Raw genomic sequence first — 144,179 nt, 5'->3', positions numbered from 1 at the left:
TAATGCTTCCCTTCCCTGGCACCAAATATGTCCATCCACATTCTGATGCCTAAGAACTGAATATGTTGCCTTACTGAAATAAAGGAATTAATGCTTCATTAAGGTTAAGGACCATGAGATAATAAGATTATATTAAATATAAGACTGAACCCAACCTAATCACACAAGTCCTTAAAAGGGGAGAATATTTTTTAGCTGAACTTTGAGGCAGACGATGAGACTATTAAAGAATAATAAAAAGAGATGGCAGTGTTGAAATTTTTAAGGGGGGGAGGATTAGCGGGAAGTACACAGCCAGGAACAGATTCTACTCTAGAGTTTTCTGAAAAGAAACAGAGCTCGGCTAACACCTTGACTTTAGCCCAAAGGTCCATATCAGAATTTTGACCTACAGAACTGTGAGCTAAAAATAAAATCACAAGCCCTCTGATAACTGAATGAAACCTTCTCAACCAAGGAAATTACACAAACACCTGAAAAAGCTGAGTTCTCATCCATGATAAAATGAAACAGATAATGCATAATTATATGCATCTGATTTCCCTTCATAACTATTCGTGACTCTCCCTACACTTTGTCAATATGTGTATGTGACCACCCACTCAGTTTAAAATCCTGTTGCTTTTTGCCTCTTTGAAGCATTTGTGCCTGGCTGTTCCCAACCTCTTGGAATGGCTGCCCTTCATGAGAAAAAAAACTCTCCTTTTTCTGAAGTATAAACGTAATTCTTTTTTTTAATTAGCATAGTTTGAATATGATTTTATTGTGGCAGTTTTTTAAAGCAGCAATAAAAATTACTATCATGTTGATACTAGAAGAAAAAAAAAATTTGAAAGATGTGGAATAGGGAGTCCGAGACCCGTTTCCTCACAGAAACACCAATTTGACAACAATATATGGACCAAAATGCTGTTATGAGAAATCTAAAACCCAGTTAAGAAGTTGCAGTATACCAGGCGGTGCCTGTGGCTCAAGGAGTAGGGTGCCGGTCCCATATGCCGGAGGTGGCGGGTTCAAACCCAGCCCCGGCCAAAAACCAAAAAAAAAAGAAGTTGCAGTATACCTAGATAGACACAAAACCCAAAACAGCTATGTTAAAATAGGTCAGAAAAGCAACTTCACTTTACCTACAAACGCCACAGACCAGCCCCAATCCTGTGGGTCAGGAGCAGTTAACGAGGGTCAGGTGAAGCATATCCTGAGATCCTCTTTCCTTTAGGCACCTGCTTCTGTCTCACTTAACTCTGAGTGCTGATGGGACCAGCCTAGTTTGCGAACCTATAAGAGCCAAGAAAAGGGGCAGGCAGTCTGTTATAGTCAGTGGTGTTCTGTGAGATTAAGAGAAGGCGTGGAACCTGAGACTTCTTCCTCAGGAGAAGAGGGGAGTAGAGTGTGACTCCTATGCCCAGACCTGGGGTGGAGCCAACAGACATCAGGAGAAATGAGATTATGGGCTCCTAAAGTTAATAAACAAACAAAAAGACAGTAAATTACCCCCAATTACAAATCTACACAAGCAGTTGCAGATGACAGGAATTTGTAGAACTAGTTTGACAGATTCCCAGAATTTCTAGACAAGCTGATAGGGCTTTCTGAAGGGCTTTCCCTGTGGAGGCCAATCTTTAAAGACTAGGGAAGGAAGATATGTCTTCAAATGCACAGATAACAATTCAAAGCCACAGGGATTATGACTAATCCGGGATGCATGACTCAATCTATATACGGAAAAATATTTCAAAAATGAAAACAAAAACCAGAAACTTCCCCACACAAATAAAAGCTGAAAGAGTGTATTACCACTAGACCTGCCTCATTGAAATGCCAAAGGGGGTTTTCCAAGTTGAAAAGAAGAGATACTAAAGAGCAACACAGAAGCATCGGAACATAAAAAACTCATTGGTGTTGGTAAATATGCAGACGAATACAGAATACTATAGCGGGGACATGTCAATCACATTTAATTTTAATATAAAAGTTAAGAAGATAAAAGCTTTAAAATAACTATATTTACAAAAATGTTAATGGATACACAAAATAAAAAATGTGTAAATTGTGGCATCAGTAATATAACTATTGTAGGGAGAAGTAAAAGTGTACAGTTTTTCAAGTTAATTGTTATCAGCTTAAAGTACACCTTATAACTGCAATATGTTTAGGGAAGCTTTACGATAACCACAAGGAAAATACCCATTGAAGCTACACAAAAGAAAAGGAGAAGAAACCAAAAGACTTTATTATAAAAATTGTATGAATCAGTAAAAGAGAAAAAGCAAGAGAGGGAAGAAGGAAGAAAAGAATTATAAGACAGAAAATAATTAACAAAATGGCAATTGTAAGTCCTTCTCAATCAATAATTATGTTGAATATAAATGGAAAAAGATATTGCATGGAAATGAAAAACAAAGAAAAAGCAAAGGAAGTTATATTTATATCACATAAAATAGATTTTAAGTAAAAAATTTTCACAAGAGACAAAGAAGGTCATTGTATAGTTAGAAAAGAGTCAGTGCATAAGGAAAGTATAAATATATGTGCACTCAACATCAGAACACTTAAATATGTAAACACTGACAGAAACGAATGGAAAAATAATAAGCAATAAATTAATAGTAGGAGACATCAACACCCCACTTTCAATACTAATAGAAAATACAGACAGAAAAACTACAAGGAAGCAGTAGATTTGAATACATGGTAGGCCAATGGACCTAAGAGCCATATACAGAACATTCCACCCACCAGTGGCAGAATGCATATTCTTCTTAAGCACCAATGTAATGTTTTTCAGGATAGATCTCATAGTTGGTCAGAAAACAAGCCTTGACAAATGTAGGAATTTTGAAATCGTATCAACTATCTTCCAACTACAATGAAATAAAACATGAAATCAATAACAAAAGAAAAATGCAAAATATCAAATATATGGAAATTATACAACACACTCTTTAACAACCAGCGTTAAAGAAGAAATTCAAAGGCAAATTGGAAAATTTCCTGAGAAAAAGTACAATTAAAAAATGAAAACACAACATACAATTATTATTTCAAAAAACAAATAATTTTCAGCTTCACATTGATTATACTGCTTGTGAAAATGAATCAAAACCAAAATACCACCTGTAAAAAATAGAAGTTGTAAACCTAGGAGAAATTCTTAGAACTCCTTTTTAATCAAAAGCCTTTGACTTTCCTTTTGTAAATATTTAACTAACATGCTATAAAAACTGATTTAAAATCATTGCAGAAAATGATGGAAAATAATTTTGGTGCAATTATAATTTAGCAGGAATCATGCTTGGAGAATGCTGTAAATAATTAAACTTGGGACTTGGAATTTAGTGTTTTAAATTTAAATCTTTTATCCAGTGAGAGTCAATTTTTGTAAACGGTGGGAGGTATTGGTCTAGTTTCAGTCTTCTGCATGTGGCTCTTCCTAGGACCATGCATTAGGGATTCCTTCTCCAGTGTGTGCTTTCTTTTGTTTCAGTCTGAAAGCGGCAGATGCCGTCATGGATGTAGAGAAAAGGGAAAAATTTTACATTGCCGATGTGATTGCAAACGAATGTAACCTCTATGGATAAAAGAATAAGGAATCCTCAAAGAGCGAAAAGTAAACCTTCCATTCGATCCTGCAATCTTATTAATTATCTATCCAGAAGTACAAAAAATCATTTTCTGTAAGGACATTCATTTGCTTTAGAATGTTCATCATAGTTCAATCCTCAGTCACCAAAAGGTAGAATCAACCCAAGTGCCCATTGACTCCCGAATGGATTCATAAACTGTGCTATATACTTATAGCATAGAGTACTATTCAGCCATAAAAGGATGGAGACTTGACATGTTTTTTATTTACCTGGATGGAGTTGAATAACATTCTTCTTAGAAAAGTATCACAAGAATGGAAAAACAAGTATCCAATGTATGCAACACTAATGAAACTAATAGATAAACAATTACACCTCCATGCAAGAGAAAAACACACATTCAAATGGCAGGGGAGAGGGAGAGGAGAGACTAGTAAACTCTCACTTACTGGGCACAATGTAAGGGTATATATAGCATACCTCCTGGGTGAAGGGTTCAACTATAACTTGAACTTTAGCTAGCAAATACAAACAATGTAACCTAATCATTTGTATCCTCATATTAATCTGAAATAAATTTAAAAAAGGCGAGTACAGAATAGGTATGTGTTGCTTTAATATGTGATGTTTTAAAAGGTGATAGAGTTGTTAATTTGTTTCTAAACACATCAAAGGCTTTCAAAGTAAATCCTTATAAAAATTAAATAAACTCAAAATCAATAGCTTTAAAAATGACAAGTGATTTATTAATGAATATAGAAGTCAGTTGTTTGGTATGATAACTCCCCTCCTCCACAAACACCTCAAATTGACCTTCTTCTATGTACTATGTGTTGTCACCTTATTGTTACATCAAATTATAATCTAATTGCTGAAAGAACAACTGCCCCAAAAGCTGGATCAGTTACTCTCAACACTATGTCTGCTAACGACAGCCCCAGCAGTAGCTCTCCTCTTTTGAGACACACTCCCTAACTCACTTTTCTTCTTTGTACACATTTACATCTTAAATATTCATATAAAAGATCTTTAGGTTCTTTATCAACTTTGGCATTCTTTCATTTATTAATTGTCAGAAAAATAAAAAAATCTTATTTCCAAGAAAGAAATGCATGGAAGGTTTCTATGGTAGCTACTCATAAATTTCTTGATATTCCTATTGCGTTTCCCAGCTATTATGAAGTGCACACAGTGAGTACTCCATTAAAGGCACTCTTAGCTTCACCTAAATGACGCTTTGAAGGAAGAAGAGGTGGGGATAATAAGGCGACTACCAGAAGAAGAATCAAAAGACTTTTAACTACTTGAAAGTTCATTCTACTGATAGGCCATGTCCTCTTTCTGTCTAATAATAAGGAAATTCCTGTCCATTGAGGTATACTGATTTGAAAAAAAATTGTAAAGGTTTAAGGGATTAGAGATTGCTTTAAAAATGTTTATGTCTTTCTAATATCTTACCTGAATTTAAACAAACAATAACAACAAAAAACTCTAGAAATACAAATTCCTCATACAACAATGTATTTCATTTTTATAATTGTTTAGTTTTGAAAAAAAGTTGATATTGAATAAATATGAAATTTAGACTAAAGCTGAGCACATTTAGGACAGAAAATGGTACAATCTGTGAATATTTATTGTATATATAAATTTATATATGAAAATATTGCTGAGGCTAAAATTAACTTGAAAATCAAAATTAGAGGGGATCCTCTTTTCAATTATTTTTCTATATATTTTGAATTCTTAGCAATAGAATGGAATCATATCTAGCTTTTGAATAAATCCAAATGTTTGTAGAATCAATTTTGTCTTTTGCTGTTTGAAATCTGGTTTGAAGCTTATATATTGAAACATTGCTCCAGGCTTCTATAGCCCATTGACGGAATTAGTAAGTCAGCTCACCCTCTATGACTTCGGGGAATCATAAAAAGACATCTATCAATGATGGCAGGCGATGAAGGAAAAATTGTATGTGATGTCAGGTGGCTGAATACAGGAAAAAGATATATGGTAATGACAGTATAGGCCAACAATTGCAGTAAGAAAAGATTATTTAAAACGGTAGTCAAAGTAAAAATGTACACATTCAACCATTGCAATTTCTTCCTTTGATTGAAAAGAGAAAGTTTTTACGTCTTAAAGATAATGTGTAGATCAAATTTGACAGCTTGAATAATGAGCACTTCACATAATAATTCCAGCTGACTTGATAGAGCACCCATATGTCAATTGTGGAATGACCACACTTGGACAGAATAATTTCCTTTTCTAGAGCACAGTGTTTCTGATGTTACAGAGGGAATGATTAATTATTCCTTGATTATAACAGCAGGAATATTTCCAGTGATTTTTTTATAAGCATGTAAATATTTTTCTAAGCTTCTCAATCACTTCAGGGATCTTTGTTTTCTATGGCATGAAAATATTACTAGAATTCTTGGCCTCAAGTGATCCTCCCACTGCAGACTCCCAAAGTACTAGGATTACAGGCTTAAGCCACCATATTCAATCATAACTTGGCTTTAATGCATTAATTATGTTATTAGGTATGCTATTTTTTAATGTGATCAACTAAGGTAGCATTAATAAGTGTTAATTTTCATATCTATATATCACAAATTAATTGGAAAATACAAGAACTGAAATGTTTTAGTATGATGCTTACATTGACCCTTCAGATTACTCAAAACATACTTATATAAAAAATTAACTTATATTACAAAATGTAAAATTTAAAAGTTATTGAGATTTCAAAAGTATTGCAATACATTTTATCCACAAGTATCCTCAAATTCTTCTTTGAGATATACTGATTTGGCCATATTACTGTTAAATAAATAAAAGTTTTAATAATGAGATGCAATGATATAAATAGGTTCTTAGAATTTGGATTTACTAACTTAAAAATTCAAATTAAATATAAACAACAATGGAATAAACTTGTGTAGGAATAGGTGGTTTGGGGATCACCATACAAAATCATGGTCCCATGAATTTCAGTGGACATCCATATTTCTTTAAATTGGATAAGGCCCACCAAGCCCATGTAGACATGCAGGCAAATCTGAACGACTTCGAAGAATATTCACTGAAAAATAAGAAAGAAATATGCTTTTTGATTTCATAGACTTGAAAACAATTGGACACTATTATTGGCTAATAGAATAAAGGAGAGTAATAGCAGTTTGGGTTTTATGCTACTCATAAGGTAAATGAATTAATACTAACATCTCTGTCCATGGATGGATACGTGAGAGTGGAAATGAACGGTTTTTGGTTTGCACGTTAATGTTTACCAGGAAGTATACACCATGGGGGAGGCATCAACCCACCAAATAGACAGAATAACTTGGCAAATTGACATTATTTAGCTCTTTTTGTGATAGGTCATCACCATTCTGGCACCATGGATACATGAGGAAGGGACCATGGTGGCAGGAATGGAGGTTATCCTAAATTCAACAACATGAACACATTTATCAAGGTTGATCTAGTGGTGCTGCTGCTAACGACATCACTTGCCAGCCAAAGAGACCAAGCTTTTGTTACCAATATGGCACCATCCTTCAAAGAGACCACCTGGCTACTTCACAGGAGCTTGATAATTCTAAGCAAGAAAGCATTCTGGCAGAAGAAGATAATCTGATGTGGGTTTGCTCTTCTCCCTATCGGGACTCAGCTATTAGCACTGTCTGAAGACTTACCAAACATTTGATGCACCAGTATAGAATCCCACATTGTAGTGTGTCAAACCAGATTGCCTACCTTATAGCAAAAAAAAGTGGGAGGAGGTTTCAAAACACAGGATCTATACCATATATAGAAGCTGCAGGACTGAGAAAGCTTTGCAACAATCTGTAGAAGTTACAACTACAGTTCCAGCTCAAAGGCTGTACTTTAGCAGATGAGGCACATACTCTCAGAAGTAGTATACACTTGGAATCAAAGACGTGTGTGATGTAATGTGTCAAAAAGGAAAAACACATCAGTCAGAACCACAAAGTGAAAGCAAAGGGATATACATTACAATCACCTCCATGACCTACTTATGAAATTTCTGCAAATTTGGCCTGGTGTAAGGATCGTGATTGCCAAAGAAGAAATAATTTTCTAAGGAACATAGTGAGTGTCCCATTCGCTTCTAGCTACAGCTGTCACCTGGGAACTCTGTATTTCTATATTTCTTTTGCAAAGGAACAAGGTGTTAAGAAAATAGACCTCTGGGCGGCTTCTGTAGCTCAGTGAGTAGGGCGCCAGCCCCATATGCCGAGGATGGTGGGTTCAAACCCGGCCCGGCCAAACTGCAACAAAAAAAAAGCTGGGTGCTGTGGCGGGCGCCTGTAGTCCCAGCTGCTCCGGAGGCTGAGGCAAGAGAATCGCTTAGGCCCAGGAGCTGGAGGTTGCTGTGAGCTGTGTGATGCCACGGCACTCTACCGAGCACCATAAAGTGAGACTCTGTCTCTACAAAAAAAAAAAAAAGAATTTAAAAAAAAAAGAAAATAGACCTCCATTCTTGAAAGTATAATTAACTATGATCATCAGAATATTCTGTAAAACAGAAAGGCAGAGAGAAATATGTTTATCACCTAGGCAATCCATTTGATTGATTCTTGGTACTTTATTGTGCACAAGGGCACCCTGAGGAAAGCACAGTGACCAGGAAGCGCACCCCTCCAAGAAAAGAGAGTGTACTATGGCACTAGGAAATCACAAAGATCAGCTGTGGCAGTCACAAAAAAAAATGAAAGAAATTTAAAATGGATAGTCGACTAGAAAAGAAAATACTTACAAGGTGTGGGACCAAGACAAGTGTATGGGTACTATAGTCCATTCCACCAACTTTTCTCTTCTAATTTCCCCCATGAAGACAGCCCCTCAGACATTCTGAAAGACATGCTTTAATTTATGCTAAAAATTAGATTGAGTGGCATAAGGGATGGAATTTGATGGACATATCCCCCTTCTAGCATGATTTTTTTTCCTACCTCCTCAGAGTGCTATCAGCAGACAGCTTTCAACTCTCATTCCCTTTCATCTGTTACCCTAGCTTCAGAGACTCAGTCTATGGTGGGTCATGCACCTACCTGCGGTAGCCCAAATCAGATAACTGGATGATGGAGAAAGGTCTATACTTTAGTCCATTTTGCATTGTCCTGAAGGAATACCTGAGTTTGGGTAATTAATAAAGAAAAGAGGTTTATTTGGTTTATGGTTCTGTAGCTTATACAAGAACTATGGTGCCAGCATCTGCTTCATGAGGGCTTCACGTAGCTTCCATTCATGGTGGAAGAGGAAAAGGAGCAGGGAATCACTGTGAGAGGAGAGGAAAAAGAGAGGGGACAGATGTTACAGACTCTTTTTAACAAGCAGATCTCACGGAAACTAAGAGAATGAAGACTCAGTCATTACCAAGAACCAAGGACAACAACCAACCTACCTGTACCAAGCTATCCCTATGATCAAAACATCTCTCACGAGACCCTACTTCCAATGCTAAGGATCAAATTTCAACTGCAATTTTGAGGGGATAAATATCCAGATGTTATCAGTGTAGGCATGTGCTGTTTTAATTTCCTAATTTCCAAAAGTAATTCAAAAGTATACCTTCGTAAATAAGCATCCTGCCTATTCTGACTCAGGTTTTGCCTCCACCCCACTCCCCTGAGAAAAACCAAGTTGCAATACTGCCTGACTACCACATTACGGGACATTTCAGTCATATTAAAGTATTTTCTGATGATGCTAACCCAAAATTCTGCCCATTCAGCTTAACAAATGCTGCTTACACTTATCCTTTCTTTTCTTCCTCATCCCTTTCCCCCATTTTTCTACCCACCTTTTGTTAATATTTTTCTTTGTCCCTTCAATCATCCAGTCTTCTTTCTTTATTCCTGCCTCTCCCTCTCCTTTTCTTTTTTCTTTCTATATTTGACATTTTTTACAGAAGCAGGTGTACATTTACAGATTTTACAGTGTTGTAAAATATTCTACCATAAAATTGACTATGCACCTATTTTGTCTGCAAGAAAATTCGTTCTTTCAAAGCACTTTGTCTTCTATAATACATTTTACACATTGAAATTTCCTGTCTTTGAAAATAACTTAGATGCTGGTTAACAGCAGGGAATGTAGCAAATACACCAGCAAAGAGACAATGTAGAATGATTTTTGCTACATTTTCTCATTGTACTTTGTTTATATTTTGTTTTCTTTGTCTCTTTCAATGCCTAACTATAATGATCTTCTTTCGGTAAAAAAACTGTTAAAATTTTAACTGCGTCTCTCAAGTTTAAAATGCAAAGAGCAGTCCTTTTTTTTTTTTTTTTACAGGTTTTCTATGATAATACTTAGAATGAGTCAGTCATCCTGAAAGTGGCCTTCTAAATTACTGTGAAATAACGGTGGATGCTATTACACACACTTACAGATGTGATTTAAGTTCTCTGGAACTCCTCTGCACTTTGAATGAGAATTAGCAGCTTTGAAAGATTTAACTTCACATTGAAAAATGATCAAAGGAAGCAGCACAATGAACTTGTGATCATTTCCCGTCATTGAAGGTCTCTAACATTTTTCATGCCAACTGAAACCTCCAAAATGTTTCAGTGTTTTCTAAATTTCCTACATTATAGATAATTTGACAATGTTTATAAATACCTGTTAATTAAGGTTTATCATTAAGCCATTGTTTTTTAATTATGAAAGTTCTTTTTTATAAAAATAATCAAACTTTAAACATACAAGGATGAGGAAATTTTGGTTGTATTTAATTAGCACTTGCCAGAGTTTCTTCTCAATGGAGTATGTACCTTGTAAAGAAAGTCGACTTTTGCCAATACTCAGGAGGTTTCATCCAGATCTAGAATTACAGGATCAAAAACTTGCCATTTTAAAGAGACTTTGTAAATAGCATTTTATGTTTTTTCTTGGCTGGCTCTTCCCCTCTGCCTCCCAGATTCCCAGGGGGCCCTACCACCATCATCATTTGCTCAGCTTGTAAGGTTGGTATGGAACAATGGCAAGGAACAGGAAGTAAGGTTCAAAACTGCGCCCTGGAGATGCCACTCTGCTGTGAAAGGAACGAGTGTCTTTATAAGACTGTCACTAAGGGCCCTGTGGGAGAATCTTGAAGGACGTTTGAGTCCAAAAAAATAACAAAGTGTTTTGGCAGAACTGTAAGATAAACCAAAGGAATTGTGTATAAAATAATCGTGACATGTAAGGTGGTATTTATTATTGACTGCTAGACACACAAAAAGATTAAGTATAAATTTGATGTTAGAACTTAAAAGCTATACTTCTGACAAGTGGTAAGTCTTAATTATTATAATATAATTTCTGCTAATGTGGTCACAATTCTGTTCATACTCTAGGTCACAATTTAGTGAACATCATTTTATTTTTTCCAGGTTTTCTACAATGTATTAACCATATCACACCCTGATCATTGAAAAGGCCTTAGTTCTATGTCCTTAATAAAATTACTACAGAAATATGCCATAAAATGCAGTGATAGAATGGACAAATATTACTGAATTATGTTCTTGTCAGATGGAAGTACTTGAAAGTCTTTATTGATCCAGACATACACCATGGTGCCTCAGATTTATCAACTTTACAAATAAAAAAATCTCTCTGAGTTACTGGCAATAAATTCCATTCTTCCATTCTCTTCCTGGTTAGGATTTTTATACGAATTTGTCATCTGCCATTACCAAGTCTGCTACTTGCTCATCTACCCATCCAAACGCATCTGTTTTCTTCTATGGTTTTATAGCATCGACCTGCATCTCTAGAGCACTTGCCATAATCTGCCTTGTTACCGTCACTCTGTAGGTGGTGACATGGAGTGTTTAGCGCTGGAAACTATAATCTACATCCTTGTATATCTTCCTGCTTCTTCTGTGTTGGCCCCAAAAGAAGCCTGCCCTTTTCCTTCTCGATTTATTTCAATGTTACCTGATACTAATAGTTCCAAATCTCCCAAAACCCTCGTAAATCTCCCAAAGAAGTATTTACAAACTTTCTCCAATCAACCAGCAGTTCAAGTTACACATTGTATATAAAATTTTGAACTACTATTCTGTATTTTATAATAAACTTAGTATTATATTAATTCATTTAATAAAATTTATAAATGCTTACTATAATCTAGAGTTGCATTAAATGCTTCTAACATCAAAATAAATTATAAGCATCTTATTCTTATATGTCTTTTCTCTATTAGTCTGGAAGTTCCTAGGAGACAATGAAAGTGTCTTACTTGTTTCCTTTGTTGTATTTTATATATATATTTTTAATTCTGGGGACTTAAATCTTCTAAATTAGATTATAAGAATTGAAGGGAAGATTTTTTTGTTTGTTTTGTTTTATATCAATAAGCATAAGGCCTTCTAATCAGTAGACAATTAGTACCCGGTGAATTGTGCCAACTATACAGGTGTGAACTCCTACCCTGTTTTAATTGCCATTTTAGCTCTATGTAATACTCACTCAATGTAAGCTACAGACTCCCCAGGTCATTAGATGTGCCAGGCAAGCGTCTTTGGCTATAGTTGCGACCCTTCCCATTCTTCATGCAGTCAATAGATAATCACATGCTTTATATATATATATAATTTAGCAACTCAGAGCAGTGGTCTGAAAAACATTCCTAAATCCATGGCATTAACAATGTGCAAATACATCCACAATCTCTACTCTCTTAAAGGTATTCGAACAATGGTTCAGAAAGTGTGAAAGCTGGAGAATTTGGAGGAAAGCGAACGTTTACACATCTCTGTTAGTGAGTGGTGATGGCTCCCCTTAAGTACAGCCCTCTGAAGGAAAAAGTCTGTGTTGAGGAGCCAGGTTTCTCCTTTCTCGCTTCTTACAAGAAGCCTGCCTTGCTCCACATCTTCCCCTCAACATTCAAGGGCAGGCATATGTTTTTTAGAAACTGATTCCCATAGCATTGTTTTCTAGGATTGGCTCCAATTTCAGTGTTCCCTAACAAAGTATCATTTCCTGTCCACCCTGCGAGCTGCAGAGCACACCCTGTGTACTTACACCACCCGTATAGATTGCACTAGAGAAGGCACGATCCTGTTCATTCTTGGTGACTGTTATACTCCCACTCTGTGTTAGGATGACTCACTATGTCCTCTACACCTCTGACATCTTTATCTCTCTATCATGAATCTTCCATGAGAACCAAAAATACACAATACCTTCCAGTACCATACGCAGGTTTCCAAAAAATTAAAACATCACAGGGCTATGTATTTAGCAGCAGTAATGCATGTTTTGGAAGAACTGTATATGGGTAGAAGATCTGTGTGTATTTATAAAATCAAGCATTCATACATAATGTAAACACAATTTTATATTCTATTATAGACACTTCATAGTACTTGGTTTTACTATCACATTTTGTTTAAAATAATCCCCTCCATATCAGTTATTTTCTTCCATTCGTACAAATTCTTCCATTTTGTTATCACAATGTTTATAGATAAGATTCATAAAAGCCCATTTTCTCACATATTTTCATGAACGATGATTATTCAGATATATTGGAAGAAAAATAATGGCAGCAAGAATATTCCCTAGTGATGGTTACTATTTAAGCACTATTAAAATAATAATGCCAAATTGGGGATGTAATAACTGTAAGATCTTATAGTTTAAATTAGATATTCAAGATCAACCTTTGAAGCTATTAAACTTGAATAGGGAGTATATTCTATACTTGTAGAGATGACCACCTGAAAGTAGCAGAAAATTTTGCGTTAATAAAGGATTTGAAAGAAAAAAGGAATGGTGTCTACAAAGTGAGAAACGAGTTTCTAAAATCAAGCCGAAAGAAGAGATTGATTAAAAGAAAAATAGAAAAATTCTGGGTTTTAAAATACATTAGTAATTTAGCAACTCAGAGCAGTGGTCTGAAAAACTATCATTGTGGAACAGTGAAAGATGATACTTGTTTTAGATTGTGGCAAGCTAAACATTTTTTTTTCATAGCAAAGGAAGACTATATTTTCAGGGATCATTTCTATAGTTCATTAAATAGCAAAAGAGGATGCAAAGGTCTTTTTTTCACAAAAAACCTAGTTTGAATTAAATATAGAAAGACTATAAGAAAAAATACCCAAAATAAAAACATTAAGTGCATACTATAGGAAAATGTGGCATGTTTATGAAAAATTTTGTGGACATATCTTTAGAAATTGCAAATAGTCCGTAATACTTGGCATAACATTGTTTGGGAATACTCCCCAAGAATGGCGATCTCAAATATTAATTTATAAAGTCTGGCTAGAAATTTTAAAAAGCAAGATAAAGAGTTCATATAGATTTCAATTGCCAGTCTAGTGATTTGAGAGCAAGAATAGTTAAACATTTGTCTAATTTATGTGCTATCTTGTTTCCCTATGGTATGACTTGAATTCACCTCTTGTTTCTGGCAATTATTACCAATCTAATAGCCTGACCCGGCCTGCGGGTCAGTCGACAGGGATACCTGGAGGAGGGGGTGAGAATGAGAAGGGGGCAAGGGGCGAGAAGAATGGAGACAAGACAGGAGTCTGATCAAGTCTCGTTTATTGCAAAGTTCTTCCAGGGTATATAAGGGTAGGTGAAGGAGGAGGTTTACGTCACCAGGTATCCAAGCAACCTGGCCTTGGTGTAGATAAGTTCCAAATGGCAAGCTTCCAAGTTTCGCTCACGTGATTTACGAGAAGAGGCCTGGCGTTTGCAGGGAAATAGAAACTTAGGCCTAGCATTTGCAGGGAAATAGAAACTTCAGTCTGTTAGTACCGGAAATAGCACTTGGCCTACAAAATAGATGCTCTGGTGTCAGCCTTCCACAATAGCCATTTATTTTTCTTTTTAATTTGGTATTTATTTAATTTTATTTCTGTGACTTCCCTTTTTTAGATACTTTGAACTCAAAATCTCATTTTAAAAATCATTTTAGATTCAGTTACATATGCTGACTTGGTGATAATTAAGGTAATGAACTAATTTTATTTGTACTCTCAATGACAGTATTCCTAGACTCTAGATGATTTACAGTATGTAGTAAGTATTTTGATGATTTTAATAATATTATCAAATGTTTAACAAAACTTTCTTCAAATTATTTAAAGTAATGAAATAATTCATGATTTTTGCAAATTTGTATATTCTACTGGTTAGTAGGTTATATATGTTGCTCTGGTAAAACGACATATATCACATAGATTTCTAGTCTTTCTATTTAACCTTAATATGCCATAGTAGGAAAATGCATTTTCTTTTTAAAGACAAGAACATTTTTAAAAGTTTAAAATGCATTTGGTATGGTACAGTATGTTTTTAAATTTCCACAAAATATCATTTCTCCAGACATGCTATACTAATATTATTTCTTCACAATATACAGAGAATCAAATGAGCATTAACTTTTTTCTAGTTTGGTCTATTACTCAAATAATTGCTCCCTGGGGTTAAAACATGTTGTTATGTGAATGTCTGACAATTAAATTAGCTATCTCATTGTAGAGAAAGTACTGCATGCTTCATTACTGAATTGCACTACACACCCTTTCAAGGTACTCTGCTTGGGAAACTATGTACAGACACCAACACCTAGTCCACTATTTAAAGCAGATTTGGATCTCTCTTTCTGAAATGGCCATCAGACCTTTCAGCTGAGGTCTCACAATTAAGTTTGCAAACTCATCTTAGTGAAAGTGCTACAAACCTTCCTGATGAATATCATGCTGGTCACCTCTGAAATACACCCTTTGGGGATCTAATGACCCCAATGTCATTTCTAATGACATTCAGTAATAAGATATGTAGCATTTTTTCTAAGATGAGTTCATGAACTTAATTATTGACCTTGTATGTTATAACTAGACAATATTCTTTGAGACTCTGTAATATTTAAGTTAAAAGTTTCTACAAAGGGCGGCGCCTGTGGCTCAGTGAGTAGGGCGCCAGCCCCATATGCCGAGGGTGCCGGGTTCAAACCCAGCCCCGGCCAAACTGCAACTAAAAAATAGCCGGGCGTTGTGGCGGGCGCCTGTAGTCCCAGCTGCTCGGGAGGCTGAGGCAAGAGAATCGCGTAAGCCCAAGAGTAAACAGGTTGCTGTGAGCCGTGTGACGCCACGGCACTCTACCTGAGGGCGGTACAGTGAGACTCTGTCTCTACAAAAAAAAAAAAGTTTCTACAAAGATTTTCAGTTACAAAAGCGTTGTCTTAAGGAATAATAAATGGCACAGTCCGGAGTACTAATTCCAAGCAACATTATTTCAAAGACTCTTAAGAACATTTGAAAGGCATGGAAACCTTTTAAATTTGAGCATTGTCAGTGAAACTTAAGAGAATATGTGTTTGATTTGTGGAGAACTTATTTCAGAGATAATTTGATATATTTAAAGCACATAAATACAACAATATCACAGATTTTAATCAATGCTATCATGATAAACCAGTCTTCATTATTACATCATATTTTCAACTTTCCTATACTATAGTTAGCTTCATTTGTACCTTTAGTCCTTCATATATAATGAATTTCCAGGTAAAATATACTAATATCTTTATAAATCCTTTCTTTTATGTGCAATAATATTATTCTTCCTCCCTTAAAAAATTATCATTTGGAAACTGGAAAAAATTAAATTTCATAAAATACATAAAAATGAAGAAAAATGTGCTTTTGCAATGTACATTGTCTCTAGCCCTTGTTGCTCTCAGTTATGTGAGTTTTTTCTTAGCACCTTCTGAATGAACATAGCCAACTGTTCTGAAAATTGATTGATCACAGATTTTGTATGACACAAAATATAGGTGTTACAAATAAACTATTTTAAAAAATGCATGTGACAAAATCTTAAACATGAAATATTGGTAAGGCTTTATTTTTTTTTTTTACTCTGGGTATTACTGAAATGATATTTTGCTTTGTCTCCCTATGTGTAAAACAGTTATTATTTTTATTTTTTTTTTTATTAAATGCTGAGGTGACTCTAGCTTTCACTATTTGGGAAGCATAGCCCTTTAATGCAAAAGGACAGCTCTCCATACCAAACACGTTCATTGTAAAACATCTTGGTGGTTTTATTTAACTTAGTAGTTCTATAAATTAAATTTCTTGGCTAGACTGCAAAGAAATCTCAGGCAAGCAAGAAATATCCAATGAAAGAATACCTATGGAAAGAAACCGGTCATTCTTAAAAACATATTTATTCAACAATCCAATCAATACGAAGTTATTAAGAATTTCCTTTATTCCTTCCATGAATCAATGGCGTTCCTTATATCAGAGGGCATTCATTCAACCAAGAGAAAGGCAAACATCTCCATCTACTATTCCACATTGTTTCCACCAAAAACAGGAATAAGAAATCCAAAGACGTCAAAGCAGTCAATTTATATACACACACAGACACATGCATACACACACACAGAGAAAATGCTGGAAGTGTGTACACATTTTAAGAAAGGAAAAAGAAAACTGTATGAAATTTGTAATACTCAAGTTATGTTTGACTTTCGCATTTATAAGAGATGCTCAACATGACCGTATTCCTGTTTTGGTATTGGTATATATTGAGTATTACAATTTTAACACAGTTTTGTTCTTTCTAAAAATGCATATATATTTTTGCCACCCTCTGAGTTACTTGGTAACTTAGATGCTCTCATATTCAGGGAAAAGGAAGACATATTTGAGTTTATAATTTGAATGGAGTAGGGAGCAGCCTAAGGCATTTCAGCTTCAAAGAGAGTCAGGGTAGATATCAACAGCCAAAGACCAAAGGCAAAAGCAATATGAACAAATGCCATGATGAGAACTTTGCACAGCTCTAATGCTACTGTCATGTACAGCATCCCCACGTTTTGGTCAATGATGAGCTACATATGCAATGGTTGTTCTATAAGATCATAATACAGCTGAGAATTCCCCATCACCTAGTGATATCATATCTGCCACAAGGCCTTGCCTTTTCTGTGTTAGATGCTTACTATTATGTTAGAGTTGCCTACAGTATTCCATATAGTAATATGATTTACAGGTTTGTATCTCATGTAGCCTTGGTGTGTAGTAGGCTATAACATCTAGCTTGGGATAAATGCCCTCTATGATATTCAGACAACAATGAAATCACCCAAGGAAGAATTTCTCAGAATATATTCCCATCATCAAGCTATGTATAAGTGTATATGTAAGAAAGTTTAATCCCTACTACATAAAGAAAAAGAGAGAGATAAGATGGAGAGAGGGAAGAAAAAAACTTTTCATTCATCTAAGGAGTACTGAGAAACAATTACATGAATGACAGTTCCCAAATTTCATTGAAAAACAGTTTTAAAGTTTTAGCTTAATGGGGACTTGAGTTTGAGAAAATAAATGATTATTTTGCATTTTTTGTTCATGTGCATTTGTGGCATGTTATATTTTAACTCTTACACTGAGCAGAAATCAGAATCAACGTTCTCTCGTTCTCTCAAAACATAAAGTGCATGGTGCCCCATGATTGCATTAATGTCACAGCTATGATTTAATAAAAAAAAAATTAAAAAAAATAAAAGTACTCAAAGAGAATAAATTTGAGTATGTAGATTTATATTTCTTCAGATATTTAAAACTTGCCAAAATTTTAACAATAACAAACAAAGAAGGGAACAGAACTTCAGGGTAGCAGTTAGAACAAAAGGTTTTGGAAAATATTGCTTCATTAGAAATGATAAAAGTCTGAACTGTTATTAATAAGGATACTATAAGTAGGCTATAGGATATTTCATGAGATATATTTTATTCTTACCAAATAATTAAGCATAGGTCCTAGTTCATGCTTGGCTAGTTTAAAATATTTTCACAAATTCATGCATTTTATACTTCCAGCAAATTTATAAAGTAGATTTAAACCTTAGAGAAATATAGTGGAATAGAACTGTGACTCATTGTCCTTCATGTGAGAATAAACAACAGTATCTTAAGCAAAAATTTCTATCTGTATAAAAATAGTATCTCTAAGTGTAATTTAGATGAGTCTAACATTTAACTATGATGAATAATGGCATCCAAAATGATACATAAACTCAGTCTAAATTTTATCTTTACAAAGTAATCACAGACAATTTATAAGTTCCCTTGTAGAACCTGCCAACATAAGTAAACTATCACAATGATCTGTTGGTTTCTACTTTTTGAAAAAAGCAAATAGCACATATAACACAAATTTACTTAACAGGGCAAACTTTTAGATGGTCATGGTCATTTTTATATTTAGACTAAGAAGTATAGGACATTCACAGTAATCACCATTCAAACTGATGTGAATTGAATAGATTTAATACAGAAACCCTATTTTTGACAAAAGCAAACAGCACATATAGCACAAATTTACTTAATAAGGCAAACTTTTAGGTGGACATGTCATTTTTATATTTAGAATAAGAAGTATAGGACATTCATTTAAACTGATGTGAATTGAATAGATTTAGTACAGAAACCCACAAGTCACTTAGTCCAGGAAAATAAAGAATAGAGGTGAAGGCCCTGGAACTGTTTAGAAAACCATTTAGGGCCCACGTCCCTGGGATGCATTTGGGCAGCAATTCACTGAAATATTTGCGACTACATTAATTCTATAACATACCAAGCGGAAAAAGCAGGAAGAATTAATATAATTATTTTGAATAACTAGTTTAGTGTTGACCACTAACTCATCCACCTAGATGGTTTAATCAGCTTTCTGGGCTTCATGCTATATCAAAGAGCTGGCGCCTAGTTAACAAGGAAGCAGGTATATGGGATCTAATTGTTAGCATATTGACAGGCATAGAAATGATGTACTGATAGAAAGTGGTTAAAACTTACCACTTGTAACTCACGCTTACTTGGTAACAGGCAACTAACTGAACACTTCAATTCTGAAAGAGAAGTCTAAATGGAATCTCTCTAAATTCGTCATGCTTGTGAAGGGAATCTTTCATGGGAACCAAGGAAAAGGTAGCTATTAATTCTTTTTAATATAAATTTTCTCCATTGAAGAGAGGTACTCTAGCTGTGATAGGGCGTGGCAAACAGAGGGAACAAGTACCTGTCCCGTAAGAATCTCTGTGAAAATTCATACGGGGGTCTACTCTACATTATCCCACGGAATATCTAAAAAAAAGGATAATTTATGAAAGCCCAAACTCAGCCACTTTAACAAATTCTCATAGTACATACTTAGAAATTGTTCATCTATGTACTATTTACCTCATTTTAATTGATGAAAGAAATGATGATATTCATTTCTAATGGAGAGACTTACACTTAATATTGAAACAACCATAATATGTTAAGAAATTTTTTAAAAGTTGAACTTAAATAGAAATATAATATAAATATACTTAAATTTCTTCAATGGGCCATAATATCAAAACTTCAAAAAGTGTACAAAGTGCTGAACTTTATTGTATTGGCTGTATTTGAAATCACCTTTTTGTTCAGTTTTGTTTCTTAATTTTCATACATAAATACACACAGTAAACAATAACAGATGCCAATTAACATAATTGAATGTTCAGAAAAATAAAATGAATGCCTTTATTACTCATAATGTATTCGCCCAAATGTTTCATTAGCTTACTAATGTAATATTAATGAGGAAAATAATGAAATTGTTCTGGTCTCACAACTGCGATCTGCAGCCTAATCATGAAATCCCTTCTACTTTCACTGAGTTTCTTCTGCACAGGATTTCTGAAAGATTCTTATTCATAGATCACTAAAGAACAATTTAGATTACTTCAAGAATTAATTAGACATTTGTATGAAAGCCACTAGAACAACTGTTCACCCTGAAAGTTCAGAAAGCTGTTTAATTTGCGCTTGTATTTTCATTCAGAGAAGCTGGCAGCGCCACAATAACGCACAGCGTGCGTAGACAGTAAGCCAAATCTCTGACCGAATTGTTCACTTTCATTTACTGCGCTCATTTAAAAGGCACACACACTAACATCGTTTAACCTTACCAATGACACAGCTAGGGCACTTTTCACTCATAATGAAAAATGACTTAGGATAATATTCTCTCTGTCAATCTTTGAAGACAGTTGAATTTACAATTTTCATTTGGAAAACTAGTGGCAGGATTTCCGTCTGCCTTTAGATAGCATTGTAACTATCTGTTAATGGATAGTTAATACATTACATCCGTTAATGTGTTCAGTGCTTAATAACTCATCCAATCAGTTCATTCCTTCTATTTCATTTAACACCAGTGAAATGTACCTCCCCTCTCATCTTGAAACTGAATAACACAGATAAATATCAGATTAGATGTAACCCCTTCTTATGTTTTAGCTAGAAAACTGAGCCTGGGATAATTCCATCTGCTATTTCACTTTAAATTTTAGGAACAGAAGAATACATCTTATTATTAATTTTTATAGTTGTTGTTCGCTGTCTCTTTCAGCCAGAATGAAATCCTGAAAATGCCTACTGTTATTCCTCACAAGAGTGAAGTTGCTTTACAAATAGCAATTTGACACTCAAGGAAAGAAATCTAGTACCTAACACTTCAATGTAATGACAATATCGGTCGTGCCAACACCTGGGCCCATCTGTGAGAGGGCACTGTGCCACGCAGGATGTACACCATCACATTCAGCAGCGTGCAGATGCCAATATGTGGACGTTCAGCGTAGCCTGTGGAACCCATCAAATAGCTGATCTTTTGTAAGAAAATCCTCTCAAGAGCCAGCAGTGCCAAATGAGGGCCAAATGCTTCATTACTAGGCTTCACAGCTGCTGATGCTCGTGGGCATTCAGACATCAAAGAACATTTCCTCCTCTAGTCCTTTTTCCAATCTGCCTGAAAGCGAGTCATTTTACATAAAGAAAAAAACAGGATTATTTTCGAAAACAAAGATATTTTTCTCTGTTGCATCATGTAACAACGCCTGTAGATTTCTTATTTAATATTTGTGGTAAATGGCAGATTCAACAACTGCTAACATAGTTTTAATCATACAGCAGTAATTGATATATATTTATTGAAAATTCTCTTGAGTCTAGAGCATGTGTGGGTGCAGGTATATGAGTGTGTGTAAAATCTCTGGTTGTAATCAGTACCCAAAGAAAAATGAAAGAGTTGATATTTTGGAACTGGTTTACACAGGTAAGGTACACGTGGGTAAATAACAAATACAGATTAAATTGAATTTGAGCATTTCTGAATAGAAGGCAAAGTTCTGCACAGGAGGGTGAATGTTTAGAGACGGGGATGAATAGGCTGTGTTATGGGGAATTATATGAAAAAATTTGCCAGAAATCAATTTAAAATATTTTGGTCTGGGGTAATTTTAGATCCCCCCCCCCATCATTTCTGAACTATGCTCATAACCTACTGAGCATAGTTATGCTCTCAAGCATAACTATGAGTATGCTTATTTTTTATATTGAAATATCTTGATGGGTTTATCAATAAGAAGACTCCCCTGTGGAGATGCTCACACTCTTCTGCTGCAGTGACCGGATCACCATAAACTCAAGTGTGAAAGACGTGTAGAAAACTCTCTTCTCATTTTTAACTTTCTCCATAGGAAAAGCCTTTATTACCAACCAAATTAAAATTTTCTTCACAAAGAATCAGCATTTGCAAATCAAAATTTCCAGAAATTCACTAATAAACAAAAACCACGTCAATAATTCACTTCTTTCCTGAAATACAGTATTGATATTTTATGAAACGATGAGCAATTTTTCGACTAAGTACGGGGTCCTCAAACTTTTTAAACAGGGGGCCAATTCGCTGTCCCTCAGACCGTTGGAGGGCCAGACTATAGTTTACAAAAAAACCAAAAAACTATGGACAAATTCCTATGCACACTGCACGTATCTTATTTTGATGTAAAAAAAACAAAACAGGAACAAATACAATCACACCGCCTCATGTGGCCCGCGGGCCGTAGTTTGAGGACCCCTGGACAGCTCTAAGAACTTGTGTGGATTATTTAATCTATTTTTGATTCTCATTTTCCTCATCTGAAAATGACTATAACATTACAAGGTTGCTGTAAGGATAGATATAGGGAAATGTTTATAAAGTACTTAACACTGAAACCATCCCTTGACTATTCTCAACATATGAAAACAATATTGTTAAGCAAGCCATCCAATTTGACCTTCATACTGTTTTTTTATAAATAAGATTTTGGGAGTTTTTTTGGTTTACAAATTAATATATGCTTGTTGTAAATTTTTTTGAAAATAGAAAAATACAAAAATGATACATAAAGTGACCAAGAAGCATAAAATCTTGAGATCATTTTAAAGTACTATTTCACATGCTGCTTACTCTTTTCCTTTTCTTCCAGACCCTCTTCAGAGAGGATCTAACCTGAACATATTCTTTTTTAATTATAAAACTGCAATCTATAGGCTCAACACCTGTAGCTCAGTGGCTAGGGCGCCAGCCAGATACACTGGAGCTGGTGGGTTCAAATCCAGCCTGGGCCTGCCAAACAATGGCAACTATAACCAAAAAAATAGCTGGGCATTGTGGCGGGCACCTGTAGTCTCACCTACTTGGGAAGCTGAGGCAAGAGAATCACTTACCCCAAGAGTTTGAGGTTGCTGTGAGCTGTGATGCTACAGCAGTCTACCGAGGGCAACATAGTGAGACTCTGTCTCAAACAAAACAAAACAAAACTGCAGTCTATTCACCCGAGAAAACAAAATTTAAATTCATTCCGTCAATCTGTAACACTTTTCTCTCAAGACAGTGATTTAAATATTCTATATCTTTGTAAAACATAATGCTTTTCCTTTGCATTCTAAAATTGTACCAAAATTCACTTTTATCTGTGTATCCATCTATCAATAGATTGGTTAATTTATATCATATGTGTATTTATAAATATTTACAGAAGAGAAAAAAAAATCTTTTAGCCATCAAAGCAGTTTTTTGTTGAAAATACTGGTGTTCTTTAGACATAGACCCAGTGTTTATATAGTTTAAATGGAACAATCCATTTAAAATTTATTCCTACTGAAAATGACATAACAAAAATGAACATGGCAATTTAATTCCAATTATATTTGCATCTGGTTGAGGATAATGCATCTGTTGCTATCATTACAACTATTTAATGATCTCAGGCTTGAGCCAAAATTCTAAGTAGCTATGGAAAAAAACATTAAATGTTCATCGGATCATTAGAATACTACCCACCTCCCCCCTCCCTCCCCATGCTTTCCCCCTTCCCCCTGTTCTTAGGTTGAAACTTGGTTATAGCTTCATGTAAAGGTCCTAAGTTAGTTTCATAGTAGGGGTGAATACATTGGATATTTTTTCTTCTCACATGTGGTGCATCTTACAAAGGTACATGTGAGCCTTGGCAAATGTGGAATGTAAATGTCTTGACAAAATAACTAGGATAATGCCAGGAGGGCTATGTCAACTAATGAGATGAAAATGTGTCAAATATTCTATGAAACAAGTGTATGATGCCCTATGATCATATTGATGTACACATCTATGATTTAATAAAAAAAAAAGAAAAATGCCAAGGTGATCTGAATAATCTATACACGAATAATCAGCACTAATGGAAAGGCCTCTGATGGAGAAAATATAGATAACCTGTAATTAATTTTTTAAATCATTCCCCTTGACTGAAGAGACAATGAAAAAAAAAGGCTTAATTTTTACCTAATTATAGTCACAGGTGACAAATCTCAATCTATAGAAAATGTTCACTAAATCTTCTTTTGATCTTTATGAAATTTCAAAAAAATTACTGTGCAATGTCACAGGGAAGATGCAAATTCTGAAAACAGACTTAAGTAGGTTTGGACCAGGTTTGAGACATGCTACTCTAATTTAATACCAGTGGATCAGACCTTTGTATTCCAATTGTATCTTTGCATAACTTTGTGAAAACATACAGATTTCTCTTTTTGCAGGGGGTCTTCATTTCTTTGAAGCTCTTACGTCATATAAAACTTAAGAAATAAATGTGTATGTTTTTCTCTTATAAATCTGTTTTTTGTTATGGGGTCATACCCATTAGTCTTAGATCTGGTCAGGAAAAGATTCCTTTTCTTCTCTCTTACGATTTATTTATTTATTTTTTGATTATTAAATCATAGCTGTGTACATTAGTGCAGTCAAGTGGTACAATGTGCTGGTTTCATATACAGTCTGAAAGATTTTCATCAAACTGTTTAACATAGCCTTCATGGCATTTTCCATTTTTTCATAACTGTCTAGGTGACTTGGGGAAAATACCTTAATGCTTCATGTACCTTTGGAAGTATGAAAAGGAATAATAATGCTCACTTCATAGGGCTGTTGAGAGAATGCATTAAGCTATTTCATATTGTATTCATTACTATTGCTGCGTACCACAAACTCAGCAAATTAAAACAACTCATTTACTTTCTTAGTGTCTCCATAGGTCTGGAGTCCAGGTATAGATCATTGGGTCCTCTGCTGAGGGCTTCATAAGACTATAATCTAGAGCAAGTCTGCCAGGACAAATCTCAAATCACATCACGTAATATTAGTAGTAACATCCCACCACCTTTGCCGTATTTCACTGTTGATAAGCAAGTTGTGTTGTAGGTTCTGTTCAAGCTCAAGAAGAGGCAATTGATGACACAAGCATATGAACACCAAGCACAGAGCTGCTGAACAGTCAAATTAGTTTTTTTAGCTGTTATAAACCACTAAAGCAGTGGTTCTCATCCTTCCTAATGCCGCGACCCTTTAATACAGTTCCTCATGTTGTGGTGACCCCCAACCATAAAATTATTTTCGTTGCTACTTCATAACTGTAATTTTGCTACTGTTATGAATCGTAATGTAAATATCTGATATGCAGGATGTATTTTCATTGTTACAAAGGGGTTGTGACCCACAGATTGAGAACCGCTGCACTAAATAAATGGAACCACACATAGAGGAATTCCTCCATATCTAGAACTGACTTAGCTGTTCAGATTTTGACTTTGAATGGCTTATATAATAGGAAACATCTCTTGGGAATCCTGGAAGTAGATGAATGTATTTTGTAAGTGAGAGAGATGCTGATCGTTTTGGTCCAGAGGGAAGATGGTGGTAGACAAACTCTAAGGCGATCCTCCTGTGATTCTCAACTCCACATGGTCATAGTTCTGTGGAATCCCTTCCACTGAGTGTGACCAAGATCTGCGATATCCTGGGTGAAAGGGCATCAGCTCCATGACTACATCACATGTTTGGCATCCTGGCTTGCTAGATGACCTGTAGAAAGTCTCCCTGATGGCTAGATGAAGTAAAAAGCCATGTTAAGAAATCCACATTTCAGTTTAATGAAGTCCCATTTGTTTATTTTTGTTGTTGTTGCAATTGCAATGGCAGTCTTCTTCATGAAGTCTTTCACCAGGCCAATATCTTCCAGTGTTTCTCCTATGCTTTCTTGGAGGATTTTTATTGTTTCATGCCTTAAATTTAAGTCCTTTATCCATCTTGAATCAATTTTTGTGAGTGGGGAAAGGTGTGGGTCCAGTTTCAGTCTTTTACATGTAGACATCCAGTTCTCCCAACACCATTTATTGAATAAGGAGTCTTTCCCCCAAGGTATGTTCTTATTTGATTTACCGAAGATTAGGTGGTTGTAAGATGTTAGTTTCATTTCTTGGTTTTCAATTTGATTCCAAGTGTCTATGTCTCTGTTTTTGTGCCAGTACCATGCTGTCTTGACCACTATGGCTTTGTAGTACAGACTAAAATCTGGTATGCTGATGCCCCCAGCTTTATTTTTGTTACTAAGAACTGCCTTAGCTATACAGGGCTTTTCCAGTTCCATACAAAACGCAAAATCATTTTTTCCAAATCTTGAAAGTACGATGTTGGTATTTTGATAGGAATGGCATTGAATAGGTAGATTGCGTACAGCTAAGGAGACAATAACCAAAGCAAAGAGACAACCTACAAAATGGGAAAGGATATTTGCCTATTTTCAATCAGACAAAAGCTTGATAACTAGGATCTATAGAGAACTCAAATTAATCCACATGAAAAAAGCCAACAATCCCATATATCAATGGGCAAGAGACATGAATAGAACTTTCTCTAAAGTTGACAGACGAATGGCTAACAAACACATGAAAAAATGTTCACCATCTCTATATATTAGAGAAATGCAAATCAAAACAACCCTGAGATATCATCTAACCCCAGTGAGAATGGCCCACATCACAGAATCTCAAAACTGCAGATGCTGGCGTGGAGGTGGAAGAGAAGGGAACACTTTTACACTGCTGGTGGGACTGCAAACTAGTACAACCTTTCTGGAAGGAAGTATGGAGAAACCTCAAAGCACTCAAGCTAGACCTCCCATTTGATTCTGCAAACCCATTACTGGGCATCTACCCAGAAGGAAAAAAATCCTTTTATCATAAGGACACTTGTACTAGACTGTTTATTGCAGCTCAATTTACAATCGCCAAAATGTGGAAAGAGCCTAAATGCCCACCAATCCAGGAATGGATTAACAAGCTGTGGTATATGTATACCATGGAATACTATTCAGCCATTAAAAAAATGGAGACTTTACATCCTTCGTATTAACCTGGATGGAAGTGGAAGACATTATTCTTAGTAAAGCATCACAAGAATGGAGAAGCATGAATCCTATGTACTCAATTTTGATATGAGGACAATTAATGACAATTAAGGTTATGGAGGGGGAAGCAGAAAGAGGGACGGAGGGAGAGAGGTGGGGCCTTGGTGTGTGTCACACTTTATGGGGCCAAGACATGATTGCAAGAGGGACTTTACCTAACAATTGCAATCAGTGTAACCTGGCTTATTGTACCCTCAATGAATCCCCAACAATAATTGTGGCTCAGTGGGTAGGGCGCCGGCCCCATATACCAAGGGTGGTGGGTTCAAGCCCAGCCCCGGCCAAACTGCAACAAAAAATAGCCGGGTGTTGTGGTGGATGCCTGTAGTCCCAGCTACTCGGGAGGCTGAGGCAAGAGAATCACCTAAGCCCAGTAGTTGGAGGTTGCTGTGAGCTGTGTGAGGCCATGGCACTCTACCGAGGGTGATAAAGTGAGACTCTGCCTCTACAAAAAAAAAAAATAAATAAATAAATAAATAAATAAAAAAGAAATCCACATTTCATGGAACTGTGGCCAACTGTGGTCACAAAAAGCCAAGGCCTTCAGTCCTGCAATCATAGACATCAGCTTTGCCAGCAAATCCTATGACTTTGAGAATAGATTCATCCCAAGTGGGGCCTCTTGATCAAGGCCAAAAGCTTGAATGTTCCCTGTGAGACTCAGCTTAGCCATACTGTATGCCTGAGCCACAGAAACACTGACAAATTGAGTATGTGTTGAATTATGAAATTTGTGATAGTTTGCTACCATAGCAATAAACAAAAATTATATAAAAACTTCCTTAAAATTCTACTTTTCTGTACTAAAAGTTCAATAAATATTAGTTTTTGATACTTCCTCCCTTCCACCCACAGAGGCAGCAGAATGTCCATGTTCAGAAAAAATGTTCTATAAGTAGATGCTGGGTTAAAAATCTGGCTCTATCAGTTATCAGTCACTAAATGGTGAATAGATAACAACATTTCTGAGACTTCGATTTCTATTTTTATAATGGAAACAAAAGCTGTGTATATGAATTGAATATGAAGTTGAATATGAGGATAAGTTGAATTATAACTGGAACAATATTGTACACATACCAAGTCCCTGTACATGTTAGAATTGTTACTATTACCATGATAGACATTTGTTGAAGCCAATAAAGTAGTTTTCCTTTTAATTTGCCACTTTCTTAATTTATCTTTTCTAAGGTAAAATATTAGATAAAATTATTTAAAATAATTTGAAGATATGTTAAGAAATACTATTAGTACTTATTAAAAATTATAAGATAGACAATAAAAAAAATCTCCAATTCTTTTTTTTTTTTGCAGTTTTTGGCCGGGGCTGGGCTTGAACCCACCACCTCCGGCATATGGGGCCGGCGTCCTACTCCTTTGAGCCTCATGCACTGCCCCTCCAATTCTTGTTTTAGACTTACTTTCCCCATGAATTTTAGAATTTCTTGGGAATTCAAAAAGAAATGTTATATTTGAAATATTTTAGTAGTACTTTCTTTGATTTCTAACTATAAAATATTACAAAAGGCATTTAATTTCCAATACAAAGGGAAAAACTTTGTCAAAATTATACCACGATGTACAATTTCAAGTAATTATAGTTTTCAAGGGGGGCACTAGTTAGTTAAAATACAAATGTTGAATTCTGGGCAATCGATTGCTTTGATGATTGTACGTAATACAACATTGTGCATTTTGTTCCACACTGTTTTATCAGTCATTAGGAAACAGTCACATAAATGACCACTCATGAATTCCATTGAAAGTGGTAATTTTAAATGATCTTTTTTCTTTTTAAAAATTCCACAAATAATTCATGAAAATGTTTTTTTGGTAAAACATTAAAATAATATGAATGTGTAGTGAATAAAATTGAAGTTTTATTTCATCTGAATGTGACAAATTACTCTACTTCCTCTAACTACTACAAAATTTTTACATGACACTCAGGGGCATTTTTCTATGCAATCTCTGTGAGTATATGTGTATGTATGAATATTGAAAGATATATTTATAAATATAAGAGTAGAGAAATGTTTAACTTACAAAACTTCTTGCTTTTTGAAACGTCATCACAATTATTTCTTTTTTAAAATTAATTAATTTTTATTTATTCTTTTTTTTTTTTTTTAGAGACAGAGTCTCACTTTATCACCCTCGGTAGAGTGCTATGGCGTCACAGCTCACAGCAACCTCCAACTCCTTGACTTATGCGTTTCTCTTGCCTCAATTTCCTGAGTGGCAGGAACTACAGGCACTTGCCACAATGCCTGGCTATTTTTTTGTTGTCGTTGCAGTTTGACCCGGCCCCTTGGTATATGGGGCCGGCGTCCTACCCGCTGAGCCACAGGCACCTCAATTATTTCATACTGATTGTTTTATAGCTCTCTCATTTCTTCTGAATTCTATAGAGTATTTGATATAACTACGTCACCATTTACGAATATCTATTGATAAACATTTACATTAATTGAAGTCTTTTCTTATTTAAATACTTGGTTGTAATGAGCATCCAATTGTAATATTTACTATAAGTTGTGCACAATTTTAACGATATCTGCATATTTTAAAGTAAAAACTAGAACACAATAAATGCGTACATTTAATATGTTTTTCTTCTGCTTGTTCATTTAACTCAATTTGACAAATAATGCATTGACCAGGATATTTTTAAAGTCCTCCTTGGGGGTTAAATGTTTTCTTCTTCCCCTGAGTTAAGCTTTATTGTCCTGCTGTGCTCAGTGGGGAAGGAGAGGGAGGGCAGGGGACAGAGAGAAATGTTGTGAGAAGGAAGAAGTATTTTATCACTGATGTTTAGAATTATTGGCTTTGGTCCTTTTTATGTTTGTTAGTAATTTTTTGACAGAAAATACACTGCCTTACTGTCTGAACCCCCGGTTGGCTACTTTCCTCCATTCCTCCACCTGTATCTCGGTGCATCGCTGATGCATTATTTTTCTGGAAATAAGAAAAGTGTTTGCTCATAGTTTTATATGCACGCTGTAACTGATGGTGATTACTTCTAAGACTATGTTTTATAATTAAAAGTGGAGAAATTGTGGAAAATTAGGAAATATGGTAAATAGGCCACAAAATAGATCATTAATTAGTATCTGCTTCCATAGCTCCGTAGAAGCAGTGAGTCCAAGTACTTCTCTAACATTAGTGTTACAGGTGACATTGATTAAAATGGACACATTGGTCATTTGCAGAGGCATGTAATTTGTCATATTTGTTATAGATTTTTTGTAACACTTTCATTCTTATGACTTTGTCAACCACAAGATGAGTTTTTATTTCAGGGGCACAAACATGAATGTAAAATTTCTTTCTGTTCAACAGTATTTATCATGAAGCAGATTCACCTCATAGCAACGCAATAAAATTATTTGAAGTGAGAAGTTTTGTCATGTTGGCCATTCTTTAATGGCAGTTAACTTTTCCTTTATAATAAAATCATCGTTACTAATAATATTTCAAAGACAACATATACCACTCCTAATGTAGGCCTTACTTTTAACCTAATGGAAAAAGCTTTGGTGAACAATAATACTCTCTATGGTAAACTGTTCAGTATAGACTAATAATATTAAAACTTATTATCAAATATATCTTTCCAGTGTCATTTTTCTATTTTACATATTTCATTTCATTATTAAACTGCTATTTCAAAATTTTGATTTAATGATCACTTTTATTAAAATACTAATAATTGTAAAGTTATAATAGCTGATATATATTCCTGAAAATATGTTCTAAATAAATTTTTATTTTTTTATTTTTTTTACAACTTTGGATGTGCTTTATTATGCCATAAATTCCCAGGAGATAGAAGAAATGATATTTCAAAAAAGACTAATAATTTCACAAATAATTGTACCTTATTGACAACAGCCGAGTTTTCAAGAGTAATACACATGTACCTTCAGCTACCTTTTTAAAATCGCAACCCTTTTTACAAATTTTAACGGGAAGTGTAACAGATTCTACTTTATTTTTCAACAGCTGGTGTAAAAATTTGTTTGTGAAATAAATACATATTTTAAGGAGATGGGGAAGGACTGTATGTGAAATGCTTTCCCTAAACTGTAAGGCTCCTATATTTGCATTTGGTATCATTATGTTCAAAAAGCAGATCATTGCTAGAAATGCTCCCTATAAACTGTAAAAAAAATTAAACCTCTCAGTCTTTAAAAGCATTAATACCTAATATAATTTTAAAGTGAAATGTTCTTTTATCCATATATTTAAGTAGAAAATTCAAATTAATTCTCTGAATTAAAAAACAACATACTAACATATCCTAAGATTGTATATTGATAGCATTTTCACAACATCCAAAGTGAGGATGGAGACGTAGGCAATAAGCGTATTTTTGCCATGTGCCTAGGGATGAACAAAGGGGGATGAGAACCTCACCACCAAGGCGGTATTGGGACCGGCACACCACTGTACTTCCCATGCAGAGTGAAAGTCCCCAAGAAGGAGGCCCTTCTGCAATAATTCTGCAACTGTATCAAATTTGGAAATCTAACACTGAACTTTTGTGAACAGTGGATATATACATACATGTGTATACACACACTTATGCACACATGAAAACTGCTCCAGAGACCAGAAAAATTATTAAATAAACTAAAGGAACAAAAAAGCCGATAGGTAAAATTACATCAATTCTGTGTTTTCATTGGAAGATACTTCTGAGAATAAAGATGCTATAGCAGGTGTTTCTAAAACTAGCTCTGATCAGAACCATGAGATGATTAGCTTTAAAAATTCTCGAATCTAGGGTCTCACTCTAAACCTATCTAGGAGCTAAAGCAAAGGAATTCTTTTTAATTTCCTCAAGTCAGTTTGATGATCAGCCAACCTTGAATCTTCTGAGCTGGGGAGAAGGGTAAAGCTAACCTACGTAAGGCCAGAGGTTTTTACAATTCAGTATCTGATATTTGTCAGTTAGTCTGTGTTTTCTCCCCAAATGTCTTACCTTCTCTATTTTTCTAATAGTGAATTATATAAGGGCTTGTCAAGGGAAGGAAAAAGTCAGCAGCCCACCACAAATGGATTTTACTACGTTCAAGCCACTTTCATACCTTAACTGGATAAAAGGATATTAGTGTTGCTGTTCGAGATTCTGCTATTAAAATGGCAAGCATTTCATCATGCCTAATATGTGTTTTTAGGGCGGGGGGAGTTCTAACTTAACATAAAAATGTAATACCAAACAACCCTAAATACTAATAATATTTAATACAAGAAAAAATTTGTATGAATTCTTTATAAATGTTTGAAATTTTTCAGTGTTAGGGAGAGAATCCCTTAAATTTGAGATAGGGGAATATTCTCTCATGTGAAAAACTGTCACAGCATTATTCTCCAACTTAGTAATTAGGCAAAATATTTCAGTATTATTTCTGCTTACATACTGTTTTGTTAATATATGTGTACATGTTTTAACTGTGGATAAGTACTTTAGTTTTGATTTAAATGCATGTGATAATATAATCAAAATAGGGATTTTTTTTTCTTATGTACTAAAATTGTATACATTTCCAGGCCCAAAGAATAAACAACTTTTAAATAGCCCATGTTCGCTAATAAGCCTTGGAATGGAAAAGAAAAAAAAAGAGAGAGAGAAAAACATAATACCTACATAAGAAATTTTACATTAAAATTACAATTATATGTTTCTCAGAAGTAAAAGTGATTTAAAAAAAATTTTAATATTCAAACACAAAATAGTAAATTTTCATTTACTATCGCATAATTCAAGTATTTTCAATTTATGTTTAGCCAACAAGAACATTATAGTAAGTAACTTTTAAAATAGCTTTTCTTTTAAACGATTAGTTATACAAAACAGTGCGATTATTACTCTAAATTGCTTAGAATAAGTGGAAAGAACAAATGACAGCAGACAAAAACCTTTCTGAGTAAGTCATCAACATATAAAAGGCTGCACACGTCGGTAAGAAGGCATTTACAGGCAACTCCCCAAAAGCATTTGAATTCATGTAAACAAAGACTGTGGATCTCCTTCAGGGAGAGAATGTACTAATACACTCGAAGGGTTGTGACTTTAAATCATGTGTTATTTGAATACCACACAAAACCAAAAAGGTATTCCTATTATTTTAATAGCTGAAAGATGTTACTTATTTGTAAAATAAAAAGACATATTTTGAAAATAAACTAATAATGAAAAAGACATATTTTGAAACTAATAATGAAAAAGACATATTTTGAAAATAAACATCCATCTGTTTTCTAGAAATAAATATACATAGTTATTTTAATGTATTGCAGCATAGGAATACCTCCTAGCTTTGACCGTGACATTCAATCAGTAGTTTTAAAATATTCATTCCGCATTGTGCCTTGAATCTTCTACCTTGTCAGCTGCCCAACAACTTTCAAAAGAGTTTTATTTTCCTGCTTTAATTGCTCGTTCTCATCTTCTATGTCATCTAGATCTCTATTTAACAAGTCAATTTCTTCTTTGAGTTTTCCAATCATTTCCTCTTTATCCTGCATCAGTCTCATAAATCGCAGGTTTTCTTGCCTTTCTCTTACTACTTCCTTTTCAAGATCTTCAATTTTCTTTTCCAATGTACTACTTGAGGCAAAAGTACCTGAGACATTTGCATCCCTGTTATATCTAGCGAACCCACTCCTCTCTGTTCGGGGCTATCTACTTGAGATATCTTCTTCAGAGGCAGTGGTTGTGCTCTTATATCTGCCTGCAACTGGTCTTGATGGGTCCTGCAGCACACAGGCAGTGCCCGGATCCAGGGAGCCGGCAGCCTCGTTCTGCGCCGTGTTCTGCTGTGTGATTGCCTCTTCTCGTCTCCGCTCTTTCTGTCCTGCTTCATCATCTTCATACTCATCTAAGCACTCCGCGGCCGGGATGTTGACCACGCCTGTGGAGCGCCGCTTCTCCCGCAGCTTCCTCTTCTCCATCTGTCCCTTGCCTTTCCTGGCACTGGGGCCCGAGCTCTTGCCCTTCTCCGGGGCGCCGTCCCGGTCGTCGTCGCCCCGGGACGACTGTGCCCCTGAGGCGGCGGCTGGGAGCTCCTCTTCCGGCCGCCGGGGCCCGGGGCCGCCCGGGTCAGCGCCGCCGGGCCGACGGCGCAGTTCGCGCCCCCGGGAGCGGGGGCGGCAGGTGCGGCCGCGCCGCCCGGGAGGTTGCTGTTGAGCTCGTTGGCCGCGGCGGCCGCCGAGATGCCCAGCGCCCCCGCCGGGGGCTTCCCGGCTGGGTCGCCGCCGCCCCCGCCCGCGGTGGCCGGGCCGGGGGGTTCTGCTTGGCGCGCATCTCCTCGCGTTTCACCTTCCACTCCTCCAGGAAGTCTGCGGTGCTGCCGCCGGTCCGGTAGCCACCGGTCGCCATATTCCCAGCGGGGCCGGCTGGGCTCCCACCTCAGGCCGCCCGCCCGGCTCCGGCCGCTACCGCCGCCTCCTCTCCGCGACCGGGAGGATGAGAGGGAACGACCTCCGGGCGCGGGGCGGCCGCCGCTCACCCGGCAGCACAGGCAGGGCTAAGGGGGGAAACAAAAGGGCCTAAATAAATTTTTTTTTTTTTTTGTAGAGACAGAGTCTTACTTTATGGCCCTTGGTAGAGCACCGTGGCCTCACACAGCTCACAGCAACCTCCAACTCCTGGGCTTAAGCGATTCTCTTGCCTCAGCCTCCCGAGTAGCTGGGACTACAGGCACCCACCACAACGCCCGGCTATTTTTTGGTTGCAGTTTGGCCGGGGCCGGGTTTGAACCCGCCACCCTCGGTATATGGGGCCGGCACCCTACCGACTGAGCCACAGGCGCCGCCCGGGCCTAAATAAATTTTTAAAGGAAGATTTTTGATAAATGAAGAGTTGCTTCATAATCTGTAAAGGTATTTTTCTTTCATTATTTTACATAAAGTATAAAGGATTAATTTAGAATATATAAACTTAATGATAATTTAAAAACATATTTTTAATGTTTATCTCTATTAAAGAATATGACATGATATATGGACCCTCAAAGTGTTGTAGATATCGATAGTAATGATACTATATCAGATACCACATACAAAAGTATCCAAAGGTCTTTTATTTTAGAGACAGGGTTTCATTCTGTTGCAGTGATGAGATCATAGCTCTTTACAGTCTTAAACTCCCACTCTGAAGCAATCCTTCTGCCTCAGTTTCCCAAGTAATGAGGACCATAGGTGTGTGCCACCACATTCTGCTAATGTTTCTGACTTTTGTAGAGACAAGGGTTTTTCTGTGTTGCCTAGGCTGATGTTGAACTCCTGGTCTTAAGTGATCCTGCAACTCAATCTCTCAAAGTGCTGGGATTACAGGTGTGAGCCTATCACAGCCCAAAGATTTATTAATCTCCATTGCTACTAAGGGTAACAAAAACATCAGAAAAGTTAAATTATAACCTATTCTAAATAACTAGCCTAGTCGGGTGTGGTGGCTCACACCTATAATCTCAGCACTCTGGGAGGCCCAGTGGTGTGGATTGCCTGAGCTCATAGGCTCGAGACCAGTGTAAGCCAGAGTGAGACCCCGTCTCTAAAAGTAGCTGGGTGTTGTGGTGGGAGCCTGCAGTCCCAGCTACTGGGGAGGCTGAGGCAAGAGAATCACTTGAGCCCAAGAGTTTGAGGTTGCTCTGAGATATGATGCCATGGCACTCTACCAAGGATGACAAGGTGAAAATGTGTCTCAACAAAAAAAGGAGGGCTATCTTTTGATAACTTAATGGCAAATAACATTACGGTTATTGCCATCATAGTAAAACATAAAAGATGTCTTATGTGTTGTTACTAACAATGAAATTTCAATATAAAACTTGATTCTACCAACTTTGACATATACATCTTGTTGATACTTCTGACATTGTAAAACCTGGAAGGGACTAAGAAAACTTAATGAAAGTACTGAAAATGGAGGAATATATTCACTGTACCTCCATAAGTAATCTTTAATAAGTTATAGAGAGGTACTTACATATTTAGGTGCTAGCTTTGCAAAATATGACTGGGACAGGAAAAGTTAAAGTGCACTAAAATCTTATGTCAATACACTTGCAATGGATATTAATTACTTTCATTTAAATAGATACAGATATACACATATACGTTGGCTAAATTTGCAAGTGAAACTCTAAAGAAATAATTTTCAAGCTTTTCAAACAGTTGGAACAAAACCCATAAGTATATTAAGAAATGCATATAAACTTAGCAAAAGAAGAAATGGATGGTGAATAGGGAATATAGTACAGGGTGGGCATAAATTTCCAGTGCAATTTACTAGGTTAAACTATTTTAAATTGCACATGAATTTTATGTCCACCCTGTGTATTAAATGGAAAATAATGAGTAATTGCAAATATATTACTTTTTTTTTTTTTTTAATTGAGACAGAGTCTCAAGCTCTCACCCTGGGTAGAGTGAGGTGGCGTAATAGCTCAAAGCAATGTCAAACTCTTGGACTCAAGTGATTCTCTTGCCTCAGCCTCCCAAGTAGCTGGGATGACAGGGGCCTGCCACCACACCAGCTATTTTTAGAGACAAGGTCTCACCTGGCTCAGGCTGGTGTTAAATCGGTGAGCTCAGGCAATCCATCTGCCTCGCTCTCCCACAGTGCTAAAATAGCAGGAGTGAACCACCTCGCCCAACCCCGAAAGAGTTAATTTTTGATAATGACTGGGGGAGATTTGTCGGGTGTAGCACAAACTAGGTTTTTAGAGAAAATGAGTTCAAGAAACTAAGAGACTAGTGTATTAGAAGATGCATTTATTTACATGGATATGAAATCTGAGATGAGTTGGTATTGAAGAGACTGACAGTAAACAAGTGCTAAAAATCTTCAAAAAAGGAGGAAGATTGCTAGATAACAATAAAGGAGTGGTAGTGGTATGGACACGTGTGATTCAAAGTCATGGGCAGGAATGTCTTTAGAAGTGCCGAACAATAGAAAGGAGAATGTCTACATTTTCTCCAAGATCTGTGATAAAAGAGATGTGGGGTGGAAAATAGAAATGGCCCATTTTAATGTCTCCAGAGAATATCCAGATTTAGACTATAACTACAAAGTAAAATGGTCCTTCAGAGAAGCAGCATATATATGCTCATATATATGAATACACATACAATATAGATAACATCATAGATTATAAGCAATAAGTGCCAAAGGCCACTGTAAATGAAATTCAGAGTAGAAAATGAGCAGTAGGCAGGATTAGAATTGGGAAATCTGAAGTTACATGACATTGATAGTGTGGAAATGGAATCTGAGTGTTACCTGATAAAAGAGGGATAAAGGATATAATCAGATTAGTTCTGATGATCCCATGGCCCAGAGTAATGGCGAGTTTGGGGGACAGTGAAAAGCTCATGTTTAAGGATTAGCCCCCTTTCAAAAGAGACTTGAAGGCTTAGAGATCCCTACGTCTATTCCCTGGGGGCCAGGCATCCTCTTGGCTTATGAGGAGACTTTTTTAGGACTAATACTACTCACAGACAATGAAAGACACAATAGATATCATTAAAACAAAACAAAATGAAAATGGCTCTATCAAAATGGTATGTAATGTTATGAAGTATTTTTACTTAATTATATTGTGTGCCTGCTGGAAGTCTTTTCTTCCATTACATTATTACTGTACAAAAAAAAAATCCCTTTTATGAAAACATTTCAAAATTCAAACTCAGGAGTTTTTATATTATAAACATTTAGCAGAACATGGACTAATCAAGGAAAATTTAATTTTCTCCTTTTAAAGTAAATCTCTGCTTGAGACATTGAATATTCTCTTTGAGTTGTTACCCAAAAAATAATTAAAAAAAAATACCCAACTAATACCACATCTTCCATAAAGCCGAGAAACTCCTAAAAGGCATCTAGAACAGATACTATTTCTCATACCGTAATTATGAGGTTTTTAGCTAAAAATTTGGCATAATTCATATGCTTCCTGGAAATTAAAAAAGTTTGAAAGTATAGCCTTTGAAAAAGAAACATTGCTGCTTAACATGAAGCATTTGATTTCTAATAAAAGTACAGAAATTTCTCTAATTTCTGTTCATACTGATTTTAACCTAGCTAGCAAATTCACCAGGAAATGGCTTGTAGGAAGTGAGCATTACTGAAAACAGGTTATGGGCACAACTCTGCCAGAAGCTCTTGGAATCACACATCTGATCCATCTAATAATAATCAAGCTCAGAAAAAATTATTTTTTTCTTTTTTATTTCTACAGAATACTCTAGTTTCATTCCTCCTAATATCTACTTGCCAATTTAAGAAAAGTTTCTTTCTCTAAAATGGTCTTTTGGTTCACACACACACACACACACCAAACTACACAGTAAGATTATAGTAAAAGGCTCCAGACAATAAGAAGAAAAATAGTACTAGACTATGAGCTTATGATATATTGCCCTTACCTGGGAATACTGCATCTTTTAAATTTCTTATTTTTTTCTTTTTGAGTTTTTAAAGGATATGGGCATCACTTCTAAATGTTTATGAAGTTAGCCAGTGTACCAGCTGGAAAAAAAAAAAACATGTCAACTAAATCTAGTTTTTTTCTATCTTTTTTTCTTTTCCTTTCTTTTTCCTTTTTTCTTTTTTTTTTTTTTTAAAGACGTCTCCACTCTGTCAACAGTCTAGCCTGCAGTGGCATTATCATAACTCATTGCAACCTCATAGACCTGGACTCAAGTGATCCTCCTGCCTCTGCCTCCTGAGTAGCTGGGACTACAGAAGTATGCTGCCATGCCAGCTATTTTTTTATTTTTTCTACATTTAGTAAAGAGGGGAGTGAGTGTCTTGATTTTGTTCAGGCTAATTTGCAGCTCCTGACCTCAGGGAATCTTCCTGCCATGGACTCAGAGAGCTCTAGGATTACGGATGTGAGCCACCATGCCCAGCCCTCCAAGTCTACCAGTTCTAAGTTAAAAGTGTCTCTAAGTTACTGAAGTATGGGAGTCTTAAGGGAGGTTTATGAGGCAATTAAGAATCAGTTATGTTATCATTCAAAACATATATAAATGTAAAAGACATATACATATGTCAAAGATATTGTGACAGTGTTAGAAGTATTTTTAACCATATCAGTCCTAGTCTAAAAATATACCGTATAGTCCTATTTATTTTTGTCTACATATTAAACATGAAGGCATAATTTAATATATGTCGTTTATGTTTTCAATCTTTGATAAACCTGAAAACTCTTGCATTTCAAGTGAACTCAATTTGATAGTTTAAGGTTGACAAATTCAATGTGAATTGCTCAAAAATTTGATAATTCCTTGTTACATAAAATGGAAAAAAAATCTGAGTAACAGGATTTTAATCCTATTCTAGCAAGCAAAAGTGAGATCAAGGACATGTGAAATCAGGCTGATAACAAAAGATAGCAAAACTTTTCTAGAGTTTACAATTCAGGTATTTTTAGTATATTAGAAAAGTTATGTAACATTCACCTTGATCTAATTCCAAACATTTTTATCATGACAAAAAGAAACATCATACCTGTTAGCAGTTACTCCTCATGTCCCTTCATCCCCTTAAGCGCCTGGATGGCCTCAGTTCCTGGCAATCACTAATGTGCTTTCTGTCTTTATCTATGTGTCTGTTCTGGACATTTCATATCAATGGACTCATACAATATGTGGCTTTATATGTTGTTCTGCTCTTTGACCTAGCATGGCTTCAAGATTTATACATGTAGCAAATATTGATACTTCATTCCTTTTTATGAATATGGCTGAACAGTATTCCATTATTTGCATATCCATTGTTTTAGTATTCCTAAGATGATGTACATTTAGGTTGCCTTTAATTTTTATTATGAATAATGATGCTACGAATATTCACATACGAGTTTTTGTATGGCCACATGCTTTCAATTCTCTTGGGTACATATCTAGGGGTAGAAATACTAGACCATATGGTTATTCTATGTTTACAATATTGAAGAACTGTCAAATTGTTTTCCAAAGTGGTTGCACCATCTTACATTCTCACCAGCAACCTACCAATGCTCCAGTTTCTCCACATTCTCACCAATGCATGTTATTATCCATCTTTTTCATTATAGTCAATCTTGAATGTGTGAAGGGGCATCTCCTTGTGTTTTTGTTTTTATTATTTATTTTTATTAAACCATAGCTGTGTACATTAGTATGATCGTGGAGCACCACACACTTGGTTCATAGATCGTTTGACACATTTTCATCACATTAGTTAACATAGCTTTTGTAGCATTTTCTTAGTTATTTTGCTAAGACCTTTACATTCCACATTTACTAGGATTCACATATACCCTTGTAAGATGCACCACAGGTGTAATCCCATTAATCCCCCTCCCTCCCCTCCCTTTCCCCTTTCTCCCTATTCTTAGGTTGTAACTGGGTTATAGCTTTCATGTGAAGGTCCTACATTAGTTTCATAATAAGGGTGAGTACACTGGGTACTTTTTCTTCCATTCTTGAGACACTTTACTAAGAAGACTGGTTTTGATGAGCATTTCCCTATTGACTAATGATGCTGAATATCTCTTCATGTTCTTTTTAAGCATTGGCATATTTTCTTTGGAGAAATATCCGTTCAAATTCTTGCTATTTTTTTATTGTATTGTTTTAATGTTTATTATTTACCTATTTATATTTACCTATTTCATAGGTATTTTTTATACATTCTAGAAACAAGTTCCTTATCAGATGTATAATTTTAAAATAGTTAATCGCATTCTGTTTCATCTTTTCAGTTTCTTGGTGGTGTCCTTTGAAGGATATTTGTTTTTTTCATTTTGGTGAAGTCAAATTTATCTCTTTTATGGTGAAGTCAAATTTATCTCTTTTATCTCTTTTATGTTTGTCGTTCGTGTTTTTCAAGTCATGTCTGAGAAATGTTTGTCTAATCTAAGGGCTTAAAAACTACAGTAAGTAGTGATCTTTTCCTACTTTCACCATTTTCTCTTGGCTCTGCCTTTCAATAGTTGGATGATGTGTCTAGGTACGCATCTCATTGCATTGTTACATATTATGTAGAATTCTTTAAGATTCCTGAACAGTAAAATCCATGTTTTTCTTCAGATTTTGGAAGTTTTTAGCTATTGTTTCTTCAAATATATTTTATATTTACTCTCTTCTTGGGATGTCCATTGTGCATACTCACTCCATATACTGATATGAATGACTGTGCATCCTCCATATATGTGTACAAATGATGGTATCCCATAGACCTCTAAGCCCCATTCAATTATCTTCATTATTTTTTCTATCAGTTCTCCAGACTGGAAAATACCACTTGACTTATCTTAATGTTTATTGATCCTTTTGAACTCTCTTGTTCAGTCCCTGTATTAAAATTTCATTTTGGCTATTTTAATTTTGAATTCCCACATTTATATTAGAACCTGTCATATTTCTCTCTCTTTATATTTTTCATTTGGTTGATTGTATTTTCCTACATTACTTTAGTTCTTTACATTGTCTCTTTTTGGTTCTTTTTACATATTTCAAACAGCTGATTTAAAAATTTATCTAATAAGTTCCATGTCTAGGATTTATTAGGGAAAGTTTCTTTTGACTGATTTTCTTCCTGTGTTTGACTCAAACATTTCTGTTTCTTTGCGTATCTCATAATTTTTTGTTGCATATTCTCACATTTTAAGTAATGTCATGTAGCAACTCTGGAAATTAAGACACCCCACCACCTGCCTTTATAGAATTTGATATTATTCTTTATATTACTTTTGACACATTATTTGTTCATTAAATTTACAAACCAATCCTGTTGAAATCTATGATCATTTTTGTGTATGATCTCTGTGATATCGCTACTCAATTAGATGAATGGTCAGCTAAGGATTGGTCAAAGTTTTCTTAAATGCCTTGTATTATCCATAAACTGTTGGTATATGCTGAGGGGAATCTGTATTTTTGGTATTATTTATTTCAGATTAATATGGGGTACATACAATTGTGTGGTACTGTTTGCATTTTCAAGGTACTTGTGACCTCCAAGTGTAGAAGTGTGCCATTTACTGGTACATTGTACATCTTTCATGAGAACTTAACCAAACTCTTTCCCCTCTTCTTGAACTTAATTTTTTCTTTCATGTGTGCACATTGCTGTTAATCAACAAGTTTCAAATTAGTATGAGTGTACAGGATGCTTGAGTCTTTTCTCATGAAGACAAATGGCCAACAAACTCATGACAAAAAAAAAATGCTCATCATCTCTAATTATTAGAGAAATGTAATTCAAAACCACTTTGAGGTATCACCTAACCCCAGTGACAATATCCCACATCTCAAGGACTCTAATCAACAGATGCTGATGTGGGTGCAGAGAGAAGGGAACACTTCTGTGCTGTTGGTGGGACTGCAAACTAGTATTGCCTATATGGAAAACAAAAAAGTGTTGAGAGTCCTCAAAGAACTAAAAGTGGACCTTCCGTTAGACCTGCAATCCAATTGCTAAATATCTATCCAAAAGAATCTGTGTTTATCTTGAGGAACACTATCAGTGCACCAACTGGTCTGTCTTAGTTTCCACTTCCTGTTTGTGCAGTGTCAATGGCCAGCCAGGGGAGAGAGCGGAGGTCCTTCCTGGTTATGTGCACATCTGCAAGCATGAGTATGGCCCCCTAAATTCCTTCTAAATTAAGGAATATGTTGAAGTTTTCCATATCCATCTATGGGTATCTTAAAACCTGGCTTTTATTTGTAAGCAAACTAATGTTGTTTATATAGTGATTATGCATTTAAATGTAATTCTTAAGTGTATCAAACAATAACAACTCTATTTTAAAACCTATAATAAATAGGATGTTATTCAATTTAACTTAATTCAAAATCATTTATGTGGTCAAAATTATCCATTGGCTCCTTGTGATTCATGGAATTTTTATAATGAAAAATTCTCCTAGCATCTTAAAATTCAATGATTACTTATATTTCCTTCTAACTTACTTTTTGCATTTGACTAGGGCACATCTGGAAAGTAATATTTATGAGATGCATACACACATATAGATGTAAAAGACAAAAAGTTAATAAATACATCTATCATTTATAATCATATTATGTTACTGTTAAATGTCCCCATTATTTTTTGATGCCTTAACTATTGTATGATTAATTGGATTTTCTTCTGAACTGTCATCCAAGTTTTTGAAGTTTTAAAATTTCCTCTCTATATCATTTTTAACATACTAAATATATACATATTTTATATGTGATCATTAAAAAAGTGGGTGAAGTTGTATTCATTTAATAAACAGTAGATGAAAACTGCCCCACATATCATAAACTTAATACAGGATTTCAAAGCTCTTAATACAGGATTTCAAAGGAAATTTTAAACTACCTATAATTAACTAGTCACTTAAAAATTAATAAATGTTCCTAAAATCTTGATTTATCAGAGATGGCATTAAAAGTGTTTCTTTGTGAAAACAATAGATGCTTTAATTTATTTAAAAATTTGTGGCTTTGGAACCTTAAGAACAAAATCTGAAAACATATCACTTGTGTTTTATGGTACTGGACTAATGTCTATTCCCAAGTGTTTCCTCCTTTTAACATAAAAAGATTTATAATCGTATGAATACATGTCCTATATGAGGTTGCTATCAGGATAAGTGTGATACACAGTATACCTGTAGGAAAACAATAAATGTTAATCACTAGCTGCTTTTCCAGGTGAAGCAAATTAAGGCAAAGCACAATGAGATCAAACTGCAACAACAGCAGCTAATGAAAAAAATACAAAAAAGGATAAGAATCAGGGGAGCGTACAGTTAGTTCAATAGTTAGGAAGTTACCTTGCCTTTCCATATATAATGCTATCTGATTTATTATATAATAATATTACTTTATCTCTTCTACAATGTAATGTTATCTATACTTCTATTGTGTCATAAAGTTTGGGTTCACATTTTCCTGGTTTAAAACACATGTTGGTGACTACTTGGGTAGACAGAAATAACAAATATTGAGAACGTACTATTTCAAAATAAAAATCCAAACTTAAAATTTCACTAATTCAGAATTGGATAACAGCCTGAATTAATTAAAATAATTGTTTTCTTTCTTCAGTTGTATATCAAGAGTGAAGTGATTCATGAACCAAATTGATTTAAATGATTAACATCACCAGCTGTTAATCAATATTTTATTTGAATTCTGGTAAAATTGTGATAACTTCTGTTCTTATCATTCACAGATATCTTTATAAAGGCTTTTGTGCTAGGAAGATTAATGCACTCCACAAAGATGTCTATATCCTAATCCCTAGAACCTGGGAATACTACCTTGTATGAAAAAAGGGACTTCCATATAGATCATCTTTAAGCATATTTAAATGGATAGATTTTTCTTGATTGTCCAGATGGACCTAATCTAATCACATGAAGCTTTTCTGGATGTAATCATAGAGAGATGTGAAGACAGATGAGAGAACTAGAGAGAAGGCAGCTTGAGGATGCAACTTACTATTGTTGGCTTTGAATACAGAGGAACAGGACAGCTAGACGCAAGACTTTGAGATGTACAAACTGTGTAATCAATAGAAATAATGTGTCCTTGTCCATTAAAAGCGAAGGGCAGGAATGAATACAAATTTGTAAATCCCAAACATACTACAGGGGAAAATCCTTCTATTTTATAACGTTAATGTTGTAACTGTTATTTTATAACGTTTTTACATCATTAAAATGGTTCCTAACCCAAGGAAATGGCTACTTAGCTGTAGAAATTTTAATGCCAGATATTTATAGCCATAGAACAGAATATCAGGAGCAAAGGTACCATCACTTCTCCCTCTTTTGAAAGTCACTTCTTACCATCCCAGTATTCCAAAGGGGGGGAGGAAGGCTGACTATCCATAACTTACAAAAGAAGCAATAGTACATACTAACAGTATATGAAGTATAAAACATTATTCCTTATATAATAGAATATATGGAATGCACAAGGCATTTATACCGTTAGATATAATTGATCACTACCTGTTCAGCAATAGAATATAATTTGAGCATGGAACAATGTGCTACTACTATTTCAGAAAATAAGTGTAAAGGCGAGAGAATGTTTCCTTGGTACAAATCAAACCATAACATTAAGAGGCTGGTTTTCTATTAAGACCAACTGTGCAGCTTAATGTGAATTAAAGTTTCTGGAAATTGTTTTCTTAATTATGCTAAGAAGCTTCTTGCTCATTTTATTTGTGGAAGTTCATTAGCTAGTTCTCATCACCCCATGGAACATTCTCCAAATTTGGTCAAATGAATGGTCTTGATAAGAAGAGTACACACAAAAAAATCCATGGCAATGAACTTTGTAGAAGAAAGTGAAATAGCACCTAGATGTATGTGTTGTTTTCTCATTATCTCTAATTTAAATGAATAAAGGATGATATGATATCTGAGGTATTTTTAACTAAATTGATATAAAAAAAATACAGTGGGAGTTAAAAAAGTAGTATCTGGATAGATGACCTTCTCATTTAGTCTATTCCAAGTCTCCTCCAATGTTCCACTTTCCCATAGACTGTTACCACTTTAAGGTGACAGTGAAGTAAAGGCATCTATGCCAGAGTCAGGAAGATATTCATGTTGAGACTAGGTAAAGTCATCATCAACTTCTAGGGTTCTGGTGTCTTGAGTGGGAGTGTATCAATTTTTGTTTTTGTCTTTTTTGAAAATTGTTCTGATTCCTCCTTAGTGGATGAAAACAATCAAAAATAGATACATTGTCTCAAATAGAATATCAGGTTCAGGGCGGCGCCTGTGGCTCAGTGAGTAGGGCACTGGCCCCATATACCGAGGGTGGCGGGTTCAAACCCAGCCCCGGCCAAACTGCAACAAAAAAATAGCCGGGCGTTGTGGCGGGCGCCTGTGGTCCCAGCTGCTCGGGAGGCTGAGGCAGGAGAATCGCCTAAGCCCAGGAGTTGGAGGTTGCTGTGAGCTGTGTGACGCCACAGCACTCTACCGAGGGCCATAAAGTAAGACTCTGTCTCTACAAAAAAAAAAAAAAAGAATATCAGGTTCATTTTTTTTTTTGTAGAGAACCAAGGGGGTCTAGTGAAAGACAAAAAAAAAAAAAAAATAGCCGGGCGTTCTGGCGGGCGCCTGTAGTCCCAACTGCTGGGGAGGCTGAGGCAAGAGAATCGCGTAAGCCCAAGAGTAGAGGTTGCTGTGAGCCGTGTGACGCCACGGCACTCTACCTGAGGGCGGTACAGTGAGACTCTGTCTCTACAAAAAAAAAAATAAATAAATAAAATAAATAAATAAATAAAAAGAATTCAAAAAAAAAAAAAAAAAAGAATTAGGAGGAAGTCAGAGGTACGTGTCCAAAAAAGCTAAAGCTCAGTGTTTCCAGCATGGTCCATATGGGTCTCTTCGGTTTTGACTACCCAACCAGTTTGGTAGAACAAGGGAAAGTAGAACAAGGCAGGTAGAACAGGGAAGTTTACACTTGAGCATTAAGAATGGTTCAAAATTACATACAAATCTCATCATCTAGTAAGAAAAAATTTAGAATTGTCGCTCAAAGATATTTATTAAAACTGACTAAATTAATGGACAGTTGTAATCATTTGTCCTGCAGTCTAGCAATACTATTCAAGAATTAGAGACAATTTTAGAAAAGAATTAGATACATACTCTACCCTGCAAGTGATAAAAAATAATATCCAGTGAACTAGATTTAATTTTGAAATGGTTAATATATTTTTAGGAGAATAAAACTGTACTCACTTATTCTGAATCATCTATCTAGAAAAGGATAAATGTCCCAGTAGTTTTTTCAATATCTACAAAAAACAAATTGATATTTTGATTGTGATTGCATTGAATCTGTAGAAAACGTTGCAAAGAACTGACATCTTGACCATACTCTTTATAAGAGTGTATCAATAAACAGGGAATAGCACTTCATTTATTCTTTGACTTTATTCAACAGTTTTCATCAAATAGATGTTATATGTATTTTGTTAGATTTGTCTATGTATTTCATATTTGCTGCTAATATGGAAGTTATTGTTTTTAATCTAAAACTCTACTTGTTCATTATTGGTAGGCAAGAGAATAATTGACATTTGTATATGACCAGTGTCCTGTTAACTTTGTTATGATTACTTATCCATTCTAGGAGTTTTTCTGATGACTTTTACACATTTTCTATGTAAACAAACATGTCACTTGTTTTGTGTCTTCTTTCCCAAACATTTACCTTGCATTTCCTTTCTTGGCTTACTCCATTATTTGGGACTTCAGTATGATTTTGAAGAAAAAGTGGTGAGAGGAGGCATTATTACCTTATTCCTGAATTTACCTGGAAAGCTTCTAGTTTCTCCTCATTGAGTATGACATTAGCTGCAGGTTTATCATAGATATTATTTACCAAGTTAAAATGTTTCCCTGCATTGCTGTTTCACTGAGAGGTTTTACCATTAATCAATGTTAGACTTTTGTCTAATAAATTTTCTGCATATGATCATATTATTTTGAACATAATCTTTGTATGCTGAATCCAACTTGGCCATTCAAAACTGTACTAATTTAAATTAAAAATTCAAAGCTATTTTGGGAAAATTTATTAAGTACTAATAATTAAGTTACAAAAACTAAGAAGAGTATAAAATAATTTACATAAATCCTAGATGATCTCTAAATGGACTTTTTATTATTGATTTTAAACTCTTATATCAGGAGTTGGTGTCCTGTTTTTCTTTTTAAGAAACTAATAAAAGAATATGCTACCCTAAAATATGCTGTTTTGATGGATTATTTTGAGTTAAAGGCACATGAAAAACAGTAGATGCAAGGTCACTTAGAGCTTCTTTCTATTTCTAAAAAAGATGGGGAAAAATTGCAATGAAAGATGCCCTCATCTTTTGTATAGATGCCTATACAAAACTAAAAGTAGTATTATTATGAAAAATGGGAAGTTGGGACTAAGAGAATTCTATATGAACTCTGTTAAAGTGACTTTTATTTTTTTTTATGCTTTACTACTCTTCGTTTCTTATGAAGGCTCCTGTAATTCATACAAATTGTATTAAGTAAATTTCTGTGCTTTTATCCTGTTGATATGGTTTATGTCAATTTAATTCTCAATCCTCAGTGAAAAACTCTTAACAGGTTAATGGTAAGATTTTTTCACTTCTACACTGAGAAATGTAAGGTCAAGTACCTTGTTCAAGAAACAAAAGCAATGAAAAAGAAAGATTTAAACTCATGTTGTTTTTTTTTTTTTTTTGTAGAGACAGAGTCTCACTGTACCCCCCTCGGTAGAGTGCCGTGGCGTCACACGCCTCACAGCAACCTCCAACTCCTGGGCTTACGCGATTCTCTTGCCTCAGCCTCCGGAGCAGCTGGGACTACAGGCGCGCGCCACAACGCCCGGCTATTTTTTTTTTTTTTTGTGGTTTTTGGCTGGGGCTGGGTTTGAACCCGCCACCTCCGGCATATGGGACCCGCGCCCTACTCCTTGAGCCACAGGCGCCGATGCCCGGCTATTTTTCTGTTGCAGTTTGGCCGGGGCTGGATCCGAACCCACCACCCTTGGCATATGGGGCCGGAGCCCTACTCACTGAGCCACAGGCGCCGCCCTCATGTTTTGTTTTGTTTTGTTTTGTTTTCTTTACACCAGTTATCAGAATATTCTAGACCAAATCAATTACCAAAAAATAAAGAGGTAACACAGACATAAATCAAACTTTTGTTACACATAGGCACACATCCAAGAATTCATAATGTAAGATAATTTCGAAGTCCATAATCTTTTTTTTTTATTTATTTTATTAAATCATAGCTGTGTACATTGATATGATCATGGGGCATCATTCACTAGCTTTACAGACCGTTTACCAAGTTTCACATATACCCTTGTAAGATGCACCGCTGATGTAATCCCACTAATCCCCTTCCCTCTACCCACCTCCCCCTCCCTCCCCTCCCTTTCCCCCTTCCCCCTATTCTTAGGTTGTAACTGGGTTATAGCTTTCATGTGAAAACCCTAAATTAGTTTCACAGTAGGGCTGAGTACATTGGGTACTTTTTCTTCCATTCTTGAGATACTTTACTAAGAAGAATATGTTCCAGCTCCATCCATGTAAACATGAGAGGTAAAGTCTCCATCTTTCTTTAAGGCTGCATAATATTCCATGGTGTACATGTACCACAATTTATTAATCCACTCGTGGATCAATGGGCACTTGGGCTTCTTCCATGACTTAGCAATTATGAATTGAGCTGCAATAAACACTCTGGTACAAATTATCTTTGTTATGATGTACTTTTTGGTCTTCTGGGTATATGCCCAGTAGAGGGATTACAGAATTGAATGGCAGACCTATTTTTAGATCTCTAAGTGTTCTCCATATCTCTTTCCAAAAGGAATGTATTAATTTGCATTCCCACCAGCAGTGCAAAAGTGTTCTCTTTTCTCCACATCCGCGCCAACATCTCTGGTCTTCGGATTTCGTGATATAGGCTAGTCTCACTGGAGTTAGATGGTATCTCAAAGTAGTTTTGATTTGCATTTCTCTGGTGATTAAAGATGATGAGAATTTTTTCATATGTCTGAAGGCCACATGCCTGTCTTCTTCAGAGAAGTTTCTCTTCAAATCCCTTGCCCAACCTGCGATAGGATCCCTTGTTCTATTCCTGCTAATGTGTTTGAGTTCTCTGTGGATTCTGGTTATTATACCTTTGTCGGAGACATAACCTGCAAATATCTTCTTCCATTCTGAGGGCTGTTTGCTTGCTTTACTTACTGTGTTCTTGGCTGTGCAGAAGCTTTTTAGTTTGATCAGTTCCCAGTAGTGTATTTTTGAAGCTGCTTCAATTGCCCGGGGGGTCCTCCTCATAAAATACTCGCCCAGCCCGATTTCTTCAAGAGTTTTCCCTGCACTCTCCTCTAGTATTTTTATAGTTTCATGTCTTAAGTTTAAATCTTTGATCCAGTGAGAGTCTATCTTAGTTAATGGTGAAAGGTGTGGGTCAACTTTCAGTCTTCTACAGGTTGCCAGCCAGTTCACCCAGCACCATTTGTTAAATAGGGAATCTTTTCCCCACTGAATGTTTTTAATTGGCTTGTCAAAGAGTAAATAACGGTAAGTAGCTGGATTCATCTCTTGGTTCTCTATTCTGTTCCAGACATCTACTTCTCTGTTTTTGTGCCAATACCATGCTGTTTTTATCACTATTGATTTGTAGTATAGTCTGAGGTCTGGTAGCGTAATTCCTCCTGCTTTGTTTTTATTAATCTTTAATGTAGATGCATTTTAACTTTCAGTAAACAAGGTACGATCAGTGTAGACCAGCATGTCTGACTGGAATTTGGGTACCACTGCCTCATGCCAGTATGTGTTCTTCCGAATCTCCTTTCTATTTTCCAAAATGTTGTTTTTGCCACAATGGGTTAGCCTATTATGTAACAGCTACAAAAATGTACACTTGTCAAATCTCTTTTATAGTTTATATAATCACAGTCAATATGTAAACAATAACTCCCAAGAATATATTTAAGTTAAAACAGTGAAATCATCAGCAATGTAATTATTTTTGCAAGTATAGACAAAGAATGCTTCATGTGGATGTGAGAGATCATAAATGGGAGAGAATAAATTGTAAGAAATAGAGAAAATATTTTGGAAAATTAGGTAAGTATTAAAATTTCAAAAGCACAGTTAACTATATATATAGTTATATATATATATATATAGTTAACTGACATCAAAAATAGCATTAATACATTAAATAAACATATCTGAAGAGATATAAACTATCAGTGGGCCAATGACTTTTGCTAGGTAATAGGTGCGTGAAACCTTTTTGTTATAGTGTGAATGTTCATGTCCTTCCCAAGCCCCAGATTCTTACGTTGAAGCCTGATCACTACTGTGATGGTATTAAGAGCTGGGACCTTTGGAGCTAAATCTATCATATAACCTCCGTTACTGTTAGAATTGAATAGAAGAAGTCCCAGAAAGCTATCTTGATCTTTCTTCCACTATGTGAAGATACCCTGAGAATACCCTCTTCTGCAAACTAAGAAATGGGCCTTCCCTAGATACCAAATGTGCTGGTGCCTTGCTTTAGAAGTTTCCAGCCCCAAGAATGCTGAGAAATAATTTTTTCTGTTAATAAGTTATCTAGTATATCAAATTTTGTTCTAGTTCCCTGAGTAAACAAAGATAGAGATGATGTTAGAACTTATGAACCAAAACAGGAGTTGAAGAAGTAACTGAGAGAATAGAGAGACAGGGAGATGAAAGACATTAAAGAAAGGAAAAGGGTTATGAAATACAGCTTGAGAAACTCTAGCATGAACTTGATAGAAAGCTCAGAGATATAATGGATTAGAATTTTTCAAAACTAATAAAAAACATGCATGCACAAGTACACTATCTGTTTAGTCATCATAGAAAAAGACACACACACTCACACACACACGTACAAGTCTTTGCACACACAACATTAAAGCAGCCAGAAGTTATAGACTGACCACATATGAATGTAACTCAGCTGCAGAAATAGAAGCCAAAAAATAGTCTAGGAAATGACTAAATGATATTTCTACCAAAATCATTTTTCATAAATGAAGCTTAAATAAAATCTATGCAAATAAACAAAAAGCGCAAGTATTTCCCATCTCAATACAGCCTAAAGCATGAAAGATCTGTTTTGGCATGAAGGACTATGACCCTGAAGGGAGACTTTAAACAGAGTAATAATGTGCAAGGGAATTGGTAAATATGTAAGTAAAACTAAAGAAATTTTGTTTGTGTAAAACACTCCTAATAATGTCTAGTTATTTGTTGTTAAAAGAGCATAAAATTTAAAACTAGGTAAGAGTAGCACATAATTCTGGTTCACTCTGAAAGGCATATACCCTAACTCATACAGACATATCTTTATTTCTACTCTTATTTACTCTCAGAAGAGAAGCAAACAAACCCACCGGTATATATTTATGTGTTCACAACAATTACTTGAGTAACTCTTCTAAGCTTAGTTTAAACATTATCTCTAACGAATTTTTCCCTTTCTGTACTCTGTATTTAAAACAAGCAAAATGTTAAAAAGCTTCTTTGAATCTTTATCCCTGAGTATAGTACCCAATAAATACTTAAAAATAAGGCCCCCAAATTAATGAATAAAGTGAATACTGAGAACATGTCTGTGTGTGCATACCAGAAGTTATTTATAGTCATGGATTGAAAAATTCATAATAAATAAGGTTATTTCATTTAATTTATATAGTGTGTAAAGAATTTTTTCAATTCACTTGTGAGTCATGAAGTGGCACAGTAGGTCTTAAACTCAGTGTGATCTCGGCAGACCTAGATCCACTTGCAGTTCTCTACTGGAAGTCATGGGACTTCTCTGCCTCTCAGATCCCTTGTGCATAATACAGTGTGTAATAGCTGCCTTGTATATTCACAGAGTTGTTATTTTGTAAAAGGAAATGAACTAAAGTATATGAAAATGTTTAGTAAGTTACCAATACTAGAGGTGTTTAATAAAGCATTATTATTATTCACAGAGATTACATATGAGGATAATTTTATCTCAGAAATGTTTTTAATGGTAATTAAATATTTTTGCTTATAGTCTGATGAGAAAAAGTAATTATGCTTTTAGAGAAAAATTTAAAAATAGGTAAGACTGAAAACGAAAAATTTAAAATTCACCTGACATTCAAGCATACATTACTGATAATATTGTGGTGAACTTATTTCCTTCTACTAATAGATGTATGATTCAATTAATTTATTTTATAACTAAACAATACAATAGAAACTTTCCAGTCTTCTGGTCATATCAGAAAGAGTTCTGGCGGGCCCCATATACCGTAGGTGGTGGGTTCAAACCCAGCCCCGGACAAAAACTGCAAAAAAAAAAAAAAAAAAAAAAAAAAAAGTTCTAAATACGTTTCACTTGTGGCCTGGGAAATTAGAGTTGTTTTGTCAATGGCTACAATATGCTACAATGTAGCACATGAAGCCAGATGACCAGAGGTGGTGGTTCTCAGACAATAAGACCAGATACTCAATAAGTGGAAGACAGAGGGGGAACTGATAAATCATGAATAATTGAATACCATAGCATGCCGATGTAAGAGCATACAGTACTAAAACTATGTTATTAACAGAGATGTCTGAAGTCACATGAAATTTCAAAAAAAGATTAATGCCATTTTGCTGTTGAGGGTGCAAAAATTGGGTGTGGATCACAACTTCTTATAGTGAGCTGTAAAATATTACCAGTGGCATACACAGGTGTCCATAAATTTCGTGTGCACTCATGAACTTTATGGACACCCTGCATAGTTCAGAATTTTTGACAAATAAACGACACATTTAATCTTAGAAAATTTGTGCTAGATTATACTTACAATTAATCAGTTCACAGTGCAGAGAAATATTTATAAGAGTGACAACTATCATCAACCGAAAACATGAAGGAAAGAAAATTATAATTTTGATCCGTTCTTATCTTCAAAGGAATAATGTCAGAGTTCGCCAAAATATTTTCTTCTCAAAAGTATATATTTTTTTCTCCTTGAAATGCCAATTATTTTGTTGCAAACCTTTTTAATAAAGTTTTTATCTGCATGAATTAGAAATCTGGCTGGTTGGAATAATTTACCTGTTTTATTCCTGCTTTCTCAGACGAGAACACAGGTATGCAGACAGCATCTCTGAATCTACTTAAATTTGTAATCTGAGTCTTCTGAAAGGCACTGAGAAAACATACACATTTGTTTCTGCTGCAACAATTAAATCAGACAACTGCATTTTAACGTGGCTATCTTTAAAAGTAGGTAGACCCTCAGCATTCTTGTTGAGCTGTAAACAATATATTGAAGAAAATAAAAATTATCATGCACATTCGATCATCTCACTTCAATCTCTCGTTGTTTGAAATGAGAGTCAAAAATACAGTCAAAAATATCATTTTGAAGTAATTTGAGAATATATATTTTCCCAAACGTCTCACACAATTTGCTACATTTAAGTGCATGATTCCATCAGTTGCAAAGATATTATTAAACTAAAAATAATTTCTGTCAACTACTATTGTGTGCATGTTACATAATGCCTGTTAGGAGTGAGTGTTCAAATTTTTAAAAAAATTTATAATGGTAATCTTGCAAAAGTTTAGAAAAAGACTAGCCAGAAATAATAACACAAGATTGTTTGTGTGTGAGTGGATCCAGACCTTTCTGTATGTGTCTGAATATTTCTCTGTCTTGTAGGTTAAATGAAAAAGATTGGAGGGAGAACAAAGCTATGTTTCAATGTCTTTTGACTTTTGGACAGTTCCACCAATTCTTAGAGGAGTGCAATCCTTGAAAGAATAAAGGGGATCAAAAAAGAAACAGAATAAGGAAAAGAATAAATTGGAAAGGGGTATCAGGGGACTGGAGATAGGCAGACAAAAGGGACGTGCTTCGTGTCAACAGCAAACTTGAGCTGCTCATAGGAAATGTTTGTTAACATCATTATTTTATTACCAAAAACAATTTGTTGCATGAAATGAAATTCTAACATCAACAAAAACTTCCTTTATCTTAAACGTAATAATTTTTTATTAATCACAATGAACATAACCTATTTCAAGGTAATAATATCATTACCATTAAGTATAGATATGACCCAAATTTGTCAACAATTGAACAATTTAAGTATTGAAATAGAATAAATTCCAACATTGTACACCCCTCCTAAAATGTATCCAGCTTTATGACATTTTAAATTATGATAAATAAGAGAATCATCAGAAGAAACTGTGGAATTTTCTTTCTCTCTGTGGCCTAAGATAAACTTAATTTATCAACTAAAATTTTTCATAGCAGCAGGAAACATAATTTCCCCTGTTTGACATAGGGGATGTTAAGTTGTGCCAAAGGATAAATAACCATAAACTGTGCCACAACAAATGTTCTAACAAGTCATCATTGGACATGTCCCTATTTTTTGGTTTTTCTCTCCATTGGTTATCCTACTTAGTGTGATAATCATCTATTGGTCACAATGACAGACCATTGTGTAATTATTTATCTCTTCTGCACTGTGTCTAAAGAATAAGAGAAAAAGTAAGTTGAGTGTGCTAAGGATGATAAATAACCTACAGCCATTAACATGAGCTAGGCATGGAAATAGAGTATTTCTTATTTGTTAAAAGAGGTTAAAAGTAAATATGAAAGATATTCCCATTAAACAGTACAAGGAACATATGGCATTTATATTAAACAAATAATATGGTAATCTAAAAAGAAAGGTAATGAAATTTTGTGTTTATGTCTAAAATGCCAAGGTACCATTTACATTTCTATGAAATTAATTTCAGCTAACAGACTCCACAAGCTGAATGTCCATTCATTTTACATTGGTCACTTGTTGAACTAAACAAAATGCTGAAGCAGAAGGTTCCTGTAAGGGAAAGAACACTGATAGTCCATACAGTAAGCACAAATAAGAGTGTGTTGGTGAATGTGGGGCGGAGGGGAATAAAGACATTTTTTATACTCAGTGGCAGATGCAAAATGGTTTTGGCAAGAAAAGTCAAAAAGAGATGATTTGTGGGCTTCTTTAACAATTTTACTAGAGTTCTAAGGAACTAATCTGAAATGAATTAGATGGCAAGAGGATAAAGCACAGACAAAAATATTCTAATGCCTACTAATGAGAACATCTGCATGTACACAATTATACCTAAGCAGTCTACTATTTCAAAAACAGTACGTTTTATTTCAATGTAATGATGTGTTTATTTTCTATGAAAACTATATTATGTTAAATCAGGTACCACTGATATAATAGGCTAAAATGATTAAATCTCCCTGAACCAGATAAAACTTTTCTGAAATATTTACTCGTGCAATAAATATAAAGACAAAGGACTATTTTCATTCATGCAACCTTATAAAAGGACAACTTCTGTGAAGTAATAAGCTTTCTAAATAATATGTAAATATAATAATCTTATTATAGTATTAGAATCATTAACAGGAACATGGTCATTGCAATTGACCTCAAGATATAATTCTTACCTTCCTAGAGGCCAAAGGAATATAGAAAATATAAAGTTTTGAGGTTATTTAGCTATCAAATTATATTAGAAATAACACATGAACTCAATAGAAGAGACAAAAAGTTTTATTAACTCTAAGCTATTTATTGTGGAGTTCTTCAAAAAGGGAAAAAATATTTGATAAATGCCTTACAAATTAAGTGCTCAAGGTATTTATGTTAAATAAAATAAATGCTTTCATGGTGTATTAAAATATTGAAATAATTTTGGTATAAGATTTTCAAATATTTATCTCAGGAAAAAAAATCAACATTGTGCTGTGAAACCGTATTTCTGTTAAATTAGTATTACCCAATATTTGAGGGAGAGCTTAGATCCCTTTGACAGTTGGCTAAAGACAGTGAGATCCTTCTCAAATAAAGTTTATAAATGTATACTAGAAAAAATATAAGATTGCAAGATAAACTATATCAAAATATAGTTTTAAAGTATTTTTTTAAATTGTGTTATGATATATAATTTGTAGTGGCTATTTTTTAAAGATGGCCCCCAATGAATCAGATTTCCCAGTATAGTATTCACACCCTTTTATAGATTCTTCCCTGTTGATTTGGGCTGGTGAAAGTACAAGGCTAGGTCATAAGAAGATTTGCAGCATCTTCCTTGCCTCATGGGCCTGGGGACCTTACCTCTTGGACTACTCCTTTTAGTAACTCAAACACCATAAGAAAAATAGAGTTGATCTCTAGTTTTCAGCAATAGATGAACTATTAGCCTACTGCGAGCATCAACTGTCTGTTGTATTAGTGAGTCATCTTGAACATCCAGCCAATCTTGTCCAAAGAGCCTTCAATAAATGCGGTCCCAGTTAATTCTGATTGGGACCTCATGAGAGAGCACCCAGGACCACTTAGTTAAATCCAACCCAACCACTGTACTGTAGAGATGATAAATTGTTTTACGATGCTAAGTTCTTCAGTGGTTTATTAAACATAAATAACTGAAGCATTGTGTTTCTCTATTAATGAATTAAATAACAAGTTCACACAGAGTCTGATAACTGTGACAATTACAAATTAGTAATGCTCATAAAAGTACAGTATATTCGAGATTTCTATTGCATCCATAATGTTCTTTGGAACTACCTGAGATTTCCATTGGTGCTAAAATCACAGACACCATCATATGATATTGTGGTTTATTTTTCACACACATAATAAATGGGCTGCTAAATTTAATTACCATTTGTTGAAATAAAGATGCACTTTTTTTCCTTATTCAAATTCATGCACTCTCTTGAAGTCTAGATAGTGTTTGTAAAATTCAAATTAAGAAGCTCTGTTAAATCATTGCTGTTATACTGTATTTCTGGAGAGGATTACTCTCTGTTACTACAAATAAGCATTTATTTAAAAATAGGGAAACAATTATTCTAAGATGTTTGATATAAATCTTGAAGAAAACAATAAGACGATTGTTTATGGCATAAAATCTAAAAAAATTATAATGTACTCACATCATCTTTCGTGATAAATCTTCATTAAAGCTCATGAATTTTTAATCAAATCAGGCACTGAAATACTGATTTTAGAAATAGCAGGTAAATATCACATGTTCTGACCTGACATTCCTGTCACTAAACTCAATAATAAAAGTCATCCATATGTTTACCATATGTCTGTGCTTACATTTCCTAGGCCCACTTTCACGTTTTACTAAGATTTACCTCTAAAATATCAAACAATACAATATCCTCTTCATTATCTCCTACATATTCAACTTTTTTCCCCTACATAATTTAGATATAGGATGACAAGGAGGGTTTATCTTGAGTGCTATCTCTGATTAGTGGTGTCAGCCTAGAACCATAAGTGAAGGCTAGCTCAGAGGTCTGGGGAACATGATTAATGATCAAAAGGTTCCATATGTATCAGAAAGGTGAAGGGTGGAACATTCACGTAATTCCCATTGTTTAAAAAAATAAAATTAAAGCTCCTTCATTCCCCAAAATTCATTAAGGTAAATGAAGTTTAAGATTGCATAGAAAATAGACCATTGCAAAGAACAATAATAATTTTAATGCTCCTTCTATGGTTTTTTGATCCAAACCCTTACAAATTCATAATCTTTGCAGAAGAAGTTATCACTTAAGATCAGGTTAAATCATTGGGCAAGTCAGGAATCTTATTTGTTTAATTATTATGCATTGTGATTGTGAGCAATTAGTAACACTTTTAAAGTAATACCACAAAGTATTTTAAGGAAATAAGAGAATATGACATATTTGACAACTTAAAATATTAAATGTTAAATACAAACATTTGGAACACATAATAGAATGAACAGGAAGCTCAAATATCTAAATATGAACTACAGTATAAATTGACTTCTCATGCCCTTTTGGAAATTCAAGTTTGCACTAAAATAGTCCAATCTGTTTTCTCTAGTCTTTCGCCAGTTTCCAATTACCATTTTATTAAGTGTTCCATTCTTCCCTTGACTATAAAATAGAGCTAAACACAGAGATGACTTACACAGAACAGTTTACTAAATACATTTTGGTAGTGAATTCCTCTTGAGATATCCAGCCATTGATGAAGACATCGTGGTTCAATTGCTAACTTTTGCTTTTATCTACCATTTTGTTGTCCCTGAACAGCTCCCATCCGAGTCAATTATCACCATCTTCAGGAAAAGCTCCTTTGCTCAGTGAAGTTTTCTTTTCTTGATCAAAGCTAATCTATAAGTATTGGAGACACTGTTTACTAACTTAAATTGAAGTCAATTAATCAGCAGTTGACTCTGTTTATCTCATTTAGTGTGGTCTCCTTTTTTTCTCTACCCATCATTTTACATTTTTATCTCACTGTCTTTATTATAAAAGTGTTTTGATGGCTCATATAGTTATTTCAGTATCCAAAAAAAAAAAATAGCACCTAGATGTGTATAATGATAGGCTGCATACTCAAATTTCTGGATTACCATTGATGGATGTCACGTAGAGAGGTCCCATAGGCCCCCAGTCTGAAGTACAAGCCTGGCTGCTCTGTGTAAAATCATCCCAGGTGCTGCTCATAATACTGCATGTGACATACAGTTAACACATTAAAAAGTCCACCATTCTACTGAATGGATAATGTTTAATAATTTAAACCACAAACCCTTGCTATTTTTTCATAAAATGTAATTAGTATTATAAATCGTCCGGTTTATAAGAAAGCCCATTCTACACCAACACCCCTCCCCATTACCATTCTGTTCCCCTGGCAGGGCTGGAATGTGCAGGGAGATGGAATGTCTCATGGGGACGACCTTATTTATGACCTACAGACATCTTTCTTTCCCTTGGGATCAAAGATGAACTTATTTTCTATGTTAACTCTTTATCCTGAGGCAAAGTGGATCAACTCTGCATCATTTTTACTGAATTGTATGATGGTTTTGAAATGTGAGTTGATATTTCCACAAGACTATATCTTAGATCCATTTTGATAATGAAAAAGAAAAACCTGAATTGACAAAGTAAAATGATAACATTTTGTAGGCAATTTGAGGACAGATCAAATGCATTTGACAATGCTTCCAAAATCATTAAGATAAATTTTAGATGAATGCAATTAGCACCTTCCCTCAATAAACGTGTCTTCTCAACTTAAGAAAACTGCACATACTATGTTTCATATTGTTTACGGATTTCACACTAAGACGATCCATTAGTCATACTGAGATTCACTCTTTGAGACATTTTAGTACTTTGGTATCTATGTGCAAGGCAATATTATATTAAACTCATCTGAATAAATATTTTAATTTAGTCACTCAGCAAGAAGCAAAAGAAAATTATCCTCAGTAACACAAAATTTAATTAAAACTTAAAAAGTAATTTCAAAATTTGTTTCTATAAGGGTTTTCAAATGTTGTTCTATTTTTAATAACATAAGATATATTTAAATTAAGGGTGAAGTTATTATTTAAGAAATATACCTTAATTTACTTCAACAGTAACAGAAGTACATAAAAAGGACATTTGACTGTCTTTTACAGGTTAGAGATTGACAAGCATTTCAATTAAGACCTCCTTGGTAATGCCTATATTATTTTAATAAATTCTACTATAAACCTTGATTTTAAATAAAGCTGTCCTAAATCTATGTTCACCTTTTACAATTATTTTCTCGTTTGTTATCTTTAGCATGTCACTAATAGTTGACACTATTTCTAAGGTTTAATTATTTATCTCTATTGTTAAAGCAGTATTTTAAATATCTTCTTTCATGTTAATTCCTTGACCCCAATTGGGGCAAAACAACACAAAATTAGTTAAAATCTCTACAAAATTTTTAAAATCTCTTTATCTTATTTATCAATTTAATGGACTAAATCATAGGCAATTAACAGATTCAAAACTCATTTTTATGTGTATTTATAGTTCTTTGTACATATAAACAATTACCTGTTTCTCTCTATAGTGGGCAACATCTCATAAGGCCCCAGAAAATCAGTGCATGCTGGTACTTATGGGTTTGTGCAATTCCCTTCCTTTGAATAACTTGCTTCCAATCAACTGAATATGGCAAATTGAGGGAATGGCATGTCCATGACTAGGTTACAAAAGATTGGGACTCATGCCTTGCTAGAAGACTCTCTCTTTTTTTTTTTTTTTTGCCTTCTTTGTGCATACCATGACACTATGTCAGAGAAGCTTCTAAGTCAGGAAATTTAAGGCAGCCTCTGGCCAGCAGCCAGCAAGAAAGTTAATTCTGCAATCTGACATATTTGCCAGCAACAATGTGAGCGAGCTCAAAAGTTGTGGCTTCACATATGATTTTAACTGTAGCCAAGATGAGAGACCAAGAAATAGAGAAAGGTCCATCCAGGCCGTTCCTGAGTTCCCATCCATAGAAAGTGTGAGATAAATCAATAGGTTTGAAGCCAGTAGGTTTTGAGGTAATTTGTTACACATCAATATATATAATACATGCTTCTAGACTTTATTTACCATGTCAGTTCCTGACATTTTCCAAGAATCTGGAGTATTCCGAAAGCTCCACACAGAAGTGGTGAAACCCTGACAATGTGCAGTCTTATTTTCGTTGCTCTCAGACTCCAATTTTGCCTTGATTATCATTTTACTCCATCAATTCTAGAAATGGACTCTGACAGATAAACTCCCAAGTATTTCATCTTCTTTGGCACTACTGTAAATGGAATAGAGTCCTTGATTGTTTTTTCAGCTTGGCTACTGTTGGTATATATAAAGGCTACAGATTTATGGGTGTTGATTATGTAGCCTGAGACATTGCTGTACTCCTTGATCACTTCTAAGAGCTTTGTAGTAGAATCCCTAGTGTTTTCCAGATATACAATCATATCATCTGCAAAGAGTGAAAGTTTGATTTCTTCTGACCCTATGTGGATACCCTTGATGGTCTTTTCTTCCCTAATTGCGATGGCTAAAACTTCCATTACAATGTTAAAGAGCAGTGGAGACAATGGGCAACCTTGCCTGGTTCCTGATTTGAGTGGAAATGGTTTCAATTTAACTCCATTCAATACGATATTGGCTGTAGGTTTGTTGTAGATGGCCTCTATCAGTTTAAGAAATGTCCCTTCTATACCCATTTTCTTAAGTGTTCTGATCATGAAAGGATGCTGGATATTACAAAAAGCTTTTTCTGCATCAATTGAGAGAATCATATGGTCTTTGTTTTTTAATTAGTTTATGTGATGAATTATACTTATAGATTTACGTATATTGAACCAGCCTTGAGACCCTGGGATAAAACTCACTTGGTCGTGGCGTATAATTTGTTTGATGTGTTGCTGGATTCTGTTTGCTAGGATCTTGTTGAATATTTTTGCATCAATATTCATTAGTGATATTGGTCTATAATTTTCTTTTCTAGTTGGGTCTTTTCCTGGTTTGGGGATCAAGGTGATGTTTGCTTCATAGAATGTGTGGAAAACTATGAAACCCTAAGAAAAGAAATAGCTGAAGATGTTAACAAATGTAAACACATAACCATGCTCATGGCTGGGAAAAATAAACATTGTCAAAATGTCTATAATACCCAAAGCAATATACAATTTTAATACAATCCTTATTAAAGCTCCAGTGTCATACTTTAAAGATCTCGAAAAAATAATACATCGTTTTATATGAAGTCAGAAAAAACCTCGAATAGCCAAGACATTACTCAGAAATAAAAACAAAGCAGGAGGAATTACACTACCAGACCTCAGACTATACAATAAATCAATAGTGATCAAAACCGCATGGTACTGGCACAAAAACAGAGAGGTAGATGTATGGAACAGAATAGAGAACCAATAAATGAACCCATATACTTACCGTTATTTGATATTTGACAAGCCAATTAAAAACATTCAATGGGGAAAAGATTCCCTATTTAACAAATGGTGCAGGGTGAACTGGATGGCTACCTGTACAAGACTGAAACTGGACTGAAGACTGAAAGGTGAAACCTTTCACCTTTAACTAACATAGACTCTCACTGGATTAAAGATTTAAACTTAAGACATGAAACTAAAAATACTAGAAGAAAGCTCAGGGAAAACTCTTGAAGGAATCGGCGTGGGCGAATATTTTTTGAGGAGGACCCTCCAGGCAATTGAAGCTGCATCAAAAATACACAACTGGGACCTGATGAAACTAAAATGTTTCTGCTCAGCCAAAAACATAGTAAGTAGAGTAAGCAGGCAGCCCTCAGAATGGGAGAAGATATTTGCAGGATATGTCTCCAACAAAGGTTTAATAAAAATGTATTAGGAAGAAAAGAACAAGTGATTCCATCTCATGCTGGGCAAGGGACTTGAAGAGAATCTTCTCTGAAGAATACAGGCGCATGGCCTACAGACATATGAAAAAATGATCATCATCCTTAACCATCAGAGAAATGCAAATCAAAACTACTTTGAGATATCATCTAACTCCAGTAAGATTAGCCCATATCGCAAAATCCCAAAACCAGAGATGTTGGCACAGATGTGGAGAAAAGGGAAAACTTCCACACTGCTGGTGGGAATGCAAACTAATACAGTCCTTTTGGAAAGATGTTTGGAGAATACTTAGAGATCTAAAAATAGATCTACCATTCGATCCTATAATTCCTCTACTAGGTATTTACCCAGAAGACCAAAAATCGCATTATAACAAAGATATTTGTACCAGAATGTTTATTGCAGCCCAATTCATAATTGCTAAATCATGGAAAGAACCCAAGTGCCCATCAACTCACAAATGGATTAATAAATTGTGGTATTTGTACACCATGGAATATTATGCAGCCATAAAGAAAGATGGAGGCTTTACCTCTTTCATGTTTACATGGATGGAGCTGGAAAACATTCTTAGCAAGGTATCCAAAGAATGGAAGAAAAAATACCTAATGTACTAAGCCCTGATATGAAACTAATTTATAGCTTTCATATGAAGGCTATAACCCAATCTCAGTACAAGATTATGGGGAAGGGGGCACGGGAGGGGAAGGGAGGGAGAGGAAGGGTGGAGGGAGGGTGATTGGTGGGTCCACACCTTGGTGCATCTTGGAAGGGTGCAGGTGAAGTTACTAAGTGTAGAGTATAAGGGTTTGAACACAATAATTAAGAAAATGCCATAAAGGCTATGTTAACCAGTTTGGTGAAAATATTTCAGACCGTATATGGAACCAGCACATTGTACCTCATGATTGCATTATTGTACACAGCTATGATTTAATAAAAAAAAAAAAAAAGAAAGAAATAATGGACGCTGAGAACCATTCTCTTCTTGCTTATATCTGCAGGTGATGCCGTCATCATGAACCATGAGCGCAATTGTCATTTTAAAGGCGGCAGAGAAAGATAAATGCAATACTTGTAACATGATGTCGTAATGCCACACATTAATCATCCTGGTTTCAGTCTTTTATGTGATATGATAGTTAAGCTATTTATACATAGTATGGGTTTTCTATAACCTACAGTTAAACACATCTTTACTAATATACTTGCTAAAATGTTTGACTTTTAACTGATACAGTTAATTTCACATACCAGAACAGGTTAAGACAACCTTGCGCAGCATTGCTCATTTAAAATATGCAATAATGGGCGGCGCCTGTGGCTCAAAGGAGTAGGGTGCCGGCCCCATATGCCAGACGTGGCGGGTTCAAACCCAGCCCCGGCCAAAAACTGTAAAATATACAATAATGATTACATACATATATGTTTTTATTTTTTAGAAATTATATCTGGCACTTTTTTGATCTGAACTATAACTTGTAACTTTGGAAGTTTAAGAGAAATTCAAGGAGTCAAATCATGAAGGAAGCTTAAACTCAAATAAAAATCTAGCAGCCATTCTCAAATGGATTCCTCATCTGAAATTAAGAACACAAAATATGATCACTTAATATCAATTCTGCCAGGGGTGGTCTATAACTATTGTATATTACCATTGTAACCTCATAGGAAAGAAGTTAATGTATTATAGACAAAGGGTGCCTTATACTTAATTGTCAGACTTAATCCTCTCTTAGGACAACAGTGGTGAAAGGGTGCTCTGGTTATGAATCCCGTATTTCAGAGCACTCCCTCAATGCTTCACTCCATCTATTTATCTTCATCAAAAGTTGTGACAGTGAAGCCTTGAACCAATGGTTCTCAGGATCAAACTTTATAGAATTCTTTCATCCAGTCATCTTTTCCAAAAGTATCATTTTATGATGACAACATAAAAAGAGTACAATCTATATTATAATGCCTGGAATATATTTGGATTTTTATAAATGTTTGATGGTCAAAGACAAAAATGGGAAAGTTTGTGTAGTCATTATGATCATGCCAAATAACTTCTGCTAAATAATAAACAATAAAACTGATTTATTATATATTTATTCCATATTTTTCTCATGTGTTTTACTTTTTAATTTTATTGACATTACATCTGAAAACAGTGACCTTTTGCAAACATAAAAGTTTTTATCTTGATTTTAATTAAGTCAAATATATTTGTGCCTATATTTCTTGGGAGGGAAGAAATACATTTTTCAATTGATATCTAATCTTGTGAGAATAAGGTATGTACAGGGAGTAAAATCCAAACAGAAAATGTCAGAAATTAAAACTTCAGTACTCATGTTTATATGCAGGGCAGAAAAGACTAACAAGGGCATTTCCAATGCAGATTCGAAGAGCACTTTGTGACACAGCGTAAACTGCATCTCATACCTTTAGATTTGACTAATTGAATTGCTATTGATAAGATGTCACTTGAAGAGACATCTCTGCCGTGAAACATGAGTTTGCTCTAAATGTCCTGTCATTAATGTCATGGGTAATGTCCAGTGTCTAGACTGAATTAAAATGTACCTGCTAGCACGGTGCTCAGGAGCAGTGAAACCAGCCAGTGCGGGAAGACCTCTGCTTCCAAAACCCACTGGAGAATCGTGCCTCAGGTGCTATGTTAATTTACTTACTGGCAAACATTAATTGAAGTCAATCAATAAATCAGGTGGAAAAGCTAGAGATTGCAGCCTCATTAATTGCCATCTAATCAGATATTTTTCTTACCTAAAATAAGTGGAATAGTTTAAGTTTTAAAATACCTGTGTAGATAATACAATTAGTTTTTGTACAACTTTCAAAGAAAAGGTGATAATATTTAAATTACAATTTGTAGACATGGTTATTAATAAGGGTTCAGCCATATGCCCTATAATAAAGCAGGAATCACTTATATATCAATAATTCAAACTCAAGAATGGTATAAATATATTCAGTAAGACCCATATATTTATTAAGTACCTACTTTGATAATTGTTATTATACCTTTGTCAGATCTCAGCCACTCTGCTATTTTACATCATTTAACTACTCAAACAGGTAGAAGGATTTCTAAAACTTGCCATATTATCAAGAATAAGATAGACTAATATATTTTAATTATTCATACCCTGCCCTCCTTTCTATTATATGTCTCAGTATAGATAAAGAATAGTGGTTACGATTCTATCTATGAACATGACTAAATGCAACCGATGTCATCAATAAAAGAATAAACATGTTTTCCAAAACAGATTTAGGTATATACAAATTTTAATAATTCTGTAAATTTATTTCTGTAAACCAAAGTTCCATGGGTTTAAACATTTTTAAAATAATCTGAGATATATTTAGACTAGACTCCAAACTTTTCAGTGGCTTCAAAATTAAAAGGAATAATCATACCTGAAGTGCATATCTGATTAAGCAGAAGGCAGATAATTTTGTGTGTGTTTTTGTGTGTGTGTGTGTATATATATCACATACATACCCATATACATGTGTATACATATGAGGTATATACTCATTCATATAGCAGTTAGACGTGAGCAGGGTGAGGATGGAGGTGGTTAGGCCGTTTTAGACTTGTTTGGGTCAGTTTGACCTGAACTATTATGGGAATGAGGCAAGTCAAGGACTTGCAGGTGGGTTACCTTGAGATAGGAGAATGAGGCTAATCAAGACCTTGAAGAAGGGTATCTTGAGATAGAGGCTGATGAATGTCCTAGGGATCTTCTGATATGTTCAGACTAATGCCATCATGGTGACTATTTTGGAAAGAGTTGATTGACCCCTGGAAGATTTACACAAAGCAGCTGGTACCCCTCAAAATTGGGTATAAAATCCAAAACCCGCACTTTCCACTGGTCTTGCAGTCACAAGGATTGGGCCCGGCTTGATGCACAAGCCATTAATAGTTAATAAATCTTCCTTTTCTTGCTAAACCTTACTTGCTCTTTTCAATTATTTCAGCGACTATGTTGAGCCACAACCATGTATATTTTTTTCTAACATGTATACTTTTTTCTTTTAGCTAACTCATGATTAGAGTTCTGTTATTGTTACTGTTGTTGATGCTGTTCCCAGTCTCTAAGAGCAAGTTAGATATAAATAAGCAGAAAGTCCTTTCTTCTTGCAAGGCATCTCAGATTCCAGTGGATAGGGAAAGCTGAAAAACATTTTAAGATTTCCCCAGAATTTCAGGAGAAAAATCCAATACTGGATTTTCACTTGATAAGAAAAAAACATATGCACGTAATGTCATAGCTCAAAAAATTCTGTATTATTTTAATCTCTAGTCATATTTCATCTGCTTATTATATTATTTCTGGCCTTCAATGTTAACATTTATTGATAATGAGAGGCTTTGCAAAAGGACCTATAAGCATATCTAGAAAAACTGATTATTTAATAATAATCATATTTTAATACTGGCATTTATAATCATACATATCAAAGTTATATTACATCTAACACATGACTACACTTTCTCCTTTGGTGTAAAAACTATGTATACAAAATCTCCAGGTGTTGTATATAATCATAACTCTTGTCAATTTACAATAGCCTTGCCATAAAAAGCTTAATTTTAGTAATTTCAAATTGTTTCCTGTTAAAAATCACAATTGAAACTATAAAAATACTAGAGGAGAATGCAGGGAAAACCCTTGAAGAAATTGGTCTGGGTGAGTATTTCATGAGGAGAACCCCCCGGGCAATTGAAGCAGCTTCAAAAATACACTACTGGGACTTGATCAAACTAAAAATCTTCTGCACAGCTAAGAACACAGTAAGCAAAGCAAGCAGACAGCCCTCAGAATGGGAGAAGATATTTGCAGGGTATATCTCTGACAAAGGTTTAATAACCAGAATCCACAGAGAACTCAAACGCATCAGCAAGAAAAAAACAAGGGATCCCATCGCAGGCTGGGCAAGGGATTTGAAGAGAAACTACTCTGAAGAAGACAGGCGCACGGCCTTCAGACATATGAAAAAATGCTCATCATCTTTAATCATCAGAGAAATGCAAATCAAAACTACTTTGAGATACCATCTAACTCCAATAAGACTAGCTTATATCACAAAATCTCAAGACCAGAGATGTTGGCGTGGATGCGGAGAAAAGGGAACACTTCTGCACTGCTGGTGGGAATGCAAATTAATACATTCCTTTTGGAAAGATATATGGAGAACACTCAGAGATCTAAAAATAGATCTGCCATTCAATCCTGTAATTCCTCTGCTGGGCATATACCCAGAAGACCAAAAACCACAACATAACAAAGATATTTGTACCAGAATGTTTATTGCAGCCCAATTCATAATAGCTAAGTCATGGAAAAAGCCCAAGTGCCCATCGATCCACGAATGGATTAATAAATTGTGGTATATGTATACCATGGAATACTATGCAGCCTTTAAGAAAGATGCAGACTTTACCTCTTTCATGTTTACATGGATGGAGCTGGAACATATTCTTCTTAATAAAGTATCTCAAGAATGGAAGAAAAAGTACCCAATGTACTCAGCCCTACTATGAAACTAATTTGGGGCTGTCACATGAAAGCTATAACCCAGTTACAACTTAACAATAGGGGGAAGTGGGAAAGGAGGGGGTGGGTAGAGGGAGGGGGATCGGTGGGATCACACCTGTGGTGCATCTTACAAGGGTATTTGCGAAACTTGTTAAATGTAGAATGTAAAGGTTTTTGCACAGTAACTGAGATAACGCTGGAAAGGCTATGTTAACCACTGTGATAAAAATGTGTCAAATGGTTTATGAAGTAAGTGTATGATGCCCCATGATCATATCAATGTATACAGTTATGATTTAATAAAAAAAATAAAATAAAAATCACAATTTTACTGATTTTTTTTACTTTCTATAATAAATCATTTGATGACAATCTTCATGCAGCACATTCTCGACCAATAAAACACTATAATTTGCTATGATGTCCTTTACCTTACTGAAAGCTTCATAGATTATACAAAGAATAATAGGAAACAAAGTATCCATTTTAGAAAATTTTACAAAATTGCATAGAATTCTAAACTATGTTAGAAATACATCAAATGATGACCATAAGAAGAATGATATTGATATATTGGACATATTTTCAATATTATTACTTTTTTACACAGTGCATTTCTTTTGGGAGGTGTTAAAATTTAAGTGTTAATGAACATCCACATATTGTTTCTTACTTCATGTTTTGTATTATCCTCACTTCATTTTCAAAGTGAGATTCTTTCTTCACAATTCTTTAGGAAATACCAATCTTTTTGATAGAATTTTTTATTCTTTGTTATATAACTAACTTTTACGAGAGGTTTAGATTGCCTGCTGGATCACTGTGTAATTCTAACAGCATTACGTGTCTGAAAGCCAGGATTTAAAGTCAGTCTACTGCTGAGGGAAAGTTAGAGGTTATGACTGAAAGTTCGCATCCCAGCCCACACTCTGCAATTTTCTTGGCAGGAAGGAGTTCTTTCTGACTTAATGTACAGAAATTCATATAAAGTTAATGAAAATCCCCATATGTGGTAAAAAGCTACATACTGAAGCACAATTAAGACTTAATACACATCTGTTAGAGAGAAACTATATTGCTTCAAAAACATGCCTTTTTAGTTTAATATTTACTGTTTCCAATCGTTAGAAGAATATAATTTCAGTAAAATAAGAATTTACAAGGCTATTTTGCATTCAAACCCATACATAATCTTTCTATTTCTCTCATTTTCAACTGTCCCACATTTATATACATAATTTGCTTCCATTTTGTGAGGCATCATTGTTGAAATCATGTCAAGGTTTATCAGAGAAAAGAGGAAGATTGGGAAGAAAAAAATCGTACATATAAACTGTCAGCCGCTAGAAAAGAAGGGTTGGCATTTGGTTGTCTGCTAACTAATTAAATGTCACTGAGACCAGAGGCTAAATACACATCAGTTGATGATTTGGTAGATTTTACTGCTGCATATGCAGATTTAATTATAGGGCGACTGAAATTAATAAAGTGCCAGTACCTCACAGAACCATATTTTATGACCCATGATTTCTCTATAAAAGAACCCGCTGACCATTGCCCTTTACATTATGTTATAATTGGCTAAATTCATTAGAGAGACAATTAGATAGCAAATTAATAAGCACTCCTCGGGTGGCACCTGTGGCTCAGCGAGCAGGGCGCCGGCCCCATATGCTGAAGGTGGCGGGTTCAAACCCAGCCCCGGCCAAACTGCAACAACAACAACAAAAAAAATAAGCATTCCTCTATGTATATCTACACTGATGATTCTCTAGTTGATCCAAGGTTAGCATTTTATCTTTCACCGAGTAGGAGTCAAGCATCCCTTAACTGTTATGCTTCTAAGAAATCTTCTTCATTGTTTTATCATTTACACTTCAATTCAGGAAATATTATACCTTTTTCCCTAGGGTGCATATCAATGTAGATATTTACTAACAATCATGTTCCCTAAATGACAGAAGGGGAGATGTGATTTGGAGAGTACACTCTTCACAATTATTTTTCCTTTTTAAATATCCTATAAGAGAAATGATGATCAAGAATTAACCATAGGAAACACTGTTTGCCAAGAATCACAGATAGATGCTTCCTGTGCAGTCATAAAGTTGTGCATTGAACGTTTTCCTGACGCAACAAAAGTGGTGTGTGTAATAGAAATTAATGATTATTCATAAGCAACTTATATTTGATTTTGATATTAGATTCACTAATATTTTATAATAGCTGTAAAACAGGTTTCGTCCTTCTCCCCTTGGAGTAAATAGAAAAATTCAATCTGAAATGAATAAATTGGCATAAATAGAGCTAATACGTATTTTTTCTCTGAAAATGCTTTCTGCAAACCGCAATTTCCTTTGAGTGAATATAAAATCACAAAAATCTCCAACATCTGGCACAACCATGTATCATAATTTCTGTTATTTTAAGAAATGGTCATAGAAAATATAATTTATAATCACTGTGAAAATGTCTACTCCCTATACTCAAAGTTGGATCATTTCCTTGTCCACATTTTATACTCATACTGGAAGGGCGATTGTAAGACAACAGTGATAGTCTCGTTCATGCGATGTTTCCACTTCAATATTTCTATGTCTCCTGTGAAATAAAATTGTACCATTGGATATTTATGAAGAAAGTAATATTTTAAAAAGTGTGTGGGCAGGGCAGTTAGCAATGCTTGAATGTCTATGATTTCTTCTATTCTAAAATGAGATGCTTAGAAACACAAAAGGTAATTAATCATATGATATTTTAATGGTATTTCCCTGTTTTGCAACTAAAGAGCTGCATCTGAATCAGCAGTAAATCATCAACAATATGCTCCTGAGCTTCTTGGACCTACTTACTCAAACGGGATAGGGATTGGGTAGGGTCTGGGGATTGACACTTGGAAAAGCCCGGCTAGGTGATTTGGGTGCTGCCCACTGCTACAACTAACATCCCATTCACTATTGTGTGTAATCCCTGGCACATTCAGAAAGTAAAACAAAAACCAATAAAAAGCATTATCTACTGAGTAGGCATAAATATTAGCAAGACCTATATCTGGAGCAAGATGGATAATATACAAATTTTCCAAAATGTTATATGGGAATGTAATAGACATGAAGCCCCTAGGAAACTCAAATGGTGTAAAAATTATGGTGTAAAATGGTGTAAAAAAAACCCTCTGCTAAAAGGGTTTCTAATGTGTGTGTTGTAATAAAATTTAACCTTGAGAATATATAAATTACCTTTGTTCAGCTGTTTTGAAAATAAGGATATGCATGAAATAAGATTTTCTTCTTATCTGAGGAATTTACCAGGGGTTAGAGGAGAAGAGAAACCAAAACAAATGCAGTCATGTACTGCTGAATGAAGGGAATACTTTCCGAGAAATGTGCTATTAGGCAATTGCAACACTGTGCGAGCATCCTAGAGTGTATTTATACAGACCAAGGAGGCTGTGCCTATATTGTGTAGACTATTGATCTGAGGTGACAAAGCTATATAGGATGTTACTGTAGTGAACAGTGTAGGCAACTGTAACACACTGGTAAGCATTTGTATATCTAAATATATATAAACAAAGAAAATGTACAGTAAAACTAAGGTATTATAATGTTATGGGACTACTGTCATATACATAGACTGTTTTACAGAAACTTAATTATTTCATACACGACTATTTTTAAAATTTAAGACTAGATAAGTCACTAAAATGTATATGCTATATATATACACACACACATATATAGCATATGTAGATTACATTAACATAAAATAAAAATGTTAATATTCCTTATTTTAAAGAAATGGTTTTGTGATGAGGAAACAGAATAGCCTAAATCATAAAAAGGATTTTGAATAAATGTTTGCCCATGTTAAACATGTTGAGAAAGGCTCCTCCTCCTATGGATTATGAGTCTTAAATTCGAGACCATTTCTACTTCCATCTTCCATGCTCCCTTGAGGCTCTGTGAAAATTTCTAGCTGTGATCATGAACTTCTTTTACTCAAAATTCAATGGTCACTTTTGGACAATTTCCTTATTTTATTTTTGAGAAAGAGTTAACAATCTCTTTTTCTTCAACTCCCTTTACACTATGCTGTCCTCTTACTTTTTTTCTACTTTAAGACTCCAGTCATTGTTGAAAAGTTGGTGTTCCTAAAGATCTTGTTCTGAGCCTTTTTTCTACCTTTTTTTCAGTTTACCTGGTTTTCCTTGATGGATTGAAGTGCCATGTGTATGCTGAAGTTTCCAAATCTGTTTCTTTTCCCCACATCTCAATCATAACCTTCAGAGTCCTACTTCTAATTATTCAGTGAATGCCATTATTTCCAAAACCAAAATCATTATCTATATTACCATACTTACTCCCAAAGTAACCTATAAGACAAAAGATTTGTGTGCCCTACTCCCTGAGTCATATCTTACAGCAAGTCGTTTGCTTCTAACACCTGAGTATCTCTTGTACGTGTTTCTAACCCCAGTTCTATCAGTCTTACCTAAAACTATGGAATGGTTTCACCATCTTTCCATTCTCCTACTATTTCTTACTATTATTAACCTCTGCCCACATAACTACAAGAGCTCAATTATCTCCTCATCATCTATAATTACCTTTAACTGTACAGTTAGATAATCTTTCCATTGTTACTGCAATCATTTTTTTTAGGGGAGTATGATGATGAAATTTTCCCTCAGGAGAAAAACTCAAATACTTAGTTACCTTAAAGAAAGCTCCATAAACTCACCTGTTTGCAGTTTTCACCATCTTCCCCTCATCTCTTTTTACCCTTTCCAGACTCACTCACCCAGGAAGTAAGCTCTTAATGCTACAGATAGGCTAAATTGGATTCAACTGCTAAGGTACATCTACTTCTCTACTGCATTTCCTTTCATACTCCTCTGGCTTCCACTCTCCTCTCTATTTAGTGGAAGTCTTTTCCAGACTTCCACCTTGACCAATCCCAAGCACAGTATCTGAGTGCCTTTGCTGTGTTACCATATTTTCTGTGCTTACGCTATCATTACTTACCACGCTGCTTTAGGGTGCCTGTATTTCCCATCATTCTTTCCCTTGAAAGTAGAATCCATGGCTATATTCTTCTCACGATTCTTAGGTTCTTTTCACCACTGTCCCCTTTGTAACAGTGTCCTTCCTTTTTACCTTGTGATAAGATTCATATCATCACTATCATATAATCCTTCCTTTTCTATTTTGACCAATTACTTCTGACTCCTTCTTAGTTTATAAATATGCACTAGTTTCTCTCATCTAAAAATATACAAAACAAGAAACAAAAAAAGAAACTTATAATACAATGCCCACTCTATACCACCAACCTGCTAAGCTTCATGAAGATTTAGATTACAGTATCTATCTCTATTTTTTTGTCTTTCATTTACTTTTATTCTGATGATAATTTTACTTCCATCTCCATTCTGACACTAACACAGTTTTGCAAAAAGTTACCATCACCAGATATAGTAAGCATTTATATTCACTGTTTTGGTGATAGTTTCTGAAGCTTTTTCTTAGTACTGAAAACCTTCACTGTCTACCAACATTCCTACTTATACCTGAAAAGAGAGCTTAGTAAAACAAAACAAAGGATGAAACATCTTGTTCCAAATGCTTTAGTGCTTTTCAAATAAATATTAAAGTGCATAAAAATCACCCAGAGATCTTGTTGAAATGCAGCCGTTACTGCAATTGGTCTGGTGTAAAGCATGAGGCTGTTTCTCTAACAACCTTTCATGGACACTGATGCTTCTGGTCTGCAGACCACACTTAAGAGTGTCAAGCCTCTGCAATCACAGTGGAATTTCTAGGGAGGTTTAAAAATAGCTATCCCTGGTCATCCTTGGATATTGATTTAATCTATCTGTGTGTTACTTGTTATTGGGATTTTTAAATCACCCATCACCCCTTATGATGCTGTATGTAGCAAAGTTTGAGAATGACAGCTTGAAGTCATAACAATCCCTTCTTCCATTAAGTCCTTTTTCTAATCTTGCAAATAGAATATGTAAATTGTAAGTGTGAACTAATGCCCACTTAGTGCTCGCTTCTAAAAAAATCAATGGTAGGAGACACATCATCTGCCATCACCTGAAAGAAATTGCATTTTTAACAAGATCTTCAAGTAGTTTGTATGCACATTAATTTTGAAAAGTACTGCATTAAGATACCTTATTATTTCAAACAGGCATTGAAATATCAACAATTATGAAGGGGGCAATAACTTCAGTTGACCAACAAGAAATTCTACAAATTTTGTCTAGGGTGTGTTTAATGTACCTATGCAAATGACCCCTTTTTCTTGTTACAATGTGTGGTGATTCTTATTGAGACAGACAGGCTGGAGGCAGCATGGTGAAGTGGAAAGACTGTGAATGTTCAAATTAGAAGATAAGGGTCCAAATTACTGATCTGTGTTGTTATTCTGAGCACGTCACCAAACTTCTGCATAGTACGTTTCTTGACTTTCAACTGAAAAGATTTTGGGGGTATATCATTGTTGTGAATGTAAATGTGAATTAACCTGGATGGAAGTGGAAGACATTATTCTTAGTAAAGCATCACAAGAATGGAGAAACATGAATCCTATGTACTCAATTTTGATATGAGGACAATTAATGACAATTAAGGTTATTGGGGGGGGAAGCAGAAAGAGGGATGGAGGGAGGGGGGTGGGGCCTTGTTGTGTGTCACACTTTATGGAGGCAAGACATGATCGCAAGAGGGACTTTACCTAACAATTGCAATCAGTGTAACCTGGCTTATTGTACCCTCAATCAATCCCCAACAATTAAAAAAAAAAAAAAAAAAAAAAAAACAACTTCCCGATAGTTTCTTATACTGAAGGTCCTTAGATTCATTCAGATTTTTTTCATATAACAGTTTTTCACTGAGCATTTAATATTGTAAGAAAATAAAACAATTTATAAAAAAAGATTTTTAAAAAATTTTTCTGGTTAATATGTGGGTACATATGAATAGGTTACAGAGATTTTTTGTAGTTTTAAAGTCTGGGTTGCAATTGCGCCTTTCATCCAGTAAGTGTGCAAGATGCCCAGGCAACGGACCCATAAGGTGAGAATTTAGCCTCCACCTTCCCCCAATTCCCCTTCTTGAATTCAATTAAATTTTTCTACCAGGCATGGTGGTTCACACCTGTAAACCCAGCACTCTGGTCGGCTGAGGCAGGTAGATTGCCTGAGCTCAGGAGTTCAACACCAGCCTGAGCAAGGGTAAGACCCCATCTTTATTTAAAAAATAGAAATATTAGCCAGGCATCATGGTGGGCACTTGCTGTCAGGAGGCTGAGGCAAGCAGAGCTCTTGAGTCCAAGAGTTTGAAGTTGGTGTAAGCTATGATGATGCCACAGTATTCTGCTCAGGGTGACAGAGTGACATTCTTTCTCTTAAACAAAAGATGAATTTTTTTCTTTCACATAAGCGTGTAGTTATTAATCTACTTGTTTTAATTAAGTACTTAGGAGATGTGATGCTTGTCCTTCCAGTATTGTGATACTTTACTTAGGAGAATGTTCTCTAAATCCATCCAAGTTGTTACAAATAATATGAAATCCTTATTTTTTATGGCTGAATAGTAATGCATGATATATATGTACAATAGTTTATTAATCCATCCATTAATAAATGGGAAATGGGGAGATTCCCTGCTTACCCAAAAGTGCAAGGTGGCAAGAGAAGGGAGACAGAGGCCAGGGGCAGAAGCACCACAGCCCCTCCTGAGCTGGCAACCTGGAGTTGTCCCCCCAGCAGTAGACTGGCCTCTCTGGCCACTGGAGCTTCCTATGGACACCCCATCCACCAACCTGCTGGCTCCTCTGCCTGCTGCCTCCACACCAACTGCACCATCAGCCCCAGTGAGATACAAACACCCCCAGGGTGGAGATCCTCCCCTCAGTTCAGCAGAGCTGGCTGGGGCACCACCACCGTACCAATATCATTTTACAATTGTCAATAACACCTCTAAATGGGGAATGATGTGTGGATTGTAAACCAGTTTAAGTTTTGTTTTTGAGTTGCTGCTCAAGGTTGGCCTGACCTGGACCCCTCCAAGGTTTCCCGGTCCCAGGTGCCTGGGGAGAGAGGAAAGCCCAGTTCCCTAGGGGACAGGAGGGAGGGCTGGCCTGGGAATTGGGGGAGACAGGAGGGAGGGCTGGCCCGGGAATGGGGGGAAACAGAAGGGTTGACTGCCCTGGGAATGGGGGCGGGGGGAAGAGAGTAAGGACTGGCCTGGGAAGGGGGATACCCCACACCCCACCTCCCATCTGGTCCAGCCATGGCCTTAGCCTCCCCCTTCCTAGTACCTGTTCTTCTTGTCTGTATCATCCACGCCATTTTTTATGAGGAAAGGATCTGCTCCACTTTCTTTGCGTCACCAGCAAAGGCCTCTTCCTGGATTTTTCTAAGATGTTTTTTGTGGACACAGTAATAGGGACTTGAGAACACACAGTGACTGGAGTCTCCCCGGGGACTCCTAGATCTTCTTACTCTCCAACCCCAAAATCATCTTCACTGTAGAAGCCATCCTATCGCCTCGCCTCCTGGCTTTCACCCGCCTCCTCACCTCTTCACTTTTCCTGGAGGAGTCTGTGCTCAATCCAGGAAGCCCATGTGGTCAGTCAACAACTTCATGGGAGCCTCACACCTCCCACCTCAGAACAAGTAAGGCCAAGAAAGCCTTTGAGTACAAGTGCGCAAGCTGCACTGCAGGACCGCATCCCAGCACGTATTCACAGGGGGCTGAGCACAGAGACCAATGGAAACTCTTGTGGGACCTTTCATGGTGAGAATGTGGTAGCTGCAGCTCTTGCGCTAGCAGCCAGACCTGGCTCTCCCCACAATACCTCAGGGTCGCCAAGGGTGCTGACCTCAGCCTGCAGGCTGGACTGATGGTGCCAGGTGGCAAGTTCTCCCCTGTGGTGTAGGGAGGGATGCAGCTGCAAGCGCTGGGAGCTCTGCAGCCACAGAGGAGAGGGTGTGTGCGGTGGGCCCTACATCTGTGCTGCTGCTGCCCTTGTGGAGTGAGTGGACTAAAAAACACACACTCAGAGCTGGAAGATTCCCAGGGTGGGGCTGTCTAAGAGGACCACTTTACTGAGCCTAAGATGCACCCGGCCCTCAGGGGATCGTCAGCCTATAGACAAAGGCAGGCAGGAGTCTAGAACTGACAGCTAATCGTGTTGTGAATACAAACCTGCAGGAGCAAAGATAGGGCCTGAGGTGCAGGTTCTGGGAACTCAAAACAGGTTCTCTTCTGCAGGGGAATTTAGCAGGGGCAGAAATAAATTCCCGCAAAGTTGTTCTGTTCTGTCAGTAACATCAATCAGGGGCGGGGCTAGAACTGAGTGAACATCCCCAAGCCTCCATCAAGAGCCTGAGGTTGTCAGGCCTCACCTCCCCCTGCTGGATAGAGGCCTGGCTGAGCATATATAGAATTCCTTGTGATTCAGACAGGTGTAAAAACCTGGAGTATCTGCTCATTGGAAGCAACTGCGTCACAGGCCTGTGGGGTTACAGAGGTGTGACTGAGGTGCAAGGTTGGGAAGGACACATCAACCTTTCCAGACTAATCTATTTGCTGGGTGGGTCCTCCTGACTTCACAGAGCACTGGAGCAAGTCATATTTGAGTTGTCAGCAGACCCCTGTGATCTAGTTGCCAGAGACCTTTTAAACTCTCCCACCTGAGACAGGTACTGACTGAGACAATTGATTTGGACTTTTTGAACTTAGCCAATTGCCCGAAGACTATCCAAGTGGTGTCCTGGGTGTGTGGTTGTAGAAAGGTTTGATTTTCCTTTTCCAATTGTTATCTATGGGGGGGCGGGGTGACTTAATTGCTGGTATTTCTCAACAGCTGATACTTCAACCCAGAGCAACTGTTTCACTTGGGTCGGACAGAAAACAAGACAGAGCCACTTAGCCCCACCACACCAAACAGGTCCCCAGTTTCTCAGGCCGTAGCACTGTATGGGTACTCAACAAAGCTCCAGGGGAAAAGTCAAATGGTGTAAAATAATCATGGCGCAGAATCAGTGGGAAAACTCTGGTAACATGAACAACCAGAATAGATCAACACCCCCAAGAAAAGATATGGCAGATGTAACTGAAGATCCCACTCATAAACAGCTGGCCAAGATGTCAGAAATCGAATTCAGAACTTGGATTGCAAACAAGATTAATAGAATGGAAGAAAATTTGGAATTAGAAATTCGAGGAGCAATTCAAAACTTATCTCAAGAATTTAACAAATTTAAAGACAAAACCACCAAACATTTTGATGCAATGAAGCAAGAATTTGCAGCCCTCAAAGATCTGAAAAATACAGTAGAATCCCTCAGTAACAGAGTGGAGCAAGCAGAAAAAAGGATTTCTGATATTGAAGACAAAGCTTTTGAATGCTCCCAAAATCTCAAAGAGGAAGAGAAATGGAAAGCAAAAATGGATCATTCTCTCAGAGAGCTCTGGGATAATTCGAAGAAGGCTAAAATCCGCCTCATTGGAATCCCTGAAAGTGATGAAGTGGACTTACAAGGCACAGAGGCCCTTCTCCATGAAATTATGAAAGATACTTTTCCAGAGATGCCAAGAGATTCGAAAATTCACATAGCAGAAAGTTTCAGAACCCCAGCACAACTCAACCTGAATAAGACATCCCCCATGCATATCATAATTAACTTCGCTAAAGTTAATATGAAGGAGAAAATTCTGAAAGCAGACAGACGTAAGAAATCCATTACCTACAAAGTGAAGAAAACTAGAATGACTGAAGATCTCTCTGCTGAAACTTTTCAAGCCAGAAGAGAGTAGTCATCGACTTTTCATCTCCTAAAACAAATAACTTTCAACCCCATATAACGTATCCAGCTAAAGTGAGTTTCATTTATGATGGAGAAATGAAATACTTTAATAACATTCATATGTTGAAGAAATTTGCCATAACCAAACCAGCTCTTTAGGATATTTTCAGACCTATCCTCCATAATGAGCAGCCCAATCTTCTACAACTAAAGCAAACTCACTCAGAAACTTTTGATCAAACTCCAACTTCCACAGTGGTGAAAGTATTAAAAATGTCCACTGGACTTTCAAAAAACTCGATACCCAAAATTTTACCAGACTTATCAAAATTCTCCATTAAGTGAATGGCTTAAACTGTCCCCTAAAAAGGCACAGGTTATATGACTGGATACAAAAACTCAGGCCAGATATTTGCTGCATACAAGAATCGCATCTTACCTTAAAAGATAAATACAGACTCAGGGTGAAAGGATGATCGTCCATATTTCAGGCAAATGGTAATCAGAAAAAAGCAGGTGTTGCAATTCTATTTGCAGACAAAATAGGCTTTAAACCAACAAAAGGAAGGAAGGATAAGAATGGTCACTTCATATGTGTTAAGGGTAATACTCAATATGATTAAATTTCAATTATTAATATCTATGCACTCAACCATAACGCACCTCAATTTATAAAAGAAACTCTAACAGACATGAGCAACTTGATTTCCTCCAGCTTCATAATAGTCAGAAATTTCAACACTCCTTGGCAGTGTTGGATAGATCCTCCAATAAGCAGCTGAGCAAAGAAATTTTAGAATCCAACATTTGGATTTATCAGACATCTACAGAACATTTCATCCCAACAAAACTGAATACACATACTTCTCATCAGCCCATGAAACATACTCCAACATTGATCACATCTTAGGTCACAAGCCTAACCTCAGTAAATTTAAAGGAATAGAAATTATTCCTTGCATCTTCTCGGAGCACCATGGAATAAAATTTGAACTCAGTAACAACAGTAATCTGCACACTCATACAAAAATATGGAACCTAAATAACCTTATGCTGAATGATAGCTGGGTCACAGATAACATTAAGAAGGAAACTGCCAAAGTTTTGGAACAAAATGGCAATGAAGAAACAAATTATCAGAACCTCTGGGATACCGCGAAGGCAGTCCTAAGAGGGAAATGTATAGCACTGCAAGCCTTTCTCCAGAGAACGGTAAGAAAGGAAGTTAACAACTTAATAGGACATCTCAAGTAACTGGAAAAGAAAGAACATTTCAACCCCAAACCCAGTAGAAGAAAAGAAAAAAAACAAAATTAGAGCAGAATTAAATGAAATTGAAAACAAAAGAATTATACAACAGATCAATAAATCAAAAAGTTGTTTTTTTGAAAAGGTCAATAAAATAGATAAACCTTTGGCCAACATAACCAGGAAAAAAAGAGTAAAATCTCTAATTTCATCAATCAGAAACAACAAAGACGAAATAACAACAGACTTTCAGAAATTCAAAAAATCCTTAATGAGTATTACAAGAAACTTTATTCTCAGAAATATCAAAATCTGAAGGAAATTGACCAATACTTGGAAGCATGTCACCTTCCAAGACTTAGCCAGAGTCAAGTGGAAATGCTGAACAGGCCCATATCAAGTTCTGAAATAGCATCAACCATACAAAATCTCCCTAAAAAGTAAAGCCCAGGAGCAGATGGTTTCACATCAGAATTCTACCAAACCTTTAAAGAAGAATGAGTACCGATGTTACCCAACCTGTTCCAAAATATACAAAAAGGAAGACTACACAACATGTTCTATGAAGCAAACATCACCCTGATTCCCAAACCAGGAAAAGACCCAACAAGAAAAGAAATTTATAGACCAATATCACTAACAAATATAGATGCAAAAATGTTCAACAAGATCCTAACAAACAGAATCCAGCAACACATCAAACAAATTATACATCATGACCAAGTTGGTTTTATCCCAGGGTCTCAAAGGCTGGTTCAATATACGTAAATCTATAAATATAATTCAGCACATAAACAAATTAAAAAACAAAGACTATATGATTCTCTCAATTGATGCAGAAAAAGTTTTTGATAATATCCAGCTCCCCTTCAAGATGAGAACACTTAAGAAAATTGGTATAGAAGGGACATTTCTTAAACTGATGGAGGCCATCTACAGCAAATCCATAGCCAATATCGTATTGAATGCAGTTAAATTGAAATCATTTGCACTCAGAACAGGAACCAGACAAGGCTGCCCATTGTCTCCACTGCTCTTTAACATTGTAATGGAGGTTTTAGCCATTGCAATTACGGAAGAAAAGGCGATCAAAGGTATCCATATAGGGTCAGAAGAAATCAAACATTTGCTCTTCACAGATGATATGATTGTTTATCTGGAAAACACCAGGGATTCTACTACAAAACTCTTAGAAGTGATCAAGGAATACAGCAGCATCCCAGGTTACAAAATCAACATTCATAAATCGGTAGCCTTTATATATACCAACAATAGTCAAGCTGAAGAAACAATTAAGTATGCTATTTATTCACAGTAGTGCCAAAGAGATGAAATATTTGAGAGTTTATCTAACAAAGGACATGAAAGATTTCTATAAAGAGAACTATGAAACTCTAAGAAAAGAAATAGCTGAAAATGTTAACAAATGGAAAAATATACCATGCTCATGGCTGGGAAGAATCAACATGGTAAAAATGTTCATACTTCCCAAAGCAATATACAATTTTAAAGCAATCCCTATTAAAGCTCCAAAAATAATACTTTTTTTTTTATATGGAATCAGAAAAAACATCGAATAGCCAAGACATTACTCAGAAATAAAAACAAAGCAGGAGGAATCACGCTACCGGGCCTCAGACTATACTATAAATCGATAGAGATCAAAACAGCATGGTACTGGCACAAAAACAGAGAAGTAAATATCTGAAAAGAATAGAGAACCAAGAGACGAATCCACCAGCTTAACATTATGTGATCTTTGACAAGGCAATTAAAAACATTCAGTGGTTAAAAGATTCCCTATTTAACAAATAGTGCTGGGTGAACTGGCTGGCAACCTGTAGAAGACTGAAACTGGACCCATACCTTTCACCATTAACTAAGATAGACTCTCACTGGGATAAAAATTTAAATTTAAGACATGAAACTATAAAAATACTAGAAGAAAGTGCATGAAAACCTTTTTCAAGAAAACCCTTGAAAAAATTGGTCTGGGTGAGCATTTTATGAGGCGGACTCCCCAGGCAATTGAAGCAGCTTCAAAAATACACTACTGCGACCCGATCAAACTAAAAAGCTTCTGCACAGCCAAGAACACAGTAAGTAAAGCAAGAAGACAGCCCTCAGAATGGAAGAAGATATTTGCAGGTTATGTATCCGACAAAGGTTTAATAACCAGAATCCACAGATAACTCAAATATATAAGCAAGAAGAGAACAAGTGATCCCATTGCAGGCTGGGCAAGGGACTTGAAGAGAAACTTCTCTGAAGAAGATAGGTGCATGGCCTACAGACATATGAAAAAATGCTCATCATCTATAATCATTAGAGAAATGCAAATCAAAACTACTTTGAGATATCATCTAACTCCAGTAAGATTAGCCCATATCACAAAATCCAAAGAGCAGAGATGTTAGCCTGGATGTGGAGAAAAGGGAACACTTCTACACTGCTGGTGGGAATGCAAATTAATTCATTGCTTTTGGAAAGATGTTTGGAGAACACTTAAGAGATCTAAAATAGATATGCCATTCAATCCTATAATTCCTCTACCAGGTATATACCCAGAAGACCAAAAATCACACTAAAACAAAGATATGTGTACCAGAATGTTTACTGCATTCCAATTCATAATTGCTAAGTCATAGAAAAAGCCGAAGTGCCCATTGATCCATGAATGGATTAATAAATTGTGGTATATGTACACCACGGAATATTATGCAGCCTTAAAGAAAGATGGAGACTTTACCTCTTTCATGTTTACATGAATGGAGCTAAAACACATTCTTCTTAGTAAAGTATCTCAGGAATCGAAGAAAAAGTATCCAATATACCAAGCCCTACTATGAAACTAATTTATGGCTTTTATATGAAAGCTATAACCCAGTTATAACCCAAGAATATGAGGAAGGGGGAGAGGGAGGAGAGGGAGGGAGGAAGGGGGTGGAGGAAGCGTGACTGGTGGGATTACACCTGTGGTGCATCTTACAACGGTACATGCAAAACTTAGTAAATATAGAATGTAAATGTCTTAACACAATAACTAAGAAAATGCCAGGAAGGCTATGTTAACCAGTGTGATGAAAATATGTCAAACGGTCTATAAAACTAGTCAATCATGACATGGGGATTGACATCCCCATGATGGCATTAATGTACACAGTTATGATTTAATAAAAAAAGGGGGGGGCATAATGGAGTGAGCCCCAGTGACAGGCGGGCCACAGGCCTCTTGGGGACTTACCGTGTGCCACTTGCCATCACTGAGCAGCGCCAAGTGGGATACCTTTGTTCTGCCTTTGTCGAGATCAAAGATGAAGTAGAGGTGGCCGCCGTGCAGCTGCAGCGTGGCGTAGTCCACCTGGTTCTGGTGAGCCACGTAATAGACAAGGCCGCTGGAGGTGAAGGTGCAAAGGCTCAGCTGCACCGAGAATTTGGGGGACAGGAGCCTTACTCAGGAAGGAGTAACCTCAGAGAGAGAAGCTGGAAGTCCTCCCAGCATTTACATGGAACATCTCAGGAGAGGCATCGTCCATTCATTCACGCACACGTTCATTTAATAAATGGTTAGCATGTCCCTGTGTCTGTCAGAGCTTTTCTGGGATGAAGATAGAGCAATGAACAAAGAGGGCGATCCCTTCTCCTGGTACTGACACCAGAGATGCATCAGGGAGCCATGGTTTCATCCCACAGAGGCTCCACTAAGTAGTCAGACAATTCTGGAAGATGCTACTTCAGCTGAGAGCTTTCCAAAGCAGCAAGCCCCACAGAGCTGAGCAGGAAAAGTCATCACCCTGGGTGAGGGTGACACAGAGCCCGTCAAATTAATTTGCTTATGGTCAGCTGCCAGGAACTCCACCTGTGGCCACGTGGGGGTGGAGGGAAGTGGCATCAGGCCTTTCTCAGAGGGACTACCATGGTCAGTTGCTGGAGCACACAGGGAAAGAGGGAGGGAGGGGCTCCTCTGTCCTGCTGGGGAGGAGCTGGGTGTATTCGGACTTTATTTTAAACACAGTGGGAAGTTACAGGTTTAGAGGAGGAAGTGAGTGTGACTTGATTGACATCTTTAAAAGATCCTCTGGTGTGAAGAACAAGTCAGGTGAAACAGGGTCACCAGGCAGCTGTCACAATGGTCCACACGGACAAGGGGGCTTACTTAGACCAGGTGGCAGTGGGGACACAGAGGAGCTGAACTGATGCAGGGAAAGTTCTGGAGAAAGAAGTAAGAGGGGTCTCTGACAGACTCGGTTCAGGGAGTGAAAAAAAATAGTAAAATAATCTGTAGGTCTAGGCTTTGGTGCTGACATGGTAAAGAGCAGCAGGGCAGGTCTGGGGAGGAGGGAAGTCCCTGCTGCTGGGTGAGGCTCACTGTCCCTGTACCCCTGATTCCCCCCAGAGGTGTCACAGAGGACAGGAGGGTGTTTCCCTATCTAGGTGGTATTTTAAAACCACTGGAACTCAGCCACCCCAGGAGGATGTGTGGGATGGACCAGGCAAAGGAGACTGAGTGAGGCACAGGCAGAGAGCCAGAGGGCCGTGGCGGGGGTCCAGGAGAGCCAGGCTGAGTGGCCAGCAAGTCAGTTTGAGGGCCCAGAGGGGAGCAGGGGAGGCTGATTGAGTGGTTAAAGGAGAATGATCCCTGATGGAAGGACAGACAGCCACGTAAGGCCACTCTTCCAGAAGGCCTGCTGTGAGACAGAGCTACACTACAGGACATGTGTGTGGAGGTGAGTGTCAAGCCTCCGGGGGAGTCTCTGTCTCAGAAGTTAGGGTTCTAGAGCGGGGACAGAACATAGCAACTCCAGCAGACCCCTTATCCATGGTTAACCACAGTCAACCAAGGCAGCAGGTCCACGTGTCTACGCCACCTGCATGCTCACTCAGTAGTTTTGCTTCGGTCCTCAGATCACCTGTAGTGGATCACACTGCTTGTGTTCCAGGCACCCTTGTTTTACTGAACAATTGCCCCATAGCACAACAGGAGTGATGCCAACATATCCTTTTAGTTGGCTCCATTAATAGCTACTTGTTGTTACTCTCTTCCTGTGCCTAACTTATAAATTCAACTTTATCCTAGGTGTGCACATATAGGAGAAAACAGTGCATGGAGGGTTCAGTACCATCCGTGGTTTCATGCTTCCACGGAGGTCTCAGGATGAGCGTCCCCTGCACAGGCACAGATGCTGGAGCCACAAGGCCAGGTTTGAACCCACATCTACCATTTACTGGCTATATGACTTTGAGCTCCCTGTGCCTCCATGTCTTTACCTATAAAATAATGATAACAAGAATATCTTCCGGCCAGCATGGTGGCTCACGCCTGTAATCCCAGCACTCTGGGAGGTTGAGGCGGGTGGATTGTCTGAGCTCAAAGGTTCAAGACCAGCCTGAGCCAGAGCAAGACTTTGTCTTTGAAAATAGCCAGGCATTGTGCTGGGCACCTGTAGTCCCAGCTACTTGAGGCAAGGGAATCACTTGAGCCCAAGAGTTTGAAGTTGCTGTGAGCTATGACACCACAGTACTCTACCCAGGTGACAAAGTGAGACTCTGTCTCAAAGAACAAAAAAAAAACCCCAACTTCCTCATAGGGTAACTGTCACAAGTATATCTTGTTATCTGAGTGAAATAGCGAGCTGATATCCAGTACAGGGGTTTGCTGCTCTTCTATGACTGAGGATAAAAGGCTGACGGGGCTGTGTCTGGTGGGAGTCGTGCATTAGGGAGAGAGGACTGACTTCTGCACATGTCCGAGTGAGGAGAGGAGTAATGGGGTCCAGAGGGCAGAACCCTCCATCCATGCAGCAGAAGGGACTCAGGGCCGGGAACAAAGCCAGCGGCTGCTCTCCAGTTCTGTCCTCTCAATGAGGCAAGTCACTAGCTGGGGTGTGAAGAGAGGTAGGGGGGTACGTAAGGCTTTGACATAGAAAAGTTATGAGTGGCGCAGTGGCTTCTGCCTGAAATCACAGCACTGTGGAAGGCTGAGGCAGGAGGATTTCTTGAGCTCAGGAGTTCAAGACCAGCCTGAGGAAGAGGAAGACCCCGTCTGTACTAAAAATAGGTGAACTACTGGGCTTTGTGGTGGGTACTTCTAGTCCCTGCTACTCAGAAGACTGAGGCAGGAGGATTGCTTGAGTCCAGGAGTTTGAGGTTGCTGTGAGCTATGACACCATGGCACTACAGACTGGGGCAACTGAGTGAGACTGTCTCAAAAAACGAAAGTGAGCAATGATGAGTAAGGAGTTATGGAAAATAAACCGTGAGGACACTGGGGAATGTGCCAGCTCTCCACACAGTTTGGAGGCTCTGCCTGAGATTGGTGGCCATGGAGTTGAAGTCAGACCAGCCTGGGTCCCAGCATGGAGAAGGCGAAGTGCTGGGTTTCACCTGGGCTCCTGCAGTGGAGCAGCTGGGTGGTGGTGGTGAGGGAGTTTGCAGTGGCACACTTGTGACAGTGGCCTGGACCCCCTCAGAAGGAGATGAAGCCTAGAGGCCTCCACATCACGGAAGCACTGTAGGACCAGGAAGGGGAAAGATGAGGAGGAAGATGTTGGCTAACAGGAGGCTGCTACAGTCCAGACTGGGAAGGGGGACGGACTCTTATAAAGAAGTCACAGGTCTGCCTGTGGGAGCAGCTGGAACCAGAACACTGAAAGGTTAGGGGCATGGAGGCTGGTGAAGTCCCAGAGAGCAAAAGCAGGAGCTGCAAAAGAGTGAAGGTAAGCCTGGGTCTGAGCCGTGTGTGCAAGGAAAGGCCCAGAGTGCTGCAGGGCTGTGGGTAGGCCTGGGGTGATCTGAGGGCTGAAAGACAGAGGAGCTGCAGGCCTGGAGATTAGTGGAACAGCAGGATTCCCAGCAGGTGCAAAGGCCATAGGAACATAGAGCACTACAGATTTGGGGACCATAGCGAAACATTTGGGGAGACAACTGAATCTGACTAGTGAATGCTCAAAGTAGAAGGAAGTGGAAGGCCAGATGATGCTTGATCCGGGCTTGGGATTCCAGAAGGAAGACTGATTCAGATAGCCACATGCCTCCCTACATACACAGAGGGGCAGTAAGCTGCCGACATCCAGGAGGGGTAAGGCGGAGCCCACAGCAGCCCCACTTAACCACGGTTAAGGCGTAGGGTCTGTACCCACACTGCTCCTGTCTCTGCCTTTACACAGCTGCTGTTTGGTTGCAAGTCAGCTCCCAATCATCAAATGAAAACGTTCTTTTGGAGAAGACCCTGTTGCTGAAGAACAGCCCTATGACTCATTCATCCATGAGACACGCCCCATAGGGACCCCTTAACAATACCTACCTCTTCCTGATGCCAGACTTATTGAAAGGCAATGCCACGTGGCTGCTCTGCGTCAGGCCGAACTGGTGGGTGCCGGGCACATACTCTAGAGGGGCGTAAACAGCACACTGCTCCTGAAAGGGACGCATGGGGACACTCAGCCACCTGCAGCCACGGCCCTGCTAACACGTGTTTCTTCCATGAGGAAAACACCTCAGAAGCCATCATCTCAGGGCACAGCACCATGAATGGGTGTCCGCACTCCCTTCATCTTCAGTTTCGGTGAGGCCCTGGTCAGCCCTTACCTCTCACATTAATCAGATGATTAGACAGAGGTGCCTGAAGCCATCTAAAGTTCACTTAAATTCAAAGGGACGCTGAAGTCCCTCTCCCAATTTTCAACAGCCCTAAGGGCAGAGGCCTTGCCATGTTCTCTCCACCCCCATCATGGTCCCAGTCTTTGGGAATGGCCCTGAGGACACAGCAGCCCAGGGTCCGCACAGCACAGGCACCGGGAAACTGGAAGAGCCCACAGGTGTCGGGTTTCACAGGTCTCACGAGGCTCAGAGTTCTATGCATCTGAGTTCACATCGACAGGAACAAGGTGCAGATAAGAGGAGTGGGTGGGAAGAGCTCCTAGACCCTGGGGCAGGGGATAGGGACCCAGGGACAGTGCCACAGCCGTGTTCAGGCTGCCAGACCGTGCCCAAGGCAGATGCCACCGCAAAAAACCATCGTGAACTCAAAGACAGGCCTTGCTTGGAAAGCACTGCTTTGGGTCAATTGCATCATCTTTTAAATTATTCGAGTGCACGCTTTGGACCAAGAAATAGAAGGGGGATGAAATGGAAAATAACAGCGATTAAAAAGTGCTTGCCCCAAACTGGCTTTTCCTAAGTGAATTAAATCTCTTAAAATTTTTTTAAGCAATGAAGGTATGTACAATGGCTTACATTAAGTACATATTTTCATGATTTCCTGCTTATATCTAAACCAGTGTTTCAACCTTTTTTATCTCAGAGCATACTCCAACCTAGACTAAACTTCCGTGGCACACTTAAATTATGTTGATGAAAAACGAGTAACAAAAAGAATATACTTACTGTGCTTTGAGCTTCTTTCAAAAATAATTTAATTCATGATCTTTAAAAATTTTCCCAGTATGCCTAAGATCCTCTCATGGCACACCGGATGAAAATCACTGATCTAGGCTGGGGGTGTGGCTCATGCCTGTAATCCCAGCACTCTGGGAGGCCAAGAAAGGTAGGTGGATTGACTGAGCTCAGGAGCTCCAGACCAGCCTGACCAAGAGGCTGGTCTCTACCCCACCTCTACTAAAAATAGAAAAACTAGCTGGGCGCTGTAACAGGTGCCTGTAGTCCCAGCTACTTGGGAAGCTGAGGCAAGAGGATGGCTTAAATCCAAGAGGTTAAGGTTGCTATGAGCTATGATGACACCATGGCATTCAACCCAGGGTGACAGAGTGAGACTCTGTCTCACACACACCCCCAAAAGAGAGAAAATCACTGATCTAAAGTGATAATAAATCCTTCTAGGACCTTTGCCGAAAAGCTTGCTGTGTGTCAGTTAGGGTCCCTGAGCATTGGGGCCTGCAACCCAGAAATGATGGGCCATGTAACCCATCAGTTTGCTGGGAGCACCTTCCAACACCCTGTGCTGCTCTGATTGTTATCACAGCCCCAGCTCCTCCTCTTGCAATACCTTTATCACCAGGCCCTATTTTAACCCCCTCTGGCCTCCTCTTGCCTTTTTTGACAGGACCTAAGGAACATCATTAAGGAGGCTGCTCTCACCGGGAACACCTGGGGCTCTGGCAGGCACTCCCCGTCCTTGCCAAGAAAAGCCAGTTTAGGCCTTTGTGCAAGCAAGCAGGTGTCCAAGTCCACTTGTTCAGAGCCAACTGCGCTGGTGAAATCCAAAAGTCTAGGCACAAACAAGGGAGAGTTTCAAAATTAGGATATCACAAACCAGAAACTGTGTCATGTGATTAGTGTACAATTAAAATCCATAAGAAACAATGAATCGGGCGGCACGTGTGGCTCAAGGAGTAGGGCGCCGGTCCCATATGCCGGAGGTGGCGGGTTCAAACCCACCCCTGGCCAAAAACCACAAAAAAATAAATTAATTAATTAATTAAATAAATTAAAAAAAAAAGAAACAATGAATCTGTTTCTCGTGGAGTGATCAGAGTGACCATCCTTTACCATGCCTGAGAGCCTGGACAGATCATATTATACACAGGGATGTCCCAAAACTCATCAAACATAAAAAAAAGGGAAATTATAGCTGAATGCATCTTTATTCATAAAATATTCATTACACAATTTTACAAAATATTTACAAAATATTCTCTACATGTTGGCCACCTTTTTGTAAAATTTTGTAATGAACATTTTGTAAATAAAGGTATATTTAGCTATAATTTTCCACTTTTCCTATGCATGGTGACTTTTGGGACACCTGGTACTTTCTTGTTTGATGCTTCTTGAAAAACTACCCTAGGCCCTTCCAGTGCACCCTGCGAGAGCCGCTCCAGAGCTGACACACTTCCTGCAGCCTTCACTGGGCTGCCCTATGGCCACGTTCATGCTCTGGTTTCCACCTGTCTGCATAGTGGCCTCAGCTAAACACAAGGGAGGTCGTGGGCTTCTCTTGTCACACGCCCCTTCACTACACAGCTCCAGCACCAAGTCCTGCACCAGCATGTGACCCTGTGGCACTTTCCTGAACATGCCTGGGAACCACAAGAGATGTGGAGTCCACAGCCTCACAGCTTTAAGGAGCATGAAGATGACTCTCCAGTGAGGGAAAGAATGAACAGACAACAGGTGACTAAATATAAGTCTATAGAAATAGCTAAACCAAGGCTCCGACATTGTAATCATGTTGAAACCCATGAATACATTTGTATTCTTGCCAGGTTCAGGGACCCATAAGAGGTCATTTCATGGGGAAAGACGCTGTGATCATGAAAGGTCCAAGTCCTTGCTAAAGATCGAGTGGCAAGTCAGTGGTTTGGCGGGAGAGATCCCAATCTCTTCAGCTCACATCCAGTTTCCCCCAGGCAGACAATGGCCCTGCAGGACAGAGCATGCGTTGGGTCTGCTCAGCACGCTGACCATGGGCAGAGAGTCAGCAAGGAGGAATGAATCATCACAAGCCCACCACACAAGGGATGGAGGCTTCCAGTTCTTAATTATACAGTAATTGCTTTCAGGGGAACCATTAACAATCTGAAGCTGCTAGTAGCCTAATTGTAAAAACAATTCAGAAATTTGTATTACAAAATCTGTCTTCTTTTAAATGCGTGTCAAAAATATATTTAACCCCAGCTATTTATGGATAATTGTGTGTGGAGCTAATGTTCCTCATTTATTTGAAAGTGAGGTGACTGTACCTGTCAATCATTTGAATCCAATAAAGTCCATTTGTGGGGATTTCTATGATAGACAAATGGGGTTCATATGTTCTTCAGGAACTTATAAAATTTTAGGCAATCTCAAACAGCAAAATTAGACTGCAGGTTAGCGTTAGCACTCACTGTTGAAGGTCAGAAAATGCAAAAACATGCAGAGAGCACAGTTTCACTTACTCCAGGTTAAAGATCAGGTTTCTGATGCAGCCATGGAACGAACGAGCTTCTCATTCTGAGCACCGAGGTCCCCTCACCCTCAGGAATGCCCCCTATGTACAGGTTGGACACATTTATAGTCCTGCTTTCTGCTAATGGACCCAAGTTAATTTCCACAGGATTGGTCTCATCCAATTTAACAGTGATAATTCTAAAAGATCAAAGGAGAAAATAAATAAAAATCTTTAACTATAGTAAAACAATGGCCCAATTTTAACACACAATCCCAGCAAAGTTCTTACTGAATAATAAAAGTTCCTGGAACACAAATTTTAATATGACGTGTCAGAGCAAAAAGGTGAATCTTAAAGATTAAAACTTACAACTGAAAATTCTTCAGCAATGAGTGCAAAGTTAACAAAAATCATTGAATTTGACTGCGTTTTTGACAGTTTTCTTTTACCTCTTTACCTATGATGAAAATGTCCAGTATACTTTTCAAATGTTTGCTCTAGAGTTCTGGAGGGAAATATACAGGAATGTTGACATAACCTACTTACTACTGAAATATTTACTATTGATATAATACCATTTATTAATGCCACAATGCTCTTTGCCACAGAATTAATCAAATATAATTTATATTGAGTTTCAAAAAAGGGCAAGGATAAAGTTGTTCAATTATAGAAATAGCACAAACATCTCATAAGGAGCTGTCTGCAAGGTTTGGCTTCTAGAACTATTTGGAATGCTAATCATGCCAGTCATTTAACTGCACAGGGTTCCAGGACAATGTTTCTGCTGGAAGCCCTGGTGAGGTCCCCACCCCCTCATGACACACACCTTGCTGTGGGGACAGTACCTCTGATTCCTAACCAAGGAGATGGAATGCGGCTGTCCATCGCTGTAGGTGCCTGTGGGAGAGTGTAGGAGGGCTTTCCTCAGGCTGGACCTGTCCCCAAGACTGATGTGAACCTCAACATGGCCCTGAATCAGCAGAATGGAGAAGAAGGGCTGGGGGCAGGAGTGCGCAGAGAATTAGCCAGAATAAAGCTCGTAAGTATAGGATTTAAAAAATTTCCATCATACAAAGGTAACGTGGGAATATTAACATCAAGCAAGCAATTCCTTAAGACTCTCATCATTGAACACAACTATTTTAAATTTATCGTGTTACTTTCTAATCCCTTCATGTAATTTACATTCTGCCTTATGCTGTTACCACTACACATACCACCACACGTCTCCATTTCTGCATTGCCTTCACACGGATTCTTTATTGCTACGTTATGTACAATAAGTAGACAGATTATAAATTTGTCTCTTTGATCAATAACATTTAAAGTAGTTTCAATTTTTTAATAATTGTTTATTATCATCCATATGAATATTTAAATTTTTTTGCCCGTGAAATTGTTTCTAACATTTCTAAAAGTAGAATTAAAGTTTGACAATGTTTAAAGCTCTTAAAATCATTTTGCCATATTGAACATAGGTGTAACAATTCATAATGCCACCAGCAGAACTGGAATGGGGGTGTTTCCCAATACCCTTGTTACTACTGGACGATATTACTCTGTTTTTGCTGGCTCAGAAACAGTCTGGCAGGTCTTCCAAAAGTCAAACATACAATTACCATATGATCAACAGCTCTTCTCCTAGGTATGCACTCAGAAGACTTGAAAACAGGGCCTCAAACACTTCCTGGCAGCATTATTCATAATAGCCAAAAAGCAGAAATCACCCCATGTGTCAAGGAAGCAAATGATAAACTGTGAGAGGTGCACACAGTGGGATACTAGTCAGCCATAAAAAGGAACAAAGATCTGGGCGGCGCCTGTGGCTCAAAGGAGTAGGGCGCCGGCCCCATATGCTGGAGGTGGCAAGTTCAAACCCAGCCCCAGCCAAAAATAAAAGAATGAAGAATTAAGACCTTACATACGACGGTGTGGACATACTCAAAGACGGGCTAGGTGAAGGACACGAGGATCACACCTGGTGTGACTCTATTCATATGGAACATCCAGAATAGGCAAATCTATCCTTAGAGACAAAATGCAGGGGTGGGGAGAGAGGGGCACAGGGAGTGACTGCTTAATGGTCCCAGACTGCTATTTTGGGTGATGAAAATGTTTAGAAATAAACAGAGAAGGTGGCCTTGCAGCACTGTAGGTGTGCTAAATGCTACTGACTTGTTTACTCTACAATGATTAATTTTATATAAATTTCAGGCTGGTTGTGGTGGCTCATGCCTGTAATCCTAGCACACTAGGAGGCTGAGGTGGGGGGATTGCTTGAGCTCATGAGTTCGAGACAAGTCTGAGCAAAAGGTGAGACCCCGTCTCTACTAAAATAGAAAAACTGAGGCAGGAGGATCACTGGAGCCCAAGTTGAAGGTTGCTGTGAGCTGTGATGCCATAGCACTCTACCCAGGGTGACAGTTGAGACTCTGTCTCAAAAAAAAAAAAAAAATTCAGTTCAACTGAAGTTCAAGAAGAACTGAAAAAAATATTAAAAAAAGAAATGATCAATTGAGTCCCAAACTGTCGCGGACCGCCAGTCGAATGAGTCTCAGTCCGAGGGCTTTCAGGGCGAACGGCTCAGGTTGATTGGAAGGTCGACGCAGGGTGATTTGACAGACTACTAGACACCACAAGTGATGAGGAAAGTAGCTGTAACTTTACTGAATTTTAAGAGTGTCTTTTATACATTTTTGACAAAGCATTACAAATCACAAAAGACATTTTTATGACTTGCAGGTGGTCACAAGTTCTTATCTTGTCTTACAAATGTAAGCATTCAACCATCTATCTTACACAGTGTTTTGCCCGCAAGGGGGAACAAAGGCAGCTGTGAGGTAGCTGATAAGCAGCAGTTACTTTTCAGCTTCCTTTATCTAAAGTTGAATGTGTTTTTTAACATACAACACTACTTTCTTTCATAGTTTTAGTTTCATGATTATATATAGTTGTTATGATTAGAGGTGTATTGTGAATCATATAAGTGATTAGAGTGTGAAGGAAACATGAGAAATAAAAGGATATTGTATGAAAACTAAACTATATTGAAAGTGAGGTTAGGAAAGACAAGGTTAGAGATAGGGGGAAAGGGTGGGTGGATATCAGGTTGGAAACATCTTGTTTGTGGTATTTACATTCTTTTGATGCACTGTATATTTTCAAGGTTTTGCTCTTTGGAGGGAGGTGGTTTATTTTTTCAAGGTTTTTGTTCTAAGGAAGTGGTTTCATTAGTAACACCTGGTTGCTTCCCCTTATCTAGGAATGTCAAGGCTTGTAACTTCTCTTAGTTCTGTAATTGTTCTCAGTTTCTTATGATCTCTTTTAAAAACAGCTGAACATATTCTTTTATGTATAATACTTGACTACTACTATATATTTTTACTCTAATTAGTAACTATATTTTGATTCATAGTTAATTGTTTATTAAACATTAAACTACTCTATTGATTTGTGTTACATATGAAAATTAGTGAAGTAAGACATTTTTCTAAGTAAAGTTTTACTAATTAGTGAAGTCAGATGTTTTTCTAAGTAAAGTTTTACTGCAGGAGGTGTCATGTTGGAACATCTTGTTTGCCGTGCCTGCATTCTCTCGATGTACTATTTCAATTCACTGACATTTATGGTGGGGACGTGCTGTTGTACAGGCTCTCTTGGAGCCACTGAGTCCGGCACAGCCATACTTGCTGTGTTTAATTGTGGATCAGTAAGTCACTGTGTTTATTCTTAGTTTCTCAAAACAATCAGGCAATAATCAGTCATTCAACTGAACAGACAGGTTTCAGGGTAAAGGTTTCTTAGGCTTTTATGCCGCACCTCATGACTTCCTACGTTCACTAAAAGGCATGCTAGGCAACTTATGCGCTGCTGTCGCAAGCCAGGGGGACTGGGGGCAACGCTCCGGGGAGCACTCACCGCCTTACCACAGTTTTTACAACGCGGACAGAGCCATCCCGCCACGGCTTGATGCCGGGGGTGCGGCATTTCCCCCCTTTTTGTTAATGAAACGTAGTTCAAAGAGGTCTTGGCGAACAGCCTTTAAGGAGGAAAAGACACAACGAAGGAGACAAGGTAACAGTAAAACAACACAGAATATCAGGCATCCAATAATAACAATAAACACAATGTACTGAATCCAAGATATAGGATTTAAAGACTTAAGATTGTCAGAGAGTGATTGAGCCAGAGCATCGAGAGATGTACTAGGTAGATGAGCTTCACTGATGGCAGTGATATCCTTTTGGAGGGTATGTAAGTCATGTGTAATATCATTATCTTTCCACACACCTTGTAAATGTGCCTTTGTTTTGTTCCAAGAGGTGGAGAGGTTATAAGGTAGGGGAGTGACACAGATAGCTGGAAAAGCAGAGTGACATCTAGTTTGAAGTTTATGTTGTATAAACTTTATATCTTGTCCTAGGGCTAAGACTACTTCTTCTAAGATGTTAAGTTTTGCTTCAAGTTTATTATCTATGCTGGCTTGAGTCATTAAAGCTAGAGTGATGTTGCTGCTGAGAGAATTAACAAAGTGAGCTGTGTGAACTTCTTGAACCAAAGCAGTAGTGGCTACCGCAAATGTTGTAACTATAGAAATTAAAGCTAAAATACCGAGAATTAAAGCAGCTATAAACCTCTTAGGTCGAATTAATTGATTAACAGTATGTAAAACTTGTAAAGCAGAATTATCATACCAAGGATTATCTTGTAAATCAACAGGTAATAGTACATAAGAGGGTCTTTTTACAATTAAAACAGAATTAAACAAGCGTTCATTAAACAAATCAGTAGAAGTAAGACAATTTGTAACTTTACAAGCGGTACAAGAAATATGATAAGAGTTTTTAGATTGTGTAATAGTTAAGTACTTATTTGAAGCTAAAAGTAGAGCATACGGATATCCAACACAAGTTCTTACTGACATTGCATTTGGTTTTGGCATATCAGGTTTTTTTTCTAAAATTAAGTTGGATGCAGCAACAAGTCTAAATAAGTCATAATGTATTTGAGTTTTATTTTTGTCTTGAGCGACCCATATGGGTTCAACTAAACCAGGTGTAAACCATCTGCGTATCGGTTGAGGGGTACTAGACCACTGATATTGATGATATTTATCTAATTGGTTTGATAGGTATTTATTATGATCATAACAGGAAGTAGGAGAATAGTCCCAGATGATTGTGTTTGAATTTATAGGAGAATGCTTGTTGGCGGCATCTGGGAATCCACAGGAAAGCCAAGTAGGTGTTTTAGTTAATGATGATTCCCAGAATTGATTTTTATCTCTATATTTTTCTTTACAGTTAGGGAGAGGTAACCAGTCCACAGACAAACAGGTTTCATTATAATTAGGACTTCCAATAGTTTGTAATTCATATTCCCAAACATAACGTCTATTTGCATCATGGGGATCTGGAGCATCAGTTAAGAATACTCTATAACTGGTAGACAAACAAAAAGGAGGTGTATTGTCCTTTAAGGTAAAGCAAATAGGTAATGAATCGGCTTTGCCAGTGAAATTAATTAAAGCCGCAGCATGATGTCTGGATTCTGAGTCAGTTAAACCTCCTAAGCGGATAGAATCATTAGAGAGAATTTTTATGGGGTCTGGATCTAGCCAGCCCACTGGGTGTAGCAGTGGAGGGTTAGGAACATAAGACCAATAAGCAGCACTTTCTACTTTAGGAGTAGAGATTAATGATAAAAATGCAACAAAGTACATTGTAGGGGTTAAAGGATTATTTTGAGACATGAGAAGTCGGTTAGCTTGTTTCACCAGGCCGCGGATCTGTGTCCATGTGATCTTGGAGGGTTTCGGTGACACTTCCACAGTCGTCCTCATCTGTGCAGATAGAATTTTCATTCGCCGCAGGCGTTGTCGTCTGCGTCGGGGTCTCCGGAGGAGCCGGTTTGATGAGCCGGTCCGGGATCCAGATAGGGGAGTCGGCATCCTGAGGAAAGACGCAAGCATAGCCTCGTCCCGAGGTTAACAATATATCAGGGCCCTTCCATTGGCCCGATAATAAATCTTTCCAGAGTACTTTTGGAAGGGTGGCAGCCGATTGCGGTTGCCAATGAGATAAAGCAGGAGTTAAATTATTAGAATTTACATTGAGATGGTTTAAAACAAATAAAGCATGAGTTAATATATGATGAGGAGAAAAATATTTATGAGCCTTTTGTAGACGTTCAATCTGTAATTTTAATATTTGATTAGTTCTTTCAACAATCGCCTGACCCTGAGGATTATAAGGAATCCCCGTAGAATGAGAAATTTTCCACTGTATACAAAATTGTTCAAATGCTCGAGAGGTATAAGCTGGAGCATTGTCTGTTTTTAATTGATGAGGAACACCTAGCTGCTGAAAGCAGTAAAATAGGTGCTGTACAACATCTTTGTAAGCCTCGCCAGATCTTGCAGAGGCACAGATATAATGAGAAAAGGTATCAACAGTAACATGTACATATTGTAGTTTTCCAAAATTAGACACATGTGTTACATCCATTTGCCATAATACATTGGGGCGTAAACCCCGAGGATTGACACCGAATTTTAAAGGATGATGAGTAATAGGACAGGCTTTACACTTTAAGACTATTTGTCTTGCCTGTTCTCTAGTAATTTGAAACATTTTTCTTAATGCGTTAGCATTTTGATGATGTAAGGCATGGCTTTCTTCAGCCTCAGTCACTGATGCCACCACGGTACGTGTTAACAAATCTGCAGTGGCGTTTCCTTGGGCCAAAGGGCCAGGTAAATTAGTATGTCCTCTTATGTGACCAATATAAAATTGATTATTTCTTTGTTGAATTAAAGTTTGTAATTTTTTTAATAAAGGTAAAATATTTGAGGTTCCTGTTAAAAGAGCAGTTTCAAGGGCTGGAAAAAGGGAAGCAATATACTTTGAGTCTGTGTACAAGTTAAATTTTTGTTTGAAATTATTAAAAGCTGAGATTAGAGCCCATAATTCTGTTTGTTGGGCAGAGGCTTGTGTAACCTCCTTAATAAGAGGAGACAGACCTGGACTAAAAACTACAGCCCGTCCTGTAGAGGAGCCATCTGTGAACAAGGTTATTGCATCAGACAGAGGCTGTTTGGAACACATAAGAGGAAACATAAGAGAAATTGTTTTTGTAAATTCAATTAAAGGATGTTTGGGATAATGATATAAAATTTGACCCGCGTAGCCTTGTAAGGCTAATACCCAATCATCATTATTCTGGAATAGTTGTTCTACTTGAGTTTTATTATAAGCAGTTACAATTACATGAGGATCTTTGCCAAATAACTCTCGTGATCTTTTTCTTCCTTTGTCAATTAATAAAGACACTAGGTATGGATAGTCAGCAACAATTTTTGTTTGAACATGTGGTAAATGAATCCATTCTAAAATACCTTCCTGCCACAAGCAAGCTGTAGGAGTATACTCAGTAGAAAAAATAAGTAGAGACCATGGATTTTGATAATTAATTTGTTTAACCCTAGCTTGGGTTAAAGCCTGTTCAACAACTTCTAAAGCCTGTAAGGCTTCTGGAGTTAAATGTCTAGGGGAACGGGGATTAGAGTCCCCCTGTAAGATAGTAAACAAAGGACTAAGGGTTCCTGTAGTAATTTTTAAAAAAGGCCGAATCCAATTTATTTCTCCCAGTAATTTTTGATAATCATTAAGAGTTTGTAATTTATCTCTTCGTATTTGAACTTTTTGTGGTGTGATGTAATCAGAATGAATCCATTGTCCCAGATAACTTAGTGGTTTATCTCTTTGAATTTTTTCTGGGGCAATTACTAAACCAAATTTAGTTAACTGTTCTATAGCCTTTTTTAGCATTAGCTGCACTTGTGACAGCTCAGGATGAGCTAGTAAGATATCATCCATATAATGAATTATGTAAGCACTAGGAAATTGCTTCCGTAGTGCTGCTAATGCAGCTGACACAAATTTTTGACATAAGGTAGGGCTGTTTTTCATGCCCTGTGGTAAAGTTTTCCATTGATATCGTTTAAATGGTTCCCGCAGGTTTAGAGAAGGAACACTGAAGGCAAAACGAGGGCAGTCATCAGGATGTAAATTAATAGTAAAGAAACAATCTTGTAAATCAATAATTATAAGTGACCATTGTTCAGGTACTGCTACAGGAGATGGGAGCCCAGGTTGAAGGGAGCCCATGTCTTCCATAATGGCATTTACTGCTCTTAAATCTTGTAAAAGTCTCCATTTGCCAGATTTTTTCTTAATGACAAACACAGGAGTGTTCCATGGACTAGTGGATTCCTCTAAATGTCCTTTATCTAATTGTTCTTGTACCAAAATTTGTAATGCCTGTAACTTTTCTGTTGTTAGGGGCCACTGACTAACCCACACAGGAACATCTGTTAACCATTTTATTTTACAGGCATAATTTTCTGCAGTGGCCCCTATGAAAAACACTGATCGTTCAGCTGATCACCTGTAACTAGTTTCATGTCTAGAACATGTAAAAGATCTCGTCCCCACAAAGTATAGGGTAGAGAGGGTAACACATAAGGTTGAAAGTAAATCTTCTTATCCTTATATTCACATAATAAATGGGATGTGCTTCGCATAACACCAGAGACAGAACCTAAACCAACTAATGAAGACCCGGTCCGATGGACCGGCCAGGATTTTGGCCAGTCAGAAGCTGCAATGCAAGTTACATCAGCTCCTGTGTCCATTAGCCCCTTAATGGGTCTGCCCTCAATTTTCATTTTTAATATTGGTCTGTCATATAAATCATGTATGAGAGCTACACAGTCTTGATCAGTGAATCCAAATTGACCCTCTCCCCTGGCATCATGTAAGTGATAGGTGGGAAGTGGTATATATGGTAACAACAATAACTGAGCAATTCTTTGTCCCTTATGAATTTGTGTAGTTTCTACTAAAGATTTTACCATGACTTTAATTGTATTTTCAGTATCAGAATCAATTACTCCTGGAATAACTTCAAAATGTTTGGTATGATTAGAACTACGACCTAATATAACACCAACTGTGCCTGGTAACAACTTTCCTTTAATTCCAGTAGGAACTAGAGCAATACCATCATGTTTAGATATAATCATATCCTTAGAGCTGGCAAGATCTAGACCTGCACTGCCAGGAGTTCCACGTGGGAGATCATGAATTGTCCATTCTGGCGGTATACAATTAGTGGTAGATGTAGGTTTTAAAATAGGTTGTACCGTAGTAGGCACAGTTATTTCTCCCTTGGGGTCGGGGCTGGGAGAATGCCCCTTACCTAGTTTTTTGACCTATTGTCATTATTAGCATTTGCACCCTTGTCAGACAAGGGGGTTCCATCTTTATGAAACTTAGATTTACATTCATTTCTCCAGTGCCTGCCCTTCTTACAACGAGGGCATGGTCCCGGGGGAAGCCCACGGGACTTACTATTATTATTATTAGCACCAGTGGATTTCTTACAATCCTTTTGCATATGACCTGGCTTCCCACAGTTATAACAAGTGGGTAAATCATGTGGGGGGTTACACCCAAAACATGTATTACTGGGGTCTCTATCAAAAGCACTTTTAACATATGAACTGAATTTCTGACCCCGCATAGCTGCAGCAAACGCCATTCCCTGTACGATTGCTGGTGAGGCATCCATGCATGCTTTAATATAATCTTGTATTGTACCCGTTTTCCTGAGTGGACGTATTAAGTCCTGACACAGCGTATTTGCATTTTCCCAAGCTAACTGCTTGAGTAGTAATGCTGTGCCCTCAGACGGTGGGAGCATTCTATTAATAGCTTCTTCCAGGCGAGAAATAAAGTCAGGATATGATTCCTCCATACCCTGCTTTATGCCTGCTAAAGTGGTACCCTTGGTTCCCGGAGGAGGCAGTTTGCGCCAAGCAGAGACTGCATTATGGCTGACCAATTCTAGAAATTGTCGGGGTAATGTAATTTGGCTTTCTGTGGTGGCAAATTCATCTGTGCCTAGGAGCATGGATAAAGTTGGCTGTGCCTTCTTGCCTACACGTTGGTTAATGGTTTCTCTGGATCTATCTTCATACTCCGTTCTCCATAAGATATAATCACCTGGAGAAAGTGTGGCTTTGGCTGTCTGTTGCTAATCATACGGAGTAAGCCATAAACTACCAATTGATTCTACAATTTGTAAAGTATAGGGGGCAGAAGCTCCCGATGTACGGACAGCTTGTTGCAATTCTTTAAGTGTCTTTAACGACAGAGGTTCCCAGGTGGGTGGTGCCCTTTCCTCAGTAGGAAAGCGCACCGGGAAAGCGAAAGTAAAATCTCCCTGCTGACGGGCTTCTCGCACCGCTGCTTGAAAGCCTGCGGGTGGCGGGGGGAGACAAGGAGGCACACGGGGAAGTGGAGCCCGCAAAGTTGGCCTGGGTGTAGTCATGGGAATACGAGCCGCCGGATAGGCTCGGCGAGGGTGAATACAATCATCCATTCTGTCCCTCTCATCTGGTTTAGTAAATTCATCGACCACATCCCACTCGTCACTGTCAGAAGAATTATCAACCGGCGGGAGTGGCGGTAGAATGTCCTTAAGCGTTGGTGCCGAGGGAATTACGCTCTCAGCATTTAATGCCGGCTCAGGATCTTTAAGAGCCTCTGGGGAAACCTTATCGTAAATGGGTGCCACCTTAGTTTCAGGGCTTTCAGCCTCCGAATCAGTTTCTCTTATAAATGCTTCTAAGAAGGTATTGTCAGCCAAAAGTTCTCTAACCTGTAACCATAAAGGAAAAGCTTGTGGGGGCAAAACCTGCTCCCCATGCTCCTGCATGTAATTCCGCATCTCGCGTCCCACTCTCTTCCAGTCGGAGAGAGAAAGAGAGCCTTCCTCCAGAAACCAAGGACTAACCAACTTTATGAAATGCATAAGCTCCTCCAACCGTTTGAGAGACACATGAAAACCATTTTTCTCTAACAAACGCTGTATCATGACACTGAGCATGTGTTCCTCTTTTCCTAATGTATGCCCCATGTTGTCCTGCGGATTACTCACACTTAACCGGTCAGCCTTTACCGGCGGGACTCGAGCTCCCTGGTGAGAGTCGCCTTCAATCTGAAAAGAGAGGAAAGAAAGAAAAAGAAAGATCACCTGTCCTTCAGGTCCCTGTTCGAGGGCGCCAGCTGTCGCGGACCGCCAGTCGAATGAGTCTCAGTCCGAGGGCTTTCAGGGCGAACGGCTCAGGTTGATTGGAAGGTCGACGCAGGGTGATTTGACAGACTACTAGACACCACAAGTGATGAGGAAAGTAGCTGTAACTTTACTGAATTTTAAGAGTGTCTTTTATACATTTTTGACAAAGCATTACAAATCACAAAAGACATTTTTATGACTTGCAGGTGGTCACAAGTTCTTATCTTGTCTTACAAATGTAAGCATTCAACCATCTATCTTACACAGTGTTTTGCCCGCAAGGGGGAACAAAGGCAGCTGTGAGGTAGCTGATAAGCAGCAGTTACTTTTCAGCTTCCTTTATCTAAAGTTGAATGTGTTTTTTAACATACAACACTACTTTCTTTCATAGTTTTAGTTTCATGATTATATATAGTTGTTATGATTAGAGGTGTATTGTGAATCATATAAGTGATTAGAGTGTGAAGGAAACATGAGAAATAAAAGGATATTGTATGAAAACTAAACTATATTGAAAGTGAGGTTAGGAAAGACAAGGTTAGAGATAGGGGGAAAGGGTGGGTGGATATCAGGTTGGAAACATCTTGTTTGTGGTATTTACATTCTTTTGATGCACTGTATATTTTCAAGGTTTTGCTCTTTGGAGGGAGGTGGTTTATTTTTTCAAGGTTTTTGTTCTAAGGAAGTGGTTTCATTAGTAACACCTGGTTGCTTCCCCTTATCTAGGAATGTCAAGGCTTGTAACTTCTCTTAGTTCTGTAATTGTTCTCAGTTTCTTATGATCTCTTTTAAAAACAGCTGAACATATTCTTTTATGTATAATACTTTACTACTATATATTTTTACTCTAATTAGTAACTATATTTTGATTCATAGTTAATTGTTTATTAAACATTAAACTACTCTATTGATTTGTGTTACATATGAAAATTAGTGAAGTAAGACATTTTTCTAAGTAAAGTTTTACTAATTAGTGAAGTCAGATGTTTTTCTAAGTAAAGTTTTACTGCAGGAGGTGTCATGTTGGAACATCTTGTTTGCCGTGCCTGCATTCTCTCGATGTACTATTTCAATTCACTGACATTTATGGTGGGGACGTGCTGTTGTACAGGCTCTCTTGGAGCCACTGAGTCCGGCACAGCCATACTTGCTGTGTTTAATTGTGGATCAGTAAGTCACTGTGTTTATTCTTAGTTTCTCAAAACAATCAGGCAATAATCAGTCATTCAACTGAACAGACAGGTTTCAGGGTAAAGGTTTCTTAGGCTTTTATGCCGCACCTCATGACTTCCTACGTTCACTAAAAGGCATGCTAGGCAACTTATGCGCTGCTGTCGCAAGCCAGGGGGACTGGGGGCAACGCTCCGGGGAGTACTCACCGCCTTACCACAGTTTTTACAACGCGGACAGAGCCATCCCGCCACGGCTTGATGCCGGGGGTGCGGCACCAAACCAATGTCAGTCCTTATCAGCACTTCTTCGCCAAATGGCTTGTGACATGCTTGGCGTCTATAAACAGATGTCACGTAACAGCTGTGTGACCTTGGGCACATAAACTGGGCTCTCTGAATCCGTTTCTTCTTCAACAAAATGTAAGCAGCAGCATCTGCCTTGCAGTGGCTGTGATCCTTACGCAGCAATGTCTGTAAAGTGTCTTGTACGGTAAAGAAGGTCCCCAGTACACTGCGGTAAGACAGGCTCCACTTCGTTAACACAATACACTAGCAATCTGTAAGTTTCTCCAAATCATGTGACAGGTGCAAGTTTGAGCAGAGGGTAAGGTAAGTATCACCTACGCTCCTAAAATGGAATATAAACATGGCAACATGAATACGTAACCCTGTCATCTCTCCTCTCCTGGCACTCGCTCAATGTGCTCATCACAGGCTATGACTCTCTTGCTGCTCTTTCTTTCTTTCTTTTTTTTAGAGACAGAGTCTCACTTTATTGCCCTCGCTAGAGCACCATGGTGTCACAGCTCACAGCAACCTCCAACTCCTGGGCTTAGGTGATTTTCTTGCCTCAGCCTCCCAGGTAGCTGGGAGTACAGGCACCCACCACAAAGCCCGGTTATTTTTTTGTTGCAGTTTGGCCAGAGCTGGGTTTGAACCCGCCACCCTTGTATATGGGGTCGGCACTCTACCCCACAGGCGCTGCCCTTTGCTGCTCTTTCAATCCTTTCAAATTGTTCAAGCAGTGTGTTTCAACCTTTTTTATCTCATGTCATACTTGAACCTACAGTTAAACTTCCACAGCATACTGAAATTATGTTGATCAAAAAAAAGTAAAGAAAGAATATACTCACTGTGCTTTAAACTTCTTTGGAAAATAATTTAATTCATGATCTTTAAAATTTTTCACTATAGCAGATGTAGAAAACCCTGTCTTAGAGCAGTAGACTGAAGATCTGAACAGCACGGGAGGACTGCTGTTTCAGCCTTAGAATGAAAACTAAGGGCCACGACGCATGGAGGACAACTCAGTGTGTGCTGGCACAATGTGTTTTCACAAAAATTACAGGTGGATGGCAAGTGTCTTTTCCTAAGTCACTGGACAAGAAGGATGGATTGCACAGCACAGGACATCACTGATTCATAAGGGAATGGAACTCAATGATGTAACTTTTACTTATTAAAAATACATACTCATAAACAACCAGGAACACACCAAAAGTTTAGGAGCATGCAGACGGGCGGCAGGGGAACTACTCACCACGTGGGCCTGCCCAGGACCCTGCAGCTCCGCATCCCTGCCAAGGGCAGCCAGGATGATGCCATTGCTGTTCTTGGTAGCAAATATGGCCAGCAATTCCAATTCTGGGGTCAAAGACTTGGATGGCAACTCAACGTAGCTGCCTCTCAAGAGGATAACACTTCTGATGGGCTGGTCAGAGGGGATGAAGAGGAGCCGTGAGTTCCCAGCCACAGGCCGACTCCCCATTGCTGCTGGGCTTCCCCATTTTCTCCATTCTATCCACCCCGCTGGTTTAGATTTTGTTATATTATTATTTTGCTAAATCAGTGGATATTTATAGAAACTCATTTTAACATCAATAAAAATGTTTCCTACCTCCAACATACAACCTTTTCTCGCTCCATAGGAATTTCTGAGTAAATCAAAGGTCGACCTGGATACTTCCAGGTTCTTTTTTTTTTTTTCTGTTGCATAATAAATGAATAATAATTTATTCTTAAATAAAGAATAATAAATGAATAATAAATGTATTCTTAAATATTGAGTAATAGTATAATAAACTTACATTTAAATCACTGTACAATATTGTGATCAATTTGATTATAATTTGGATTTTAGCTTCTCCATGGACTTTTCCTCATCCTTATTTCAGTTAATCAAGCTGTAATTGGTATTTTAATGCATAAAATATTAATTATAATGACCTTGATATTAATAATAATTATATACCTCAAAGTATTTTATGATTTTCATAAGAAAAATTAAGTTGCATTTAGCATAATGTTATTAGCATTAAAGGCATATTATACATCTAATATTAATTTAAAATGGAAATTATCCTGGATAGAGCCAGAGAACATTCTCACTAATAAAGTATCACAAGAATGGAAAAGCAAGTATCCAAATGTACTTAATACTAATATGAAATCCGTAGATGAACAAATACATGAGCACATGAGAGAAAAACACAATTAAACTCAAGTGAGGGGGAGGAAAGGGGTGGTGGGGGGAGTATGGAGGGAGATTGGTGTGCTCTCGCGTAACAGGCACGATGTAAGCGTATATTGTGCCCTGGAGGAGGGGCACAACTACAACTTGGACTTTACCTAACAAATGCAAATAATGTAACCTAATTGTACCCTTTAAATCTGAAATTAAAAAAAAATAAATTAAAAAATTAAATGTAATTTATCTTCTACATATGTATTATTTTATTAACTATACTTAGTGCTCTGATTGTTCTAACAGAGAAAATTGAATTTATCACAAACTTAGGAGGAAAAATGAAAATTGGAAAGCATGAAATTTTTATTCTAATATAGCATCTCAATGTAAAAATGAGATAATAGGAGATAAGAAAAGGAAAAAATAAAAATTTCAACAAATTTTCATATTGTTAACCCTAGATGTACTACATGCTATTAATTTCAATGCCAAGTAGTTCATTCTATTTTCTAAACCTAATACCTAGAAGAAGGCTCAACGAAATTAATAGACCTTTTCATTTTAATGGAAATATATTACAATGAGAATGACTTTATGAATTCATTCTGGATGAATGATTAACACCTCATTCTTTTCACTTTCTCTGTTTGTAGGTAATGCAATAAATATTTGGTGCTCACTGAGTAGTTTATAATAAAAATAATATAAAATATTACAATATCTACTTCTCTCTTTTATTTTATTATTATTATAAATGCCCACCAACCCAGGAATGGATTAACAAGTTGTGGTATATGTATACCATGGAATACTATTTAGCTATTAACAAAAATGGAGACTTTACATCCTTCATGTTAACCTGCATGGAAGTGGAAGACATTATTCTTAGTAAAGCATCACAAGAATGGAGAAGCATGAATCCTATGTACTTAATTTTGATATGAGGACAATTCATGACAATTAAGGTCGGGAGGGGAGGAAAAACAGAGAGAGGGAAGGAGGGAAAGGGGTGGGGATTGGTGTGTGCCACACCTTCTGGGGGGAAGACATGATTGTAAGAGGGACTTTACCTAACAAATGCAATCAGTGTAACCTGGCTTATTGTACCCTCAATGAATCCCCAACAATAAAAAAAAAGTAAGTAATATAAAAAAAATAATATTTCCAGGTTCTTGATACAGCCCACATAGCTTTTGCTGGTGATTCCTTCCCTGCAGGGGAGGATGTGAGAAAAACCATAAGGAAATTTGGATTTCATAATGCCACTTTTGAAAGAAGGAATAAAAATGGACCTATATTTATAAAAAAAATCTGTTTCCATGGGCCACGCTGCAGAAACATCTAGGCCTCTCTTTAATAATGGTATTGATGGTGAGAACTTCAGGTCAAAGGAATACTCTCCTGAGGACTAGAGAAAGGGCTTAGTTAGACCAGTGAGTGTGGCCACTTTGATGGCTGCCTACAAACAAATACATTTAATATTTTAAGGGGAACTCACTTTAAGTTGTGACAATTTAAATACACTTATTAAAACACAGTCCAATTATAATAAAGGCAATACATTGTCATAAGGAAATTATAGCCCACAGGTTATAATCCAGTCACCATGTAGTATAGAACATTTGCCTCTCAAGAGGATAGGTGTAAGGGGTGCTAGGATCAGAGGCTAAAGACGTCATGAGTTTCTGTCCATACTATGCACCCATGAAGTCTGTCCTAAAGGAAATAATTGCATTTGGGAAAGTCTGAGATTGCCCAAGACCCTATTTCTTAGCCTCCAAGTCAAAAGCATATTTTTCTTTCCAGAAGTTGCCCCATGCCTGGCCAGGGTCAGGCTCTCATTTCCAAACATGGAGACCGCTGACCATCTCCAAACTTCACGCATCAGCTAGTTACAAGAAAGCTTTGAAGTGAGGTGGTTTCCTCTTACAATGACAGCTCTTTTTTTTTTTTTTTTTGTCTATGTTAAATAATCAGCTGGGGACCTTTAAGCAACTGCATGATGGGCAAATTTCAACCTTTCTGGATCTTTGTTTCTTCCAACGTAAATAAGGAGGTGGGCCATGAAGATACTCAGGTGTCTTCTAACATGAACGTCTGGGGTCTGAACTCCTTTCCTTTTCTCCGGTGTCTACCCTGTGCCGTGTGGGCAAAGTACAGATGCACATGACACTGATGAAGACTCGGATGTTGATTCCTTGTAGCCATCTCTCACGAGGCTAAACTAACCACAGAAGCAACAGGGAATGACACCTGGGGTGGGATTCAGAGACATCCACAGTCCTGGCTCTGACTTGGCAAGTGACCAGCTCCCCAGAGGTTTCCAGTATTCGCGTCTAAGACCAGGAAGTAACTGTGGTTGCAAACTGTGTTCCTGAGCCCTTTCCAGGATGCCTGGCAGAGGGGAGGGGCACAGTGGGAAGTGGACCCTGGGCTGCTCACGGCCACTGCATGGCTGCTCCTCTGTGTCACACATCGGCCTTCTGTAAAAGAACTGGGTCTAAAGACAAGGCACTGCCACAGATAATTTGGAAACCACTGGGCTGGGTGATCCAGATTGGACATTTGATGACTCTACTCCCCGGAAGCTATCTTGCCTTGATTGCTAGACTTACACAAATGACAAATGGGTTTAGGTAAATCATTAAAGTCACAAAGCTAAACGTGAATCACTGTTACAAAGGATTCCTTTGTCTCTCCCCTGCCCCATTTCATCCGGGCTCTCGATGCGGGACTTTAAACTTCCACATACATTATTCATTCTAGCTCACAAAAGGGGAATCCAGAGAAGTCTGCGGAAAGCAGGATTACTTTTTTCCTGTAATGAAATTCTACTTTCTGACTCAGCGCCCATAGCACAGTGGTTATGGCACAGCCACATACACCGAGAGTGGCAGCCCGGGCCAACTAAACAACCGCAACAAAAAAATAGCTGGGCATTGTGGCAGGCGCCAGTAGTCCCAGCTACTTGGGAGGCTGAGGCAACAGAATCGTGTAAGCCCAAGAGTTTGAGGTTGCTGTGAGCTGTGATGCCTCGGTAGTGAGGACAACATAGTGAGACCCTATCTCAAAAAAAAAAAGAAAGAAAGAAATTATACTGTTCTGTTATTCTGTACTGGCCATGGCAGCTCATGGGTGGCTCTCAGCACTTTAGAAGGTCAAGGTAAGAGGATTCCTTGTGCCCGGGACAACAACCCCAGACTGGGCAATAGTTAGACCCCCATCTCTACAAAAAGGAAAAAAAAGTAGGAGGCACGGTGATGCATGTCTGTTATTCCAGCTACTTAGGAGGCTGAGGCTCCTAAGCTCATCTGAATCCAAGAGTTTGAGTTTTCAGTGAGCTAGGCTGATGCCACTATACTCTAGTCCAGGCAACAGAGTAAGACCTTGTCTAAGGAAAAAAAAAAAAAAAAGAGAGAGAGAGAGATTCTACTACTTTAAAATGTCCAGGGACTGTGCCTGTGGCTCAGAGGGTAGGGTTCTGGCCCCATATACTGAGGGTGGCGTGTTCAAACCAGCCCCTGGCCAAACTGCAACGACAACAGAAAAATAGCCAGGAGTTGTGGTGGGTGCCTGTAGTTTCAGCTACTCAGGAGACTGAGGCAAGAGAATCGCCTAAGTCCAGGAGTTGGAGGTTGCTGTGAGCCATGTAACACCACGGCACTCTACCGAGGGCAATAAAGTGAGACTCTGTTTCTACAAAAATAAAAATAAAAATAAAATAAAATGTCCAGATAGGGAGTGGAGTATGACAAGTGGGGTCCCCAAATATTGCACAGTAAACAATATTTAGATGTTCTACTGGTCAGCCAGGCTCCTGTAATCCTAACACTCTGGAGGCTGAGGCAGGTGGATTGTTTGAGGTCAGGAGTTGGAGACCAACCTAAGCAAGACCGAGACCTCTGTCTCTACTAAAAATAGAAAACCTAGCTGAGCATTGTAACAGCACCTGCAGTCCAGCTACTCAAGAGGCTGAGGTGACAGGTTCACTTGAACCTGGGTCTTTGAGGTTTCTGTGAACAAGGCTGATGCCACAGCACTCTAGCTGGGGCAACAGAATAAGACTCTATTTCAACAACAACAACAACAAAAAAGGATATTCTAATGGCAATGAATATAAAATAATTTAATGTTTTTGCAAAAGGCTTGCTTTATTTGCCAATTAATATGGCGTAGAGTACTTTGAATAAAAGCATGATGGGTTATGGGTCTGAACTGAATTGAATTGAATGGTGTCCCCTCAAAAGATGTTGCAGTTTTGGCCTCTTCATTCCCTCCCAACCTGGGATTGTGATCTTATTTGGTAAAAGGGTCTTTGAGGAGTTACTCAAGTTAAAATGAGGCCATTAGGGTAGGTCCTGATCCAGGATGACTAGGGATGACTGGGGTCCTTATCAAAGGGGAAATCTAGACACAGAGGGACCGTGGTACAGAGGTGAAGCCACAAAGAGAACGTCATCCACAGGCTGAAGATCTCTTGAAGCCACCAGAAGCCAGGAGGGTGGAGTGGGTTCTCTCCCACGGTCCTCCAAGGGACAAAGCCCTGACAACACCTCGATGTCAAAATGGAACTGGGAGAGATTAATTTTTTTTCTGTTTGTTCCTTTGGTGTTTTTTGAGACAGGGTCTCACTCTGTTATAGAAATGAGGGACACAGAAGTGCTGCAGTTTAACATCATACCTTACAACTCTTGACCGAGGCAATCCACCCACATAAATGGGATCCTTATCTAGATGATTGCGGTCAGAAGATACTCCCAGAGTCTCGCCTTGCTTAGTCTCTTTGTAACTAGTGTTGTACGTGATGACCGCTAGGAGAGCTAAAAGGAGGTTGAAAGGAAGAGGCAAGGAAATGAAAATCACTTTCTATATTAAAGTAAAATGCACACGTCTGCTGACAAACTTCATTTACGAAGACATCTTCTTTTAAATTCTGCAAATTTGACCAGCTGATGTTCTGGGCTATTAAAAGACAAGTGAGAAATCTTCTTGACCAAAGTCAATAAATCCAATATATACGTTGATAAATGACAGCAGTACTGGTGTGGAAGAAAACAGAATGGATTCAATGTTTGATCTCAATTCAGCATTTAATGTTAAATAATGTACATGGGGGCGGCGCCTGTGGCTCAAGGAGTAGGGCCTGGCCCCATATACTGGAGGTGGCCGGTTCAAACACGGCCCCAGACAAAAACTGCAACAACAACAAAAAAATGTAATTGGAAACCACAGCTAATTATTATACTATTCCTCCCACAAACTGTGAATTTTGTTGCTTAATATACCAAAGACAATGGCTTTCAATTAGAATATTATTTAAAAATGCCTAGGAAACTAAAGTAGAATAAGGATTGCTGCTTTTAGAAGAATTTGACGGGCAGCAGCCGAATCCATTTGGGCACCTACCTTGTTTCCGGTTTCGCTGAAAGGCAATTTTGTACCAGGTCATGTTGTTGTAACATCTGTCCGTAATAAGAGCAAGGGGTCCCGAACCCAGGTAAACAGTAACTTTCACTCTGCCGTGGACCAACTTGATGGATATAAAGTCTTTCTGTAAAGAAAAGAACACATTTCCCCATGGCTATATCTGGATCCCATGTGTCCCTTTCCCTTCAAGTCAGGACTGGCAGAAAACTAAAATCAAACTCAGAAAACTGGATCTGGCCCCATCACCAGACGTCTATGCTATAAAACTAAAAATGTCCATGAAGGTTTTCTGGAATACTACACAAATAAGAATGAAAACATCCTAGTTGCTATGAAAATCTACACAAATAAGAATGAAACCATCTTCGTTGCTATGAAAATTTACATAAATAAGAATGAAACCACTCTTGTTGCTATGAAAATCCATGCAAATAAGAATGAAACCATCCTCATTGCTATGAAAATCTACAATTTTCATAAGAGAAGTGGAATCTCTTTGGATCTTTTTTATTCAGACTGAGAAATGGGCCAGTCCTAAAAAATAAAAGTAGAAGACGGAGAGATGGAAATTACCAGCACAGGAGAGGAAGGTGGGATCGTGACATTCCTATGAGTGCAATTTAAATAAGGTCCCTGTGCTTGCAGTGAACATAGAACAAAACATATTATTTGAACTCAAAACTTAATAGCAAATGTTTAACTGATATGTGTAATGACTGGAAGACTGGTTTCCACTTGGTGCTCTTTTATACGTCCCAAAGGTTCTTTTTCTTTCTTTCTTTTTTTTTTTTTGGCCAGGGCTGGGTTTGAACCCGCCATCTCTGGCATATGGGGCTGGCGCCCTACTCCTTTGAGCCACAGGTGCCACCCAGTCCCAAAGGTTCTATAGCAGCGGTTCTCAACCTATGGGTTGAGACCCCTTGGGACCGTATTAAAGATTCGCAGCATTAGGAAGGTTGAGAAGCACTGTTCTACAGTAAATTCATATTAATATAATAAATAAATGATGCAAAATGGGGATATTATATGACATACATACCTATATATTAGTATATGTTCATAAACTCGCATGGCATACATATGTATGATTTAATTAGAAAATCCTCACTAAACAAAAGTAAATTCATAGCAATACAAACGTGTGTACATGGGAGGGCTTCGTGCCCAGAGAGACTCTTACTGTGCCATTGGAAGCCAGGTAGAGAAGAAGTCCATTGGGTGAAAAGGTACTGAAGAGCATTATTATCTGGGTCACAGTCGCCCTAAGCGTCTTCTCCACAAGAGAGTACCCACTCCCATCAGAATGGAAGGAAGAGTCTTCATTCTGGGAGCTGCAAAGCAGAAGAGACAAGATACAATCCATTTTCAAGACGGTTAAGAGAACAAACAATAGGTTTATTGATTTCTCCCTCACAAAATTTACGGTAGAGCTATTAGTCATAAATTGATAACATTAATACTTTGATAACATTAATTAGATAAACCAGCATACATTAGAACCTCTTGAAGTTGACCACTCAAGGGAGTGTAACAAATTGGTCAACATACAGAGGTGGTCACCATAAGAAACTAGGCCTACTGTACTTATATGTACATGTAGTGCGTGTCCTGTGGTCCACCACCACCCTACACTGACCACTCCCTTAAGTTGCCCTAATTTTCATACACTGACATGCATCACAGGTACTCAATGTATAACAGGCCTAGGTCTTTATGTTGACCACCTCCGTATGTTGACCTTTTTGGTGCAGCCCCTTGAGTAGTCAACTTACAGAAGGTCTACTACCACATGCTTGCCTCGAGTTTAAGCCAGTTGCTTTATAAGGAAAAGCAAGTTAATGTAGGCAGTGTTCACTCTAGTAAGAAGAAAGTTTTTCACAGGAGGATAATGCTATAAATATTTCTACTTTTCTAGATTTGTTTGTTTGTTCTAGTTTTCTTCAATGTAACTATCTTTTCTTAATTCCAGTGCCCTCAACAGAACAATTTTTATATTGGCATTTATCATCTTGTGCCGTTTTATTTTTTAACTCACTTCATTTATTTATTTAGAGACAGAGACTCACTCTTTCCCCAAGCTAGATTGCCCTGGAAACACTTTAGCTCACAACAATCTCAAACTCCTGTACTTAAGTGATCCTCCTGCCTCAGCCTCTCCAGTAGCTGTGACTACTGGCTTCTGCCATCATGCCTGGCTAATTTTTCTATTTTTAGAAAAGGCAGGGTTTCTTCTTACTCAGGCTGGTCTTGAACTCCTAAGCTCAAGGGATCCTCCCACCTCAGCCTACCGGAGTGCTAGAATTGTAGGTGGGAGCCACCACGCCCAGCCACCCTCTGCTGGTTTTAACTAATACATCAGGTAAAATAGTATTATATGGAAAACAAACATGTACCAGAAGGATCATTAAAAAAATCATTGAGGCTTGGCGCCCGTAGCACAGTGGTTACATCACCAGCCACATACACTGACATTGGTGGGTTCGAACCTGGCCTGGGCCAGCTGGACAACAATGACAACTGCAACAACAACAACAACAAAATGGCCGGGTGTTGTGGCGGCACCTGAAGTCCCAGATACTCGGGAGGCTGAGGCAATAGTTTGAGTGTGACGCACAGCACTCTACCGAGGGCAAGATAGTGAGACTCTGTCTCAAAAGAAAAAAAAGAAAAAATCATAGATATCCTCAAAAATCTGCCTGATGAGTTTAAAGACCTGCTTTACTTTGTGGGGTGAATGTATAGCTTACAACAGACCTGCACTGGAGGGCCAGGGCACTGCTCAGATAAGTGTGTTCCACACCAGACCTGCACTGGAGGGCCAGGGCACAGCTCAGGTAAGGGTGTTCCACACCAGACCTGCACCGGAGGGCCAGGGCACAGCTCAGGTAAGCTTGTTCCACACCAGACCTGCACCGGAGGGCCAGAGCACAGCTCAGATAAGCGTGTTCCACACCAGACCTGCACCGGAGGTCCAAGGCACTGCTCAGGTAAGCGTGTTCCACACCAGACCTGCACCGGAGGGCCAGGGCACTGCTCAGGTAAGCGTGTTCCACACCAGACCTGCACTGGAGGGCCAGGGCACTGCTCAGGTAAGCGTGTTCCACACCAGACCTGCACCAGAGGGCCAGGGCACAGCTCAGTTAAGTGTGTTCCCTGGTCCTCCTCCTATACTTCAAAAGGCTGACTGGACTCACTGTTCATTTAGAGTTAATTCATCTGGGACACAACATAGTTAACTTTTAAACATAATTTTTTGGACTATAACATAGGGCTTGAGAGTAAAATCTAGATTAGGATGGTTTGGGGGTAAGAATTCGCCCTCTCCCTAAGTGAAGGTGTAACAACAAAACCCAGTGCCTCATGTCCCAGCAAGACAGGACAACCAGTGAGAAGAAAGAGTCCCCAAGCTGAGGAAACAAAACAAAATAAAGAACAGCAGTGCTTTGTAAGCCTGAGGTTTCACATTTACAGCTACCTGCATTCTTGCTTTTTCAAAAACTTCCATCATGTGATCTCTTTTAGGAGGTGTAATTCCCAGGAAATGCACTCTGCATAAATTCTTAAAACAGTGTGGTTTGATTCTGAAGTTTTTGTGCTAAAACCTTTGGCTGCAGTCACAGACTCCAGAACCAGATGCCTGGAGTTCAAATCCCAGTTTCTCAATTTACTAGCTGTGAGAACTCAGAAAAGTTACTTAACCAGTGTCCCATTTTCTTCATCTGTAAAATTTCTAATAATAGAACCTCTCTGGGAGTGCTATGCATGAGTTAGAATACATAAAGTTCTTGAACTAGTGCCTGGCCCCCAGCAGATGCTCACACTACATGAGCTCTTCTGACTCTGCTGTGTTCCAAGCTCCTCCCTATGCTCCCTCCATCAGGCCTATTAAAAGCTGAGCCACCTCAAAGATTACATGCCTTGCCACAGACACACCCAAAGAAACTAAGTTTCAAAGAAAACTCTGTATATCTGTCTCGTCCCTGTGCAGACACCTTCTCTCCCAGACCCTGAAAGCAATCTTTTCTCAGGAAGGTGATTCCTGAGCCCTTCCCTCAACAGGGCCTGTTCAAGCCAGGCAGCTGTGCAGGATGAATTCACATAAAATGATGACTGCTGAGACTGTCTGCAGGCTCGTACCCCTGGGGGCAGTGGCATGTTTCTGGGGCCTCCCCACTTCCCCGGGTTCTCAGGGGCCACTGCAGGATTTTGTTCTATGACCAGAGGCTCATATGAGTCTCCAGTTAGCCCCAGGGCCTGTCCCCAAGGGGGCCATAGGAAGATGGCTCCAGCCTTGCGCCCAGGTGAGGGACACAAGACAGCACTTTGTGGATAGCTTCTTGAACTTGGAAATGCCCCCATTATTCTGAGGGCACATGTGGGAGCCACATAGTCAGCAAACCCAGCTATCAGTCCTGTGAGTCTGGAGAACTCACCAGCCCTCCCTGATCTCCAGCTTGTCATTCCTGAGATTCAGATAATCCTGTGTTGACCTTAGAGCAAGTGTGTGGGGGTGATGTGGGGTGTGAGATAATCCTGGGCCTTGTGTTCAGGCTGCTGCCTCTGCTGCCCTTCACACACCTTGGCACAGCCCCTCACAGCTGCTTTTTGTATACAGGCCATTTCCCTAACCATGAGCTATCCCAGGAGACAGACTGTGTGGCTGATGTAGACTCAGCCAGTGCCTAAGAAAAGGTCCTGGTCCAAGGTCAGCTGGTGGCCAACACTGTCACCACAGCCACTCTTAAGTAATGCAAGGATTTCGCCCATTAACTAAATAAAAGAGTTTTTCTATATTCATTTTAATGAGAACTGTTAGAATTAGTGATTAATTTTGTAATATCCTTTGAGAATTTAAGGGATTGTTCACAATTACAAACAGTGATACCACATAAAGAAGTGTAAAAATGTAGTCAAGGAGGAATAAAAAAGAAATCAGCATGTTGACTTGCTATATGAGTTACACTTATGGGTTAACACTCATAAACTTTTTTTTTTTTGTTAGAGACAGAGTTTCACTTTGTCACCCTCAGTTGAGTGCTGTGAAATCTCAGCTCACAGCAACCTCCAACTCCTGTGCTTAGGTGATTCTCTTGCCTCAGCCTCCTGAGTAGCTGGAACTACAGGTGCCCACCACAACGCCCAGCTATTTTTTTGTTGTGGTTTGACCGGGCTGGGTTTGAACTGGCCACCCTCCTTATATGGGGCCAGCGCCTTGCCCATTGAGCCACAGGCGCTGCCCCACTCATAATTTTTTTAAAAAATCTAAAGGATATCAATGGAGCAACCTCATGATTTCATAATGGTAAATTACACAAAGAGGAAAAATGCAAAATGAATTCTAATCACAGTCAGCCAAAGTGAATTATTATTAAAATTAGGTTGTTATTCCTTCTAAAGTTTTTGCCTAAGGTCAGGGGAAGGGGGTGGGGTTTATAATGAAGACAGCTCAATCCATTCACAAACAGACTCAAATCCCCCCATCTGTGTCTATATCAGTACCTGCTAAAGTATTTTCTGCATGCTCCTTTTAAAAAAGGGTTCAGGGTCGATTCATTTGGAAAATTCTGCAACTCCACCTTCTCCTCAGGATGGGGTTACCATGCATATTAGCACACCAATGATAAATACAGGCTCAGATAGCCTTGCAGCACAAAAAAGTTTAATTTTCTAACTTTGTGCTTCTAAAACATTCGTGATCAGGATATCTATTATAGGCTATCTATTCATGTCCTACCAAACTGGTATTCTTTACAAACACCAATTACTGGAAATGTTGGCCAATAAACACAAGAATAGCCTGCTGACTTGTTCAGTCTGCAGAAAAGCGCAATTCACCAAGCCCTAGTTTTCTTGAGCTGATGAGTCTCTGTGGTCCACCAGCTGAGTGTGGCAGCTGCCCTCTATCCACAAGCCAGGCCGTGTGTTACCAGGAGGACACAGCATGTCAGGCTCCCTCCTCCTCCTCATCATCATCAGTCAAAGGTCCTGGGTGGGTGGGAATCTGTGGGGCAGGTGTCTCAATGAGAACAAAACTGACCACACAGAAAACTGACTTCCTCCTTCCAACAAAAGACAAAAAGAGCCAGCAACCATCACCTTCACTCAGGGCTGTAGCTGGAGGTCAGGGGATTCAAAATAACCCTGAAGATGACAATGAAAATAGGGGACATTGTAACAGCTAAAGTAGGGGGACATTTTCCAGATTAGAAACATTAAAATGTTCTAATTAGGAAACTGTTGTTAACAATTTTCCTTTCTAACCCTGAGGTTTCAGCAGGGGTGGGAAACCTGCAACCTTTGAAACTTTATAGAAATTAACACGGAACATTGAATTTCCTGCTTTGCCATTAGAAAAGAAACCCAAAACAACAAAGCAGGTGAGTTGTTACAAAGCAAAACAATAGAAGTAGAAAACTCTTCATCTGCCTGAGACCTACTCAACAATTTAAAATATTAATTTTGTAGATGGGTAAAGTCAGCCAATTGGTCCTGTTCAGATCAACTTTCAGAACGTTACCTTGATTTGTCCTCCTAGTCCTCCAACGAACATGAGTGTTAAATTGTTTATATCCAGAACCTTGGCTCTTCCAGGGGATTTACTTGTTTTTGATGGTGGCTTTTGATTTGAGCTCATTTCCTTTACACTCAGTGAGACAATGTTTACAAATGTAAGGGTCACAAAGAATTGCAAAAGGAACTTTAAATGGTAAGAATGATGTGTGTGTCACTGAATAATCTGACACTTCCCTTTTCCTTCTACAGATTAAAGTCGCCATGTCTGCGGACACAGACTGCGTCAGGATTATTCAGTGACACACACAGCAAGCAGCAGGTCCAGAGTGCTATCCTATAATGAATTTTCCATGTGGGGCAGGCTGCTTCTCTTGATAATGCACACTACTTTGTGTTTCAAAAAGTGAGCAATCAGATGATGGTAAGAATGATTTTGTTTGGTAACATGTTTACATATGGGAAAATCCTCTTTTAATAGGGTATCATAGGAAACTGTCTCACTCACATGAGATTTAATTCTTTAAGGACAACGACCTTATCACCTTGAAATCTTTCCACCTGAACAAAGAGGATATTTGATGATCATTTGGTAAATTGAGAGGCTCATTCGACAAATATTTATAGAGCAATTACTGCACTTGCCACATTATTTCTTGGATTAGTAATGATTTGCATATGTATCTTACATTAACCTTAAAGATTCTAAGTTGGCATTAACTTTTGCATTCAGAGCCATCCTTTGGGCTGACATTTGTTTGTTTTTGCCACTGTAACTGAAGCAAATGGAAGCCAGAGGTCATGGAAACCCACATTTCTTTTCTGATAGTGAGGGCAGTGAGGAGGAGTCACAGAACGCCCAGAAAATCCCCTCTCGCAGAACACAGCCAGCACATGTCCCAGGGGTGGCTGTAAAAACTCTCCTCAGCTTTGAACTTCTCCAGATGCCCAGCGGCTTACGAATTTAGTGACCTGGATTTGTACGACATTTGTGGGTCTACAAACCGTCTCCTCAGACTCCTTCAGAGGACGAGGCCAAAGCCGCACAGATGTTCTGAAGAGTATTGTGATTATTAAAACTAAGTTGGTAGAATGAAGCAGCAGCACCATATAAAACCAATGAAACTCAGAGGGTCGGTAACACTTATATCACCGTGTCCTGTTCCCTCGAGGCTGATGTAGCCGTAAATCTAGGCCTACCAATAGCTCTCCATAAAGACATGGAGGTGTCTTGGCTGATGATGTTTGGAAACATGCTAATAAAAAGCAAATCTCAAAGAAAATGAGTTGGGTCGCTGGTTTAAATACACCAAGATGAGGCTGTGAGGACCTGGGGTTACTAGGACCTGGTGTGCAGGAATTCTGGGGATGGGGCGCGACCCAGCCAGGCTGCCAAGAGCCAGGGATACACAGAGCCCCAGGCCCCAACTCACAGAAGCTGCTTGTTTCCGGGCCTGGCTGATCAGCAGTTTAATTTCGGAAAGGTTTGTGTTCAGATTCTCTTCTAAAATCTTCAAAGGTTTCAACCGATCAAATAGAAGGTTGGCTTGTGTTTCCACATCTTTAACTTTTCTTTCCACTAACAGAGCTGGCGAATGCAACAGGGCAAGGGGTGAAAAGGAAGGAGGAGAGGGGGAGAAACAAGATAGTGAACTGTTCATCACTAATGCACCAGGAAAACAGAATATCCTAATAATCATTCTGTGAATTATTGGTAAATATTTGAAAAACGCACCAGTAGCGTGCATTTACCCAAGGCTCTTCTTTATAAATGCTAATCATATGTCAGCACATTTTTCCTTTTAAGGACGGTTATGAGCAAGGCCCCGTTGCATGTTGAGTGAGCACGATGCAGATTTAAAAACTGCAAGGAAGGGCCAGGTGCCGTGGTGGCTCATGCCTGTAATCCCAGCACTGTAGAGGCAGGTGGATGGCTAGAGCTCAGGAGTTCAAGACCAGCCTGAGCAAGAGTTGAGACCTAACTACCAAAACCAGAAAAAATAGACAGGAGATATGGTGGGCACCTGTAGTTCAACTACTCAGGAATCTGAGGTTAGAGGATCGCTTAAGCCCAGGAGTTTGAGGTTGTCATGAACTATGACCCCACAGCATTCTAACACCCATGGTGACAGAGCGAGACTCTGTCTCAATAAAAAACCCCAGAAGACCCTCCAAGGAAGGACACTGACATACTGGTCAGGTTCGAGTCATGCAGGAGCTTGTTTGTCTCTCACAATGTGGCGTTGACTCTGGACAGGCCAGTCGACGTGTTGAGCAGCTTCCAGATCAACCCCCTGCCACATCTGCCAGCGTGCTTACAGCGCTCCGGTTTACAGATGTGGCCAGCTCTTTAGTTCTGGCTCCTTTGTGTCCCACATCTAAAATAAATATATACGTAAGTGAGCACTCTGCTGATTACACACAGGGAAAAGAATAAAAATGTGACAAATACAACTTTACAGAAAAATATGTTATGGTAGTTTACTGATTGTTGAATACAAACTGAGCTTTCTTTGCTTTTTTTTCTTTTGGGCAGTGGTCAATGGTCTACAGAGCTTCTTGTTTTCCATGGAAATACAGCTGCATATAACACGCTCTACTACTTCTTTGTAAAAGAAAATAAAAACCTCAATGTCACCTCCCCACCAGCCCCTACAACTAAAGTCTGTTTGATTCTGTGCTAAAAATGAATTACAGGTTTATCTGCACAGGGAGAAGACCAGAGACAAGAAGGATCAGACTTGCTTCCTGAAATTAACATTCTTACTAAAATTAACAGAAAAATATCAATAACAGAAAACTATCTAACTCATAGTTTCTCAGTAAGGGATCAATCATATTACCCATGCCCCTCCCGCTCTCCCTTGCTGACAGGCACGGGGTGGGGGGTGTCTCTGTTTTCACAACATCTGGAAAAAGCTAAACAGAAAGAAAAGAAGTGTACATTTTTAGACCTATTGACTTGAAACTACTTTTGAAATTCTGTTTTACAGCCTCAAACAGCTCCTGGACAGACAGCTTAGGTGTGAGCTCCTACTCAAAAAACAAACAAACAAAAAAACCACCAAAAAACCCCTACCCCTACCTCTGGGGCAGAACTACTAAGATCACAACCACCACTGACAAACCTGTCCTTCCCTCTGCTGGGGGCCTGCTGCTAGGAAGAGGGACGGAGCTGATGCTGCGTCCACAGCAGCCTGCGGATTCAGCTACAGCCATAAATCTTCTTCACCCGCTTTACAACAACTGAAGAAAAAGCCAGAATTCCTGGTTCTCTCAGCCAACAATATCTCTCTGTCTGTCACTGTGTTGGCTATTTTTCCCGTCTACATAAAGTAAAATAAACTTTTTCTTCTTTCTATCCTGATCTTTGTCTGGAGAAATCGTTCTCCAAACCGGCCTGCACTAGAGCAAGGACATGTGTGGAACCGATGCTTCCTTCACTCCCTCCCTCTTCTCATAGCTCCCTTGCCCTGCGTAAAAGGTACATATTTCTGGGTGTCACAAGAATGTGACTACTTTGTCTCACTACAGCTGCCCCCTCCCCACTTTTTTTTAATGCCCTACTCCCCTTTAAATCCTGAAAACTCCAAATTCCACTTTGGAAAAATAGTCACAAGTCTAGAGGTAGTCTGTGTTTGTCCCAGGCATTTCTTCAACTTGGGCTTGAAAAGCCTCCATTGATTGGGATTTGTGCTTCAGTCACTTATTTGTATTCAATACTCTTTCAGGGACAAATTATATATATATATATATATATTTTTTTTTTTTTTTTTTTTTTTTGAGACCAAGTCTTACTTTGTCATCCTTGGTATAGTGCTGGGGCATCATAGCTCACAGTAACCTCAGATTCCTGGGCTCAAGTGATTCTCTTGCCTCAGCCTCCCAAGTAGCTGGGAGGTGCCCACCACAATGCCCGGCTATTTTTAGAGACGGGGTCTTGCTCTGGCTCAGGCTGGTCTTGAACTCACTTGTGAGCTCAGGCCATACACCCGCCTCAGCCTCCCAGAGTGTTGGAATTACAGGAGTGAGCCACCACACTTGGCCTAAATTAAATAATTTTTGATCCCAATTCTTTGGAATATGATTTCAATATACAATGAGATCATGAAAAGTATGGGCTAATAACCCCACGCTTGGTGTCTTATATATTAATAAGCTAAATTTCTTTACTTGGGTTCTTTTATCACCCCTTGTCGCCACAATTAAACATGTTCTCCACCTCAATTCATATCTGGTTAAGAAAGCTTTGTAAAGAAAGTCTGCAGTCAAGGACTTAGGATAGAGGACTGGCCTTTGCCCACAGCATCAACTGGATGCAGAAATAATAGGAGAACAAAGACTACCCATTCAAGGTAAACTGGAATCAGCTTTACTAAAAAATCTGGGTAAGGATTTTTTTTAAAGCACTATTAATTTTTAAAGTGTTTTATCACAAATAAGGTGAAACATTAACAATGGAAGAAGCCAGATAAAGGGTATACAAAATGGCCTTTTTATCCTCCTTGCAATTTTTCTTTAAGTGTGAAATTATCTCCAAATGAAAAGTAATTAAATTGTTTAATTAAAATATTAGGTCAGGCACACTGGCTCACACCTGTAATCCTAGCATTCTGGGAGGCTGAGGCAGGTGGATTGCTTGAACTCAGGAGTTCAAGACGAGCCAGACCAAGAGAAAGACCCCATCTCTACTAAAAGTAGAAAACTTAGCTGAGTATCATGGCAGGATTCTGTAGATGCAGCTATTTGGGAGGCTGAGGTAAGACGACTGCTTGAGCCCAAGAGTTTGAGGTTGCTGTGAGCTACAATACCACAGCACTCTAGCCTGAGGCAACAGAGTGAGACTGTCTCAAAAATATATATAGATCTACACCATATTATCCTTTAAAAAAAAAAGGAAAGGAAAAATACACTTCCAGATTAGAAAATCCTCTATTGATTCAAAGTAAGAGATAATTCCAGGGCTCCCAGCACATCTCTGCTGGACACGCTCAGACTATGTCAGAAATTTAGCAGGCACACCTGGGAGCAGAGCTTCTGCACCTTGTTAAGACTTTCAAAAAATGTGCAGGAAGAACCAAGAAGAAGTTTGAGGTGGTATAAATAATGAACTGCAGCACAAATAATTCATATTACACTTAAAAAACTATTCTACTTAAAATGCTAATGAATACTGCATTACCAAACCATCAATATGAAGGTGATGGGTGGGCCTATTTCAGAATGTTTGATTGCTTCATGAAGGAAGATGACCAAGTCAGAATTCTTCCACTTACTACATTTATAATAAACCTGGCATTTTCTCTTCAGGCAGGTAAAGGGCAATCTGGCTTCCTTCCTTACTCATTTTTTGGATGCCTCTTCTTTTATCGAAGTGCTGTGTCAAGCTCATTTCAAAAATAATCAATTAAGATGGCTCTATAAAGTCTCTGTTCTAATATTCTACTACGTCAGTGTAAATGTTCTGAAGTTATTTAAAAAGAAAGACCCGGTGATCTTCACTTCTCAATCATATTCCTTTACAGATAAAACCTTTATCAGTCTTGGTCTGATTTTCCAGTGAGGACTCTGGTTGGACTGCCTGAGGCAGGCCTGCCTGTGCTCCTGTGTGGTGCTCTTACAAGGAGAAGACATTGTTAGATCCATAAACTCCTTTCTACTTACCTTCAGGAATTGCTCTATGTATCGAGAGAGATTCATTGGTCTGCCTGGTAATTTTATCAGCGTTCTTTTGAAATGTTTGCTGTATTTCTCAATTTACTCAGTTCTAATGCAATACCTATTTAAAGAGAAGGGAGTGGAAATGTTCTCTTTTAGGTTAGCCTACTAAAAAGTTGCCTAGGAAACAGCTTTCTTTATCACTTCTGACCCATCTACTGAATCAATAGCTTAATATGGAGAATCGCAATATGGAAAGTTTTCCAGCAAGACTTAGCACCATCCATGATGGAGAGTAAGAGTGTGTTTTTAGCCAGCTTGGTCTTTTTTTCCACTTTGCTTATTGCATTTTCTCACTGATATTTCTTCTTAAATTTCATCCCCAGTTTTGAGCTAATAAAATGAAGAACTGTGTTTAAATCACGCAGTGTTAACCAGACTCACCAGCTCCCTGTTCACACTTTATCATGGTCACCTTTCTCCTCTGGGCTATGAACCCCAAACATGGGATTCTATTGGGAGCTCCTTGTCCTCCCTCTGCTTCCCTGGCCATCCCGCTGTCCCTTCTGGACACCCAACTAGGACTCAACTCAACCTCCTTCTCAAGTTTGGTAGAAGATTTTACTTTTAAAATTTCTGTTCATAATATACAATCACATTTACATTTTGAACACAAGGTTAATGTACTTTCTTTCTTTCTTTTTTTTTTTTTTTTTGAAACAGAGTCTCACTATGTTGCCCTCAGTAGAGTGTTATAGCGTCACAGCTCACAGCAAACTCAAACTCTTGGGCTTAGTGATTCTCTTGCTTCCCAGGTAGCTGGGACTACAGGTGCCTGCCACAATGCCTGGCTATTTTTTGATCCAGTTGTCATGTCAGTCTACCCAGGTCAACAGAGTTAAGACTGTCTCAAAAAAATAAATATATAATGGTACAGGGCACAGTGGCTCACTGTGCTAGTAATCCTAGCACTCTGGAAGGCCAAATCAGGTCCATTGCCTGAGCTCAGGAGTTTGAGACTAGCCTGAGCTAGAGCAAGACCCCATTTCTAGTGCCTGTGGCTCAGCGGGTAGGGTGCTGGCCCCAAATACCAAGGGTGGTAGGTTCAAGCCCAGCCCTGGTCAGCTAAAAAAAACAGCAATGACAACTACAATGAAAAAAAAAAAAAAAGCGGGGCATTGTGGCGGGCTCCTGTAGTCCCAACTACTTGGGAGGCTGAGGCAAGAGAATCGCTTAAGCCCAAAAGTTGGAGGTTGGAGGCTGCTGTGAGCTGTGACCCCACGACACTCTACTGAGGGTGACAAAGTGGGACTCTGTCTCAAAAAAAAAAAAAAAAAAAAAAAGACCCCATTTCTAAAAACAGCTGGGCATTGTGCCGGGCACCTATAGTCCCAGCTATTTTGGAGACTGAGGCAAGAGGATCACTTGAGCCCAGGAGTTTGAGGTTGCCATGAGCTGTGATGTCACAGCTACTGAGGGTGACAAAGTGAGACTCTGTTTAAAAAGAAAAATAAACAAGGTAAGTTAGTGTTGGGGTTCAAAGTTTTAAGAAGCTAAAAATAATGTTGACACAGGAGAATCTGATTGCCAGTTCTAACTATGCAGGACGGAGCATGTCAGACTCACCTCAAACTCTCTCAGGTTGGCGCTGGCCACGAGCAGCAGACGGTCGCTTTCCTGGCTCTTTCCTTCTGCGTCCTTCACCAGTGTCCTGGCCGCCTGCAGCTGTCCACTGTGCTCGGCCAGGAGCCGGCTTTTCTTTCAACAATTCCAACTCTTCCTGTGGCTTCTGGCATGTTTTCTGAATTTATGACAGTAAGTCTTCAGCAGCCCTGAAAATGTGAATAGTCCCCACAGTAAGCAAATGAACAGCAAAACTTGTTCTTTCACATGACAGCAGAAGGAATTTTTACATATTCATACCATGTTTCTCCCTGAAATCGTGACACAGCATAACTGTTTAAGCATGGAAACTATTTTTCCAAGATAGCTACAGATATGGAAGATTTACACTTTACCCTTAACAAATTACTTTTATTCACAAAATTCCTAACACATTTTAGTAATGGAATCGAAATACATAGTCTCAGTGAATCTGGATTTAGAAAATTAGGACTACAATCTGTGTTAATGATAGGAACTGCAATCTTTCATCAGAATACAGCCAGAGATTAACAGGAAGCTAATCAGTGATTTGCTGTGAATTCACCAGTTTATTTATATGATATAAAGGGTTTTCTATATCTACTTAAGAAACAGATTTTATAAAAACTTTCAAATTCAAATTGCTAAAAAGATATAATTTTTACCATGATAAAAGTAAGCATTAGGAAATGGAAAGATTTTCTCCTATTTCTTTATAAGTATGCTACCAAATTGTTTATTTAAATTAACTTTGAATTCATGGCAGTGTGAACAAACTTCATACAACAAATTCTTGCAGTGGTTGAATACAGCCCATTAACTCTCTGCTTCAATTGGTCAGGAGAACTTGGAAAAACTGCATGGAAAATTCCTTATAAAACATGCTCACCTTTCACAGATACCAGATCTCTGGGTCAAGTCATATCTGACAGTATTTTTCAAGGATATATATTTTAACTCTGACATCATTAGAATAATATTAGGACTATTTACACATACTTATGACTTCTACTTATTATAAAGATGTTGGTCTATGAAACAGGTAATAAGATCTAAAATAGATACATGAAAAACACAAATAAAACCAATATATTTCTCTACTGTCTGATCATGAAATCTGTCATTCCTTATCATTAAATAAGGTATCTTGGGTTGGGCATGGTGGCTCATGTCTGTAATCCTAGCACTGTGGGAGGCAGAGGTGGGAAGATGGCCTGAACTCAAGAGTTTGAGACCAGCCTGAGTTACAGTGAGACCCCCATCTCTAACATAGCTGAACATTGCGGTGGGCGCCCGTAGTCCAAGCTACTCGTGTGGCTGAGGCAAGAGAATCACTTGAGGCCAAGAGTTTGAAGTTGCTGTGAGCTATGATGCTACAGCACTCTACCCACATGAAAAGAGTGAGACTCTGTCTCAAATAAATATATAAATAAATAATAAAGAAAGAAAAAAATAAGGTATCTGTCTGAGCAAGTTTAAGATGAGGTCAAATTTTCACGTATGACGTGACTTTACTCTCTCAACTATAATGAGATGAAGTGACAGTCCTTCAGTGGCAGGGACAGGATTAATAAAACCCTCGGAACATTTTGTTGGCTTTTTCTTTTGTGTTCAGTTAACAGAATACAACAGTCTTTTTGAAACTGTGTTCCGCCACAACACTAGTGTCCCGCCACAACACTAGTGTCCCATATAGTTAGAGGGGTCTGTCCCCATCTAACTTACTTGAATACAGGGACCCTTTACCTCTCTTCCGACATCCCACCCCCAGGCCGCACTGTTCTTTCCATTATGCCTTCTTCTCCTTTGGAGATAACACCCAAGCTTCTGTCCCTGGGAACTTACTTGAGTTCCAGGGTGACATTTTGGTACAACTGCATGAAGTGCCTTTTCTGTATGGTTTTGAGCGAAGATAAAATGTTCCGCTGCATATTCTCAAGCATCAAGCTGGGCAGCTGGAAATCTTCATCCAAAGTCTGATTCAAAGTTGTTGCCTTTTCAACCGTTTCTATGGAGAAAATCATCAATTATATAATAAATCTCTCAAAAGTGAACAGTACTAAATGAAAAACTTAGAGCCCTCTTTGATAAGTGATGTTCTGTTCACCTAAGCTGGGCTGGACCTCCAGGCCTGGCCAGGGAGTTGGGATAACCGGTTTATTGAATGTGAGTCTTGCCAAGTACTCATCATCTCCCTAAGGGCAAGGTCCATTGTGTGTACCTGGCACAGACTTTGACACATAAAAGTTCTTAATAAATAATTATTTAACTTAATAGCACATGAAGAAACTACTGATACTTCATAGTATTATTAATATAATTTGTTTTAATAATTTTCTTACCTTTGTCCTACAAAGTCGGACTTGCATAGGAATCTATACTTTTAAGCCATTCTACCATAATCCAAAAAGAAAAGCAAAAATATGATTCTAGAAGCCAGAAAATTGAAAATAGCATGCTAAAAGCCAGATTAGATCCCACTGAGGAGTGATTAAATTTACTCCAATGTGGAGGATAAATGTTGGCACCAAATGGAAGCCCCAAATCGTACCAACTCCTACTTTGTGCAAATGGATGGGGAGATATCTGACTTTACCATAATGGGGCTTGAGAATTAGCCATGATACAGAAAATTTAAAAAGAAACATACATTTTTTTAAAAGCTAAAATTCTCAGTCAAACACCACGGCCTGGACATTTCAAGATCCCCAAACTGTGGCATATACCAGTCTTTTGGTTCCAGGAAGCCCAGCACAAGACACACACAGCTGTAAATTTGAATGCAAATGTGACTCTTCTTTCTAGAATAGCACAGAGTCCCCAAACCAGACACTGCCCACACTACCTTGGATGTTCCTCTGCAGCCTGTCGATGAACGTGGCCAGGTCCCAACTCTCTTTGAAGATTCGCTCAGTTTTCTTATTCTCCTTTTGGCTACTTGTTACCACTCTAGTGAGCTGGCAGAAAATTAAGGTCTCCCGTTAGTTTGATTGTCAATAATACGGAAGGTTTGGTTTCCAGACATTGCCTCTTCCAAGCAACAAAATTATATAATCCAGAATAGAGAGCAGAGATGTACACCATCACGTGAACCAAGGTTAATATCTGGGATTACAAATGATTGACTAAGTGGTTAATGAAATACGTAATTTACAACCCACCCAGCATGAGAGAAGATGGTATACTTTTATTTCATTTTACTTATTTTTCTTGAGACAGAGTCTCACTTTGTCTCTCTTGGTAGAGTGCTGTGGTGTCATAGCTCACAGTTGCCTGAGTAAGAGTGAGGCCTCATCTCTAAAAATAGCTGGACATTGAAGTGGGCACTTGTAGTCCCAGCTACTGGGGAGGCTGAGGCAAGGAGACCGCTTGAGCCCAAGAGTTTCAAGTTGCTTGAGCTCAAGCGAACGACCTGCCTTGGCCTCCCAGAGTGATAGGATTACAAGCATGAGCCACCACGCCAGGCCTGATGCTGTATTTTTAAAAGCAGTGGAATTGGCTGTCAAACCACAGATTTTTCCAGAGTCTATACTGAGAAGACCCTCTATTCACTTTAGGACCCAACTATGCAGAATACAGAAAGCAAATTTTACTAATTTGTATGGCCTATGAGACTATAGTCTCTAAGGGATTAAGAACATGGAGTCAGGCAAGGAGAAGTTAGACCTGATTCTGCCAGGCCGAGGACCTGGGTATCACCAAGCTCTATGTGTAACACTGGGGTGACAGTAACACTCACCTCCTGGGGCCATCATAAGAACTCAGTGAGATGATGTGTAGAAGCTGGGGCTTAGCTGCCCTCAGCTGTTACTTTTATTAGGAATTTTATAATTGGTTGAAACAAAGATTGTTTGTAATTTCCAAGAATGTAAAGTAACTGATATAGGGTCTAAAATTGTTTTGTTTTTGCATCACAGAAAACATTTTTCTTTCCTTGAAGCTGTCATTAAAAAAAAGGAAAACAGGGCCAGGTGTGGTAGCTCACTCCTGGTTTTCTAGTTTAAGACCAAAGAGAACCTCCTTTAATAAACAGAATATGTTTTAATCAGCTTATCACTCCTACCAAATGTTTACTTGATAAGCTGCTTAAAGTCCACACTTAAACCCTCAGCCATTTTCCAAAGCATCAGTAATTCTGAAATAACAGGAGGCAAGCTAGTACTTTTTTAGGGCATGTGGTAGTGTGTGTGTGTGTGTGTGTGTGTGTGTGTGTGTGTGTGTGCGCGCGCGCGCGCTGAGAGACGGACCAGAGACACCCATGTGTATCCGTTTACACAGATACACTATCGCATTTTATACACAAAAACGTGCGTATGCATGTGTACACACATAATTCATAAGTGAAAAATTGTCCTTGCCTCCTCATCCGCAAAAGAGATTTGTTTTTAGGTCACTAAAAGCCATTCATGTGCCATAGGCTGAAGAGAATAAGTAATTCCCCCAATGAAATAAAAATGAGTTCACTTGACTTTCAAAGTCCTAAACTCCAAACCGCACTGAAGCCTGAGTGTTGCACAGACACCAAGTCCTAAGGACCGTGCCCTGCCGGCTCAGCCCAGAAGTTTCCAGAGTGCCTTACAGGTGTGTGGTGGTGTACCTCGTGCTCACCATGTGCTCAGTTACAGACTGAATTTAGGAGAAGAAATCCCAGTGATTTTCTAATCATGTCCCACTCTATGCTGTGGTTCAGAGGGGAAATCAGAAGTCCACGAGCAGAGTAACTGCCCAACTCTTTCCTTAGCAGAGGTGACAATAGAAATTAAGGCAGAAGCCTTTTCTCAGGAAAGCACAATGACCAGTAGGGTTAAAACCAGTTTGATGATAAAATACCTGAAGCAAAGCTCCTGGGAAGGAGAGGCTGTATCAGCTAAGCAGAGCCTTCCAGATGGCCTAAGGCAACTGCTCAGGAGGTTTGGAAAAGAACCAATTGCTGGTTCTTTATGGAAGAAATTTACCTTCTTCTGCAGGTCGTCCGTCTCTTTGGCAACACCTTCAAGTTTAAATTTTGCCAGTTCCTTTTGCATATTTTCTTTCAGTAATGATTCCTAAGAAGAAAGGAAAAAAAATTTACAGTGCCCCCAAGTAAAATGCTCTGGTTCTTTGGTGAGAAGCACTGGTTATTTCTTTTTTGGATCACAGAAAAAATTCTTCTTTCCTCAAAACTGTCATTAAAAAAAAAGAAAGAAAGAAAAGAAAAGAAATAGGGCCAGGTGTGGTGGCTCAGGCCTGTAATCCCAGTACTCTGGGCTTCAGAGGTGGGAGGATCCCTTGATCTCAGGAGTTCAAGACTAGCCTGAGCAAGGGAGACACCCTGTCTCTAGAAAAAATAATAAAACTAGCCGGGCGTTGTGTCAGGTGCCTATAGTCCCAGCTACTTGGGAGACTGAGGCAAGAGGATCCCTGGAACCCAGGCGTTTGAGGTTGCTGTGAGGTAGGCTGACACCACACACTCTAGTCACAACAACAACAAAAAAGAAAATGAATCGGATTTACTTACGTTTCTATGATAGCTTTCTGAGCCCATCCTGCCATCTTTTGCTTGTTATTTCCTATGTAGATTTACATTTAAAATCTGCTGTGTTAAGCAGCATCTAATAGTGCTGCAACTGGGCTCTATTGCACTATAAGAGTCACAGAATTTCTTTCCTTTTCTTTTTTTCAGAAAGAGTCTCACTCTCCTACCCTAGGTAGAGTGCCATGGTGTCATCATGGCTCACAGCAACCTCGAACTCTTGGGTTCAAGCCTCCAGCCTCCCGAGTAGCTGGGACCATACGCATGCACCATCACGCTTGGCTAGTTTTTTCGTCTCACTCTTGCTCAGGCTGGTCTTGAACTCCCGAGCTCAAGCAATCCACCTGCTTCAGCCTCTCAGAGTGCCAGGATTACAGGTGTGAGTCACTGCACCCAGGCATAAATTTTAAATATAATTGATAACATTTAAACTGTTTATTGGGCTAAAGTACAAAATAATTCATAAAAGAAAATTATAATTACTAATAAATAAGTACTTAGTTTATACCAATACTCCTCTAATTTTTTTTACATGTATGATTTTATTCCTTAAAGCAACTTTATGAATGGTTACATCACTGTTTGGGGTTGGGGGTTAAAGTAATGTTCTCAAGGCTTCTGTGTTGGTAAATAATGGGGACAGCCAAGAGTTAAGAGCTCACATTCCTAACCTCTGCTGAATACACAAAAACTAATTTAAAGAAATAAACAAGTGGCTCCCCTGCTTTTTAGACCCAGACTCTACTGAAGAAACATAAAACTCTGATTTACCCCTGGAGATTTTCATATAGTTTTCTAGGAGAAAGACTTTTGTGCCTTGCAACTCCTGTTAAGAATCATATATTTAACAAAAAGTAGTTCATCTTCAGCATAAACCAACTTTAAGGAAGATGTTGTTTGGATTTTTCTGTTTTTGTAAATAGGACAGCTGTTTTCAAATACCCAAAGGTCTGCTGTCTTAAAGAGGAATGGCAGACTTTATCTTATTCCACAAGCAGAAGCAGAACCACAGGGGCAGACTTAATAAGGAGACCTCTAAGGAGTAACTCAAACAACCAGAGCTGCCCAGCAGAGAAATAAGTTAGTGTGTGAGACAGGGAGGTCCCTGTCGCTGGTCCCCGTCCAGGGAAGCAACGGAAGGGAGGCTCCTGCCATAGCTGGGACAGACAGAATGACCCTTCCCATCCCACTGACTCTTTCACAAAGACACGTGGTACACATTTCTATTGACCTCTGTATTCCCAGGACCTACCTGAAGATACTCAGTTGTATTTCCAGTTTTGACAAAATTCCATAAGGGAGAGGGATAACGCTCGTGAGGTTCATAGAAAGAATGGCATCACTAATGTCATCCAAGTTGTTCAGCGGCACACCCACACACTCCTCATCACAAGCTGAAAGGAAAAGAAACAGAGTTAATAGAATGTGATCTGCCCAAACTTCCAGGTATGTGTTGGAGAAGTTTTAATTTAATTAAACATGCCTATCTTCAGAGCCATTCTCTAGCTCACTATTGAACACACCACCAATATTCCTTGGAGATAGTTAACTCTGAAAGGATATAAATAAAAATAAATAAGTAAAAGCCAAAACAAATCACCAAAGTGTGACCGTATGTTCAAACAGAAAGCATACGTCTTGGTAGGGGGCTGTAAGTGTAGCAGGGAAGTGACACCTATTTGTCAGGAAATTGAATCAGATCCATTCAGAAATCCCCACCCAATCTACCCTTATTAATGGTAAATATTCCCCCAACAAACTCTCCTCCCCTGCTCATGATAAGGGAGATTTAAAATTAAAAATAACACTTTCAAAGTATACAAGTTTCAATTTGAACTAGTTTACAATTTTAAAATTTAAAAAGGTGTAAAGTCTTTTTAAAATGTGGAGACTCTAGGACTCTTTCAGACAGACAGACAGCAACAGGTCTCAGAACTTCATCTGGACCCTTAGCTTTGCATCTCCCACCTGCTGCCTTTATAATCTCAGTCACTGGAGGACTCAATCCTTCTAAGACCGAGATACACATCTGGTCTCAAGAATTGCTGGAATCTGGCTCCTCCTCTATACAACTCACTAAAAACTCTGGAGAATCACTCCCTCTAGGGGCACCTCAAAAGCCCACTCCCGGAAAGAAGGAAGGGTAGAGTGTCAGGTCTGGGTCCCTGATATATACACTGCACATGCCCCAGGCCAGGTGGGGAGCCTGGGCCACCAGTTACTGCACCTGTTTCCCACGCATTAACCACAGCTGGAAGAATAAATAGCTGGAGGCTGCCCCTCCCTACACTGAGGTTCTAGGTATGACTCCAATTTAGCGTTTTATGGTCTGTCCAGGGTAATCTTTATTTTCTTGTTGTAGCCAGAGCTTCAGGGAAATCCAAATGCTAATAGAAGTTATTTTGGTAAGTATTGAATCAGAACCAGGGCCAATTGAATTTCCAGTTTAATGATTACAAGCTAATGATCTCAACCCTGATATAATCAATGATTTCAAAATATACAAGACATGCTTGCTAAGATCCGAGCGGTTCTGGCCTGGCAACTAAGACTCTTCTTCTGGATGGCAACCAAATTAGCACCACTGATTTTCTTCTGTAAGAGAGGAATGGTAGTGAGAAATACACCCGCTGGACTTTCTTTATAACATTCTTTTTTCAATGCTTTCAATTCTGACTAATCCCCGTTTAAGTCAACCTGTTCTTTTTGTATAGACATGTCAAGCTAATTTAATATGTGTTGGGAAAATTTTAGTAAATTGCTGATGACCCAATCCTTTTCTTAATATTGATATGATAGGGAATGGAATAAAAGAGACCTCAAACTCTGTTTGAAGGGCAGAATCTGTGGCTCAGTGAGTAGGGCACTAGCCCCATATACCGAAGGTGGAGGGTTCAAACCCAGCCACAGCCAAGCAACATAAAAATAGCCGGGCGTTGTGGCGGGCACCTGTAGTCACAGCTACTCAGGAGGCTAAGGCAAGAGAATCACCTAAGCCCAAGAGCTGGAGGTTGCTGTGAGCTGTCAAGCCACAGCACTCTACCGAGAGTAACAAAGGGAGACTCTGTCTCTAAAAAAAAAAAAAAAAAAAAAAAATTGTTTGAAATATGTAATATCTGAAACAAAATTTTCTTCCAAGAAATTGTAAGAATCGAAGAGGTCTTTACTTTTTGTTTTGTTAGTTGCTTGTTTTTAGAAGGAAAAGAAAATGTGAAGAAAAAAAATCTAACAAAGTAGATAGGAGCAACTTATTTCAAGCTGTTAAGTAGTGATCTGGGTAGACATGGCCGAGTGGGAAGAGTTCTTTGCTCTCTCCCCCGACACTGTATAATGCTTGGCTCATATGCCAAAGATACTTCTTCACGTGACAGCCTTCCGCTAACAATGAGCACATTTCTAAAGAAATGTAAATAATTCTGAAGTTCAATAGTTCTCCAATTCCTTATAAGAAACAGATTTTCTGGATATTGAGACAACTAATTCCAATCCTGTGGGAAGACATTGCTCACATTCTTTGCTGTTGATGCATCTGTTTGGCCTCTCCATTGGAGAGAAAGTGCAGATGCACCTCCCTCATAGCAGAAATGGCCCCACTCAGCTTGTGAGCAACATCAGGAACAGAAATTCAAGAAAGAGGGGAAGACAATCATCTCTGACACTGAGGCCAGGCTACATGGGAGGATGCATTGTATACTCCAAAATGGAAAGAACTCAACAAAAGATCGCATGGTTTACAGCAGAAGAAATGAGGAAAGTGGAAAGAGAGAAACCATTTCTGCAAGAGGAAGCTTGGACTCCATCCTAGAGTTTGCTTCAAAAAGTACAGTACTCAAAAAAATCATAAACAAAAGTAAACAAATAACACTTTATTTTATATAATCTAAAATTTTATATAACCTAAAATATATAATAAAATCATCAGGTGAGTTCATATTTATGTTTTTCTTTTTTAAAACTGTAGGATAATTACAAGTAATCCACTGATGCTTTCCCCACCAAAATAAAAAAGATCTGGGGAGAATGTGGGTGGCAGAAAAATTGGATTGGAAAAGGTTAATTTCATATTTTCCATCCATTTGGTGCTATTTCCCCAAGTATTTGTTTTTCATTTTAATTCTCCACAAATTCTTTGGTGGAAAACTGCAATTACATCTAACTACAGAGAGGTAGTGAGATGCTTAAATTTTACGTTTTAATGATTCTTTTATTCCTTTGTTATAGGGATATGTCTCTATTCAACTGGTCTAATAGCCAAGGTCAATTCAGTGAAGTTGTGATGGTAAAACCACCCAGGCCATATTATATTGACTACTTCTACTAACAACCATGATTGCTTTCTGCCTATATTTTATTCCTTTTAACACACACACAAAACAAAAACAAAACTAACATTCCAAATTACAATAATGTTAAGTGGCATTAATTAAAGAAGAATCTAGATGGAGGTTTAGCAATTGTAACCTACAAACTTCCCAAATGTGGTTTGGCACTAAACAGAACATATACTCACTGTGTATTCCAGCTTCCACCAACAACCCTGCCCTGGATTCTGTAGCCATCTATACCTGCACAGCCACAAGGAACTGGAGAGCCAGGTAATTTTATCAATCCTGATTACTCAAAAATCAGCAATGGTTGAGTTTTATTTCTTTGTCCAAATTGACCACTTTTCTTCCCCTCCGTGCAGATATTTCTCCTTTTTCTTCTCATTGAACACTCATTCCCTGCACCTACATTACAGAGATAGATTTCTTCTCTTTGCCAAGGCTAGAATTTTTACATAGGAGGTACTTATGATCAGCAATCTGCTTAGATCATACTGATCTCATATTGAGATCATATTGGAGGATGCTCAAGTAAGAGGATGTTACACAGACTGTTAGATGAGCTAGAAAAAGGAGAGCATGAAGTACAGCTGATGGGAACTGCAGGATTCCATTAAATACCTGGGAGTAGGGCACATCCTTGGGTAAATATTCATTTCCTACTAATGCTACAGCTCAGTAGCAGACAAAGGTGATATAAATAAGCTTCAGTCGTGAAAAATGTACCTACTTGCATTTCTTTATAACATTAGCCTGAGGATTTGCCGTAAAACTGATCTGTTACAGGATCCTTTACCCCAGTGGTTCTCAACCTTCGTAATGCTGTGACCCTTTAATACAGATGATGTCATCATACCGGGTACATGTGGGCATACTCACCTGGAGACAGAGGAGCGGTGTCTCGGTTCCTAAGACCATCAAAAATATGTGTTTTCCGACTCCCAAAGGGAACCACTGCTTTATCCCTTTCTAAGAATGACATGCAAATCTTTTTGTGGTTTTCCAGGTGCCTTACCCCAAGTCATGCAGCTTAATTGGCAATAGAACAGAAGCTTCCTGGGGATGGAGGAGGTCACATTATCACTCTTTGCTGATCATATGATCTTATACTTAGAAAACCCCAAGGACCCAACTATGATACTCCTGGAGGTGATAAAGAAATACAGCAACATCTCAGGATATAAAATCAATATATACAAATCAGTAGCCTTCATATATGCCAACAATAGTCAAGCTGACAATCAAAGCAAAGATACAAAACCCTTCACGGTATCATCAAATAAAATGAAATACCTTGGAATATATTTAACAAAGAATATAAAGGATTTCCACAGAGAGAATTATGAAACCCTGAGAAAAGAAATAACAGAGGATGTTAACAGAAGGAAGGAAATACCATGCTCATGGCTTGGAAAAACAAACATTGTTAAAATGTCCATATTACCCAAAGCAATCTACAAATTTAGTGCAATCTCCATTAAAATACCAATGTCATACTTTGAAGATCTTGAAAAAATAGTTCAATGTTTTACATGCAACAACAACAACAAAAAAAAATCCAAATGGCCAACACAATTCTACAAAATAAGAACAAATCTGGAGGCATTTCTTCACCAGACTTCAGGTTATACTACGAATCTATAGTGATCAGAATAGCATAGCATTGGCACAAAAACAGAGATACATATCCATGGGGCAGAACAGAGAGTCTAGAGCTGAAACCAGGCTCATATTGCCAGCTGATCTCTGTCAAAACAAACAAAAACATACACTAGGGAAAACAACTTGTATTCGATAAATGGTGCTAGGAGAGCTGCTTAGCCACATGTAAAAAACTTCTCCCCCCTTGCAAAAATTAACTCAGGATGGGTAGAATATTTAAATCTAAGACACAAAACTATAAAAGCACCAGAAGAAAGTATCAGAAAAACGCTTAATCCTATTAGCCTACAGATTTATGAAGAAGATCCCACCAGCATCTGCAGCAACAACAAAAATAAATAAATGGGACCTGATAAAGTGAAAAAGTTTCTGCACAGCTAAGGACCCAATCAAAAAAGCAAAGAGACAACCTTCAGAGTGGGAGAAGACATTTGCATGCTACAAAGCTGACAAAGGGCTAATCACCAGAATCTACAAAAGAACTCAAGCAAGTCAACAAAAAAGAGCAAACAACCCCATTAATAACTGGGCAGGAAATGTGAACAGAAACTTTTCTCAGGAGGACAGACAGATGCCAACAAGCACATGATCATCAGAGAAATGCAGATCAAAACCACCCTGAGATACCACCTAACCCCAGTGAGAATGGCCCACAGCACAAAGTCCAGAAGCAACAGATGCTGGTGTGGGCATGGAGAGAAGGGAACACTTGTGAGCTGTTGGTGGGACTGCAAAGCAGTGCAGCCTCCATGGAAAGAATTACGGAGAGTCCTCAAAGAACTAAAAGTAGACCTATCATTTGATCCTGCAATCCCATCACCACATATCCACCTAAAAGAAAAAAATACATTTTACCATAAGAGCATTTTCACTCAAATGTTGATAGCAGTTCAGTTGATAATCTCAAAGATAGGGAAATAACCCAAGTGCCCTTCAACCCATGAATGTATTAATAAACTGTGGTATATGTATACCATAGAATACTATTCAACCCTAAAAATATGGAGATTTTGTATCTTTTGTAACAATCTAGATGGATTTAGAGAACATTCTCCTAAGTGAAGTATCACAAGTAACAGATAAGCAAGCATCACATGTACTCCGCGCTAAACCAAAACTAGATTAACAACTATGTGCTCACAGGAAAGGAAAACTCAATTAAATTCAAGTAGGGAGTGGGGAAAGGGTTTGGTAAGTTCCCACCCAATGGGTACCTTGCACGGGTAGACTGCACACTTTTCCTGGGTGAAGGGCACAACTACAACTTGGACTTTAACTTCACTAAAACCAACTATGTAACCTAATTGTATGTACTCTCATATTAATCTGAAATTTAAAATAATTAAAAATTTAAAAAGAAGCTTCCAGTGTAAGAGAGAAATGAAGGCAAATTGTGCCCTGGACCCCTTGTTTATTTGGTTTTCTTCACTGTGATAGTGAGACCTTCAAGATGCTGAAATTTTGCTGTTTTCCTTTCACTTTGCTTAAAGATTTCTCTTGCAACATGTATAGAGCTGTGGTCTAGAAAATAGGTCCTGGATCTTCTTACCCACCTTTCCTCACCTGGTGAAAGGCAACATGATATAAGAGGCTGTGTCCCTGGATCGAAAATCAGAAAAACTAATTACCTGTCCTCCTGCACCTATTTTCTACATGTGTAACATCCAGCAAGTCACTTTATCATTCTCATCTCCCATTCATAAAATGGAAGAGTGAACTAATTTTCTGGTTGCCCAACCTTTTGTTTTCTTTGTGACTAGAATCCTTATTTGCACGTGGAATTTTATTCAAAATCTCAGACATACAAAATAGAGCAAACCAGCAGACCATAATCTGAAGAAGGAAAAGGGTGGGTTCTCAGTGGAGCCCTGTCCCTTTGATCCCGCCCTCTCCCCTCTGCTCCCACTATGTCAACCCCCGAGTCACTTCTATTGAACTCAGGAGATGACAGCTACAGTTTAAACGTGCAAATCTAGCTGAGCCTTTCCAGCCCTGCGTTCTGTGGTCAACAGTAAGTTACCTCACTCTTCCCTGCTCGGATGCAGAGCATCTGGCTCAATTTCAATTGTCAGAAAAAGGGAAAATTCTAACTACAAACATTGCAAAAAACCAAAAACACAACCCGCAGAAAACAGACTTCAAATCCATGTAGAAATAGTGATTATTGGTTTGGATTCCACAGTTAAATCTGCCGGCTTTGCATCCTGGGTCTGGGTCTATGCCGCTGGCTCTGTGGAGTCGAGGCTCTCTCCCTCAATCCAACTTCCAGGACAGCTTCCCCTACAGACTCAGGCTTGCCCCATTTCCCAAGCTCTCCCCAGTGGAGGGAAAATTCTGATGGATAAACCTGCCCCACCCCCACCTGCCACCCATCTCGCAGCACCCAGCTGTCCTCCAGGATCCAGTGACCTAATCCAATTTCCCGTGCCCCCATGTCTCCCAGGTCCTCTCTCCGGCCAGCCAAATTAAAGGGCAGGAGAAGTATAAGAATGCGCAGGTGTAAAGAAAAGTATTTTTAAAATAATAATGCAAATCACTATTATGTCTTATTATATTAAGAGTTTTAATGCTATGCATATTGTAGGGATAATCCAGTGAGGCGGTTTTATTATACCCTGCACATAGATGAGAAACGGAGACTCAAGAGTTTTCTTTGGAGCAAAGACAACATCTAGCACAGCAACACTGAGGCTGGGCACCTGCGCAGCCTTCTCCCACCCCCACTGGGGCTGAGCGTAGGCCAGCAACCTGCTTGGCTGAGGCAGTTTTGGTCGACCGGTCTGGTGCAATTGGACATCGGTCACAAGCAGTCCACTAACCAAATATAGGCCACTTGCTCATACATGTAAAATGATCTAATGTTTAAAATACCAATTGATGTTTAGAAAATATTTTAGATGGCTGACTATGGTAAAAAAGTAATTTACATTATGGAAGCAATCATTTAATTGTTGCAATTAGCCAAATTAGTACCTATTCCGCTAATTATCTTTTAATTATGTCATTTTTAAAATTAGACACTACATTATTTTACCCAACGCCAAAATCTTATTTCATAATTTCCCAATGAAAAGTGTAATTTACAATACAGTACAATATAAATTCCTCCAGAAATTAAGTTTCATTTTATTCTTAATTACAGGATAAATTTTCCCCTAACTGCCATGACCTGTACATAACCAATGAGAGAACTTAGCCTTTGGGGAAATGTAATTGTAGAACTGTAGAAGGTAAAACAAAAGCAATTCAGTTTTCCCAGACACGTTAAAGAAAGTGTGGACTTTCTACACAAAAGCCGCTGCCCTTCTACCCAGCAGGCAGTGACTCTCACCTGGCTGCACACCAGAACGCAGGTTTAAACAACCTGCCCCCCAACCACGCTGATGCCTGGGGTCATGAGGGACTCTAATTTAACTGGTCTGTTTAGTGGGGGGGAGGCATAGTGTTTTTAAAATCTCAGGTGATCTTAGGGGAAAATTTATACTGTAATGAAGAATAAAATGAAACTTAATTTCTGGAGGAAATTACATTGTACTGTATTGTAAATTGAAGCAGGCTTAGGAATCACTGAGAAGGTAACTTTAACCTGAGCTGCCAAAGTTTGGTTATGGGGGAGCAGCTGGTAGACCCTGAGTGAAGAGAGCCCGTCAGACAGGTAAGGAGCAGTCCAGCAGGGTTGTAAGGATTAGGCAGCGATCCAGACAGCCCTCCCGACCACAGGTTTCTAAACTAGAGTCAGGAGTCTGCAGTGCAGACAGGTGAGATGCAGGCTATAGGCCAATATTCTAGGTACTCAACTACAGTTGCCAAAACATGCTAGTGTCATTGGTCAGGGACTTACAAAAGGTCAGAAATTTGAGTAATTTACCTGCTATCGAGACTACGCACTTGGATCTGAAAACAAAAGTTACCTGAGTTACAGGTTCCTTATAACATTCCTTTGAAGCCAAAGAATTTAAGAATTGAATATATAAGGCTTTCTTTGACCTCTGTTCAATTCTCACCGAGGGGGAAAAACATTATCTGAATAAAGGGACCGCCCACGTGGCTTTCTTTGCTGGGACAAGACTCACAGCTTATGCCTCTCCTATTGACCCCTTCTTTGAATGAAAAAGAATCTATTTAAGGAGTTAATAGAATGAGTCTTGATTCCATCTCAGCTCTCACAAAGAAAAAAACACTATTTGCATAAAAAAAATTCTGGGCCAAAGTAAACCTTTTAGTAAATTAACAGTCGTAATTGATTCGGTTCATTTCAGCACCCACAGACACATCTGACACTTACCAAGTGGGTAAGTTAATTCCAGGATCTCAAAGTTGATGATGGTCTCTACCCTGGGGGCTCATAGGTGTGTACTTTCTGACATTGCCCTGAGAAAGGACAGAGCATTGCAGACTGAGGCGGGGTCAGTCCTGAGTGAGAGAGCATGGCTGGGAGGCTCTCCTCAGCCACCAAAGAAGTTGCTGAACAGTTAAGGTAATGAGCCCTGACAGCCCCCCAAACAACCACGTGTGAAACCTGAGGCAAGAACTCAGAGGAGCATGCTCTTTTGTTCTTTTAAAAAAAGAACAAAAGTTAGTTCTTTTAAAAAAACAATGGTCCAAACATCCTTCCAAAAGGAACGGATTAGTGTGCATTCCCACCAGCAGTGTAGAAGTGTGCCCTTTTCTCTCTGCATCCACGCCAACATCTCTGGTTTGGGGATTTTGTTATGTGAGCTACTCTTACTGGGGTTAGGTGATATCTCAAAGTAGTTTTGATTTGCATTTCTCTGATGCTTAAGGATGACGAGCTTTTTTTCATGTGTCTGTAGATTGTGCGTCTGTCTTCTTTAGAGAAGTTTCTCTTCAAGTCCTTTGCCCACCCTGAGATGGGATCACCTGTTCTTTTCTTGCTAATACGTTTGAGTTCTCTGTGGATTCTGGTTATTAAACCTTTATCGGAGGTATAACCCGCAAATATTTTCTCCCATTCAGAGGGCTGTCTGCTTGCTTTACTTACTATGTTCTTGGCTGTGCAGAAGCTTTTTAGTTTGATCAGGTCACAGTAATGTATTTTTGATACTGCTTCAATTGCCTGGGGAGTCCTCCTCATAAAATATTCACCCAGGCCGATTCCTTTAAGAGTTTTCCCTGTACTTCAAGTATTTTCATAGTTTCATGTCTTAAGTTTAAATCTTTTATCCCGTGAGAGTCTACCTGCCATTCTATCCTATAATTCCTTTACTAGGTATATACCCAGAAAACCAAAAATCACAATATAACAAAGACATTTGTACCAGAAGGTTTATTGCAGCCCAATTCATAATCGCTGAGTCATGGAAGACGCCCAAGTGCCCATTGACCCACGAATGGACTAGCAAATCGTGGTACATGTACACCATGGAATATTATGCAGCCTTAAAGAAAGATGGAGACTTTACCTCTTTCATGCTTACATCGATGGAGCTGGAACATATTCTTCTTAGCAAAGTATCTCAAGAATGGAAGAAAAAGTATCCAGTTACTCAGCCCTACTATGAAGCTAATTTACAGCTTTCATATGAAGGCTATAACCCAACTATAGCACAAGAATATGGGGAAAGGGCCAAGGAAGGGGAAGGGAGGGGATAAGTCAGGGTGGAGGGAGGGTAATGGGTGGGGCCATACCTACGGTGCATCTTAGAATGGGTACAGGCGAAACCTACTAAATGCAGAATACAAATGTCTACATACACTAAGAAAATGCCATGAAGGCTACATTGAACAGTTTGATGAGAATATTTCAGATTGTATATGAAACCAGCACATTATACCCCTTGATTGCACTAATGTACACAGCTATGATTTAACAATAAAAAAATAATAAAAAAACAATGGTGAGTGAGACTGTCAACCTAACAAGGAGACTGAGGCAAGATTAACGCAGATTGAATTTGGGCCAGTGTTGAGGACTGCAGCCTGGGGTCCTGAGAGTGCGCCCTAGAACAAAGGAGAGGTTCCATTTTTAAAGAAGACAAACCAGGAGAAGGGTGATTCTAAAAGCAGTTTTTCAGGAATTCTCATCAGTTTACAGGAATGATATTGACTAGTGACTGGCTACACATGGCTGAACTACAGGAGTAGCTTCAAGCAGTGATTACTGAGTTCCCCTCCGGGAGGGGGCTGGGATGCTGCCCCACTGCAGCTTCTCTGTGGGCCTGATCTCCTATTCCTCAGATTAAACTTTTCTTTTCTTCCTCAAGGTATAATCGACACCCCATCAACTGCAGATATTTGAAGCATACAGTTCGATAAGTCTGACACTCCCATGAAACCGTCACCACATTCAAGAAAACGAACATATCTTCCTGAGTCTGAAGGTGTTCGGAATATGCCACCCCAAATATGCAGCCTGGACATGTTATTTTGTGCTGAAGTCCCTTAAGAAACATCAGATGCCAGCTGGGCTTTCTGGGCACCCCCTTTCTACCTAAAATCAGGTCATAAAATTTCCCCTGAAGAAGGCTTCTCTGTACCAGGAAAGATTGTTCTTACCATCAAAGACTGGGAGCTGAAACAGACCTATAGAAACAAGCCTGCCAAAACAGCCCGCATCTCCACGAGATTCCCTGCGTACTTCCCAGACGTGGTCCCACACTTCAGACTCAAGTTCAAGCCTCCTTGTTTTCTCACATCCTTAAAATTATCATTCTTTGTATAGAAAAGGTATATAAGCTTTTGGACCTAATGGTTTCTTTGGGTCTTCATTTTCCTTTTTAAAACTCTACCTGCAGGCAGCACCTGTGGCTCAGTCGGTAAGGTGTCGGCCCCATATACCGAGGGTGGCGGGTTCAAACCCGGCCCCGGCCAAACTGCAACCAAAAAATAGCCGGGCGTTGTGGCGGGCGCCTGTAGTCCCAGCTACTCGGGAGTCTGAGGCAAGAGAATCGCTTAAGCCCAGGAGTTGGAGGTTGCTGTGAGCTGTGTGAAGCCACGGCACTCTACCAAGGGCCATAAAGTGAAACTCTGTCTCTACAAAAAAAAAAAAAAAAAAAAAAAACTCTACCTGCATATAAATATATTAAATA

General features: G+C 38.3%; 1 protein-coding gene and 1 pseudogene across 1 annotated transcript; both read right to left on the bottom strand.

The window, feature by feature from the left end:
* Nucleotides 1-33,507: 33,507 nt before the first annotated feature.
* On the bottom strand, nucleotides 33,508-34,618 carry LOC128570558 (PRKC apoptosis WT1 regulator protein-like; annotated as a pseudogene).
* Nucleotides 34,619-34,629: 11 nt separating this feature from the next.
* Nucleotides 34,630-130,655, bottom strand: LOC128570256 (laminin subunit alpha-1-like). The gene is given in 23 exon segments (XM_053569207.1): nucleotides 34,630-34,766; nucleotides 38,668-38,773; nucleotides 43,930-43,989; nucleotides 83,965-84,115; nucleotides 88,024-88,136; nucleotides 89,817-89,946; nucleotides 91,616-91,662; nucleotides 91,664-91,805; nucleotides 92,457-92,608; nucleotides 105,466-105,636; nucleotides 105,823-105,887; nucleotides 107,554-107,603; nucleotides 111,074-111,212; nucleotides 111,799-111,943; nucleotides 113,000-113,150; nucleotides 114,574-114,930; nucleotides 118,838-118,890; nucleotides 119,763-119,917; nucleotides 121,173-121,248; nucleotides 125,614-125,719; nucleotides 127,477-127,639; nucleotides 128,477-128,588; nucleotides 130,587-130,655. Coding segments are annotated over 22 exon segments (2,634 nt in total). The 3' UTR covers nucleotides 34,630-34,766; nucleotides 38,668-38,746.
* Between the last annotated feature and the right edge of the window lie 13,524 nt (nucleotides 130,656-144,179).

Source organism: Nycticebus coucang, chromosome 18 (genome assembly GCF_027406575.1).
Source record: "Nycticebus coucang isolate mNycCou1 chromosome 18, mNycCou1.pri, whole genome shotgun sequence".
NCBI classification, from domain to species: domain Eukaryota; kingdom Metazoa; phylum Chordata; class Mammalia; order Primates; family Lorisidae; genus Nycticebus; species Nycticebus coucang.
Note: the sequence above shows the minus strand (reverse complement) of the source record. Positions and strands in the feature narration are given on the sequence as shown.